At 34.4% G+C, this 143469-nt stretch overlaps 13 protein-coding genes across 22 annotated transcripts; 8 read left to right on the top strand and 5 right to left on the bottom strand.

The window, feature by feature from the left end:
* Positions 1-29604: 29604 nt before the first annotated feature.
* HB-7 (homeobox-7) lies at positions 29605-35748 on the bottom strand. 7 transcript variants are annotated; one of them, XM_022037926.2, is made up of 12 exons: positions 35612-35748; positions 34780-35014; positions 34486-34664; positions 34069-34186; positions 33481-33657; positions 32385-32864; positions 32157-32255; positions 31620-31832; positions 31352-31520; positions 31000-31268; positions 30823-30918; positions 29605-30728 (listed from the first exon to the last, which is right to left on the bottom strand). In XM_022037926.2, exons 2-12 carry the CDS (start codon positions 34915-34917, stop codon positions 30273-30275), a joined length of 2394 nt encoding a protein of 797 aa, XP_021893618.1. In that variant the 5' UTR covers positions 34918-35014; positions 35612-35748; the 3' UTR covers positions 29605-30272. The 7 variants fall into 7 exon arrangements, with proteins under 7 accessions (XP_021893618.1, XP_088072503.1, XP_021893619.1 ...); XM_088216377.1 differs by having other exon boundaries at positions 34780-35019; positions 35612-35738; XM_022037927.2 differs by lacking the exon at positions 35612-35748 and adding an exon at positions 35471-35583 and having other exon boundaries at positions 34780-35019.
* A 15800-nt stretch (positions 35749-51548) lies between these two features.
* On the top strand, positions 51549-57127 carry LOC110811407 (Plastid-lipid associated protein PAP / fibrillin family protein). Its single transcript, XM_022037904.2, has 4 exons — positions 51549-52168; positions 55785-55980; positions 56335-56651; positions 56906-57127. Exons 1-3 carry the CDS (start codon positions 51606-51608, stop codon positions 56644-56646), a joined length of 1071 nt encoding a protein of 356 aa, XP_021893596.2. The 5' UTR covers positions 51549-51605; the 3' UTR covers positions 56647-56651; positions 56906-57127.
* Positions 57128-57667: 540 nt separating this feature from the next.
* LOC110811408 (Calcium-binding EF-hand family protein) lies at positions 57668-59113 on the top strand. Of its 2 annotated transcripts, XM_022037907.2 has the most exons (3): positions 57668-57981; positions 58104-58736; positions 58838-59113. In XM_022037907.2, the coding sequence occupies exon 2, from the start codon at positions 58196-58198 to the stop codon at positions 58688-58690; it is 495 nt and encodes a 164-aa protein (XP_021893599.2). In that variant the 5' UTR covers positions 57668-57981; positions 58104-58195; the 3' UTR covers positions 58691-58736; positions 58838-59113. The 2 variants fall into 2 exon arrangements, with proteins under 2 accessions (XP_021893599.2, XP_021893597.2); XM_022037905.2 differs by having other exon boundaries at positions 57668-58736.
* Positions 59114-59633: 520 nt separating this feature from the next.
* Positions 59634-62827, bottom strand: LOC110811376 (uncharacterized). Its single transcript, XM_022037866.2, has 2 exons — positions 62437-62827; positions 59634-60254 (listed from the first exon to the last, which is right to left on the bottom strand). Exons 1-2 carry the CDS (start codon positions 62565-62567, stop codon positions 59786-59788), a joined length of 600 nt encoding a protein of 199 aa, XP_021893558.1. The 5' UTR covers positions 62568-62827; the 3' UTR covers positions 59634-59785.
* An 896-nt stretch (positions 62828-63723) lies between these two features.
* LOC110811412 (ribosome maturation factor) lies at positions 63724-64873 on the top strand. The gene is made up of 3 exons (XM_022037910.2): positions 63724-64126; positions 64221-64265; positions 64510-64873. Exons 1-3 carry the CDS (start codon positions 63838-63840, stop codon positions 64662-64664), a joined length of 489 nt encoding a protein of 162 aa, XP_021893602.2. The 5' UTR covers positions 63724-63837; the 3' UTR covers positions 64665-64873.
* Positions 64874-67613: 2740 nt separating this feature from the next.
* LOC110811382 (binding partner of ACD11 1-like) lies at positions 67614-71267 on the bottom strand. The gene is made up of 5 exons (XM_022037874.2): positions 71066-71267; positions 69589-69692; positions 69424-69499; positions 68441-68521; positions 67614-68365 (listed from the first exon to the last, which is right to left on the bottom strand). The coding sequence occupies exons 1-5, from the start codon at positions 71069-71071 to the stop codon at positions 67790-67792; spliced, it is 843 nt and encodes a 280-aa protein (XP_021893566.2). The 5' UTR covers positions 71072-71267; the 3' UTR covers positions 67614-67789.
* A 23417-nt stretch (positions 71268-94684) lies between these two features.
* On the top strand, positions 94685-98015 carry LOC110824495 (syntaxin-22-like). The gene is made up of 7 exons (XM_088216376.1): positions 94685-95019; positions 95802-95895; positions 96075-96214; positions 96418-96492; positions 97034-97191; positions 97283-97383; positions 97677-98015. The coding sequence occupies exons 1-7, from the start codon at positions 94832-94834 to the stop codon at positions 97740-97742; spliced, it is 822 nt and encodes a 273-aa protein (XP_088072502.1). The 5' UTR covers positions 94685-94831; the 3' UTR covers positions 97743-98015.
* Positions 98016-98504: 489 nt separating this feature from the next.
* On the top strand, positions 98505-107921 carry SAMBA (valine-tRNA ligase). 2 transcript variants are annotated; one of them, XM_088216375.1, is made up of 4 exons: positions 98505-98850; positions 102169-102237; positions 103994-104104; positions 107597-107921. In XM_088216375.1, the coding sequence occupies exons 1-4, from the start codon at positions 98706-98708 to the stop codon at positions 107656-107658; spliced, it is 387 nt and encodes a 128-aa protein (XP_088072501.1). In that variant the 5' UTR covers positions 98505-98705; the 3' UTR covers positions 107659-107921. The 2 variants fall into 2 exon arrangements, with proteins under 2 accessions (XP_088072501.1, XP_021893567.1); XM_022037875.2 differs by lacking the exon at positions 102169-102237 and having other exon boundaries at positions 98520-98850.
* Positions 107922-108418: 497 nt separating this feature from the next.
* Positions 108419-111487, bottom strand: LOC110811427 (phosphatidylinositol-glycan biosynthesis class X-like protein). 2 transcript variants are annotated; one of them, XM_022037933.2, is made up of 5 exons: positions 111168-111487; positions 110970-111075; positions 109826-110216; positions 109553-109719; positions 108419-108933 (listed from the first exon to the last, which is right to left on the bottom strand). In XM_022037933.2, exons 2-5 carry the CDS (start codon positions 111066-111068, stop codon positions 108640-108642), a joined length of 951 nt encoding a protein of 316 aa, XP_021893625.2. In that variant the 5' UTR covers positions 111069-111075; positions 111168-111487; the 3' UTR covers positions 108419-108639. The 2 variants fall into 2 exon arrangements, with proteins under 2 accessions (XP_021893625.2, XP_021893624.2); XM_022037932.2 differs by having other exon boundaries at positions 111248-111486.
* Positions 111488-111824: 337 nt separating this feature from the next.
* HSFA1D (heat shock transcription factor A1D) lies at positions 111825-115392 on the top strand. The gene is made up of 2 exons (XM_022037915.2): positions 111825-112291; positions 113724-115392. The coding sequence occupies exons 1-2, from the start codon at positions 111995-111997 to the stop codon at positions 114996-114998; spliced, it is 1572 nt and encodes a 523-aa protein (XP_021893607.2). The 5' UTR covers positions 111825-111994; the 3' UTR covers positions 114999-115392.
* Positions 115393-115590: 198 nt separating this feature from the next.
* On the bottom strand, positions 115591-117036 carry MKK10 (MAP kinase kinase 10). The gene has a single exon (XM_022037921.2). It carries the CDS (start codon positions 116869-116871, stop codon positions 115849-115851), a length of 1023 nt encoding a protein of 340 aa, XP_021893613.2. The 5' UTR covers positions 116872-117036; the 3' UTR covers positions 115591-115848.
* An 8186-nt stretch (positions 117037-125222) lies between these two features.
* Positions 125223-133709, top strand: LOC110811420 (uncharacterized). Its single transcript, XM_088216374.1, has 7 exons — positions 125223-125940; positions 126766-126840; positions 126926-127442; positions 128542-128927; positions 132635-132861; positions 132980-133130; positions 133212-133709. The coding sequence occupies exons 1-7, from the start codon at positions 125308-125310 to the stop codon at positions 133338-133340; spliced, it is 2118 nt and encodes a 705-aa protein (XP_088072500.1). The 5' UTR covers positions 125223-125307; the 3' UTR covers positions 133341-133709.
* An 861-nt stretch (positions 133710-134570) lies between these two features.
* LOC110811419 (uncharacterized) lies at positions 134571-139099 on the top strand. Its single transcript, XM_022037919.2, has 7 exons — positions 134571-135231; positions 136020-136094; positions 136180-136696; positions 137230-137615; positions 138216-138442; positions 138570-138720; positions 138790-139099. Exons 1-7 carry the CDS (start codon positions 134638-134640, stop codon positions 138916-138918), a joined length of 2079 nt encoding a protein of 692 aa, XP_021893611.2. The 5' UTR covers positions 134571-134637; the 3' UTR covers positions 138919-139099.
* The last annotated feature ends 4370 nt before the right edge of the window (positions 139100-143469 follow it).

Genomic DNA, 143469 nt, shown 5'->3' with positions numbered 1-143469 from the left:
CAAATTGTGCTTGAATGAGGGAATGTATAATACTCCTTTCAAAACCAGATCAGTCTTTAGTTCTACATCTTCTGTGTATTCAACCTATACAACCTCTCCATTAGGCAGATGAACAGCACCTGCCATGCTCATTTTATCTAATGATCTAAACATATCCTTATTTCCACAAATGTGATTGCTAGCATTAGTGTCCACAACCCAACAATTATTTTTACAGAGGAAGTGAGATGTTATACCTGGAAAGTCACGGCTGGACGTTCCAGCATGTTCATCAAAGTATTTCTCCATCAGCAACTTCAAAAGTTCTTCTATAATTTCCTTTACATATGTGTTTGAGCTTCCTTCTGCTGCAGCATACTCACTAAAATGTGTACTTGCCATATTTGCCCCGGATCGAATCCCATCATTAGCCTTCCTCCTAGCTTTGAGCTCCTTGAACCACTCGGGATTGCCATTCAACTTGAAGCACATTTCTCTCAAATGCCCTGACTCCTTACAGTACTAACACTTATTGTCTTCCTTCTTCAGCGAGTTCCCCTTTCGAAAATTGTTTTTGTTTGTTCCTTCACGTTGATTATTGGACACTTGAGCTACTATATCCAACCCTTCCCCAAATAGAGTGGAAACTTCCCTCTAGTTTTTTATGTTCAGAACCATGGAGAATACCTTGTCAATGTTTGAAAGTGGCTCAATGAGGAGAATTTGATTTTTTACTTATTCGAATAAGTCATTCAACCCCATTAGAAACTGGAGTACCTTTGTGCTTTCTTCTATCTCCTCAACCTACTCCGCTATTCCACAGGTGCACTTGCTGCAAACGCAGTGTAGAATCAACGTTATGCTTGTCAATTCATCCCACAATCAGTAAATCTTCATAAAATACACAGTAATAGAATCATTTCCCAGCATGATTATTCCTAGGGTTCATCGAATTTGATATTTCTGCGGCCTGTTAAACTGTCTGAAATGCGTCTCAAGCTTCAACTAAAGTTCACTCGCCGATTTAGTGTAAATGAAAGTCTCGTGGAATTCTTTCGACAGAGAATTCAAAAGCCATGACAGAACCATGGCATTATCTCCACACCATTCGTCATATTCCGCTGAGCTTTCAGTCGATTGCTTGATTCTCCCACCCACTAATCCAAGTTTTTGTTTTGCGGCCAATACGATTATGATAACCTCTCTCCAGTTTTTGTAGTTCGTTCCACTCAGCGGAACTGACACCAAAGAGATCCCCAGGTTTTTGTTTGACATTTTTCCTGTTGATATTCTCCTTCCCGTGTTTTGATCGGTGTTGCCTGGTTTATTCTCCATGTACTATGTTCCCTAGCTTTGATACCATGATAAAAGGAAAAAAGAGAAGCCTTTTGTTTATTCGATGATTATCCTAAGTTACAAGCTAATAGGGTTATTGGTACCCAACCAAGCTGCCTTAACAAGTTAAATATGACAACTGTACTTACTAAAATAATTTAGTGTCAAAATAAGTTAAGCTTAAAATAAGCTAAATAAGTTATAACATACTCCAATAGTCATCATCGGGTAAATAATCCTAAGATGTTTTGTGTCTGAAGGGGGAGGAAAGAAAAATCTCCACTTTTAAGACTTACTAACATATTTAAGGGTCTTATGTACTTATTATATACCACAATATAGTCATAGAAACACTCAATTTAAGAATTCTTTTTATCCTATTATGAGAAAATGAGAAAGTAATCTTATCACAAAAGAGGAAATGTTGTACATGATACCTCAAGATGTGAGGTAATCAAGTATAAAAGTCATTAGAAGGCAAAGGATAAGTGAGCCTCATAAATCACCATAAAAAATAGGTTTTCATGCTTGTAGTTTGTCTTTTCAAGCAACATGATGAGATATTATAAGATTTCTTTTACAACTCTTTTCCTCAAAACTTAGAGCATTGCTTACAATATCTTAAACTTTCAATATCTTAACCTCATATATAATTCATTATGTTATAGACATTCATAAACAATATCTTAAACTTTTAGTGTACTAATCTCATGAATAATTCATTATACTATTAATATTCATAAATAATTGAAAATATATGTGAAGTAAAAAGATTACTAACCACTCTTAGAAATTTATGTTGCACTATCAGTATAAAATTAACCTACGAATAATTAAAAAAATATGTCAAAAAATAAAGATTTATAATTTTTTATGTTTCTTTATAGATTAGCTTAAAAAAAATGCAATATTAAACCGTATTTAAGTCATTTAGAAATAATATTTTAGGTTTATTTCATTAAAATTTGATAAATTAAAATTTTAAGATAAGAAATATTTTTTTAAAAAATAATGATTTTATAGGAAACAATAAATGACTCAATCTCATGTATTAAATTATTATAAAATATAGATATAATTAAAATAAAGTTACATAATAGGGAATAAGTTTATATATATATATTAAGAGTATTTATGGCGGCAGCATGTGGGGTAGTGAAAGACATTTTCGGAACGTGGAAAAGAGTTGACCAGTTTTATTTTATTTATTTAAATAAATAATTATTTTATGTTGTTCATACAGGTTGGCAAATAAGACAAAAATATTTTTGGCAATAATTTAATCGCCTAATAATTAGTTGAAATTAATGTTTATTTAAAAAAATAAAAAAAATACGCGTGTGAAGGTAAGAAATATTGGGCTTTTTTAATTACTAAAATATATTAATTGTTAACTAAATGTGCTATATATACATATATATATATATTTTTTGGCAATTCATGCTTGTATATTTAAGATTAAGAACTCTAAAAAATTAAAAAATAGTTGTTGCAAATTTTTCTTTCTTTCTTAATGCATGTTGTTATAATCTATATTAGTCAAATTAATTTTTTATTATTGTAAATCTTTAGATGATATAACTTTTGAACTTTGTTAAAAAAAAAAAAAAGAATATGGACAAAACAAAAATATTGTTATTTTCTATTAAAATTTTCACACTATGTTAAAAAATTATGAACTGAAGTAATTTATAATGTATCCAGATGAGCTATTTATTGACGAGCGAAAGCTAGTTGTGAAATCAAAGAATCTTTGTAAAATACAACAAACAACGTAAAGCTCAAGTGTTCAATGAAATTCTTTGAAAGTTGGATATTTTTAAGAGTTTTTTTCTTATGAACATTTAAGTATAAGATGTATTAATGTTTTAGATGTTGCATGTTGGACCCACATTACAAAATGAAAAATTTGTCATTTAATGAAAAAGTTCTTGTAAAGTCGATGAGTCAAGAGATTAGTTACCCGAAAATTGGTCCAAGATAATTTTACAGATTGTGAAATATATATATATATAAATAATTAAAAAAATTATTTTATTTTAATTTGATTGAATTTTTGAAAAAAAAAAGAATTAGGAACGAAATTAAAAATAATTTTGAGAAGAAGGGGTAGAAAATTGAGTTCATATTGTATTTTTGAAAGAAAAATTAAAAATAAGGAGTCAAAGTACAAATAGAAAAAGTTTAGTCACGTAGGACTAACCAGTTTACAGCCTCGACAAACTGAAGCGCACTGCGTGGCCAAGTGCGCTGACATCGTCGTGCTGTGAGAGGCCACGTTGGCAATCCGCATGCCCCGTGATCGAACGACCCATGACCGATCCCGCGCGCGTGGACGGTCTGGATCCGTTTTCATCTTATGCGCAATCAAATGGTCGAGCTTAATTACGATAAATGGTCCAGATTTGTTTTCTCCTCAAGCGCAATCGGACGGATGAGATCAATCACGATAAACGACCTAGATCAATGCAGAATGATTATAAATACTTCACATCACACAGAAACTTAAACTCTATCCGCCAGCCCCCGCCGAAGAAGAAGAACCAGACGCTGGAGAAGGAAGCCGACCGTCGACCACTGCCACGTTAGAGCCATCGCTGACCGCCAAAAAAGGTAAATTTTTCCTTTACCTTCTCAGAATTCGATTACGAGTACTCCTGTGGTCAAATCGAAGTAAGAAAACAGTGGGTGAGCCGAAAATCACGGGTAAAGTTCGGCGAAGCCGCCACGGCTAAAATTCCAAAACTCCTCCGATGAGCCTCTTTCTGATTCCCGTTTCAAGTGATTTTTTTATTATTGTCCTCACTATCCTTTTCTGTGCAGGGTAGCTGAAGAAAGAACCTACCCCATGAATGAGGACTAGCGGAGCCGATGCACCCAGAGATCCCCCCACCGGTAGATTCGATTTTTTTTTTAGATTTTTCGATAAATCGAGGCCCCTTAACATATTTTCCTGCAGGAATACGGCCAAAAATAGTCAAAACCAACCAAAACTGGCTAGGCCGAAGCGAACTGCAGCCATGGGCGGCGGAGCCGATGCCGAAACACGGCGTCGCCGTTATGCTGGAATCTAAAAAATTGGTCGGAATGAGTTTTGGACACTGATTTTAGATTTTTGAGATATTTTTAAGTATATGACAAATGTTTTAAATTTCACAAAAAAAATTCAAGAAACCCGGTACCCGTTAAGAAACAAAATAAATAGCTTGATATCTCGAAATACTAATCCAAGTAAGGATCTCTCACCCTATTCCTTGTTACAGTAATTTGAGGCTTAACGATGTATAATTTCATATTTTGTAAAAATTTAAAAATTTTTAAAAATAATTATATGTCACTAGTGGAGTTGGAACATGTTAGTTCGCAATTGTTTTGATTTTCTGTTTATTTTTCTATACTGTTCTACTTGCTTGATTTTTATGTACTACATGTTCTTAATTTATAATTTCAATAGTTTTATTGACTTATCTAGTTATTTTGGTTATATACTGTCAGCATAAATATAGTTCAATTGATTTATGAATGTGATATGAGATATTGGTATGCGTTGTTAGTTGTTTATTGATAAAAATTTATATGTGAAAGACTTACTAGGTACCTAAGAAAAATGCGGACAGACCTGGTACATAGGGAACCCTACCATGAATGTTACCTCAGTTGGACGGAGTTGGGAAGTTCCTTACCAGGAAGGTTTAGGAGATATGATTCACCCTCATACTTGACAGGATATCAAAGCGATGAAATGTTTGGCACTCATTACCGGACGAAATATGGGGATAGCCAGTTAATTGTTAAAATTGGTTGTTGAGTTCACGAGTAGGGAGAACACCCCTATGGATCCCTAAGAGTACCAGTAAGCAGGTAAGAAATGAAAGTTATTATTTCTTGTTCTCTTATGTGTGAAAGTGAAGAGTTATATAGATATGGGTCTTCATAGGTTGTTTTGAAAAATTCGTTACGGTAAGTTCGAAATAAACGGTCTTCTTTATATTAAATGAATTTATTTAAATTAAGTACTCCATTAGTTATTTTATTATTTTTACCAATCTTCAGTTTTTTGTATCTATGATTAGCGTGATATTCTTATTGGGTTAGTGTAGCTCATCCTTTCATTAACTATTTCAGATCAAGAGGACCAAGATCCAGATCTCGATCAGTAAAAGGGTTGTGAGTAGTTCACTATCCAAACTCTCTTCAAGTGCTAGTAAATATTGTCTTAGGATGTTTAATTATTCAATTTTCGTTTCATTTCTTTAATTTCTATTTATATTTTAGAATGAACATTCTTGTAATCGTATTGGGCATTCTAAATTATTGTGTAAGGAACGCAAACTCTAACTCTGTTAATCGCTTCCTCATTAAATTTATGAATTTATTTCTCCTCTAGTTTCGAGTCCCTACATTATTTGTATAAATGTTCTAAAAACTTACAATAATTAAGCATAGACGATCAAAGTACAAGATGTATTATATTACTAACCAAATTGACTTTTGTAGACCATCCAAACTAATTTCTATTTCGCTTAAAGAATTACCTTTTTAACATCATGGCATATGAAAAAATTTCAAAATCAAACTCTAACATAAAACACATTCATGACAATTAATGTTTTATATGTTAAAATTCCTTTATCGTTCATACTTAACTCTCTAGTTGACAAATACTACCTTTATTCTATTCCTTATAAGAAAGTGACTCCAATATAAATATATGTAAGTTTACAACTAAATTTTTATGTCTATTTAAACATTCAAAATATTTTATTGATTTAGATGTTAAAATGATCTCACACAAAAGTTATCATGTATCATTATTACAATTAATTTATAAACACTTATACAATCTACTCATAACCTATCATTTATGTTCTCTTGTTATCATATTAATATTTTTTTATATTCTTAAACGGAGAATATTACTTATTAATTTACTGTTAGATCACTAGTCACATTAACACCGTTTTTTTTGTTTGAATTTATTTATTTTATCATCATTTAATTCTTTGGTTTTAATTATTTAATATATAAAAAATTTTATAAATTAGATATTCGATATATAATTAAACTAAATCTGTCAATTTTTGATTTTACAAATTAAATTTATATTTATCAATTTAATTTAAAATTGAACAATAAATTAACTTGGAACTAATAACATTAGCCTAACAAATATTTAAAATAAATGTGTGGACTTTTTGTCATTCTATAAAATGTAATGACCTAACGAATGCCTTACTTGAAATTAAATTTAATTGCTTAATATTCATTTATTTGATTTTGAAAATTCACACCGACCGTATCCCATTCTCTTATAGATCCAAATTAAATTAATAATATTATTATTTGCAAAAATAAAAATAAAAATAAAGAAATTATTAAATAATTTAATTTGTTTGTGTCACGTTATTAGTGGCTGACTGATTCACGAAGGAATCTTTGGTTATAAAAAATTGGATTCAATATATATTCTTATCAAGCAACAACATAAAACTGATTAATTAACTATTCAATCATGCAACCATATATTATATTACTATATATCTTACCTACTATTTTATATCCGCATACAATTATTTCTTTTTAATTTTCAATTTGAAGATAATGTTAATATTGTATTATCCATTAAGCAACAACTCCAATCCTTTTAAACTAATTAATTTTTTAAAATGTATCTTAAAAAATAGATTATCCACCCTTTATATGGTTTAACTAATTCCATAATTTAGTAACAAAAGTTCCACCAATAATTAATCATGTGTCACAAATTTGACCGGTTGATAAAAAAGTTGTTAATTAAAACATGTTACATCATTTTAATTGATTAGTGAAGACTTAATCAATTATTAACTTGATGAGTCGTGTCTCTCTTGAGCATGGACAAGGTCTTATTGGACTCATTGAATGCCACATGGTTATTAATGTACAAGATTAGGTCATAGAATCTATGCTTGTAATTTAAGGTATTTGGTGAAGTGAAGTCCAATTTAATATTTAAAAGTTTGAGTAAGCTTTAATTCATTTAGCCCATTATGCATGTTAGCATATAACTCTTATCTCCTCTATTGTCTCTTGTTGATGTGTTAGCAGATAACTCCTCTATCCTCGCCTCTCTTTTACTGATTGTATCACATCTTCTTATCTTTATCTTTTTATTTTGTGTTGTGTGTATATATATATATCTAGACAAACTATATATAATAATATAATAATTTTTCCAATCTTCACCAAAACTTTGACATGGTATCAGAGTCACAAATGGCATATGCATCGACCCATAATACAGTTTCCACCTCATACCATTCTTTCTCCATTAAACTCACAAGCAAGAATTATCTTGCTTGGAAAACACAATTCCTCCCTCTCCTAAACTACCAAAAATTTATGGGATACATTGACGACACCTTACCTGCTTTACCCAAAAATACAAACAATCCAGATAAACCTAATTAAATCATCCCCAACCCAAGTTTTGAAACTTGGTTTCAAAAAGACTAGATGTTGCTCTGTTGACTTCTCTTCTCTATATCCGATGAGGTATTTCCCTATGCATCGGAATGACCTCCTCCCATGAGGTCTGGAATGCATTAGGTAGTACCTTTGGCTCCATCTCTCATAATAGACAATTACAACTTAATATTGAGCTACAAGAGCTCAAAAAACATGATCTCACGGTCTCCCAATATCTTCAAAAGGCCAAGCCACTTGTTGATGAACTTGCCTCTGCAGGTCGAACGATCACTCCATCTAAGTTTAATACAATCATCTACAGAAACATAGGAAGGGAATATCATAACATAATCACTGCACTCAACCTACGACCCAATCCCGTCTCTTTCAATGAACTACATAGTCACTTGTTGGCCCACAAAATTCTTCTAAACAGCCAGCACACCCTTCCAGTGGCCAACATCACTCAAAAGCTCCCATCTCAATATGCCCCTTCCAGCTCTCAGTCGTCATCCCATTTATGAAAATAATGTCGATACAAAGGCCCTTGTTAAATCTGTCATTTGCGTAACCATATTGCAGGCAAGAGTAGAAGATGTATGAACAACGAACACCCATTGTTAGATAAACTACTTACACTCAACGACAACAAACCGCAACCAAACCCAACAAGCTCCTTGGCTTGTTGACTCGGCACCAACTTTCACATCACTCCAGACTTAGCTTCCCTCAATCTTACAGAGCCCTAATAAGCAACGATCAACTCAAAATTGGTGAGGGATAAGGTTTAGATAACACTCATATTGGCTATACTCATCTCACTCATTCACACAAAAGTTTCTCCTTAAACTCTGTTTTTCACGTTCCCTCTCTCACTCAAAATTTATTATCAGTCCACCAATTCTACCTTGATAACAAATGTTTCTTTGAATTTTGGCATTCTACTTTTTTTATTAAAGATCAAACAACCAAAGAGGTGCTTCTGCAAGGAATTAATAAAGAAGGTCTTTATATCATGCCACCACTAGCTTCAAAGATAGCAAACCTAACGCAGCTAACCTTTGACGACTAATATCAAAAATAGGGGCATCCAAACTCAAAGCTTGTGCCTAAAATCCTTAGGCAACACAACTTAGTCTCTGATCCTTATTCCTTGTCTTCCAAATACACTGCATGCATTATGGGAACAATGTCCAAACAGAGTCTTCCTAGTGTCGATCACCATAGTCAGGCTCCTTTGGAGCTCGTCTTCTCTGATGTTTGGGGTCCTTCCCCCACTTTGTCCAATCTAGGCTTCTGCTATTTCCTTATTTCTTTTGATGACTTTACCAGATATACCTAAATTTATTTTCTTAAATTTAAGAGAAATATTCAGGATTATTTCATAAAGTTTCAATATTTAGTGGAAAACCAATTCAATTTAAAAACTAAAGCTCCTCAATCATATTGGGGTGGTGAATATCAAACACTTCATCACCATCTCAATAAACACGGCATTCTACATCGCCTTACATGTTCGTACATGCATGAGCAGAATGGAATTGTTGAACAAAAAATCTGACATATTATTGACACAAGTCTCACCCTTTTAGCTCAAAATAATGTCTCTTTTTCGATATTGATTGTACCCATTTCAAACGACTGTATACATTATCAATCTTCTACCCATAAAAATTTTAAATGACAGAAGTCCCTACACCAAGCTATTTCAGAAGCACTTTTATTTTACAAACCTTCACATCTTTGGCTCCACAGTATTCCCCTTACTTAGACCCTACAATCGTCATAAATTCTCTTCTCGTAGCCAACCATGTATTTATTTGGGACCTTCTGTAACACCCTAATTTTAATTTTTATTATTATTATTGGAATTATTATAATTTTGATTGATTTTAATTTTTTTATTGATTTATTTAAGTAATAATATAATTGTTTTAATTTAGTTTAATGGGGTGAAAATTCAGATTCTGGAGGTATTTTTTAAAAAAAAAATCAGAAACCGAGGGTAAAAATGCAATTTAAAAAAATTACGCCACGTCAGCAGCCTAGTCAGAGGCTCCGGCCAACCAGGACACGCCGCGTGGCAGAGACGCTAACGCAGGAAGGCCACGCGGAACGGGCCACGTGGGCAATCCGCGTGCGCGCAATCGGACGGCTGAGATCCGTTCCCGCGCGTACGGGCAGCCTAGATCAAACGCACGCGTGGACGGCCCAGATCGCATCGCGATGGATGGTGCAGATTCATTTTCAATTTAATCGCGATCGGACGGTCCAGATTAAATCGTGATGGACGGCTCAGATTAAAAGGGGAATGTTATAAATAATCTCACCTACACCCAACCCCAAACCCTAGCTACCAGAGTCCTCGCCAGAGAAGACAGCCCAGCCACCAGAAGAACCGACCGCCGCCGCACCAGAGCACTTTCCAGCCGCCAAACGAGGTAAAATTTCTCTCATTGGCTCGAATTTTGATGTTGAACCCTCTTGTGGCCAAATCGAAGCCAAACCGCCGACCAATTGGCCGAAAAATGTCGCCGAAGCCCAACGGCGCCACCGCAGGTATTCTCGATTTTTACCTCCATTGATGCCCCTTTCAATTCCTGTTCGATATAATTTTTATACCACTGTGACCACCGTCCTTTCCTCTACATGTTGACTGGAGTAAAACACCAAATCGCGACTCGCACCGGAGGAGCCGCCACACCCGAGAGCTCCACCACCGGTAAGTCTCGGTTTTTTGAGTTTTTTCAGCCCACTAAGATCCTTACGTGTGTTTTATCACAGGAACCAATGCAAGTTTGGCCGAATTCGGCTGAAAACAGCCAGAAACGGCCAACTCGAGGCGGATCACCGCCGCTTACGGCGGCGCCGTCGCCGGAGCACTACAGAGCCGCCGTGCCGGAATTCTGAAATTGGCCGAAGAGGCCCTAGGTCTGATTTGGAGTTTTTTGGTGACATGTGCAGGTACCGAAAGTGTGTTTCAGTTCTTGGAAAAAAATTCAGAGAATCTAGGAACTGCCCGTAAGCACAGTGAAAAAATCGATTTTAAACTTCGAATCAAGTAAGGATCTATCACCCTATTTTCTATCACGGTATTAATGTCTAATAAATGATAAAACGATATTTTATGAATTCATGAATATGTATAATTAATTAAGGTTGCTAATGGAGCCCGAATCTGATATGTTTTTCGGTCAGTTTCTGTTTGATTTATTTTACAGTCTAAATACAGTGTAGTATCTGAATTGTTTATTATGTGGCTTCGTATGCATGATTCACTATTTAATTTATTATGGTTTGATTATTGTGAACCCGATGTTATGTTTGCCTGGTTTGATGTTTGTTACTGGTTTATGTATTCATGTTTAATTAGGTAATTGAGGCTACTAACAAATAGGAATGGGATTGAGTTGATAAATGGATAGTTTAACAGCCTCACTAGACATCCTTGGAGATGGTGGACGAACTGAATCCATAGGGGACCCTACCGGGAACGTTTTCTCTCATACCGAACGGGGTATGGAGACTTTAAATATTTTGGTGCTCATACCGGACGGGGTATGGAGACGACCCACTTCACCCTCATACCGGACGAGGTATTGAGGTTTATTGTGTTGGTGCCCATACCAGACGGGGTATGGGACGGCCCTGAAATTAAGTTGTTAAAATGAATGGTTCACGTGTGCCGGGAACCCCTATGGATCCCCATGGATACTGGTAGGCTGGTAAAAGAGAAAATTTGTTGCTTGATTATTGAAATATTAAAAGTATGACATATGTTATGTTACAGAGTACGTATGATTTCATAATATTATAATGTTATTGTTTTAATAAGTTATTTTCATGAATCTCACCGAGGTAAGTGGAAAGTAAAAGGTTTTATTATTGATAAATGAATTTATTATAAATTATGCTTTATTGGTCGGTTTTGTTTTCTACCAATCTTTACTTCTGTGACAATGAGATAGTGTGATATTCTTTACTGGGCTACCGTAGCTCATTCCTTACTTAACCATATCAGATCAGGAAGACTTAGTTCCCGAGCCCGTTCTGCAGAAAGACGGCGAGTAGATGCCTAAAGATTTTATAGTTTTCCTTATAGTATTCATTTCTAGTATTCACTTTAGTTAGCTTATTCTTTCATACGTTTAATACATTTTGGTTATTGTGTAAAGGATGTTAATCATAATATTTTATTTCGTTTCCGCACTTATAATTTTATATATGCGTTTCTTTTTAATTTCTGGGGCCGTGACACCTTCACCAAATAATCTTGGATACTTCTGCTTAGAGAAAGTGTCTGAACGTATTTATGTTGTCTGCCATGTCATATTCGATGATAACAATTTTTCTTTCTAGTCTCAAAAGGACTATGTGTCGGTTCCAACTCTTACTCCTACTTCTATGTGACTTGATATTTAAAAAACATCATCTCAATCCCCACCATCCCTGGTCAGTTATCCTCATCCTATAAACCCAACACAATATAACCCTCTACACTCTACCTCCTCTCTACCCATTTAAAATTCTAATCCATCCCCAGTCTCTCCTCCTCCTATTAATACCTTATCTCTTCCTCTTGCTAGTTTAAATTCTTCAAACTTATGCCCTTCCCAGCTATGACCTGACCCCCCTCCTCCTACTAATACCTTATCTATTCATCCTGCTAATTTAAATTCTTCAACCTTATTATATTCTCAGCCACCACTTGATCCCCTTCCTTCCTATCCATCTCCACCTACCCGCACCTATCCCATGATCCTATGTCCCACCTCCCTTGCAAAACACTCCTCTTTTCTTGTATCCAAATCCTCCCACAAAATTGATTACCTTCAAATTGAGCCTACCACCTACTCCCAAGTAAAACCTTTTTCTTAAATGGCAACAAGCCATGCATGATGAACTTACAGCACTACAATATACAAATACCTAGACCTTAGTCCCCAAACCACCTATTACCAATAGCGTCGAAAATAAATGGGTTTACAAAATCAAAAGAAACCTAGATGGTTCCATTACCATATATAAAGCCCAATTGGTAGCCCGAGGCTTTCACCAATAATTTGGTATCGACTTCCACGAGACTTTCAGTCGAGTGATCAAAATAAGTATCGTCCAGACCATTTTTGTCTATGCAATTATTCACGGTTGGCTAATTCGACAACTAGATGTCTCTAATGCATTTCTACATGGCTTCCTAAATGAGGATATATATATGGACTAGCCACGAGGACTTGTTGATCCCTCCAAATCAAATCATGTTTGCAAGCTCGCTCGGTCCCTATATGGCCTTAAACAAGCTCTGTGGGCATGGCTCTGTAGTCATAGTTTGAACGACTTCATTTCTTTCTTCTCTCCATAAGATTCCACAATTTTAAAATAAACACTTCTCTATTCATCTACAAACATGGTACTGCTACTGTTTTTCTCATAGTCTACATGGATGATATCATAATCACTGGCTCTTCTCCACAAATAGTCCAACACATTATCTCTTCTCTCTAACATGAATTTTCAGTAAAAGGCCTTGGCCGGGTTTCCTACTTCGTTAGTCTCTAGGTCACTCAAACACCATCAGGTCTCTTCTTTACTCAACAATAATATATACTTAATCTTCTTGATCAACTTGGCATGCATAATGTCAAGGGTTGTTCAACGTCCATTTCAACAACCCAGTTATTCAAAATTGATGGCACTCAATACCGAAGAATGATTGGTGCCCTACAATATACCACCCTGACGCGCCCAGACATTGCCTTTACAATCAATAAACTCTGTCAATTTATGCATGCTTCGACTGATTCCCATTGGAAAATAGCTAAGCGGGTGCTCAGATATCTAGCTCATACGATCTCATATGGCTTATACTTCACATATGCTTCCTCTTGCTAGCTTCAATGTTTTACCGACAGCAACTAGGGTGGGTACCAAGATGATCGTTGCTCAACCAATGGCTATGCCATCTATATGGGCCATAATCTCATCTTTCAGGTCTCTAAAAAGAAACCAACAGTTGCCCGTTCATTAACTGAAAGTGAATACAAGGTATTGGCAAATGGCACCTCATAACTAATTTGGCTTAAAGGCTTATTCTCTAAACTTGGTATCACTTTGTTAGGTCCTCCGATCCTCTAGTGTGACAACATTGACGCCATTTATCTCTCCTCCAATCCCGTATTCCACGCCCACACCAAGCACATCGAGCTTGACTATCACTTTGTACGTGAGTAGGTGACTGTTAGCCAACTTTATATTCCTTTTATCTTTACTGATGATCAGATCAGTGACATCTTCGCTAAGTCATTGCCCACCGCTCGGTTCCTCTATCTTCGACAAAAATTTCGTCTCCTTCCTCGGACGGCATTGACTTGAGGGGGGTATTAACAGATAACTCTTCTCTCTTGCTGATGTGTTAACATATAACTACTCTCTCATTTCCTCTCTCTTACTAATTGTATCACATCTTCTTATCTTTATCTTTTCATTTTGTGTATATATATATATATGTGGAAAAACTATACATATAATAATATAATAATTTTTCCAGTCTTCACCAAAACCTTGACAATGCAAAGAAAATATGAAGAATTGAAAATATTGGTAATAAATTCTCAATTTCATTTGCAAGTTAGATTTATTTTATTATAATAATATTATCATAATTTTTAGAAAATATTTATGTATTGTGTTAATTACATAACTCTTGATAATACAAAATAGTTATTAGATTGAAAATAAGAAATAAAAATAAAAACTTACTCTGTTATATAGGTCGTGAATTATCTACTATAAGTAATTGTATAATTTTTCTATTACTTTGATAATGACTAAATATTACTAATTGTAAAGTCTGTTATACAAGGTTAATAAATCATATGTTATAATAAATATGTGATGCCAATTTAAAAAAAAAAATACTCTCATAATTAGGATTGCTAATGAATACAATCGAATGAAATACTTAAGTGTTTGACTTTGATTTTCTTTGAACTGCATCAAGCTCAAATTTGGATTGAATTTTAATTTAAATATTTTTTTTAATTTGGACTTAATTCATTCAGAAGAAGTTTTGACTTGAACATAATTGAATTTGACGAACGAAAGAGCTCATGTAAGATCCTATTTACATAATTTTATTTGATCTTTTATAAATATATTTAATAGATAATTAAGACCTAAAACATATTATGTATTATATATTTTGATTAAAATGTCTAACTTATATTTAATTTATTAATAGATAAACAAACACATCTACAAGTTTTTGAATTAAACATATTTAAATTCGAGTTTAATCATTTAGCTAGACGAATCTTTTTCTTTTTCGATTTGGACGTGGATTTAAGTATGAGCTTGATTGAATTTGGCTAGATCCCGATTGAACCAAATATAACTATTAATGAACATGTTTGGTCGTTGTCACCTACTCATGATCACATCACCTATTCATCGTCATTGTTGCATGCTTGTACCTTTTCTTTTATTTCTTATGTTGTCCTAGTACTTCTATAGCTTTTGACATTAGAGGAACCCGTAAAGGTTGAAACCTAATATCATCTATTTGTTTACCTTAGCATGTTACCAAGTGGCATGAAACAATTATAATACTCCCTAGACGAAATTCATCATCGTCAATAGACATTGATTATGGAGAATAATAAGCAAATTGTGGTGACAACAAGCAAAGATTCATCTCGTTATGGAGAAAACTCTTGAAGTGTAAGGGTAAGGGATCAACTTTGTTATAATGTAGTACTCTAATAAGAATACGATAATCTTGTTATAGTAGGTAAAGAAATAAATTGCTCCAACATATCTATGAAATGTTCAGTAAAAATTAAAAAGTTTTGAATTCGAGTCGAACTGTATTTTTATGTAGATGTATAGTTGATGAATATATAATTTAATCGATAAATGTTTGAACTTTTACTCAAAAACTAAATAAACGAATAAAAAATTTTATCGAGTAACATTAGACAAATATAGAAAAAATTACAAGAAACTTATGTGTTGTGTTTGCGAGAGAGGTGTTTCGAAACGTGATCTACATTTACGAGAAGATAATTTACTTACCCGTGAAGCCGAGGGGAAGATGTGATGTTTTAATATCTTTTTTTTTTTTTATATTAGACCATGAATAAAAGGACTAAGTCCTCTTGGTGATAATTTTTTTGACCGGTACTTAATAGACGTGACTTTTAATGAGTCAAGAAACTCCACACGTAGACATAACCCTCCAAAAGGTTGAAGTACAAATCACAGACAAAATTAGGTTTTGAACAAGAAAATTTCAATTGACCTAATTTTATGAACGCCTAAGAGTTTGAAATTGATTGATTGTATCTAAAGGTTGTGGGCTTGGAAGAGACTGAAAATTCCCAAACAAATCATAATTATATTATTATTCTACCCACTAACTTATTGCCGCATTTCTACCAAAATTTCATATATGATTTCTAAAATGGAAGACAGATGTGTTTTCACATTCTGGTTGAAAAATATATATATATATATATTATATTTTTTTGTTGTTGTTGTCTTTTATATTTTGTCATTAAAAATATCCTCCTCCTATTAGAAATTATAAAAAAAAATTTAATTTTTGTGCCACTTTTAAGTCTTTTCATCATTTTGTAATTTTCTTTTATTTTTCTTACATCTATGTCTAGTTTCTTACCAATTTAATTAAAATATTCATTAAATAAATTTCATAAACTTATAAATAATATAATACTGAGTTGTAGTTAAACACAAAACTCCCAACAAATCTACTCAATAGATTTTAGCAATAAATGGAGACTAAATACTTTACAAGGTATATGTATTATATAAGTAATAAAAACAAAGGTATTGAAATAAACATGAGTCAAGAAAGGTATTTTTTTTAATTAAAAAAAAAAAAAAAGGAGGTCTTAATACCAGCCGACATTTGAAGAATAATTAATAAGAAAAAATAAATAGTCGGCATTGTTGCACCAAGAGAGACATTGAATGAGTCAATAAATTATGGAGTTTTTAGGCCAATTACTTTTTCAATTCAATGACCAAAAATTTTCATTTTGAATTCTACACCCATAATTATAATTTTAATCAGTATTACTACTTACAAATGTTGTTACATCATACAATTCACCATCTAGACTGGACCAATTTCTTTAATTAACACACATGAAAAATTATCTTCTCATATATATATATATATATATACATATACATATACATAAGAAGCCACCACGTAACAACCTGACCCACAAACAAAATAAAAATTTAAAAAAAAAAAAAAAAAAAAAAAAGTAAAAGCAAACCCCAACTTTTCTGCTTTTTATATGTTGGGTTTCATTTTTTTTTTAAAAAAAAAATATTTTATTTACAATAATAAATATAAATATATATGTTAAAGTTTAAAAGGTGGAGTTCACATTAGGATTAGGTCTAGGTGTCTTGGCCAGCATGTTGTTTTCACGCCGTATAATCGCCAATAGCTGAGTGCCACGTTGTGGTCTGACATTATGTAATTCTTTTGTTGTGATAAGGCACGAAATGAGAGGGGCCAATTGTATGAAGATTCTCATTTTGTCGGTTCATATTATTATTATTATTATTAAATAAAATTACAGATTCACTTACAAATAAAATTATTTTTAATATAAAATAATAGATAAATTCATATGGTAGAAGCTACAAAATAATTTCTAATTTAAAAAGTTAAACTAAATATTTATTTTAAATAGTATAATATTTTTATTAAAAATCTAACAATTTAGAATTGAATTTAAATGTTAAATCTCGCAATCAATGTTTATATTATTTTGTATTTGTAGTTCAAAAATATTGATATTTTATTTTAATTATTTGAATTTAATTTTTATTTAATATTTTAAGTTGTGTGTTTTATATGTTATCTTTTAAAAAAAAAATTATTATATTTAATAAGTAATTGATATTTAATTAATAAAAAAATATAAATTTTTACTATAACCCATTTTAAAATAAATTTCTGAATATAAAAAATTGATGTGCCAAACTAAATCTTCAAAATTGAATTGGGAAAACATTTAAATTTAAAGCAAAAAAAGTTAGTTCATGACACATCAGCATTGCCAGCTCCTTTTATGTCTCATATATATATATATATGTATATATATAATTTTTGAATATATTTTTTTTGGGAGGGGGGGGGGGGGGGGGGGGAAGGGTTAAAGTTTATAACTGGGAAATGAAAATGTGTGGATAACAATAATAATGTCCCCTTCTTATTTTATTGATGGTTGATGTGATTCCCAATGATGCATGGCATAATTTTTAAAAGACAATTTTAAGCCTCATTCAAAAAAAAAAAAAAAAAAGGGACAGTTGCAATTCCATCTTAAATTATTATATTTGGATTAAAGAATTATGTTAGATGTATAATTTTTACATTAATTTGTTGATTAAGTAACTAAATGTTTTAAACTTTTAGTAAAAATAATATTTTTTGAATAAATTTATGTATTTATTGTAATATTCGAATCCGAAATATGGCCCAAGCTCAATTTTAACATTCTAAAATCTATAAAAAAATCTATTTTTAAAATAAATAAATTTTAATTTAATGTGAAATTATGAAAAAAAAATAGGTTAAGGATGAAATTAAAAATAATTTTGAAAAAAATGGATGAAAGTTTTGGTTCGAATTGTGTTTTCGAAAGAAAAATAAAAAATTAGAGGTCAGAATGCAAATAAAAAAAATTGATCACGTAAGACCGCCCAATCAGCAGTCTCGACGAATCGGAGTGTGTCGCGTGGCAAGGCACGCTGACTCGATGCCATGCGGGAGGCCACGTCGGCGATCCGCATGCCCCGCAATCGGACGACCCAGAAGCGATCTCGCGCACGTGGACGGTCCGGATCTATTTCTCCCTTAGGCGCGATCGAATGATCGAGATCAAACGTGGTGAACGACCTATATTCGTTTTTTTCTTAGACGCAATTGAATGGTCGAAATCAAACGCGATGAACGGCCCAAATTAACGCAATCCTCCTACGGATCGGGCTCTGAAATCTGGTCTTCTTGATCTGAAATAGTTAAATAAGGGATGAACTATACTAGTTTAATAAGGATATCACACTATATCACTGACAGCAGTAAAGGTTGTTATAAAATCAAAACACTAATGGAGTACTTGATTTAAATAAATTTATTTATCATAAATAAAATAATTTACCGTTCACTTACCGTAGTGAAATTTATAAAAATAACCTATGCAAACAATTAATATCATACAAATAATAGTTTCATGTAAAATCAGCAATATAGCACATATCACTAGTCTATATACGTCATCAATAAACTAAACAATAACTATCACTTTTTCCACCAGCTTACTAGTATCCATAGGGGTTCATACGGATGTCCCCGTTACATGCGAATACTTTCCTTTAACAATCTCAATTACGGGCTATCCTCATACCTCATCCGGTATGAGCACCAAATTATTAAACATTAATACCCCGTCCGGTATGAGGGTAAAGCGGACTGTCCCCATATCCCGTCCAGTATGAGCGTCAAATTATCATGTCTCCATACCTTGTCCGGTATGAGATAATATTCACGGTAGAGTTCTCTATGTACCCGGTCCGTTCACCATCTCTCAGGATATCCAGTAAAGCTACCGTCTTCATCTATTCATTTTTCCACACAATTTTTCCGTTTTTTGTTAGTCTCCATTTTCCAAATTAACCATAATCACATAAACAAACAAATATATATCAGAGAATACAATCATATCTCAAATTTCCAACTAAACGGTGATCACGTAAGGCAGCAATACATGCATTCAAATCATAAAATTGATAAATCAGATACTATCATGCTTTTAAACTATAAAATAAATCAACAGAGAACAATTTCTGATTTTGGCTCCATTAGCCATCCATAATTAATTATGTACATTCATTAAATTCACACAAAATACTATATTATTATTTATTTAAACTTTAATTCAATGATAGAGAATGAGGTGAGGGATCCTTACTTGATTTGATATCCGAAAAACTAAGCTGTTCGAGTGTGCCTACGGGCAATACCCGAGTTTTCTGAATTTTTTTCGAGAATTAAAACGCGCTAATAGTACCTACAAAAATTCCAAACAAACCCAAAATCAGTTCCGAGGCCCACTTGGCCAATTTCAAAATTTCGGCACCGCGGCTCCGCCGCGTTCTAGTGACAGCGCCATCCCCCACGGCAGCAGTCTGCCTCGGGTCGACTATTTTCAACCGTTTTCAGCAGAATTCAGCCGATTTTGCATCGATCCATGCAAAAAAATACGTTAAAAGGTCTCGATTGACCGAAAAATCATAAAAAACTAAAACTCATCGGCGGCGAAGCTCTCCGGTGCGGCGACTCCTCCAGATCATGTTGCAGTTGGGTATTTTACTCCGGTCAACCTGTAGAGAAGGACATGGTGATCACAACGGTAAACAAATTACACATAACAGGATTCAGGAATGGCCTTATCGGAGGCGTTTTGTAAAATTTCCCGTGGCGCTGCCGCTGGGCTTCGCCCGCATCTTCTCGCCAATTGGCCAGTCTTTCTACTTTGATTTGGCCATGAGTGTATTTAAAATTGAATTTCGAGCAAAAGAAAAAGTTTTTATCTTTTTTGGCGGTCAGAAAGGGTTCCCGTATGGCAGCGAGTGGCGGTGGTCTCCTTCCTGGTGGCCAAGTCTTCTTCTCTAGTGATGGGTTTTGGAGGCTAGGGTTAGGGTTTGGTTCAAATGGGAGTTATTTATATCCATTCACTTTTGATCTGGACCGTCCATCGTATTTGATCTGGACCGTCCAATCGTGATTAAATAGGAAATGAATCTGGGTCGTTCATCGTGATCCAATCTAGGCTGTCCATTGCGATCTAATCTGAATCGTCCGATTACGTTTAAATCTGGTCGTTCGATCATGTTTGGGAGGGAGTGCATCAAGGCTGTCTGTGCGCGCGGGAACGAACCTAGGGCGTTCGATCACAGGCACGCGGATCTCCTGCGTGGCACCGCTTTAGTGTCCTTTGCCACGTGGCTCGTCCTGATTGGTCAGGGTTGCTGACCAGTATCCTACATGGTAATTTTTTTTTAAATTATGTTTTGACATCTAGTTTCTGATTTTTCTTTAAAAAATACTCATAGAACCCAAATTTTTACCAATTTTTTCCAAAATTGCTTTCAATTTCATCATTCATTAATTTTATTTCATTTTTTTACTCTAAATTAAAATTAAAATTAAAAAATTATTTTATGACATTTAGAATAAAATCCTAAATTATAAAAAAAAATTTCGAGTGTTACAGAAGAAGAACCAGTCACCGGAGAATGGAGCCGACCATTAACTGCCATCGTATCAGAGCCACCTCCGACCGCCAAAAAAGGTAAAAATTTTCTTACTCGCTCGAAATTTAATTCCGAGCACCCCTGTGGCCAATTCAGAACAAAACAAATGATGGGTGAGCCAGAAACCGTGGGCAAAACCTAACAGAGCCGCCGCGGGCAAAAACCTTCGATGAGCCCCTTTCCATTTCCGATTTCGTGAAATTTTTCTACCGTTATGTTCACCGTTCTGCTTTCTACAGGTTGACCAAAGAAAAAATTTCAGTCGCGAATTTGAGCCAATAGAGCTGCCGCACCCAGAAAACTCCACCACTGGTAGATTTTCGTTTTTTGATTTTCTTGACCAGGCCCCCTAACATATTTTTTTGCAGGGATATGTATAAAGGCACCCAAATTAACCAAAACCGGCCGAAGATGGCCAGGCTGAGGCAAACCGCTGCCACGGACGGTGGTGCCGCCGGCGGAGCACAGCGGCACAACTCCGAAATTGGTCTGAAAGGATTTTTAACATTGATTTTGAGTTTTTGAGATATTTTTAGATACGTGAAGCGTGTTTTAATCTCCGTAAGAAAATTCAGGAAATCTAGGGACCGCTAGTAGGCGCAGTAAAAAATTCAATATTTCGAACATTTATTCGTGTAAGAATCTTTCACCCTATTCCCTCTTATGAAATTGAAGCTTAATAATCAATAATATGATATTTTATAAAATTTAAAAACTTAGAGAATAATTATAGGTTACTAATGGAGTCGGAACTGGTTAGTTATATATTTGTCATGTTTAAGTAACTATTTGAATTTACAACTTTAAAATACATGATAATATATTGGAATAGTTAAATAATTCAGTTGTACTTTCTTGATGCATATATCACTTATCTTACATGATGTACGGTTGATTTGTGAAATTTAAAATTAACATACAAATGAAAAATTGTTTGATTATGTGAATTAATGAACAATTGTCTTATTGGACATCATAGGAGATGGTAGACGGACCGGGTACATAAGAAACTCTATCGTAAATATTACCTCATACCGGATGGGATATCGAATGATAGTATTTTTTGCGCTCATACCGGACGGGGAATGGGGATGGCCCGATTCACCCTCATACCAAATGGGGTATCGAGGGATGATATTTTTGGTGCTCATAATAAATAGGATATAGGGACGGCCGGTTAGTTGAAAAGTTTAGATATTATCTTCACGTGTAGTGGGACACCCCTATGAACCTCCAAGTATACCAGTAAAAAAAATAAAAAAAGAAAAGTTGTTATTTTTGCTCACTTGAATATGAGATCATAATGTTATTTGAGTTATTGTCTCTGTAGGTTGATTTTAAAAATCTCGCAATAGTAAGTATGCAATCAATAGTTTCCCTTATGATAAATGAATTTATTTAAATTAAGAGCACTATTGGTTGTTTTTATGATTTTTACTAACCTTTAGTTCCTGTATTGATGAGTAGTGTGATATTTTTATTGGGATAGTGTAGCACACCCCCTCCCCTATTAACCATTTCAGATCAAGAAAATCAAGATACAGATCCTGATCAGCAGTACAACTGTGAGTAGGTGTCCTCCTGGATCCTATCAAGAGTTAGTGGAGGTTAACCTCCCTACAACATTTATTTACTATTTTTATATGTTATTACATTTTTTGTTTTACGAACCGCTGTGAAAGAGACATTTTTACGATCTTATTAGACATACTAATTTATGTGTAAGGAATATAAAATCTAACATTATTATACGCTTCCACATTTAAATTATGATTTTATTTTATCCAAAGTTCTGGGTCTTTACATTTATTAATTAGACGATATATATATATATATATTAGTTATAATATAAAAGAAATAAATTTTCAATAAATATTCTATTTCTGTAACTCAAATTTATAATTTTTTATAAAAAAAATAACGTATCAATTATTTAGTTAAAATAAAAATAATAATATTTAATACACTCATAATTTATAGCCCCTTTTTTTTTAGTAATAAAATATTTTTGTATCATTAAGTTTCTTTTAGTATATTTAATATTTTACTTTTAAATGAATGTCAACAGTAATTGAATCAATATAATTTTTATTTTATGTAAAAGTAGAAGTGATTCACTATCAAAATAATAAATTATAATTCTGATTATTAAATATATATATAATATTTGACCCCTTAATTTTTAAGAATGTCGCTATTTTATTGTAAAATAATTTTATTATCAAATAATATGATTTATTAAATAAATATTTCATTTAATATCTTACTATTTGATTAATCTATATTTAATTATGTTTAGATTTTAAGTGAGCAAAGATATCTACTCCACCAAGTAAGTTACTTATCTAAGAAAGAGTCAAATAATGTATTTTGAAATTGAAAATAAGTTGAATGAATTGAGTATCTTTTTTGTTCTTAAATTCAACTTCATATTTGGACCACAAACAACTCAACTAAACTTGATATTTGGTTGCCTAAAGGATTCATTCATTACCATTTTCCCACCTAACTTTTTTAGGCAGTTGTTGGGATGTTTACAAAGTTTGGCAACTTGGATTTTATTTATTTGCCATTCTAGGTATAGGAGTGTTACCTTACATACAACTCGTAAAATTTATATTATATTTTTTATTTAATTAAAAATAATTTGACTGTATCAAAATAAATCTCTGAATAAATTTAATATTTGGGTTTCTATTTCTATAAAAGTGGAGATTAGAAGTTCAACTCTTATTTAATATAAGAATGAATGTATATATATATCATGTTGTATTAAAAAAAATAAAAATTATTAATTCAATTTTATAACTACATTTTAGGTATTCCTTTTTAATTAAACTATTACATATATGTATACATTTCAATTTAGTGGTTATGAAAAATATTATCATTATTCAATGACAAAAACCATTACATAAGTGTCACACTAGTAATATTTTTAAAAATTAATATCTATATGAACAAATCGTCTATCACGTGAATATCTATATAATAATATAAGATATACCATTAATACTATGTGTTTATTCAAAAAAAAATTTGAAATTTTAAATTATAATTGAATTAAAAAGTAGTTTAAAAATCAATCTGAACTTTTTTTAATAATATATGAACTTTTTAATATATTATCTTTTTTTAGAAAAATTTAATAGAATTAAGTTGTTTTGCAATACCCGGTCCCAGAATTTTGTCCGGAATTAATTTTAAAATTAAAAAATATATAAAAATTTAATTTAATGTGAAATTATGGAAAAAAAAATAGGTTGATAACGAAATTAAAATTAATTTTGGAAAAAAGTGGTGAAAATTTGGGTAATTTTCGAAAATTATGGGTCAGAACTCCATTAAGGAAAATTACGCCACATAGGACCACCCAGTCAGTAATTTTGACGAACCGGAGTGTTCTCGAGCGCGTAGACGGTCTGGATCTGTTCCTTCATCAGGCGCGACCGAACGGTCGCGATTAAATGCGATGAACGATCCAGATTCGTTATCTCTTTAAATGCGATTGGACGGTCGAGATTAAATCGCGATGAATGGTTCAGATTCATTTCTTCTTTAAACGAGATCGGACGGCCGAGATCAAACGCGATGAACAGCCTATATTTATGCAAGACGGGTATAAATATTTTGCATCACACCGAACTCAAACTCTATCTGCCAGCCTCCTGCTAGAGAAAAAGAACCAATCGCTGGAGAATGGAGCTAACCGCCACTCGCCACCGCACCGGAGCCACCTCCGACCGCCAAAAAAGATTAAAATTCTCCTATTTACTCGAAATTTGATTTCGAGTACCCTCATGGCCAAATTAGACCAAAAGAACGGCGGATGAGCCAGAAACTGCAAGCAAAACCCGTAACCGCCTCTGATGAGCCCATTTTCGTTTTTCGTTTCATGCGATTTTTTCACCATTTTATTTTTTAGAGGTTAACGAAAGAAAAATGCCCAGCTGCGAAAGTGAGCCAGCGAAACTGCAGCACTGAAAAATTCCACCGCCGGTAGATTTTTGTTTTTTTACTTTTTTCGGTTAACCGTGACTCCCTAACGTATTTTCTCGCATGGATGGGTATAAAACCAATAAAAATCGGCCAAAACTGACCGAAAACGGCCAGGCCGAGACAAATCGCCGCCGTGTCAAAATTCTAAAATTGGCCGAAAAATATTTTTAACACCGATTTTGGACTTTTCATGATATTTTTATATATGTAAAGCGTGTTTTAATCTCTGCAAGAAAAATTCAGGAAACTTGGAGACCGCCAGTAGGCACACTAGAAAGTTCGGTGTTTCGAACATCGATTGGAGTAAAAATCTCTCATCTTATTCTCTATTATTGAATTGAAGTTTAATAATCAATAATATGGTATTTTATGTAATTTAGAAAATTTTGAGAATAATTATAAGTTACTAATAGAGCCGGAACCGGCTAGTTTTTTATTTGTCATGTTTAACTGATTGTTGAATTTATACATTTAAATACATGATGATATACCAGAATGGTTGAATGATTCAGTTGTACTTCCTTGATATATATATATATATATTGTTTGTCTTGCGTGATTTACAGTTGATTTGTGAAATTAGTAATTAATATGCAAATGAAAAATTATTTGATCATATGAATTAATAAATAGTAGTCTTACTAGATCTACTGGGAGATGGTGAATGAACCGAGTATATAGGAAATCCTACTGTGAATATTGCTTCATACCATATGGGGTATCGAAGAATGATAATTTTGGTACTCATACCGGACGGAGTATGAGGACGGTCCGATTTACCTTCATACCGGACGGGATATTGAGGAATGATATTTTTTGCGCTCATACCGGATGAGGTATAGGGACGGCCGATTAGTTAACAATGTTGGATATTGGTTCACGCGTAGTGGAACATCCTTATGGGCCCCCAGAGATACCAATAGGTAAATAAAAATGAAAAGTGGTTGCTATTGCTCATTTAAAAATGATATTGGAATGTTATTCGAGTTATTGTATCTCTATAAGTCGATTTTGAAAATCTCACAACAGTAAATATATGCAATAAATGGTTTTCCTTATGATAAATAAATTTGTTTAAATCAAGAGCTGTATTGGTTGTTTTTATGATTTTTACCAACATTCAGTTTCTGTATCGGTGAATAATGTGATATTCTTAGTGGGTTAGTGTAATTCGTCATTTCATTAACTATTTCAGATCAAGAGGATCAAGATTCAGATTCCGATCAACAAGAGGGTTGTAAATAAGTTCACCACCCGAACTCTCTTCAAAAGCTACCGAAGGTCGTTCTAGAATAGTCAGTTATTTGATTTTCGTTTGTCTTTTTAGAATGGACATTTTCGTAATTCTATTGGGCATTATAAATTATTGTGTAAGGAATGTAAACAGTATACTCTATTATTTCGCTTCCGCATTTAATTTATGGTTTTATTCCCTTTTAAGTTCCGGATCTTTATATGTTTAGATCAAATTTAAAAAATTAACAAGAAGAAGTTTCATGATCTCGTCTTAAAAAAGTAAAGTTTGATTAAAATAATCCCAAAACATAAATTTGATTAAAAATTTATAATTAATGAAAAAATAAACTTCATACTTAGTTGCTAATATAGATTTATAATTACAATTAGTGGAAGTTGAAGTCAACATTAAGTCCAATGGTCTAAACCTTGACCATAAATCTCATCCCCATGTTGGTACTCACAGAATTCAAAATAATTAAATGTAATTTACTTCATCAACTAATTTACCCGCCATCAAAAGTCTGACCAAATCTATTATTCTTCAACCAATGACGAGTCATATGACCCCATACATATATAGTTTGTGTACATAGGGTCCTATCAAACAGTTGACAAAAGTACTTCAGACACTGATATTGTTCTTAAAAAAAAAGACCATGACTTTCAAGTCTTATTCTTCTTTTGTTTATTTATTTATTTTTTAATTTTAACAAATCCAACACATAAATATACATGTCCTATATTTCTCTACCTATATATAATATAATAGCCTTAGATAACAATGCTAAAATGCAAATCATTTTTAATGGGTAATTATTAAAATTTAACTATAATAAAAACTATTATTTCAAATAAGATAATATTTTTATTTACAAGTTTATAATTTAACTTATATTTTTTCATTTATTTATATAAAAAAAAATATGACAATTGTTAATAAAATTAATTGATAGTAAATAAAGTGTGATATATTTTATATTGAGAATTTCATATTTGTAAAAAAAAAAATCCCATAAATTTATCAAATAATTGATAATGTTGTAAACTTGAAATTACATAATTTATATTTGTAAATATTATTTTTATTTTGATTTTTTTTTTCGATACAAAAACAAAAATAAAAAATCTAGAAAAAAAAAATACATTTTAGATCAAAAAACACTGAATGAGATATTCGTTCGTAATAGTAAAAAGTATTACAAACGAAGATTGCTGGATCTAAAGACCAAAATGAGCCAAAAAAATTTGATTAGTCAAAGGATCAGTGCAACGGTTGCATTTTCGGTAAACATACTTGATCTTAACTTTGAACATATTTTAAACTTTAATCATGCATAATATAAATAAGTTTAACAGCATGTATGAGCTGAGAGATTATGTAAATGTAGCTAATTATTTTTAAATTTATTTCAAAAAATTATTAGAAATAAATTTAAAAGTGTAATAATTATATTATGATGTCATATGCTTATAAACTACCTTAAAACTTCTTGAATTATTTAGTTCCATTCTTTGATTAAATATATAAAGACATTGAAATCATAATTTTAAAAGGGTACTACATAATTCTTTTTTTTTTTTTTGTTAAATTAAATTATGTCCACTAGGTTTAAATTTTGTTCTTTATAGATGGAAAATTACGAATATCATATTAATTATATTTAATTTTATGAGACTTGTGAGTAATTTGCCTTCAAAGAGAAGAAAATGAAGCTGCCATTTTCATGTATTTTGGGCTGTTCGAGTAATACGCTGTCGTTTTACCATAAGATTGGAAATTAAGATGAGGCCAGTTGGCCCAAAGTTTTTATTCGAGGCTTCAGCTTGGGTCTGGAGTCAAGACACATTTCTAATAGTCGGTCCACGGCTTGGCATTTGTTTATTTATTTTTTGAAATGGTGAATGATACGTTGTCTATTTTAATTTAAATTTGATTAATAATTTTTAGTTGATTATAAGTCCAACGTTAATGGTTTAAAATCTTATTATATGGTTTAAAGAAATAATATTTATATTATTCTTATATAGTTCTAAAACTTTATTTCAAAAATTATATCCTAAGCATAGTAAAGGCTGAAAACCTGTTCACATATGACTCATAATACAAAAAAAAAAAAAAAAAAACACGAATAAATAGATTGAAACATAAATTATGGTATTAAGAAATTTGATTTTCAGTAATGAGCTCATAAAGAAAGAAAAAGAATATTTAAAAAATAAAATATAGATAAATTACTTTAAATTACAGAAAAATATATACACACACACATATGTATATATAAAACACAGAATTAACACGTTAATTTAATTATAAATATTCTCGTTTTTTTTCCTCACCATTTAAATGAAGCACGATAATACACAATTCTAAACTAATCATTAACACGACGAAAGAAACGGAAGTCAGCTTGCCGGGGAGCCATGAAGCAGAGCCATACAAATACCAGAGACAGCCATATCCACAAGCAAAAAACAAAACCAGCCAAAACCAACACCGCGAGAAACAAAGCATATACATATAAACACAAACCCACGCATACATATATACATGTATATATAAGTACATATATTCAATTGGGTACTCAGAGATGAGAGCGTTAAGCATTCTACTGGTATTTATGTGTTCGTGGCCATGGTCGTCGTCTTCGCACGGATTTGTAGATAATCTGTTCCCGCATGTGACGGTGACGATGCAGAACGCAGCGAGCAAGAAGGTGTATTACATGTGCGGATTTGCAGGCGAAAAGAGGGAGTTGCAGGCGCTGGAAGTTGGAGAAGAAAAAAGCTGGACGTTTCGCGAGGTGATGTTTCCTCTTCGGTGGTGTTATGTTCATATTACAGAAGATATACGAGGAGCTTTCTGGGCATCAACTGTCTTGCTCAAATGCACGCTTTGCCGTTGGCAAATTCTGGACGATGGTGTCTATTTTAATCAAACCAAACATTATCTCTACCTCCATTAATTTCTTTTTTCTTTCAAATTCTTTTGTTTCATATGTATATGTATATACATGTTTCTTCTTCTCTTTCTAGATTTCTAGTTCTTTTTGATTCTTTTCTAGGTGGTGTTAATGGAATTTGAAATATGTATATCAAGTGAGATTGCAGGAATGAGTTCTGTAATTCCTACTGTTCCAATTCTGATATACATGTTGAATTTTGGTAAATGAAACACTATTTTTCACTTATATATTATATTGAGAATTAAAAAATATATATATAAAGAAAACTGTTGAAGATGAGAGAGAAGGAAGAAAGAGGAGGCAAGTGAATATATAAATGTATAATTAATGATAGGAAAATAACAATTCAAGAGTAGTAGCATCAAATTCCAAAAATAAATGAAAGAGAAAAAGGCCGACAAGCGGAAGTCAATACCCGAACCAACCACCCTTTAATTGCTCCACGATGATCATCACCAAGACGCCATACATATTATACATATGCACCATCATCATATATATATATATATATCATCATCATCATCATCACCACCATCATATAGGTCTTGATCACCATCGAAAACAACTCTGGGTCACATCTGGTGCGCTCTTGACTCCCTCTACATCCCCACCACCATTAATTAATCATACTCCCCTAAATCGCCTAATTAACATCTTACCCCACTACCATTACTTTTACACAACACAAAACCAAACCTCTCTTATTTACCCTTCCCTACTTTCCCACAACTCACTACTCACATATACATATACACATATTCATATATATGTATATATGTATATATATATAGATGTGTAGGACCATGCCCATTTGACTTTACCTTTAAATGCTCATGACCCTCACGTTCAAAACCCTAAACTTTCCCATTGTTAATTAAAACAAAGTAGCAAAAAAGCAAATGTTAGGAGAAACCTGCAGAGGGGTAATTTAATTGAAGGGGAGAATTAATACTAATTATCTGGCGCAGAAGCAGGAGCAGACTCACTGACAGAGCCTGCAGCAGCAGCGGTATTGTTAGGGCAACAGCTAATAAGAGCAGAAGTTATTTGGTGCAATGTGTTGCAGAGATGGTTATTTATGGCTGTAACGCTTGAGAGGTTGAGCTTGCTTGTTGGGACTGTACTAGCGAGAGCTTGCAGACCGACAGTGAGTAAACAGCCAGCCGAGTTTTGTTGCTGATCCGGTGACGAGCTGGAGTCACCTACGGTGGCCGGAGAATTGATTGTCTCGACGGGGATTATTGAAAAACCTAGAGGTAGGAGGGGAATGCAAGATGGGTCTTCCCCGCTCATTGCCAGTTGAATCGAATCCACATCTACGTTGGAGAAGACAACCAGGCTGCCGGACTGGTCGGTGCAGCTTTCTTGCAGCATCAGCTCTACGTGCTGTGATGAATTGCTTGCTACCTGCGCCATTAGTAGTTGTATATTCATAAATAATACACATGTATATGCCAAATATATACAGAGATTACAAGGATTAAGATGTATGTGTTCTTACATTAATGCGAAGAAGAGAAATGCAGTTTCCCTGATGAGAACCATTGGCAATGTGAGCCACCTCGTGTAAAGCACTTCCATTAGAAAGAACCTCCAACTGCAGAACACAAGAATCAATATTTGCATATGTAGTATAATTAAACTATATATATATATATATATTTATATAAAGTAGAACCTGAGATCTGCGTTGTTCGTCCCTGAGGAGATCGAAGACATGGTAGTGAGGGTAAGGGAGCCAAGTAGTAGAGACAGCACATAGAATTACTCCATTGGGTTGGCCGGGTTCTGTGATTTTTCTTGTTGTGATTCTAACAGTATCATCCACTGATTCTGATAGAGCTGTCCATGACTGCCCGCTGCAGCAGCTCATATTCACACTGAATGTTCTAATCATTCTCTGTGCTAGTCTCATCAAGTTCTTTCTTGCTTCTGGTGAAGGAATCACTGCAACTCCAAATATATATTACCAATTTCGTATTCCATATAATTGAAATTTGAATTAAACGACTTTAAGATCGATTAATTACCTCCAAGATCAGTGATATTTCGGGCCATGAGACTCGCAACCCTCTCGCATTGCCTCTGCAAGATGGCTAACCATCGATGAGCTCCGAACGCCATTCCGCTGTAAACCAACTGGCTAAAAATTTGATGAACAGGCTTCTCTTCTATCTCTGCATGTTCTACCCATGTAACCTGTCCATGACATGAAAATATATTACATAAATATATATGGTTCAATTCAATTTCATTTCATATAAAGCTTTCTAGTAATTGAATAAATATGCTACTGACCCTTGAGTAGCCATTGGGCATATCCTGAATTAGGCAGCCAGAGGGCCTTCTTCTATATAGAGGAAATGAATGTTGCATGTTTTCATGCAGGCTATCTATGGGGAAATCTACAATTGCCCAGCTTCCCTCCTCTACATTTTGTCGGCAATATCGAAGAAAATATGCCTCCCGGGTCGGCACCAATGGAGATACTACTTGCAATTCTGCATACATCTGTTCCAATAAAAAACACAATCATATCTTCAGTAACATAAATAAAATCTAATTGCCAGGGTGCGATTGAACCCAGTTTGATACATTCTTGTTAACTCTCATTAAAAATCGAATTCCAGTCTCAGAAATTCGAGGAAGAGTGGCAATAATTCAAGTCGAAGATATTGAATTCTAATTATACATCTAGAGCATACTATTTAAGAAGTAGGCCTATGAATTGATCATTAGTGATTGAATGAAAATTAAGACATAAACAATCTTGGATTAAGAAATTTGGCTACTCTTTTTATCTAAATATAATTAGTTTACTACATGCTTAATTACCAGGTGAAGAGAGCCACTTGCACCCGAAACTCCAGATGATAGAACTTGAACAGTTTTTGCTCTAGCAACAATGGAAGGAAACAGCTCCATCCATCTATTCTGAAATATTGACATTATGAGGACTAGAATTAATACGTATTTAGATCAAATGTGCATGTAGAACCCTTTTTCAAGAATGAAACCATAAGATATTATCTAAATTGACAATTAAGAGGAAAATAAGCTTACAGTATCCAAGAAAGCATCAACCAGAGTGATGCTATTCATTATAACAACAGCACTATCACGGGAAGCCTCGGTCCTGAACTCGCTAGAATGCTGCTTAAGATTCAACGGCCATGGAAACATCCTAGCATGCTCTTCTAGGTTAAGCAATTCTTTTCCATTCTCACCATTTCCAATCCAGAGTGGTTCGTTTGTCTGACACATCCTGAGAAGTTCATCAACGGACGACACAGCGAGCTCTATTGCAAGGGCTTTTTCCTCTTCCATTAAGACAAATCCGCCCTCAGGGAATGGAGATGTCTCCGGCAACATAGGTACTGACATCATTCCGGGACATGGTTCCATGTTAGGAGCCTCGGAGAAATGCCTAGGATATATATTCATATCCAATTCCAAAGATGGAGGCATCATCGGCGGAGCTGGTTCCATTGGCTGGATTGGCCGGCCGCTGTATCGGGAAGCAATACAGCATACTCTTTCTAACTGTAAACCACATGATCACGAGTATTAGTATGAACTGATCTAAATTCTCTCTATGATGCTTTTAATAAAATATAATTAATTCTCTCTTGAGGTTGCATAATTTGATTATTATAGCACAGCATATATAAATGATAAAGGAAACAAGCATTCTTCAATAAGCCATAGAATATTCTAACTGCAAAGAATTGTATCTATATCTATTCGTAGATAAGAACAAATAATTTTTTATATTACACCTATATATTTACAGTCTACTGAATCACCAATAACTGGAGCAATATATGTAGAAAATTAAAATTAAACTCATTAATCTAAAAGTACAATAATTACTTTACTGTAAATTAATTAGGCCAGGGCCTAGCAAGTAATAATCATAATAGAAATTTTGTACTCTCTTTATGTATATAATGTATAGATAATTAGCTGAATAATTAAATGAACTAGTTAACAAATTTAAATTGATGTAATTTTTGGTTAAAAAGTATTATTTATTTAACAAAAAAACTTGCATGTGTAATTATAATTTAACATATAGTTATTACTTAATATACATATGTAATTAGATTATAATATTTTGAAGTTAATTAGTAATTATAATAAGAAATAATATACATACCTCTTCCCTAAGTCTTGCATTTTCAAGCCGAAGTTCTTCAAACCCTCCAAGCATGGCTGGACCTCCACAGTTAGGACACACTAGATTGCGTAACTCCGCTTGTAGCCGATAATTCTCATTCTTGAGCGAATCATTCTCTGCCCTAAGTATCAAATTATCTGCTCGGTCTTGTTGTGCCTAATATATACATACATATTGTTTTGTATTATTCACCATAAACCCTAAATTATGACGAACATAAAATAAGGAAAAAAAAAAAAAACCAGATGAGAAAAAGTTGAGAGGTGGGTGAAAGGTATTAATGAATATTAATAACATTCCTTCAAGTCTGATATTATGATAAGCTTGGAAGCTCATGATGATGGCGAACAGGGTTTTGCTTTTTGTTTTTTCAAGTTGCTGAGATAGCTTGAAAGCGTTTTAATGCAAAATACAAAGAAAACAACGCGGTTTCTTGGGAATGGTGTTTGGCTGGAGTTTACGTGGAGGAAAACCAGACAGGGACATTAAGAGCATAGTAGGTTTAGGGTTTAATATGAAAGAGAGAGAGAAAAAAAAAGAGAGAAAGAGAGAGAGAAAGAGAGAAACCTTCATCTGGGTTCGTCTGTTCTGGAACCAAAACTTGACTTGGCGTGGCTTAAGGCCGAGATCTTGGCTTAGTTTCAATCTTTGCTTATCATCTGGGTGCGGGCATTCTTTAAATAAACTGCAAAACAAACGCGAGTTAATTATCACATGGACTGGATTAATTAGAAAAAGATATGGAGATCATGGTGAAGAAAATTATTTTCTTCTGTATTTTTTTATGGGATTCTAAAACAATAAGAAAATGATTGTGTTATGAATATTAAGGCGGAGAGTCCAAACTCATAAATTCTACACCAATGTCGCACACCTTCGATATGGGGATTCAAATTTTTTTTTAACCATATAACAGATTAAGGAAGAAGACGAAGAAGAGAAGAAAATGATTAATAAAGGAAAAATGAAATGGGGGAGACGTACGCTTCCATCTCTTGGATCTGGCGAGCAGTGTGCCGATGATAACGTTTCTTCTTAGGAGGCTGTTGATCAGTGCTTTCTTGCTCATTGCCTGATTTCTCTTCAACTTGTTCGCTACCCGATCCACTCTCCATTATCTCTTCTTTCCCTCTCATGTTCATCAGCATTCCATTCTCTTCTTTCTGTTGCATATACAGACATATGTACATATTGTTACAAAGTATATGTAAATCAACTTATATGTAAGAAAAAGATAACAATATAAGAAAAATGGTTTGGGTTTCCTCTGGTACTTACAGGGACAATGGAAGGGAAAGGATTAAACGGCATGAAGTTGAAATTAGTGTTTTGGATCGGTGAGGAAGAGAATAAATTCTCTGCTGACACCACATTGCCTGCTCCCATTGATGACATAACTTGACAATCTCCATACATCTTCGTCTTGCTACTCTTCCACCCAAAAAAAAGATGTTGAAATAATTAGGGTATAGATCACTCGCTTCTTCTCTTCTTCACTTCACTTGGACTTAATCTGTACTTTTTTATATATAAAAAAAAACACAGAAAAAGCCAATTAAAAACACTGGAAAAAACTATAAAAATCAAAACCAAAAGCCAAAAAGTAATAAAAAATGTTTAAAATAATAAGGACAACCTACGATCAGATTACCAGATTAGGAAGGAAATTAATCTCTCCAGAAACTTTTATGTGATTTTTTAAGAAGAAAAAAAAAACATAAAAGAACCAGGTTAAAACGCTTCTCGCATAGGAGAAGTTAGAAGATCGACAAGAAAACAAAACATCACCAGCTAAGAACATTTAATGCAGAAAGTAAACAAACAGAAAGGTGGAATTGAAGAAGGAGAAGAAGAAAGGAAACAGTGATATACTGTTACAATTTTCTTCATACTCAAACGGAAAAATTCTCCTTCTTTTCCCCAGGTCAAGAAAACCCACCAGATGAAAACTCAAGATTTGAATACATACTACTGAAATCCACCATGAATGAAGAGCTTGAGAGAGAAGCAATTAATACTACCCTCATATATATGTATACTACTCATAAAAACCACATATGGTTAAATAAGAAAGAATTATTCAATGAAAAGAAATCGAAAGAGTAAATACCGCGCCAATATAAGATTTTTTTTCTTTAGAAAATAGAGCAGAGAGAAAATCTCTTTCTTTCTCTTTATATTTTTTTTTCCTTTTGGTTTCTTCTCAACGTCACACCTCCAAACTCTCACTTTCTCTCTTTTGTTTGATTTTCTCTCTCTTTCGGGTCTGTAATAAATGGCGTTGTAATTTATTAATATTTACCGTACGGTGGGGAGGAGGTAAACGGAGACTTTAACTGCGGGTGACAGAAACCGATCACCGCCACTTACGCCGTTACTGTTTCCATACACGTGGCATTTCCTTAATGGACCATCAACCGTTTCCCAAACCGGATCTAGAAAGTCAAACTTTCTTCTCTAGGAAATCCCACGCTCCACTCAGCGCGTGATTATAGTTTCCTTCTCTTCATTGGATACGTCGGAGGAGCGCGTGGATTTCTGTTGAGGACGATAAAAGTTGACGGGTTTACTGCGAAGAGAGTCAAAATGGAGGGAAGTCAGGGAGGTAAAAATTGAGAACCGTTGATATGGTAAGGTTGGTCCCACGGGAGTGATTGTAGGAATCGGATGGGTCAATGGATCGTGATCGTCCATTTATGGAATTGTGGGTCCCGGAGTAGTTCTTGTTTTGAGGGTTGGGATGGTTTCACATTTCAATGGGCTTTGACTCTCAGACATCCAATCCAAAATGGCCTTCATTGCCCGGCGGGACCACCTTTCTTCATGCCTTAATTTATCGATTCCCAATTTTACCCCTAAAATTATATTAAAACGCTTTTTATATTAATCAACCATGTTTTAGACATCATTATCTCTAGATTAAAAACATACATTAAGAATATTTAGGTTAATTTAGATAAACTGAAAACTAAATGCTTATATATATATGTATATATTTATAGTTTCAAAGGGCTTCCCGACATTAGAAACCCTAAGAAAAAGGGGAAGGAACATAATTATCTTAACTAAGAAGAGATGGTGCTTATATATATATATATATATATTATATTAACCATCAAACTATAGATTACAAATATAATAAATTAAATTTATACCCTTTAAAATCAGAATATATTTTAAGCAAACCAACAATTTTGTGAAATTAGTTTCTAAAAATTATATATTTACTTCAACTAGATTGGTAAAAACCTTTATTAAATGTTATGCATAGAGTTTCGTATAAAATTGGAATTATAAATTTTAAATTTTATCAATTTAATATAATTTTAAATATATCATTTCAATTTTATATAAAATTTTATGTGGAGTTAGTTCTTAATACAATTGTTATCATCTATTAATTAAAGGGAAATTTTATAAATGAATTACATATAATTTTTCAATTTATTTCAAATGCAAAACTAATATGTACTTTCAATCACATACAATTATAAATTTACTTTTAAATGTAGTCATTTAAATTAAAATTTTCATTAAGGGAAACAAATATTAAACTTTAGAGAATGACTCTAAATTTTAGTCTTATAAATAAGCCATAGTGATGATGAAATTATGCATTTACACACAATTAACAAAAATTATAAATTTATTTAGAAAATATAAAAATACAAGTTATCAAATTGTTTTATGAACTTCAAAATTTAATTTAATTTAATTTCCTACTAATTTTTCTTTTAAATATAGATAGGTAGTTCATATGGATATGAATTAAAGAAAAAAGAAAAAATCAAAACGATTTGATCCAAATAATTATGACGACAGCCTTTTTTTTTTTTTTTTGAAGAAATAAATACTTGGGATATGGATCGAAAAATTTACAATTAAAGAGTGTTAATTAATGCAAACGTTATGGATATACACTTAATAATTTCATGCGTTTGTAGATTATACACACATGCATGCATGCAATTTATAACCAAAAGAATTCCCTATCAAACTTCCTGCATGCATGCATGCCTAAAATATTTACTAACAATTAACACAACCCATATATACATATACGTGCATCAACTGTGAACATAATGATTTATTTAATTACCACGATGAGTTATGAGAACTGTCTAGAACGATATACATATATATATATATATATATATATATATAAACAAGGGTCACAATATACCTAATCAACAATTTAAAGAATCTGTTCTAAAACTTATAACGATTGAAAAATCAATGTATATGCTTTACTTTTTTTCTACTAGAAAATAATATATATATATTTAAAATAAAAAAATAAAAAAAAAAAATTCTATTAAACCAAATTTTAGGGACACTCATTGTCAAAATTAATTTATTGGGGGATCAATTAATATCCTCTCTTTAGATAATTAATTTGTTACATTTCAAGATTTATAAATATATTCTCAAAACAAAAATGTTGGACATATATATACACAATAGGGATTTTGTCTTCCCAAAATCCAGAACTAAATTAAAGGCATTAGAGCTAATATCACGAGGGGAGAATATACTTTTCCTATTTTGGGTAATTAGATTCCCTTTGTCCATAGAGATTTAAAGAATCCACCCAATAATAATAATAATAATGCAATAGAGAAATCATTTTTGTATAATTATTATACCTACTTATATGATATAGTTTAAGATGGAATACATGTGTTGTTATACTTATTAATTAGAATGTGATAATTACTGTTGGTAATTATATAAGTTAAGTTAATTTTAAATTAATTAGCATAAACTAATAATAATAATAATTCTAAACTAAATTGATACACAATCAAATAAAAATAATAACCGTAAAATAAAATAAACACATGATTTAACATGAAAAATTCATCAATTTTTTTTTGTTAATTTTCTTAATGCATTAGACTCGTAAACTTCAATATATCATAAGTAAATGTTGATTTGTATGCCAAATTAATTCATTTTTTTTATTAGAAAATTGTTTGAACTTTTATTTTGTATCCCTTAATCTCAGCATCACACCAAGAGTATATTTAATTTTGGCATATAAAAATTCAGGAAATGATAATGATATAAATTTTTTAAATGGGTGAGTTTAGATATATGTAACGCCCGGGAATTGGAAGAGGAAAAAAAAAAAAAAAAAAAAAAAAAAAAAAAAAGGGACCAGGACCTGCCACGTGGCAAAATCACGTCGACCGGGGACGGGCCACGTTGGCGATCCGCGTATGCGCGATTGGACGGCCCAGATCAAGCGTGCGTACGGACGACCCAGATTAAAACAAAATGGACGGCTGAGATCAAAATGCAAAAGGGTATAAATAGAACTCCCACACCAGACCACAAAAACCCTAGCCGCCTGCCCTCGCCGGAGAAGACGAACCAGACGCCGGAGACGCCGGCCGCCGCCACCCACCGCCGCACCGGGGAGATTTTCGACCGCCGATCGAGGTAAATTTCATACCCCCGACTCGTTTTTCCACGCTGATTTCTCCTGTGGCCAAATCGGAGCCAAAATCCCGGCCAAACGGCCGAAAAACACGGCCGAAACCCATCGGCGCCGCCGCGCCCCCTCTCGGTTTTTGCCTCCGATGAGGCCCTTCCCGACCTCCGTTTGATGCAATTTTTATATCACCGTGATCACCATTCTTTTCTCTACAGGTTGATCGGAGCCGAATCACCAAAACATGAACTTCACCAGAGAGCCGCCGCACCCGAGAGCACTGCCGCCGGTAAGCTTCGGTTTTCCGTAATTTTTTTGCCCCCCGAGGGCCCTAGGGTTGTTTTATCGCAAGGATCGATGTAAGTGTGGCCGAATTCGGCCGGAAACGATCGAAAATGGCCAAACCGATGCGAATCGCCGCCGCCGGAGCACGGCAGAGCCGCTGTGCCGGAATTGCGATATTGGCCAAAAAGGGGCCCTGGGCCTAATTTGGAATTTTTTGGAACACGTGCAGGTACCAGTAGTGCGTTTCAGTTCCCCAGAAAAAATTCAGGAAAAATTAGGGACAGCCTGTAGGCGCACTGTGAAGCCGTATTCGGACCCCGAAACGAGTAAAGACCCCTCACCCTATTTCCTATCACGGTTTTAAAGTTCAATAAATGATAAAACGGTATTTCATGAATCAACGAATGTGTGAAATTGCTTAAGGTCGCTAATGGAGCCCGAGTCTAGTGTGTTTGTCGGTTAACTGTCAGTTGGCCTGTTTTACAGTTTTAAATGCAGTATGAGGTTTGATGTTTCCATTTTATAGTTTCGTGTGCATATTGTACTGTTTTATTGATTATGGATTGAATGACTGGGATATTGATGCTGTATGTTGCCTGTTTGGCATAAATTACTGTTTTGTTTGTTTGTATGTGGATTAATGATGCTGACTGAGGAAAAAGAGAATGAAAAATTATGTAAATGGGTAATTGTATAATGTGGTCAGCCTGACTAGATATCCTGGGAGATGGTGGACGGACCGGGTCCGTAGGGAACCCTACCGGGATTGTGGTCTCCCATACCGGACGGGGTATGAAGATCTTATGTGTTTTGGCGTCCATACCGGATGGGGTATGGGGACGGCCCGTTTCACCCTCATACCGGACGGGGTAATGAGGTTTATAGTTTTGGCGCCCATACCGGACGGGGTATGGGGACGGCCTTGGAATCTGATTTCAAGTGTTAAGGGTTAACGGGTAGCGGGACCCCTATGGATCCCCATGGATACTAGTGGGCTGGTAAATGAGGAAAATATGTTGTGTAACGATTGAATTACAAAAGGCTTGATAAGTATTATGTTATACAGTTCGCATATGATTTCATGATGATGATAATGTTATTGCTTTCGTACACTGTTTTATGAATTTCACCGAGGTAAGTGGATGGTGAAGGATTTATTATTGATAAAAGAATTTGTTGTAAATTATGCTCCATTGGTCTTTTTGTGTTTTCTACCCATCTTTACCTCCGTGATTGTGAGATATCGTGATGTCTTTACTGGGTTAGTGTAGCTCATTCCTTATTTAATCATTTCAGATCAAGAAGACATTGTTCCCGAGCCGGTTCCTCAGGAGGACGACGAAGGAGACGCCTAAAGACTCCATAGTCATATTCTTAGCTTTTACTTTCAAGTTTCTCCTTTAGGTAGTTTGATCTTTTATATTTTGTAAACATGTTTTTGGTTTTAGTGTAAGGGATGTTAATCGAATTTTTGACTTCGCTTCCACATTTGATATTTTTAATATACATTTCATTTTAAAATTTCTGGGGTCGTTACATATATATATATATATATTTTCTTTATGAAATTAATGTGAATTCACCAACTTTTATAACTGTTGATTTATGTTGCCCTCCAGCTAAATTTTTGAAACTTAAAAATTAAAAATATCAATACGTTTAATTTAAAAGTATATTTGTATGCACATAATATATGAATATATATATATATATAATTTAATATTGAATACAAGAAATAAATGGACATAAATTTTGGCCTTGTTGCGTTAGCAGAAACTGTGTATTACTAGCAGCAACTTAATAACGTGTTGGTTGTGACAAGTTAATTTATGGCCAAAAATAAAAATGCTTGGCATTAGTAAATACAACAGGGAGGCACTAAGATCTTCACTAATTGCTACAATAAATTTCTAACGCTACAATTCTTCCTTCTTTGCTTCTTATATGAATAAATGCTTCTTTCATTTCTGTTCATATATATATATATATATGTATATGCATCAAATCATCTAAATTGAAAGTACATATTTATTTGATATAGATAGCCATTATAATTGTGCATTCATGCCAATAGTTAAAAGGCTCTCACACGAATCGATTTGCTTATTATTATTTGTGTATTTTAGTCTGTATTAGTTGTGGGTTTTTTATATTTATTCTTAAGCAATTATAATTGCAAATATACAAACATATATATATATATATATAGCATTTGATATATACCCAAGCTTCTTTTATTTCGACCGTGTGTTTTTTTTCCAATGGATTAATCGTTTTGTCCTTTGTAAAATGATATTTTCAAAATTTACACATTTATTGCACAATTTGTATATTACATAATACTCTTGTTGTTATTATGGGTTGAAAAATACTTTTTTTTTTTTTTTTTTTTAAGGCCCCATCAAAATTTTGAAATAATTTATTTTTATTTAACTTTTGAATTTTGTTCTTAGATTTGGTTAAATATGAAAAATTAAAATGTATGGGGCTTGAGATTGAACTATATAAATTCACGCCATTATTATTATTACTATTACTACTATAACAGTAATATTAATAAGAACAAAAACTAATTCTTTCAAAAATTAAAAAATAAAAATTGATTTAGACAAAATTATAATATTACAAATACATTATATAATAAGACATGTTTCACACATAAATCATTGTAGCATATATGAGAAGTTATATGTCACATGCAGTGCATCAACACGATGTATAGTAAGCAATATGGTGCATACAACATATTAACATGATACACAAAAAGTATATGTATCACAAGCAACATATCAACAGGACATATAGAGTCTCTATATATTACACATATATGTCACGTATATCACAACGTATAATGCAAGAGCTAATTTTTCTTGATTCAATTTACATTTAATTCGTTAGAAGTTAATTTTTGATTGGCTATAACTATTAATTAATGGTTCTGAACTATAAATAATGTAATCTTTTATGTTTCTAACAATGATTTGTAATAAAACTGGAAAAAAAGTCCAATATTTCTTAAATTATAACTTGAATATTAGAGATGTACTTATACTTGTATTTGAGAGATATTTTAATATTGTATTATTAAGAATAATTAATATATTTAATTGTAACCGTTTTTATTTCTGTTTTTTCTTTTGCCCATTGCCCACGTACAAATGCCAGTACGTTTCTTCCTGCTGCTTTTGTTTTCTTCTATTACGGTATTATGCATTCTGTTTCATTTGCTGTTTTTTGTTTTCTTCTGTTATGGTACCACTGCAATGGCTATATATTGTTTCCCTGTAAGCAGCAAACATTCAATGGAATAAGGAAAATATTTTCTTATCATTTTACTTTCTCTTAGGTTCATTTTGCTCTTCTTTCTTTCTGTCAAATTTCCTATCATGGTATCAGAGCATTAAACCTTCAACCAACATCATTTTTGCTCAGTAGTTGAGCTACAAAACACTTGATCTCCAATGGCTAGAGATCATTCTGATGACCTCCAAAATCCTTTCTTCTTTCATAGTGCTGACCACCCCGGTTTAGTTTTGGTGTCCAATCTTCTCAATTGGAACAACTACAACACATGGGAGAGAGCAATCAGTATAGCACTAACAGCTAAAAATAAGTTGGGATTCATAGACGGAACCCATGATCAACCGAGCAGCACCGACCCCCATGCCGTAACTTGGTCACGTTGTAACAGTATGGTGGTTTCTTGGTTGCTGAATGTTATCACCAAGGAGATAGTTGACATCTTATTATATCATGAAAGTGCACAATCCATCTGGACCGATTTACAGCTCCGTTATCAGCAGAGCAATGCACCACGTATTTATCAATTGAAACAGAGCATGAACAATCTTACTCAAGGATCACTCAGCATCAACACATACTACACACGAATGAAAACAATCTGGGATGAACTCAAAACCTTTCAACCAGCTCCAAGCTGTCACTGCGGAAACATGAAGGCGTGGAACGATTATCAGGAACAAGAGTTTATAATGACTTTCTTAATGGGATTAAATCCCTCCTATGCTGCTGTTAGAGCCCAAATTTTGATGATGGAATGCTCCCCATCCATTTTGAAAGTCTTCTCGCTGGTGGTGCAAGAGGAACGACACTGTGCAATCGGGTTCGACTCACACGCAGAAACAGGTCACGGTTCCGGACCCTCTGTTGCCCTAACTCAAGGAAGAAGGAGACCCACCTGTTCACACTGTGGGCTTGTGGGCCACACTATGGACAGATGTTACCGCCTACATGGATACCCACCGGGCCTCAAGCCCAAGCCCAAAACACGTTTTAATGATGGAACTGTGCAAGCCCAAAAACAAACCCACAATGCTCCAGCTATTTTTGATGAGGGGTCTGTCCAAACGCAGGCCCAAGCCCGTAATCCACCAGCTATCTCTCGGCCCACTCATGGAACCAATTTTTTCAACCCGTCTGGCCCTCAATCCAAGCCCAGGTTCTTCTCCACCAACCATACCTTGGCCCATGAAGTATCATCCTCCTCGGGCATGCACCCGACCACAAGACAAGTGCAAAATTTTCCCAACTCTGTTGACAACTGCTTACCGGCATCTCATTTCGCTGCTTCTGTCGATAACTTAAACACATCACAAATTCAGAACATTATTGCTCACCTAAGTGCACGCCTCCACTAACCCAACACCGCCATCATGCCTGACAATCTATTTCTCTCCACAAATCATGCCACCCTTGACCCTCACGCGGCAGGTATATCCTACACACCCTTTTGTCTTTCCAACTTCACACACACACTTACCTCTGAATACTGGATCATTGACTCTGGAGCCACACATCATATTTGTTGTACACCCACATTTTTCACACACCTTAAAACTGTGCATCCCATTATAGTCACTTTACCAAATGGTAGTTCAGTGATAGTCAATCAAGTTGGAAGTACACCACTCACCGACACCCTAACTCTACATGATGTTCTCTTTATCCCTCACTTTTTTTTTAACCTTGTCAGTGTCAGCATGTTGACCACTACCCACAACTGCACAATTGATTTTTCTCTTCATTCTTGTTTCATCCAGGACCGCACTCGGGGCTTGTTGATTGGGAAGGGTAGATGCATTGGCAACCTCTACTACTTAACTACCAGATGTTTTCCTTTTTCTGCTGTTCATTATGTTTCCACTCACTTTAAAAGTAGCCTATGGCACTTTAGATTGGGTTATCCTTCCAAAGCAAAACTTTAGTATATTAATGAATCCTTACAAACTTCGAATATTTCTCATTGAAAGGTTTGTCATTTAGCTAAACAACATAAATTATCTTTCGTTTCTAACAATAGATTATCTGATAATCCATTTGATCTAATCCACATTGACATTTGGGGACCCTTCTCTCCACCCACTATCGAATGGTACAAATATTTTCTCACAATAGTTGATGATTGCACTAGGACTACTTGGGTGTATCTCCTTCATCAAAAGTCCGACGTTCTTACTATTCTCCCTGAATTTTATACTCTTATACTTATACAATATAATATTTCCATTAAATCTGTGCGATCTGACAATGCCCACGAGTTGAATTTTCATTCTTTTTTCAAATCAAAGGGTATTGTTTCTTACCATTCTTATGTTGAGACTCTCTAACGAAACTCTGTCGTTGAACGTAAACATCAACACATTTTAAATGTAGCATGTGCTTTGCTGTTTCAATCCCATATTCCCCTTGTGTATTGGGGCGATTGCATCTTGACAGCTGTTTACCTAATTAACCGTACACCGTCCCCCTTATTATCAAATAAAACTCCATTCGAACTATTAACTAAAAAAAAACCTTCCTATGATCACTTGCGTACCTTTGGTTGTCTATGTTACTGCTCAACTCTTGATAGTCATCGCCACAAATTTTTACCTCGTTTTAGGGCTTGTGTCTTCCTTGGTTATCCTTCGGGTTACAAAGGATATAAACTTCTTGATATCGAGAACAACCAAATTTTTATCTCACGTAACGTTATTTTTCATGAATATATCTTCTCGTTTCTTTCCTCTCAATTACTTGATCCCATTCACAATGATTTCTTTCACGATCGTGTTTTACCGGTTCCTCTCCATACATCTACACAGTCCTCAGATTGTCTTGATACACCTTCTTGCTCACAATGTGAGTCCTCCCAAACACGCTCATCTCGCCCATTACGTATAACACGACCACCCTCTTATTTGTATGAGTATCACTGCTACCATACAGATACCCGTGCACTCTATCCTATTTCTTCGTTCCTTACTCATACCAAACTTACCTCCCAATATCACAACTTTATTTGCGCCATTTCCTCCCACACTGAGCCTACCAACTTTCATGAAGCTAACCAGTCCGATGTTTGGATGAATGCTATTAATGTGGAGCTACATGCCTTAGAAGACAATAACACTTGGTCCATTGTTTCCCTCCCTCCTTGGAAGAAACCCATTGATTGCAAATGGGTTTACAAAATTAAATATCAAGCTGATGGGTCCATAGAAAGATACAAAGCCCGTCTGGTTGCTAAGAGCTACACACAACAATTTGACATCGATTTTCTTAACACCTTTTCTCCTGTTACCAAATTGGTTACTGTCAAGATTTTGCTTTCACTTGCTGCTATCCATGGTTGGCGCCTGACTCAATTGGACGTCACCAACGCCTTTCTACATGGTGACTTCACAAAGAAGTTTATATGACTATTCCTCCAGGCTATTCTCCTCTAGAGGGGGAGAATTTTCCACATCAACCTGTTTGCCGCCTCCACAAGTCAATCTATGGGTTGAAACAGGCTTCCCGACAGTGGTTTCATAAGTTTTCACGAATATTGCTTCAAAAAAGCTTCTATCAGTCACAATGTGACCATTCCCTATTTGTCAGAAAACAAGGTAAAACCTTCCTAGCATTGTTGGTGTATGTCGATGACATTGTTATTGCTAGTAATGACGATCAGACTGTCGAAGAACTCAAATGTACACTCAGACAAAAATTCAAAATGAAAGATTTGGGAACTCTTTGATATTTTCTTGGACTTGAAATTGCAAGAAATGACATAGGAATCACCTTGTGCTAAAGAAAATATGCATTGGATCTCTTAACTGAGACTGGATATCTTGGTTGTAAACCCTCATCTATTCCTATGGATCCTAATATCAAGATGTATAAAGATGATGGCAAGCTCCTGAGTGATATCACCAGCTATCGGCGACTAATTGGAATAACTGTTGTACTTAACCATCTCTCATCCTGACATATGCTACTCTGTCAATAGATTGAGTCAGTTTCTGGCTGCTCGTAGAACCAATCACCTTCAAGCCGCCTTACGGATTCTCCAGTACATCAAGAGGACCCCTGGACAAGGTCTTTTCTTTCCTTCATCATCTGCCATTCATATTAAGGCATTTTCTGATGCTGATTGGGGCACATGTCCGGATACTAGAAGATCCCTCACTGGTTTTTGTGTTTTCTTTAGGTCTTCATTAGTATCATGGAAATCAAAGAAACAACAAGTCGTTTCTCGGTCATCTGCTGAAGCCGAATATTGCTCCATGGCCAACACTACTTGCGAAATCGTTTGGATTCTGAAACTGCTACATGACTTAAAGGTTCAATACCAAGGCCCTGCATTACTTTATTGTGATAATTAAGCCGCTCTACATATTGCTTCAAATCCAATGTATCATGAAAGAACAAAACACATTGAACTTGATTGTCGTTTTGTTCGTGAGAAGATTCAAGATGGTACCGTGAAGACGATGCACATATCCACTCGAAATCAACTGGCATATTTAATGACAAAGGCCCTTCATCCTGTGCAATTCGCCAATTTGCTGAGCAAGATTGGTACAATAAATCTGTATTTTCCATCTTGATTGGGAGTATTAAGAATAATTAATATATTTAATTGTAACTGTTTTTATTTATATTTTTTCTTTTGCCCATTGCCCACGTATAAATGACAGTACGTTTCTTCCTGCTGCTTTTGTTTTCTTTTGTTACGGTATTCTGCATTCTGTTTCATTTGTTGTTTTTTGTTTTCTTCTGTTATGGTACCACTGCAATGGCTATATATTGTTTTCCTGTAAGCAACCAAACATTCAATGGAATAAGGAAAATATTTTCTTATCATTTTACTTTCTCTTAGGTTCATTTTGCTCTTCTTTCTTTCTGTCAAATTTCCTATCATGTATCTAGCTAGCTTGTGTAAGAACTTGTTAGAAAAAGTATAAACACTTTAAGTTGATTACTTGGGTGGATATAAACACGTGCTAGTAGCTAAATCTTTATAAAATCATATTTGTACTCTCATTTTATTTGTTTATTGCTTTATGTGAATTAAATTTCAATATCTTTGTTTACGTATTAATTAATCAATACATAATCTAAATATTTTTAAGTGAATGAAAATGTTTAAAAATTATGTTTACCCCTGCTATTAGGTTGTTAAAGACTTTTTAAACTCATAAAATAAACAAATGCCTCGATAAAAATTCTATTATTACCTACATTTGACTGCAAATTAGAATTTGTGAAGCCTCTTATTTTTCTCCATAGATCAGGATAACATTCTTAATCTTTCTCCAATACTTTAGGTTATTCTTTATTGTTATTAACTTTTTAATTGACACTCACTAGTGTCAGTCTAATATTAACTTGTCATACTAAAATGTACATAACATCTAACCTCGTTTATAATATACATAATACATATTATTAGAGTATAAAGAACTCTCTTCATATGTTTTCTCTTCTCATGAGTCCTAAAAACGTGTTTGGAAATTTATTTCGAGAGTTAAAAATGGTAAGGCAAGGTAAAATATTTATGAAATGTTGTTTAAGAATATTTTTTATGAGATTAAATTGAAGTAAATTAGAATAAACGAGAGCTTCTTAGAACCCCTCTAGACCTTTCAGGTTCTTATTTATTCTATCCTCCAAACTAAGAGGTTGTGAAAGTTTTATTAATATTTAATAAATAGTTAAATATTTCTTTAAGTATCTCAATTTATATACAACATAAAAACTACATTACAAATAATTAAGGATATTTTGTCTGATTAAGAAATCTTTACTCTATGTTTCACTATCTAGCTAAATTAGAACGAGTTTTATACATGCTCTTACCTTTTTTATAAAAGTAATTCTCATGCAATATTTTATTTAACCCTCACTTTTCCTAATATTCCTCTGTACCACCCAACATTTAATTATTTTTATTTTTATTTAATTATTATTATTTTTATATAAATATAATTATTATTTATATGATTTTAATTTATTTTATTTTATTTTAATTTGATTTAATGAAAATAATAATAATAATAATAATAATCAAAAGGGTAAAAAAATTGGTTAGGGATTTAATTGAAAATAATTTTGAAAAAAATAGATGAAATTTTGGGTTCTGGGGGTATTTTTGAAAATAAAATAAAAAATCGGGGGTCAAAAAGTAATTTAAAAAAGTTACGCCACATAAGCTGCCCGGTCAGCAGCCCCGACCAAGCGCCAGGTGGCGGAGGTGCTGACGCGGGAGGCCACGCGGGGGGAGCCACGTGGGCGATCCGCGTGCGCGCAATCGAACGGCTGAGATCCGTTCCCGCGCACACAGACGGTCCATGTCAAAAACGCGCACGGACGACCCAGATTGCATCGCGTACGGAAGGCGCAGATTGAATCGTGTACGGACGGTCCAGATTGAATCGCGATGAATGGTCCAGATTCACTCCCTATTTAATCGCGATCGGACGGTCCAGATTAAAAGTAATGGACGGTCCAAATCAAAAGCGGATGGGTATAAATAACCTCATTCACACCCAAACCCTAACCCTAGCTGCCAGAACCCCTCGTTGGAGAAGACAGCCCAACCGTCGGGGAGCCGATCATCGCCATCCACCGCCGTACTAGAGCAATTTTCGACTACCAAACGAGGTAAAAAAATTTCTTCTTGCACGAAATTCAATTTTAAACCCACCCATGGCCAAATCGTGAAAGAACATGTTGATTGGCCGAAAAATACCGTCGCGGGGTGTTTCATAAAACGCCTCCGATGAGGCCCTTCCTGATTACCGTTCAATGTGATTTTTTCACCGTTGTGACCACCGTTTCCTTCTCTACAGGTTGACCGAAGCAAAACACCCAACCGCAACGTGAGTCGGAGGAGCTGCCGCATCGGAGAGCCCCACCGCTGGTGAGTTTCGGTTTTCTGCATTTTTTCGGTCCACCGAGGGCCCTAAGTATGTTTTCTCACAGGAACCAGTACAAGTTCGGCTGAATTCAGCCGAAAATGGCCGAAAATAGCCAACCCGTGGCGGATCGCCGCCGCAGGCGGTGGTGCCGTCGCTGTAGCACGGCAGAGCCGCCGTGTCAGAATTTTGAAATTGGCTAAATAAACCCTAAGTCTAATTTTTGGGTTTATTTGGGACACTTGTAGGTACCGTAAGCGCGTTTCAATTCCCGAATGAAAATTTAGGGAACCTGAGACCGCACATAGGTGCAGTAACCATCTAGTTTTCAGTATTGAATCAAGTAAGGACCCATCACCCTATTTTCTATCATAGATGTGAAGTTTGAATAAATAATAATACATTCTTTTGTACAACTTAAATAAATATGCATAATTAATTATGGATTGCTAATGGAGCCCGAAATTGGACATTATGCTATGTTGATTCCTATTGATTTATTTTAGAGTTTAAAGGCATGATGGTATCTGGTTTTAGAATTTTAAATGCATGTATTACTATATTACTTGACCACTGTATGATTTTGAGATTTAAGATATGATTGTATTACCGGATGCATGTTCATTATTTATGTGATTATGTTTAATTTGGTAACGGAGATTAAGGATATATAGGAAAGGGATGTGATTTAATAAACAGATAAGGTGACAGCCTCACTAGATATCTTGGGAGATGGTGGACGGACTGGGTTCATAGGGAACCCTACCGTGAACATTGTTTCATACCGGATGGGGTATGGAGACTTGGTCATTTGGCGCTCATACCAGACGGGGTATGGGGACGGCCCTAGAATTAAAATTGTTAAGAGAAAGGATTTACGTGTAGCAGGGATACCCCTATGGATCTCCATAGATATTAGTAGGTTGGTGAAACGAGAAACGGTGATGATTAGTTATTGTTAATGAATATGAATTTATGATATGTTCTATGTTACTAATTGTGCATGAAGTTATGATCTGTATGATGTTATTGTCTTTGTAAGTTGTTTTCACAGGTTCTCCAATGGTAAGAAAAAGAAAAAATGGTTTTATTTTTAATGAATGTATTAGTTTAAAATTTGTGTTCCATTGGTTGTTTTTTGTTTTTTACCAACTTTTGCTTCTGTAACGGCGATATAGTGTGATGTTCTTACTGGACTAGTATACCTCACCCCTTATTTAACCATTTCAGATAAGGAGAACCCGGTTTCCGTACCTGATTCGCAAGAAGGCTACGAGTAGATGTTAGATACTTTATAGTTTCCTTTATTTTTTTTTTTATTTTTTCGTATTTTTTTCAAAGAATTTGTTACGTGATGTTTGTTAGTACTTTTGAGTTATCGTGTAAGAGATATTAACCTTAACTTTTATTTCGTTTTCGCACTCAAATTATTATATGTATTTTTAAAAAAAATTTCCAGGGTCGTTACATCCTCAATTTAGAAAATATATACACTACTTGTCTTTAAAACTTCGAAACATATGTGTTCTTTGACAAATGTATTTAATCAGATATGGGGTAACACACATGGTTTATGTATTTTATTTTTATTTATACACTTTTTACACTAGTTTTAGCTTTGAAGGTCTTTATAATCTGTCTGTCTATTTATCATATACAATTTTATCCTTAATATGATGAATTACTCTAAGCGAATTTAATAAAATACATTAAATATATTTTAAATTTTGTTATTTTTCATAGTCAGAAATGATGTGTTTAAGGATCCTCTATGTGATTATCATGAATTTTTATAATACTTTTCTATTGCAATTAAGTCAAAATTGTGGCTATTTATGACATGTGAGTGAGTAGATACATAAGAAAAACGTATCCAAGAATCTCCAATTTGGGTAAAAAAGCAAATCACTAGAAAGCAAACAAATCAAATATGAATTACGCCTTAATGCATTTTCAAGAAATGTATAATGGAATACGATAAAGAATGAAATGGGTATATATATATATATATATATATATATATATATAGCAAACAAATAGATATACCTATTATTACATGACAGATTTTTAAGTTTAAAAAAAAAAAATTATTTATTTTCTAAAAAGAAAATTTGTCATTTTAAATACGCTCATAACAGAGCGCGAATAGTCGAATATCTCCATAGCCGACCAATTTCAGACACAAACCAAAACCTCAAATGGCTCTCCTCTTCCCCTCTCTCCCTGCTTTCTTCCTCTCTAGCAAAAACCCTTCAACCAGTCCCCAATCTCTCTCTTTCTCTCTATCCTCACACCATACGCCTCTCACTTTCAGATTCCCATCTCTTGTCGCTCGCTCCTCCTCATCATCGACCTCAATACCCGACTCAGATTCTGATCCCGTCCCATTAAGCGCGTCCGTCGATACCCCCGCCACCGGTCCAAGCTTAACGGACGAGTGGGGTGAGAAAACCGAACCGGAAACAGAGCCTGCTACGAGGCTGACGGATTCGGATCCCCCAAAGGACGATGACGAGTGGGAAGAAAGAGGAGATGTTGCTGAGGATTATGTTATATCGGATAACGGTAGTGCCGTTTACGATAGGCTAGGAGAACTGAAGAGGTGCCTCGTGGATACGGTTTATGGGACGGAGCTCGGGTTTCGAGCCGGGGCGGAGGTTCGGGCGGAGGTGTCGGAGCTCGTGAGTCAGTTGGAGGCGGAGAACCCAACTCCGGCACCCATGGAGGCGTCTGACCTTCTTGATGGAAACTGGGTTTTGTTGTGAGTTCTTGTTCTTTGCCTCTGTTTTCCTTTCTCCTTCTGGTTTTGATACTTTATATTGAATACTTGATCGTGTGTTGAATTTAGTTTATTTCCGCTTCCATTATGAAGAAATGGATTTAGTTCTCACAATTGAATTAGAATTGGTTAACAAATTATGTTGTGGGGAGTTACGTGGCTCATTGGCACTGCCTAGATTCTACTCTGTGGTCGAATTATCATTTTGTAATAGATTGTATTTTATGAAAGGATGCTATCCTTTAAAATGAAACCTGCAATCTGTCTATTGCATATTAATTTCTACATGGTAGAAATATATGTGTGTATATACTTTTTTCTTTGCTTTGCATGTTCTGACAGGCACGAGGCGCAAGACCATCTCTGTTGACTGCTTTTATCATAACTAATATGGATGTACATGTTTTAGCCACAAGGATAGTGAATTCATGATGCTTTTAAATTATGTGTAGTATTTGATATAGATGAGAATATCATCCGTTGAATGCATAGACGAAGAAGGATGATATTCGAACGCTTCATTTGGTAGCTTGGGTAAGTATTCAATGGCAGATGGCTTCCAAGATCCGAAAAATCCCATTTGGCCAAGTGACTTCAGGAGTTCATTTGTAGGGAGGGGCTCTGCTGGATAACCATCTGTTCTAAATATCTTCAATGTGGTAGATGTTGAAATTCTGAATTTAGGAGCGATTCATATGGTCAGTGTATCTGGAAGTGGATTAGTAAGGAGTCAGAAATGACCTAGGTATTAGTTTCCAGGAGGACATTTGATGCGGAAATAACCCCTTGAAAACCCAGTTTGTTGGTATTTTTGGAGTAGTCAGGGAAGAAGGGATGTCAGTAGAGGATTGCTTTACCATTAGTGAGGCAGGATAGATTGAAATGACCTATTGAATTGAAACTTATATGACTGAGCGATTGAAGTTTTAGTGTCCGTAAATGCACATAGGATTTACCCTAAGAAAGAGTTTGATAAATCTGTATGGAAGTTTACCAAGGATGGGACCTTTTCTATGAAGTCCTTATATCTTTTTCTTCTACACATAATCAGTTTGTCAATATATTTTCAGAGGAGGCAAATTTGGAAAAAAAAGAAATCAACTCCTCCCTTAGCTTTTGTTTCTAGGAAAGTTCATGGGAAGAATCCTCACTATTGATAGCCTGATGAAAAGAGGAAAAGCAATTTGTAAACTTACGTCTTCTTTGTTTGATAGATACGAATCCTTTGGTTGTCTTCTTCATTGGTGACCACAAGATAGAAGGCTACATGATTGAACCTTAATCTTCTTGAGATTAGCTAGTGAGCTTTGGGCATGGGATGGTTTGAGAGTGGGGAAGCACATAAGGAAGTTGATTTGTCTCTCTGCATTGGTGACTTTTGGGTCTTAAAGGAGCTCCCGGTCTTACAGAAGAGAGTAAAAGAGCTTTAGGGGCATTTGTTCTCTTTTCTATAGAATTAGATCTTTGGTTGTAGAGCTTATGATGTAGGACAGAGGAATATGGTTTTAAAAAGTAGAAAAAAATTAAAGAAACTAATATATGTTTAAATCATGAATCTCATGGATTGACACCCGCCACAATCACAGGATTGTTACGCAATCAATTCAAGAGTCTCAATAAATTTTTATTCATAAGTTGTCATTGAATAATGATGAATCACCCAGGTGTTTGTACAGTCTAATATGACCAGAATTCCTAAAAAGGAAAATAGTAACAATAAGATTCCTTGATAAGATTTATGATGAGCCTATTTTAATAGTTCTTAGATAAGCTAAATATCTCTTATGATTCATGAGGATTATAATTACATGAATATCCCTTAAGGGTGCATTGTTGTAGAAGAGAGGATTGGGTGTTGCTATTGCTGTCACTTGATTGATTTGCTTGTTGAGGTGATTTTTCTAAATCACTGAAATCCATCATTTCGTTGTAACTTTGTACATGAGAGCAAACATCTTCACAAGTTAGATGTTTCTTTAGTATTGTTCCCTCATTGAAGATTACCTCGTACAGTCACCTTCTCTGTCTTTGGATCTCACAATCTGTGACCATTGACTCTTTTTTGGTGATAGGTAAAAGTGCATTTTCTTGACTTGGAATCAAACTTTGACTACTCATTTTTGGGGAGATGTGTCTTGATGTAGGATAAGTTTAAATTAATTTGTCTACTTAGGATTTTAAGGATTAAAAACTAAATAAGACATATTGTTTCTTAGACATCATATCTAAGAAGTCTTAAGGATCAGAATTAAGAGTTTGATTGTATCATAAAACCAAAAAAATTGAGAAAATTCTTAATCAATATTTTACTGAATAACTGAGCTGTTTAAAAAATTAGATTATATAGGTATTTATAATGATTCCTTTATAACATTTCCCTGAATAGGAGTAAACTAAAAAAATTCTAACGATGATAAAAACAGGAAAACTAAATATTGAAAAGAAGATAAATCCTAGATTTACCAAAGTCTAACAACTATAGTGAATTTACAATGAGGCTCCGGATTTTGGCTGGTCAAAAGGTTCTCTTATCAGCGTGTTGGTAGTGTTGTCACAACCACAGCTACAGAATTGTTACACACTCAATTCAGGAGAGTATCAATATATTTTTATTCATAAGCAGTCTGTTAAGGATAAGCACCCATCTTAATTACGATAATCACCATCAACTTATGGTAGGGAAACTATGTATATATTGTTTTACCATTAGCATTATGTTCATTGCATGCTTTTTATCTTAATTAGCTAAAGTAAAAAAAAAAACTGAGAAGTAGTTAAGAAGTCAATAGAGATAAAGAAATATGATCCAGTTTAAGAGTAGTTACTATAGGATCACTGCCTAATTCACGTCTATGCAGAGACTTTGATATTCTTCCATCCACACTTGTAAAGAAGTTTCAAGTACTGGTACATTAGTGCTTGCTTCAAACAGCAATTTCTTTTTCTTCTTCTGTAGAAAGTATTATGTGCCATTTTCTGCTTCTGTTGGTTGCTTTGGCTTCCCCTAAGAAGTTGAAGTTGGTGCACAGCATTAAATCAGGTTGAATATCAAGATATCACAGCTTCTGTTCTTTTCTTTTCCTCAATGATTGGTTGCCAACTTTTTTCAACATATAAGGTGATTTTTAGGATTTTGAACAGGAGAAATTCTCAGATTTGCTTCTCAAAACAGGAAAAAGAAGTCTTTTGGTAATAGTCTCCTTTTTTCTTTGGAGGATCCATACTCGAAGTTGAGCCTATTTTTTTGAAATCCAAAAATTTGAGTGTATTTTGTTTGAATATATGAGTGAAGGCATTGTGAAATTGGCAATTGCGATATCTAGGTCATGTTGACAGTGTGGACTTTGCATGGGTATCCCTGCATTACAAGACATGAAGCAAATAACACATAAAATAAGGATATTCTTTGATTCAATGTCAATTTTGTTAGCAAATTACAATTTGGTTGACTCTTCGTCACAATGTTGAGAATAGTTTCATGCAAGACTCTTGGTGAATATTGTTAAAAATGGACTGCACTGCTGCTTATAAATGTTATGTGTTTATATACTTGGACTGACTCTTATTTTGTTTCTGGCTATGGTTTCGAGATGAGCAGGTATACTGCATTTTCTGAGCTGTTGCCTCTTTTGGCGGTTGGCACAACACCTTTACTTAAAATGAAAAAGATATGCCAGTCAATCGACTCAAGAAGCCTCTCCATTGTGAACTCCACTACATTATCTGGCCCTTTCACAACCTTCTCATTCAGTGCATCTGCAACATTTGAAGTCCGAAGTCCTTCAAGAATACTGGTAATCACAAGAAAAGGTTTTAATAGTTTGACAGAATGGTATCAATTTGCGTAATAAAATCAAAGAAAGTCTGAATCATTACCAGATGAAAAATTTTAAATTTCAGTTACATTGTGTTGCATAATTGAATCAACTTTAACTCATATATTCAACTCCACAAGAATGGATTTGTATTTCTGCTTATCAAAAAATGAATCACAAGAACACTTGATGGGATTAAATATGACTTCACTTGAAATAAATGCAGTTGTAATTCATATTTCTATTTCATTTATGTTGAAAATTAGACCAAATTAAATCTAAATGCTTTTTGGACTTATTTGTCATGATGGTAGCTACCAATCTACATGTCAGGTTGAATTTAAGGAAGGCACATTTCAACCTCCCGAGATAAGTTCGAGTATAGATCTTCCGGAGAATATTGATATCTTTGGGCAGAACATCAATTTGTCCCCAGCTCAGCAGTTGCTGAATCCACTGAAGGAGGTGGGGGCAAATATTTCAAGGCTGATTTCTGGACAACCTCCTCTGAAGCTTCCAATCCCTGGGAACCGGAGCAGTTCCTGGCTTCTAACTACGTATCTTGACAAGGATTTTAGAATATCAAGAGGAGATGGTGGTCTCTTTGTACTTGCCAAAGAAGGGAGTCCTCTTCTAGATCAGTAAACCAGGTACATGCTATGTATGAATCAATGGATTCATAATTGCCATTGTCCTCCAATATTTTCTCATTCCATATATATCTTAAGGAAAGAAATGAAAGTTCTGTTGCTTTCTCTTTATACACCCAAAGTACTATCATTAATTATCAAGTAAAATACCATTGTTTAGCCTTTTTGTTGGGCCCTTTTTTTTTTTTTAATAGAATTAATATATATATATATATATTAACAAAATTGCAATTATTTGATCATAAAATGTGCAGGTGGCGAATTTCCAGAGTGTTCAAAGTTGAGGACGCCCACAAAAAAATTGGTTAGCTACGACATTTTATAATATATGTACAGAATTAGGTCAATGCGTTGTATATGAATGAATGATCATCTCCATTTGTGGGATCCAATTATCTCCAGTAGTAACTATACAGAACCTTGTGTTTACAATTAATTAATAGATTTTGATCATAAAAATCATATTTTTAAAGTTAGATTTTTGATTTAGCAATGAATTTGTTTGTTTAAATCTTTTACGTTGAACACTATATATAATATTCTTTTACTCGCTTTCCTCATTTTTTAGTACTAATTTAGAGACGAGGTAAATTATAGTGACAGTGAGTTACAGACCAGCTTTTCCAAAGAATGAGGGGGATGAGAATAGGAGGGAAGAAGATGGGTTTGCAGGCCCGTTCAGGGTAAATAAATTATGAGCATTACGTGGCATCTTGTTATTGGGCAATGCTCGTATAAAGTCAAGATCACGAAACTCTCACTAGCAAGCCAACAGTAATGGATTGTTGACGGTGTCTTAGCGGTAACAGTTGACAGCAATCAAAATGACTAAAAGCTAAACAGCTGCACCAATCACGGAATTCGCGCCACTTGTCTCTAATTTTGTTTTCATTTCGAAATTTTCGTTTGTTTAATTAAAAAAATAAAAAGGAAAATTCGCATCCCATAAATATATTATGTCCTGTTCATTCTACAACTTCTTTCTTCAAAAGTCTTACTTTCCCGGTATTTCTTTTTCCCTTTTCCAGTTTTTTTTTTTTTTTTTTCTCTAATTTCTTTTATGACCGGATCCGATAATTGGGTCGTTAATGGCTGGTAATTAGGATCGGATCCATCGAAATTAGAGGAATTTAGAAGCGTCATCAACGCAAATATTCAATCCTTCAATCTAAATCTCTTCACAATCCAAGAAGAAGAAGAAGAAGAACATTCAATCTCCATTGAAGAGACAAATAATTAGATGGAAGTGATTCTACATAGAGAAATTCAACGAAACGACAGCGAATGATCGAACCCAGATTCTAAAATCCTCCCTTCTTTGGCAATTTCTGTTTCGTCTTCATTCTTTGTTTTTATTTGGATTTGCATGTTTGTGTTTTAGATTGTGTATACATATTTATGTATACCTGCCGGGTTTTGTCCGTATGTATCATATAGGTGTATGTGTAACAGGTACTGATCACAAGAGAGAATTCAAACTGGTCAGATCAAAAGAATTAAGTAGGAGGGAAATCAAATTTTGTAATATAAGTATATACTGAAAGATGGATGACAAGGAACCTGCAGTGAAGCTAGACGACGAGCAAATTGCGGAGCTCAGGGAGATATTCCGGTCGTTTGACAGAAACAACGACGGGAGTCTGACGCAGCTGGAGCTGGGATCACTGCTGCGAGCTCTGGGGCTGAAACCTAGCGCCGACCAACTAGAGACGCTGATCCAGAAGGCGGACACCAACAGCAACGGGCTGGTGGAATTCTCAGAATTCGTGGCTCTGGTATCGCCGGAACTACTGTCGGCCAAGTCGCCGTACAGCGAGGAGCAGCTCCGGCAGCTGTTCCGGATGTTCGATAGGGACGGTAATGGATTCATCACGGCGGCGGAGTTGGCGCACTCGATGGCGAAGTTGGGGCACGCCCTGACCGCGGAGGAGTTGACGGGGATGATCAGGGAAGCGGACACGGACGGCGATGGCAGGATCAGCTTCCAGGAGTTCTCTCAGGCCATCACTTCTGCTGCTTTTGATAATTCTTGGGCTTGAAATTTTTAAATCAACCCACACCCATCTACTCTCCCATCATCTTCTGGTACGTCAAGCCAATTTTGGTTGTGTATATATATATATATATATATATGTATGTATTGTATATAATAATATGATAAATACTTAATTATAAGTGATTTTCAGGAGTGGTGATGATGCTTTCCTGAGCAGCAAACTGAAGCCGCCGGATGCGCCTGAGAGTTTTCGATAGTTTGATCGCAGATGATTCAGAAATCATTCATTTCCATTTTCCACCCCCTACAAAAACAAGAGAAGAGCATCGTCGTCTTCATCATAATTTTGGACATTCTTGTTTGTTTTGTTAGGTGATTTACTAGGGCTTCTTTCTAATTTTCATATATAAACCCTTATATATATTCACACATATATACATGTGGTTTCCATGTCCTCCTCACTCAATTTGGCGTTTTTGCTTGCTTCTGATCTCGGTGATTGATTAGATTATTTGGGAAATGTTTTCTGGGTTTTATTGAAGGATTCTTGAAAGGGGTATGTATGATTTTTCTGATTTATTTTTACAGCATCAACAAAATTAAGATGCTTGCAGCTTTAGTACCAGTCTGGCTTCTGCCTCCCTTTTTATTAAAGAAATTAGCTAATTGGTAAAATTTCTTCCAAACTAGTCCAAAATACCAGCGCTTAATGTATAAATTCAGGTTTAGAATTGTTAAATATTTAATCTAATATTTCTATTTGAAAATAACAAGTTTAAATTTCCTTCCAACTTAATTGTTTCAGTTGAAATAATTATAAGAAGTTTATACTCAAATCTAATTTTTTTGTCAAAAAAAAAAAAAAAAATCACTTTCCCATTTCTATGTAACTAATTTTTTACGTTAAGCCCAATGTAACTGTCGTTTAAAATTCTCATTCACATACTGCAACGAATATCAAAAGAGTATACAACAGACAACCATCAAAATCAGAAGGAAAATTTATTAATGGAGGGAAATTAATCTTCGTGGGGACCTTGAAAAGACCAGTCTCCAACCCACCTCTTCCGCTGATCATATCTCAGGTATTCTCAATCAGTCTATAAACAGAACCGCTAAAAAAAAAAAAAGTTCATATTCAGTTCCGCAGCATCCACTGCACTATGTCCTCGCGAACAACTCCCTGAAACCCGCCTCTTATGTAGTTTGACATCCGCATATCAGACCCACTACTATACAAATGCCTATACTGGGTCATAGACCCTGCAGGCCTTGGTGGCCGCACCGCCATACTAATGGTAGGAAAGGATTTGTGCCATATATTTGTCGATGAGGTGAACATATGTCTATCAGATTCGTGGGTTTTGGATGTCTGTGTGCAACCAGAATTTTTCAGATGTGAAGACTTTGTAAGCTCCTTTCTCTTCTTAATGCTTGCACTGGTTCCAGGTGGTTTCTCTGGCAAGGAACCACGGATCTGAGCTGATGGTTTCATCCTATCAAGCCACCGTAGAATCCAGTTCCCAAGATTCCGACCAACTTCTATATCTCTCTGTTGTATATTCTGGTGAACCTTGAGTGCTACATCAAAGACAGCTCGTGTACGCCTGTAAAGTAAAGAAGAACAAAAATTTCCGACCCTCATTTAAGCTGGTTGGGATCTCATAAAGGCACTTCATTCTCTTCACTAATCTAAAACTAAGAGCAGATGCAACATCTGATTTGACAGTAACTTGTGAGAAAGCAACTAGACAACTATACCTAACAATTTGAAGTAACATGTTCTGCAGTTTCTGGAAGCACCAAATGTTTTTCATGATAAATAAAAAAAGAATACAAACCCAGATGCCATATTTCTCTAAAATAAACAGTTCCGGTACTTTCTGCAGTGAAAAGAACAGCCTTGAAATTTGTACCCCGGAGCTCAATGAATCTTACTGATAAAGGACAAATCTTGAATACAATGTATGTTTTAGTTATAACTATGCATCAAGGCAAATGAATAAATTCTTCGGTAAAGGTAGTTTAGGAAGGCAGGGATGGAGGGAGAGAGAACTGCGAAAGCTAAAATATGATGATATCAGCAGGTTAGACATTTTTCTAGCTTAAAGAAAACCACTGAAACTAATGATAAAGCACAAAGGAAGAACTTCAAGTCTTCAGGTACCAACAGAGAAAAGAAAAAGAGATCTGAAAATGTTGTTAACATCATTACAGACTTGTATTCTGAAGAAAATGACATAGATCAATCATACTTCACAGACGTCTCTAACAAATCACTTTAACTTCAAGAAATTGTATAGCTTGTATGAGGATGATTAAATTGTTTTGTCACTTGTTTACCCTGAGTACTACTGTGTCAAGACCTTCAAAAATCTGTTTGAGATGAGTTTGCCTGAGTTCCTTCAGTTTCCTTTCACTTATAAATGTCTTCCCACTATAAATTGCTTCAGTTCAGATAAAATGTTCAAAACCCAATCAGAACTCAGTTTGACCAATTAGGGGACATGTCAAGGCAATAAAAGAATTCACACTTTATCAAATGTATACTTTCGTTACAACTATCCATCTGAACCTATTCCTTTTTTATGGCGCTGTACGCGTCCTCCTATAATAGCAAAATAGTCTTATCATGAATATATAGTCGAGTAGTCGAGCACGAGCACACTTTTATTGTTTGCAGCATACACCACAAAGATTATCAGCCTAGATCGTAATGTTTTTGTTTTGTTTCACCACAACGCTTTCATAGAGACAAAGTAATCAAATATGGCTACTCAACTTTTCATAACTTTTGATACAGCAAATTGATATTGCCAAACTTTTAAGACTTGGCAAACTCAAGTTCGTTACCGTCTTAAGTTTAAGGGAAATCTTAACATAACATAGGTCCTCCTATTATAACACAATAATCCTATTTAACAATAACTTATTATTTGCATATGTCTTCTCATACATTTTTTTTTTTTTTTATTTTAGCTTTTTTTTTTCCTTTTTGGTAACTTTCCTCTATGGTTTAATCTTTTTCCTTTGGTTATTTTTATTTTTTCAGTCACTGATTAACTTAGATATTTACATACAAGTTCCTATAACATCAATCATATTTATACGATCAATCTATCCATATTAATACGATCAATCTATCTGTGATGCAGTAATAGTATCTCAATTTATTTCTTCATCGCATCTAAACACTAATCTTCTCATGAGAATGTGATTATTCGGATTGACATACTCCCTTCCTAGTGCTATAGCTTCTCTCTTCTCTTCTTATCTGAAGCTCTGCTTTGCTCAGTGTTCTGGACATCTATCCAGTCAACTCATTCAACTGACAACCCCACAAGCACGAATTTCAATTCACATAGTCACTCTAGCTACTCAAACCCAGGGAAGCAGACACCAAACTGCCATTATATCATGAAGGTCCCTGAGAAATCCACATTTCTGACCTGTTTAAATCGCATTTCAGATTCAACCTAGCTTTGTATCTAGAATCATTTTATACCAAAGCTGGCTTTACAAGTCCATTTTCATCTGGAGAGTCAATGCACATAATCGTAGAGAATATGCATTGATCAACTTCAAAAATATGGATTGAAATTTATAAAGACGGTTTGGCGATCATCATCTGCTATTAACAGTCAACCGACTTGTCACGCAAGATAAGTCTAATCTGAAACCTATCTTTTTCTCGTCAACTAAAACGATCAAAAACCGATCATCAACTATAATTAGAAACAAGCATTGTACTGAGAAACAGTTATTGGATTGGAAGAGAGAGAAACGTACCGACGAACAAATTGACGGATCTTAGGGTGCCTAGGGCCAAAAATGCGACGCTGAATCTTCAAAGCGAGCCTGTAAGTCCGTTTCAGCCCCAAGAAATACGCTGTTCCCAAAGTGATCTCCCACAGAACCATGTCCTCTCTCTCTCAGACGAACTTTCCTCTCCGTCTTCTTCTCCTTTCTCCTTGAACTGTGTGTTTGAATGTTAATGGCAGTTTTTTAACAGTGAGTTTCTGCAATCTGTGTGCAGTTTGCTTCCTCTCACCTCTGACGTCTGTATCTGGGGGTTGCTGCTTTTCCTGATGAAGGGGTTAATTGTTTTATTCTGCTTCCCTTTTGGTTAATTTCTCGATTGGAGCGGCCGGAAATTTCGATCGCGATAGTCGGACATTTAATAGGCCTTCCCTCTCCCCGACTCCCCAATCAATAGCAGCCGTTGATTTTGCTAATCTCATGATCTGGACCTTCCTTTCTAAATTTCTTAGGCCCAATGATTTTTATTTTTTTTTAATGAAATTATCGTAACTCGTTGAAGGATACTGTTTAGTAATTATTTTATTAATTAAAAAATAACATAGAAAGTAAAGTATTTATATGAAAATTATTAATAGAGATTCTATCAATATGTGACCGTTATACAATTGATTACTATTAGACCCTTTAATATGTTTGTTAAACTATATAAATTAATTTTAATTAATGACAAAAATTAATATTGTATTCACCATAGTCAAATGAGGACAAATGTAGAAAAAATTAAGAATAATGGTTCAAAAATTAAAGAGTAAAGTCATTAGTGATCACGAATTATTCGTTTTCATTTGGAATAAATTTTTCAATGAAAAATTTGAGAATTGTAAACAAATTACCTTGCACAAAAGTCAAAAAGTAAGAATTTTCTTCTATTTTGAATAACATTCTTAAAATTGTAATTTTTATACATATATTTTTTTTTAAAATATTTGGAGCATCAAATGCCTTGGATTACTGAGTAATAATTTAAACATAATTTGAATATAGTGAGGCATTTACCACATGCTTTTAGGGAAGAGATGCTTGTGTTAAAAATCATGGTATAAAAGTCAGTTTACAATCTTATACAAGTAACAAATTTCAACGAATTATGAATTGGATCAAAAATCATTTACCAACGCATTCGCTCACTTTCTATTTATGAATCAACCCACAACAAGAATCTAATTTTTCCTCAGTCCCCAACAAGTCCCATTTTTATTATTACCCTTCTTCCAATAAAGCGGAAAACGCACCGTTTTTACCACCCTCAGTCGTCACTATTCTCAATTCCAAAATAATTAAAGTGTAAGTAAAACACAAGAGCAAAACTCTCTCTCGCTTTTTCATTTTTCATTTTTCGCTTTCTTCCCGTCTTTCTCTCTGCAAATCATGCAAAGACAATCTCTCGGCTCACCGGTCTCCAAGAACCACAGCCATGGAGCACCCAAGGACTCAGAACCTCACTCCTTGGACGACCCTAAAAGAAAGGACTCCGCATCCTCGTCTTCTCTGCTGACGGATTTTGATGACCACCGCCTCAAATCTACCAGGCCTCGTCGGTTATCTTCCTCATTGCCGCAGCTTTCGACGCCGCAGAAGCTCATCCACCTCATCCCCGTTCTTACTCTCCTTTGCTTTCTCATCCTCTACCTTTCCTCTCACAATCCGTCTCAGTCAGGTACGTCTCTCTTCGTACAATCACTACTCCTTACCTGTAAATTCCTTTCGATAGATTCTCAACATCGCTTTCTCGTTTTCTTTTTTTCCTTCAGATTTGTCTCATTTTACTGGATTCCAAAGGTCGTCGAAGCATTTAGGTACAATGCGGCTTAAATCGAGGCTTCCTTAATCTTACATCTCCGATTTGAGTTTCTGTTTTTGAAATCCAATACTGTCGGTGCTTCTCCATTTGCTCTCCGTTTAAGTCACCATGAAATCATTGGTTTAGTTTTCTGAAAATGCTTTTGGCTTTTTCTGCTTCCTTCCAGGAACTGTTTATGGTTAGTTGACTTTTTTTTTTTCCCTTAGTCTGTTTACATGCGTTTCTTCTTGTTTATGCAGATGCAGATGCAGCTGCAAAAATCGGCGATGTTGGGCGCGGTGTTGAGCTTAGTAGGGACGATGTTTTAGCGATCCGTAGCCTCAGAAGCTTGCGAGAGATTGATAAACACGCGCCGAAATTATCTCGCTCTCACAGAAAAATCGCCGATTTCTAGGTCGCTTTCTGGGGTCTTGTATTTCTCTACTCTACCTCATCTTCCTTCCTTCTTCCAAATTCTGGCTTCGCACGTACGATGCCCATTAGCACGTGCGAAGTACTGTGCTCTCCTAGTCCCGCACGTGTAAAGTATTTGCATGTTAAATTGTTGTCTTGTGAAAGGTAAATTGGAGCGCTACGGGCGTGGCGCCTGTTCAGGTTTTTTCATGTTTTTCCCAGATTCAGAAGATATATAATAATTTTGTGATTTACAGATTTAAAAAATTAATTTTTTTTAAAAGGAGAAACTTAACGTGCGCCCAAAAGAGAGGCGTACGTTAGATACGGTCGCTAAGAGTGCGCAGGTTATCTAGTATGGAATCCAGCTGGAAGTTGGGACCGTTACTGGACCTCGTTTTGCGGTTGGAGAGCCAGCTGGAAAAGCCGTACTGTGGGCACCTGATGCATTATTAAGATTGTTCTTAGCTGCCACGACTTTGATAATCTAACCGCTATTGCATGTTATCACCGTGACCCACAAATCATTTATTGTCTATTTAAAAAAAAAAAAATTAGTGTGATATTATATTATTTATAAATAATTTAAAAATAAAACTAAAAAATTATTGGAATTTGATAAAGAGTTTCTTATGTTTTGTTTTTTGGTTTGTTACGTGAGGTTAGGTTGTATTGAAAGTGATTGAAATATTAATTTTCCGAACTACTAAAATCTAATAATGTGTATGGTACAACACAATGTCGTTGACGTGTCAAAATTTGAAGAGGGTATCACGGAAGTTGCATACAACAGGAGTGTCGTCGGCTGCTCGTGGTCTTATCTAGATGCTTTGTTGTTAATTAGACAAGAAGAGTAGTTTTTCTTTTAATAATTTTATAATAAATTGATAAGCTTTTTTGGTAAAATAAAAATTAATAAGTAGACAAAGTAGTTTGGCGAGAAATGATGAAAGAAAAGGATAAAGGGGAAGCTGGCGTTGGATAGGGATGGAGATTGTGATGAGCCACGTGGCAAAATATGATGACAGGTGTTCCCACTACTCATTATAAAACCATCATCTTTGGCCGTCATGATGGTCCCACTCTCCTCCTACACGGAAGCATGATTGTGTATTTTTATGCATAGCAGTTGGCATCTCTGTTCTAAATTTTATAATTTTTTATTATATTTTGAATTTTTTTTTTATGAAATTAAAATATAATATTTCTATTTAAAATCGAGGACTAAAATTTTCAAAAAAAAAGTATTTATAAGTACTTCTTTTTCATTAAATGTGTGTCATTATGTATTGTTTAAATAAAAGAAACTCAACATTGGTATTTAGTACTTTTAAAGTTAAATGTTTTGTTATAATGAGTTTCAAAGTTTATTAAATTCAAAAGTACGTTCCCAAAAAAAAAAAAAAGTAAAGAAAAGAAAAAGAATTCATCTTTTTGCTGTCAAAAGTTTCACAATTATCTTAAAAGTATCACGAATTGAAACAATTTCATAAGTTTTAAGTATCAATTCTAAAAAAAAAATTATTAAAAATTTAATTTATAATATGATAAATAAATCATGAATTAAAGTAGTAATTTATGTATGTATAAACTCGTTATCATGCATAGTTGGTATTCATAAGATGAGGCAACTTAGAGATAGGAATCCTATCATGATGCAGGAATACTATTATTGTTGTAAGATTTTTTAAATAGAAAATATAACATAATCATTAATTCACAAACACGAAAAGAGTGCTACTCCTGTACAAAAATATTTACAAGTCAGTAATAAGATCCTACAAATCTTGTATAAAATGTATAAAACCCAAATACTCTAGTCATTTGTTTGTAACTCTGATAAAATTCTCTTCCACTACCTCAAAAACTTTCTTGTTATTCTTTTCCCACACTACCCATATAATAAAAAGAAAAATAAGACCCTCATAGGCCCAAATCTTATCTCTTACCAAACCAAGCTATTACCAACCTAAATCCTAATGGGTAACCCACAGGCTATATAGTTCATAACCTGTACTGAAGTAGTAAAGTATGATTAGGAGATTCAGCCTCTCTCCTACATAAATAGCAGTCATTCACCATAATCTTTATGATTATAAGATTCAGCCTCCCTCTTGCATAAATTAACACTCATTCATCATAATCTTTCATCTCCTCATCAATTTGTCAAAAGTTAAAAGACACAGCCCTTACCTCACCGCACAAAAAGAGTAATTCTGTGAAGAGCATTCAACCTTTCTTCTGTGACTTCATTTTTTTAACCAAGTGGTTGTAGTATAACTTGACAATGAATGATCTATTATCCTTGAGGTTCCTCACCACATTCACAGTACAAGTGTACTATTCCCTCCATTATCCATGCATAATTATACCGAGATATATTCTTGACCGTGCCATAACATAAATACAAGAGAATTAATTGGTCTTCGAGTATTAATTAGTTCTTAAAGAACGAAAATGAGTTAGAAACATCATAAATATAATCAATTCACTTCTAATTTTTGTAGCAAACATTTGAAATAAACCAATCACGATTTCAGACTTTCTTCAAAAGTTAAAACAGCAACAGTCATTCTGCCCAAATTTGTATCTCCCAAACACTTCAGTTTTCTTTGTTCAACCTGTCTAATAATATTCGTTTCTCTCTTGTTTATTCTCTAAGTACACCAGTAGCTATACCCGACCTCAAACCTATACAAGCTCCAGCAGGTTTTTGATATCAACTTAACAGCTCCAACAGAGCTTTGGACAAACCACGAACTAAGCTGCTGCATAAGATTCGACCATCCAAACCCCAATGCTTAATAAGAAAATCAGTGAGAAAGATTTCTTCTGTGCTAAATATGCCTAATAAACCACAGGATTCTCTAAGCTATGGTCACGTGATCAGGATACACAGATGAAATTGTTTAAGAGATTATAATGCATCATCATTTTTATAAAGAAAAAATTTGAAGGAACAAGCTTTCCATTCAAAATTTTCAAAGTAAACAACATTGCTTGCAATTGTATTTGATGTTATATGACTAAATGTCCTATATTCACTTCCCTACCAGGGAAAACAAAGCAAGAAACCATGTGATAATAGAAGCCAAAAGTTTAAAAGGTATTTACAGAAGCAATAAATCAAAGGATTAAACCTTGGGCAGAAGCAGGCTTAGAAGGCTCCTGCACATTAGCAGAAGATGCTTTAGGAGACTCGGATAGATGAATCTGCGCAAAATCATCCACTACTTTCCTTTTTTGTTCGTCCTCAGCCATTCCAACTTTTTCCTTTGCCTTCTGCCCAACTTCACCCGCCGCTTTTGCGACCTTATTGAATGCACCAGTTACCCATGAGGCTCCAGTAAATACATACCGGTTCTTCATTATTGCTGACCCTGCATTGCTGACTGTTTGCTCCGCAGCTGCCAGTGCCGATTTGGTTTTCTCCGAAACCTGAAATTTTTGATCCACTTCCCGGACTTTGTCACTTACCACAGCAGTACCAACACTTATCTTTTCAGTAAAACCTATTTTTTTGTCAAAAGAAGCAACTTTGGCTGAGGCTGTCGAGGTCAACTGGTGCTTCTCATCAAAGGTCTTTGCTTTGCTGACTGCATCTTTGCCCAGGATATACCCCTTGGCAAGCATGCCGCTAACCACATCCTCAGCCTTCCGGAAAGCAGACTCAGCACCACCAGGAGTCTTATCTTTGCTCGGCTACAGAATTGGATAGTAATATGTTACAGACATTCCACTATATACCTTATGATGGAAGTTTCATGAAAGACTTACAGCCTGCACCAACGCGTCTGGAGGCAATTGATAATCTGGAGCCAGTGTGACCACAACAGATAGATCAACAATCGTTGCACCCTGAAAAAAGGGGGAAAAAAAAAGCAAAACCTCCTTCAAATATCCCATAAAGAAAAATATGATGGCATTGGTAAAAAAGTGAAGGACTTTCAACTTTCAGAGTAAGGGCAATGAAATTTGAATTCAAACTTAGGGCTTAACAGCGCCTTCAGCAAAGAAATTGCGAACCACCCTGACCAGGTCGTCTTCAATAATCTTCCAACAGTTAGAGTCAAAAAGACCCTAGAATCCATAAATCTGAAGGATAGGGAGGCACACCAGGCTCTATGTTCAGAGTATCGTGGATCTCCAATCATTATGACATTGCATCAGATACAAGAGGAGTATTGACTCGTGAAACCAATTATGAAGACTGGTGGATTATAGGTATAAGGTTTGAATCTCCTTCATCGAGACAAAAAGCAAAAAACATAGAACATTTCTACATTACTTGAGTAACTCAGAAGACTTAACACACCATACCAGATATTTTTCATACAGTTATGAAGGTAATTCCTTCATTCTCTCTCCCATAATTCTCCTACTATTTTGCTTCCAAACTTAGAGGTTTTCTTGGAAAGACTAAGCAAAGCATCTAGTACATTTACGCAAACTAGTCAAGAAGATGTTATAGTGTGCTTCAGCATGCTGTAAAACACCATACTGTGATTCCTAAAACTGAATTATCACAATTGCTAGCCTATTCGGAAAACACAATGCAGTATTTAGAATCTCCCTCCTAAGACAACGTATCAGATCGTACATTGGTGGCGCCCCCTTGGTGCCGACTCATCAATACAATTCACACTTTTATCTCAAAAAAAAAAAAAAAGACGAATCAGATAACCAATGAAATTGTGGCAAAAAATGACAGAGAAGATGACAAGTTGACTAGGTGGTTATTTTGTGAGAAAGTGATATACCGAAAGAAGAACAGCAGTTTCTGCGCCCTGTGAATCCTTAAAGGTAACATATCCAACCTGAGATTGTCCATCATTTCTGTAAAAGCAAACAATAAGCTCAGCATCTAAAGAACAATAAAAACAAAAGTGGAAGTTACAGACAAAATAAAAAATAAAATAACAAACCTCTGCAATTCAACATATAAAATGTCACCAGAAAAAGAAAAGAACTCCTTTATGTCTTGCTCTGTTGCTCCGAGAGAAACATTGCTAACTTTAACAGTTTTAATCTGCAATTAGAAAGTAATTGATTTCTAAAATCTCCACAATATATATGATCTTGTACATAAAGCACCTTCTAGAGAAATCATGTTGAAATAATGTACATGATAAAATTATATGAAAATGTCTTAAAAATCAACTGATATCCGAGAGAGGCACAGAAAGGGGAGCATCCTACGTCAAAACTAAAAACAAACAAGCTTGACTCCATGATAAGTTGGAAAGGGATAGTGTATTCATAATGGAAAATGCACCAGATCATTTTCACATCATTCAAGATTAAAACCAACACTCCAAACTTCACGTATCAATTTTCGCCGGCTTTTGCACTGGTGGAGGAGTATAAGATTGTACGAGTCCATCAACTCCCTCTAAAGGGTCTTTCTCTTGAAAGTGGGAAGATAAGGGGAGATACCATACATACGTAAACCTTTTTTGTTCAGATCATAAATAGATCACACTCCTCTTATAGATAGCTCCTTTAGTTTTTCTCTTTTTTGTGTGTTTGTTAGGAGGGAAAGAGAGAGTATAACAGATGTTACAAGCTTTCTTAATATACACAAATGTCTCTATTTTCCTATATTTGTACTTATCTCTATACATGCTGCTTACCTTATAGATTTAATAACACGCTACATTTATCGATTTTCAAAAAAAAAAAAAAAAAAGCATGCTACACCCGTCAGGTTTACTTGAATGCAAGCATATTACGCACATCCATTACATTTATACATAGTTGCAATAGCAAATCAGAAATACAGATACGTAATCTGTGGATTCTGTCATTGGCTAGCAATCAATCATACAAGTGCAATAAACAAAATCTTAGTTATAATTCCTGAGAAATATGGCAATTTACCGAATGAATAACCAATATGGCCCCCACATATATATCTGAATGCGTTTCAAAATCTCGTGTATAGTTTTGCAATAGCAATAGCAAAGAGGATGTTCCACACCAATATACGATTATCTAACCGTTTAAATGCAGCATATATATATATCATAAAGACAACAGGTTTCTTTTGGAATTTGCATGACATCCTAAAGGAACAGAATATTCAAGCATCAAATACTGCAGTATACAGTATCCTCGCGGCTCCATAAACAAATCTCATGAATGTTACACAGAGAGACACGGTTTTTGCTGAGAATTGAAACAAATGATAGATTCGGCAAATAAACTAACCCCCCAAAAGGCACTCCATAAATTTTAGATCGCAGAAAATCTCATAGCAGATCTAATCTCACTAACACAATAAAGCTAACTTCGATATAGAACATCCATACCAAAAAACATATATGTATAAAAGGTTTACAGAAAGAATTAAATGTTTTTGAAAACCGCAAAGTAAATCATAAAAGACAATTTGATGCTCACCGACATGATGAAGATTGAATACAGGCTTTTGCGAATCGAACCCGAGTAGCACTCTTGGCTGTTACAAATGAGAAAATATTCCAACAAAACAGAAATCAGAGAAGCAGAAATGAAGAAGAAAGGGTAATCGTTTATATATATATATATATATATGTGTGTGTGTGTGTGTGTGTGTGGAAATGGAAGAACGGGCTAGGGCAAGCACGTGCTAGGTGAGGGAACTGGGATGTCTTAATTCAGCCGGCAGTCACGTTACGCGTGAGTTGATAGAAGATAATTTATTTTTTAAATTAGAATAGTAGTAAATAATTAAAAAAAAATTATTTTAAACAAGAATAAAAATTTGGCATAACTATATAATTTAAAAGACAAAATTTATTATTTATTATTTATATTTATACTTATGAATTAGAAGTAGAATAATAAAATAATTTATTATTTTGTTGTCTCTTACTCAATAAGTAATATAATTTGAAAGACAAATTTATTCGTATTTTTTTTGTTATTACTTGTTAAGTTTTAATTTTGATAATTATTGAGAGATAATATTACATTAATTAGATTTTATTAAAATTAAAATTACATTATTAATCCAATTTATGAGAATATTATTATTACATTCTTATACTATTCCTAATTTAATTTCCGCTATTATAATTAATATTATTATCTCTCAACTAATTTAAATATTTAAGAATAAAAATGTGATTATGACGATAATAAAATTATTATCACTCACTGATATTTTTTTCTATTTTCATCTTTTCAAATAATTATATCATAATATTTTATTCTATTTTATTTAAAAAAATTTTAATAATAATTTTATTCTATTATTAGTTTTTGACTTAAGATATTATTGTAAGTTTGTATACCTCCGTATGATCCATTTTGATTGATTTATTCGGTTTTAAATGCTTCTAATTAATATTACATTTAATACATAATTTAAATTTATATTAAACACTGTTAAGTACTTATTAGTGACATGCACCCCATTATGCAAAATAAAATAATATAGTTATTTTAGTGTAGTTATAATAATAAAATAATATAAGTTATATTTTTATTGTTGATTTGTTTAAAGTTAAATGAAAGTAGCTAAAAGGTAGTTTTATTTATTATCATTTACTACTGTGATTATTGTTGAACAAATTAATTAATTTATTAAGTTTGATGAACGACATAAACTAAAAACCTCATGCATGAAGATTTCAAAAATGGGTTTCTTTTTGAAAAATCTCTTTAACAATAACCGATCTTAAACTAGTTTTTTTTTTTTTTTTTTTTTTTAAGGGGGTGGTTTAAAAAATAGTCTTTATATAAAATGAATCTTAAATATATAATACAATAGATTTCGTGACAGGATTGGGTAAGCCACGCTCATAACATGATGCTATCTGAGTAATTGTTGACTGGCTTATCAAGTATTCTCACTTCTTAGCTATCAAAATGACCGACCCGTTGGACAATCTAACAAGAATCTATATCTGTAAAATAGTCAGGTTACATGTAGTCTTGCTAACAGTCGTATCCGACATAGACCCCATGTTTACTTCTCAATTTTGATCTAGTTTTCAGCAAATCATGGGAACGAAACTATCCCTTAGCAACGCATTCTATCCTCATACTGATGGACAATCAGAGAAAACGATTCGTACCCTGAAGGATATGCTCTGAGCTTGTGTTATAGATTTCAGAGGCTATTGGGATGATCATCTACCTTTGATAGAGTTTACCTATAATAATAGCTATCAAGCAAGCATCGGCATTGCCCCATAAGAGGCATTATATGACCGTCTCTGTAGGTCGCTGATCTGCTGGAAAGAGATAGGTGGTAGAAAATTGTTTGGTCCGGATCTTGTAGATGAGACTACTACCAAGATAGTTAAGATCAGAAAAAACACTCAGATAGTTTAGAGCAGACTGAAGAGTTATACAGACACTCGGATGAGGGATTTAAAATTTGAGAAAGGTGATCGGGTGTTTCTTAAGGTCATTCATTTCCATAGAATCAGTAAGTTTGGCAAGAAGAGGAAATTAAATCTCTCGATCATTGGGTCATTCAAAATCTTAGATAGGATTGGTACATCCGTCTACAGACTAACACTACATCTAGAGCTATCTAGGGTCTATAATGTGTTTAATGTGTCCATACTATGCAAGTACAACTCGGACCTCTCACACATCCTGTCCCACGAGCCTCTTTCACTTCACGAGGATCTATCCTATGAGAAGGTATCGATAGGCATTGTAGACTGAAATAGTTACTTCGCAACAGAAAAATACTCAAGAAGAGGCCACTTGGGAACTAAAATCAAACTTCAGAACCCAGTACCTCCATATGTTCGACTGAGTGAGAGGGTTACAAATTTAAAGGATGAAATTTTTCTTAAGGGGGAGAGAGTTGTAATACCAGGCCCCGAAAATTGGCCGGAGATAATCTTTTTTATTTGTAAAAGTATATATATATATATAACAGTCGTAATATATATATATAACAGTCGTATCCGACATAGACCCCATGTTTACTTCTCAATTTTGATCTAGTTTTCAGCAAATCATGGGAACGAAACTATCCCTTAGCACCGCATTCTATCCTCATACTGATGGACAATCAGAGAAAACGATTCGTACCCTGAAGGATATGCTCTGAGCTTGTGTTATAGATTTCAGAGGCTATTGGGATGATCATCTACCTTTGATAGAGTTTACCTATAATAATAGCTATCAAGCAAGCATCGGTATTGCCCCATAAGAGGCATTATATGACCGTCTCTGTAGGTCGCTGATCTGCTGGAAAGAGATAGGTGGTAGAAAATTGTTTGGTCCGGATCTTGTAGATGAGACTACTACCAAGATAGTTAAGATCAGAAAAAACACTCAGATAGTTTAGAGCAGACTGAAGAGTTATACAGACACTCGGATGAGGGATTTAAAATTTGAGAAAGGTGATCAGGTGTTTCTTAAGGTCATTCATTTCAATAGAATCAGTAAGTTTGGCAAGAAGAGGAAATTAAATCTCTCGATCATTGGGTCATTCAAAATCTTAGATAGGATTGGTACGTCCGTCTACAGACTAACACTACATCTAGAGCTATCTAGGGTCTATAATGTGTTTAATGTGTCCATACTATGCAAGTACAACTCGGACCTCTCACACATCCTGTCCCACGAGCCTCTTTCACTTCACGAGGATCTATCCTATGAGAAGGTATCGATAGGCATTGTAGACTGAAATAGTTACTTCGCAACAGAAAAATACTCAAGAAGAGGCCACTTGGGAACTAAAATCAAACTTCAGAACCTAGTACCTCCATATGTTCGACTGAGTGAGAGGGTTACAAATTTAAAGGATGAAATTTTTCTTAAAGGGGAGAGAGTTGTAATACCAGGCCCCGAAAATTGGCCGGAGATAATCTTTTTTATTTGTAAAAGTATATATATATATATAATTAGTTTAATTTTTATTTTTATTTTATTTTATTTAGATTATTAAGAAAAATATATTAGGAACGAAATTGAAAACAATTTTGGAAAAAATGGGTGAAATTTTGACTCAGGTGGTGCTTTTAAAAGAAAACTTTAAAAAAAGAAGTAAAATCGCAAAAATGAGAAATTTGGCCACGTGGAATGGCTTAGTCTGCAGACATAGTGAACTAAAGCACGTCGTGTAGCAAGACACGCTGATATCGTGGGCCACGCGGGTGATCCGCGTGCTTTGCGATCAAACAGTCCTGATCACATCCCACGCGCACAGATGGCTATGATGCATTTCTTCTTCAGGCGCGATTGAATGAACGAGATCAATCACGATGAAACAGTTCATATTCGACCATGCAATTGGCCTAAACAAGCAGTGATCAGATGGTTCTCATCGCTCTACGTCGACACGAACTGACAGCCTAAATCGATGCGGGAGGAGTATTCAAACATCGTATCTCAGGGAACTATAACCCTAGTTGCACATATCCTTGTCGGAGAATAAGAACTAGACACTGGAGAAGGAGACCGACCCTAGCCGCCGCTGCACCAGAGCTACCACTAATCGCCAAAAAAAGTAAAATTTTCTCTTACTTGCTCGGAAGTTAATTTCGAGTCTCTTCATGGCCATATCAGAGCAAAAGGGATGGCAGGTGAGTTGAAAACTGCGGACAAAGTTCGGCAGAGTCGCTGCAGCCAAAACCCTAAAACCCCTCCTATGTCCTTCTCGTTTTTCGTTTCACACAATTTTTCGACCATTGTGTTCATCACTCTTTCCTGGGCAAGTTAGTCGAAGAAGAAACCCCAGCCGCAAAAGAGAACTGGCCAAGCCACCGCACTAGGAGACTCCCCCGTTAGTAGGTTTAGTTTCTTTCGATTTTCTAGCCAACCAAGGCCCCCTAATGTATTTTTTTGCAGGGTTATGTGCCAAACTGGCAAAAATTGGCCAAAACCGGCCAAGCCGAGGTGAATCACTGCTATGGGCGCCACCGTCGCCGTCGCTGTGGGCGCCGTTGCCGCCATGCTGAAATCCAAAAATTTGTTGGAAAGAGTTTTCAATATCAATTTTGGATTTTTAGAATATTTTTAGGAAAGTGACGAGTATTTTGATTCTTGCAAAAAAAAAAATTCAAAAAATCTGGGACCCATTAGGAGGCGTAGTAGATAGTATTGCGTTTCGAAACACCAATTCAGGTAAGAACCCATCACCTATTCTCTGTTCCGTGAATTGAGGGTTAATGATGTATAATTTTTTATTTTGTGAAAATTAAAAAAATTCTAAAAATAATTACAGGTTACTAGTGGAGTCGGAACTATTTAGTTCATATTTATCCTGATTTCTTGTTTATTTTTCTGTGCTGCCTCAATTACTTACTATTATATTGTGCGTGTTTAAATTGATAGTTTTTATAGTCTTCTCGATTATTTGGTTATTTAGTTCCTCCTACATCATTTATTCGATATTCTATTTATTTGGTTATTCGGCTATGCTAAATTATATCGTTTGCTTAAGTGTCGTTTAAATTAATCTATGAATATAAAATGAGATATTGTTATGCATTAGTGGTTATTTGGATGATGAGAATCTATGTAAATGAAAGCTTACCGGGTATCCTAGGAAAGGGTGAATGGACTCGGTATATAGAGAACCTTACCGTAGACATTACCTTAGTCAGATGGGGCTGAAAAGTCCCATACTGTAAGGATTTCGGGAAATATGGTTCACCCTCATACCGGATAGGATATCGAGGCGATGGTGTTTTTGGCACTCATTATCGGACCGGTATGGGGATGGCTGGGTCCAACCTTTTACTCGATTACCCAAATTTTCAAACTCCTTCTGATAGTCTCTGAGTGAACCTAATTGTTGAATTTTGGATAGGGCTTTGTCAAAATCCTCGCAGTTAGTAGGCTCAAACTGAGCCCACAACTCTTCGATAAATCCAACCCACGTCACCACTCAGCCCTCCTCCCCATAAGCCCGCTTTAGGCATTGCCACCATTGTTCCTAGAGTTGGGCTGGTATTTTCCTGAGAGCATGATGGATGAAGGCAGGAAGACAAAAAGGTTCGAATGGGGTCTCTGTCTTGAGATCAGACAGCAGTTGTACATGTTCAAGCTCAGTACTTACTCGACTTTTCTGGCCAAGGCACAGTTAGTAGAGAGGAACCTTCGCATTTTTCCTTTAACAGTGAGGAACCTCAGGCTCTCGGCTCCACAGTGCAGACCAGCACCTACTTCACCTGTTCAACAGAACAAGAGACGTAGACTGATGACTCAGGCTCCCTCACAGATTCCAACAACATGACGCGGTAGGACATGTCAGCACTGTGATAAGGATCTTGGAGATTGACCCTGCTATCGGCTCAACAACACCTGCCGCATATGTGGTAGTGCCCAGCATTATGTAAGGGAGTGTCCAAGGAACCAGAACCAGGTCAAACCTCCTATTTAGGGTAGGACTTACAACCTCACTCAGTAAGATATAGAAGCTGACCCAAACGTGGTACATGGTACGTACACTATCTGTAATCAAATTATACATCTTTTGATTGATACTGGTACCTCACATTCATTTGTTTCACATATTTTTACATCACAATTAAATGTATTACCAGAAAGACTTGATTCAATGTTGTTTGTGTTTACTCCTGGGCGTAGGACACTACTGAAATAGGTTATATACAGAGTATGTGTCATAGATATAGCAGATAGAAAATTGAGTATGGACCTAATAGAAATTGAAACGAGGGATTTTGATCTAATTTTAGGAATGAACTGGCTAGCGACGTATCACGCAATCGTAGATTGTTTTCATAAAAATGTTGTATTCAACCCTCATAATGAGGAGTCATTTACAAATTAATAAATTTTTTTAACATTTGTTCCCTTATGGCAAATTTTCCTATTATCAAGTGTTTTAACCCGACAGTTTCTCTTACTAGGTAAATCCAAGAAAAAAATTTGTATTCAAGAGATCCCGGTAGTTCGAGACTTTCTAGATGTGTTTCCGGATGAACTACATGAACTACTAGTGGACAGAGAAGTCGAATTCACCATAGACCTTCAGCCAGACACCCAGCCTATTTCGGTTGCTTCATACTGCATGAGTCGTGTTGAGATTTATTCGACATAGTGTGTCCCCTTGGGGTGCTGGAGTCACATTTGCAAGAAAGATAGATGGGATGTTGATGTTATATATTGACTACAAAGGTCTAAACAGGATCATGATCAAGAATAAATACCTCCTCCTCAGGATCGATGACCTTTTTTATCAGTTATAGGGTACCTAAGTCTTCTCCAAGATAGAACTGCGTTCAGATTACCATCAGGTAAAGATCAGGACATAAGACATTCCCAACACAGCTTTTCGAACCAGGTACGGACACTATGAGTTTCTGGTCATGTCATTTAGACTAATCAACGCACCAGCCATCTTCATGAATTTGATGAACAGGATTTTTAGATAATTCCTGGATCAGTTCGTCATTGTATTCATCGATGATATCTTGGTTTATTCAAAAAACAGAGAGGAACACGCTCGCCATCTGACTTAAGTATTACAACTTCTCAGAGAAAAGAAGTTGCATGCAAAGCTGAGTAAGTGTGGATTCTGGCTTGAGCAGACTACCTTCCTAGGGTATAATATCATATCAAAGGATGGAGTGTCAATGAACCCAAAAAAATTTAAAGTAGTGTTCGGCTAGGAGAAATTGACATCAGTCAAGGAAAGTCGTAACTTTATGGGGATGACAGGTTATTACCGTTGATTTGTGAAAGAATTTTCTAGCCTAGTTGCTCCTCTGACTCGGTTCACAAAAAAGAACGTCAAGTTTGAGTGAAACAAGAACTGTGAAAGAAATTTTTTAGAACTAAAGAAACGGTTAACTACCGCACCTGTGATGCCTCCTACCTAGGGTTGGGTTGTGTTCTGGTGCAGCATGGGAATGTCATAACCTATGGGTTCAGGCAGTTCAAGAGTCATGAGAAAAACTACCCCATCCATGACTTAAAACTTGTCGCAATTATCTATGCCTTGAAGACTTGGCGGCACTACTTGTATAAGGAGACCTTTCAAATCTATATTAACCATAAGAGCTTAAAACACATATTCACTCAAAAGGATCTCAACATGTGTCAGAGAAGATTGATAAAACTTCTCAAGGACTATGATTGCAACATCTTATATCACCCAGATAATGGCAATGTGGTAACCGACGCACTCAGCAGAAAAAGTGCAAGTATATTAGCTCACTCAATGGTTTCAGAATGCAGGGTAATAGGGTTCACACAACAGGTACGACTTCAGAACCTGAAGAGAGTCACATGTTTGGCCCACCTGACTATTCAACATGAGTTGACCCAAAGAATAAGGGAAGTTCAATCTGCAAATTCCACCTTAGCAGCCCTTAAAAAAGATGAAAAATAGGGAGTAAATTCAGAATTTTGAGTCTCTACCGAGAGGTTGCTTAGATTTCATGACAGGGTGTGTGTGTCAGGCGACAATGAATTGAAAAAGGACATCATGATAGAGTCTCATAGCTCAAAGTTTACTATGCATTCCGGAAGCACTAAGATGTATCAAAGTATGCGATCCCGATTTTGATGAAAAGAGATGTGGTCGACTTTGTTTTCAAGTGTTTGGTATGTTAGCAGGTTAATGCAGAGTATCAACGCCCAGGTGGGCTATTTTAGCCATTACCAATTCCGGAGTGAAAGTGGGAACATATCACAATAGATTTCGTAACAGGATTGCCTAGGGCACACTCAGGACATGATGTCATCTGGGTAATTATTGACAAGTTCATCGAGTCTTCCCAATTCCTAACTATCAGAATGATCGATCTCTTGGATAAGGTAGTAAGAATGTATATCCGAGAGATTGTCAAGTTACATGGAGTGCCAATTATAGTGGTGTCTAACAGGGACCCCAAGTTTACTTCTCAGTTCTTGTCTAGTTTTTAGTAAGCCATGGGGAAAAAATTGTCCCTTAGTATTGCATTCCACCATCAGACCAATGAACAATAAGAAAGGACGATCCGCACACTAGAGGATATGCTCCGAGCTTATGTTCTTAATTTCGAGGGCCATTGGGATGATCATTTATCCCTAATAGAGTTCGCCTACAATAACAGCTACCAAGAAAATATTGACATGGTTCTATAGGAGGCGTTGTATGACCGTTCATGCAGATCGTCAATCTGTTGGGAAGAAGTGGGTGATAGAAAATTGTTCGACCCAAATCTTGTAGAAGAGACTACAACCAAAATAGTTAAGATCGGAAAGAACATTCAGACGGCTCAGAGCAGACAGAAGAGTTATGCAGATACCCAGAGGAGGGATTTGGAATTTGAGAAATGTGATCAGGTGTTCCTTAAGATCACTCATTTCAAAAGAATAAGTAAGTTTGGCAAGATGGGGAAACTAAATCCTCGATTCATTGGGTCATTTGAAATCTTAAACAAAATTAACAATGCTGCCTATAGACTAGCACTGCCTCCAGAATTATTTAGGGTCCATAATGTGTTCCATGTGTCCATGCTACGCAAGTACAACCTGAACCCCTCTCACGTCCAAGCCCACAAGCCCTTTTTGCTCCAGGAGGATCTGTCCTACGAAGAAGTACTGATCAATATTGTGGACCGAAATAATAGAGTACTCCGCAACTAGAAAATTCCCTTTATTAAGGTTCTATGGCAGAATCACACACCGGGAGAGGCCACATGGGGGCTAGAATCAGACTTCAGAACCCAGTATCCCTAACTGTTTGATTGAGTGGGAGAGAAACATATTTGAGGGACCAAATTTTTTTTAAGGGATAGAGAGTTGTAATACTCTTAATTAATTTTAAAATGTTTAAAATTAGTGTATAAATCTAATTTTTGAACTTTTAAATTTTATATTTAATGTATAAAATTTAATTTTTAATTTTATAAGTTATTAATTAATATAAAAATGAAGAAAATTAAATGGAGGATGAAATTAAAAATAATTTTAAGAAAAAAGGGTGAAAAATTAGGTTTTTGAGGTGTTTTTAAAAGAAAAATCAGAAACTGATGGTAAAAATATAATTTTAGGAAATTGTGCTACATAGGATGCCCAGTCAGCAGCTTTGACAAACCGGAATGCGCCATGTGGCAAGCCACACTGACGCGGTGCCACGTGGGAGGCCACGCTGGCGATCCACGTGCTCGCGATCGAACGATCCAGATTCATTCCCGCGTGCACGAATGGTCCGGATCCGTTCCCTCTCCAGACGCGATCGGACAATCAAATTTAAACACAATGAACGGTCCATATTCATTTCCTATTTAAACGCGATCGGACAGTTCAGATCAAATCGCAATGTACCATCCAGATTCACTTCCTATTTAATCGCGATCGGACGGCTCAGATCAAATGCGATAGATAGTCCAAATTAAAAGGAGACGGATATAAATAATACTATTCACACCAAACCCTACCCCTAGCCGCCAAACTCCCTCGTTGGAGAAGAATACCTAGTCACTGGGAAGGAAGCCGTCGCCGTCGCTCCGCCAGAGTCACCTCTGACTGCCAAAAGAGGTAAAAAAAAATTTATTTGCTCGAAATTCGATTTTAAACACCCCCCATGACCAAATTGGAGTAAAAGAACCGGTGGATTGACCGAAAACTGCAGGTAAAGTCCGGCACCGCTGCCATAGGAAATTGCAATAATTGCATCCGATGATACCCTTTCTGATTCTCGTTCTGCGTAATTCTTCCACCATTGCAATCACCGTTTCCTTATCTACAGGTTGACTAAAGTAAAACACCCAACTGCGAAGGTGAGCCAGCGGAGCCACCGCACTGGAGAAATCTGCCTCCTGTTAGTTTCAGTTTTTTAATTTTTTTCAGCAAACCGAGGCCCCTTAACGTATTTTCTCATAGGGATTGGTACAAAACCGGCCAAATTCGACCAAAAATGGTCGAAAACGGTGTACCCGAGGCAAACCGCTACCGCCGCCGGCAGTGTCATCACCGAAGCACGGCGAAACCGCCGTGCCAGAATTCTAAAATTGGCTAAAAATGGTTTTAACACTGATTTTGGATTTTTTTGGGGTATTTTTAAGTCTTCGAAGCGTGTTTTAATCCCCAAAGAAAAATTCAAGGAATCCGGAGACCGCTAGTAGGCACAGTAAAAAAACTTAGCATTCAGACACCAATTCGAGTAAGAATCCTTCATTTTATTCCCTATTACGGAATTGAAGTTTAATTTAAAATAATATAGTATTTTATGTAGTTTAGAAAAAATCTATAATTAATTACATGTCATTAATGGAGGCGGAATTGGTTATTTATTACTGTTTGCCGTGTTCAGTTGATTGGTTGATTTTACAGTTTTCGAATGCATGATAATACACTGAAATTGGTATGATGATGTGATTGTGTTTCCTTGATGCATGTATTGCTTGTTTTATGTAATTACGGTTAAATTAGAAAACTGAAAATTAAAGGTAAACAGAAAATTGTTTAATTAAGTAAATAGATGAACGGTAGCCTTACTAGATATCCTGGAAGATGGTGGACAGACCAGGTACATAAAGAATCCTATCGTGAATGTTGCCTCATACCGGACGGGTATTGAGGGATGGTATCTTTTGGTGCTTATACCGAACGGGGTATGAGAATGACCCATTAATTGTAAAATGTAAAAAGAGGGTTCACGCGTAGTGGAGACATCTCTATGGACCCCCATGGATATTAGTAGGCTGATAAAAGGGAATGTTATTGTTCTGACTGATCGTATATGAAATGATGATATGTCTTATGTTATTGACTCTATAGGTTATTTTTAGAAATCCAGTTACAGTAAGTATATGGTAAATGATTTTATTTATGATAAACGGATTTGTTTAAATTAAGACGTTCATTAGTTATTTTTATGATTTCTACCAACTTTAATTTCTGTATCCGTGAGTAGTATGATATTCTTACTGGACTAGTGTATCTCACTCTTTCATTAACCATTTTAGATTAAGAGAACCAGGATCCGGAGCCCGATCCACAAGAGGGTTACGAGTAGGACATTTCGTTCGTTTACTTTTAATTTATTTCTTTAGTTATTAGTTGTTCTTTTAGAAGGATTATTCCTATAAGCCCTATTTGGTACTTTCAGTTATTGTGTAAGAAACATAAACTCTAATTTATTATTTCGCTTCCGCATTCAATTCATATTTATTTTCTTTCAAGTTCATGGGTCGTTACAATCTATACTTTCTATGGCATTATAAAAAAGATTTGAGAAAGTATTTGAAGTTTTTTTTATCTTCTGAAAACACAAGTGAAATGTGAGTTTAACTCATCGATAAACAAATAAGTTTTGTTCGGGGAACATATATGAAAGGTGAGTTTGATATTTTAGAAATAAACAAGTTGTGTCCAAATGAACATGTATAAAAAGTGAATTTGGCATTTTTATAGACAAATTGTGTTCAAATGAACATGTGCGAGAGGTGAATTTAGTACATTAATAAACACACAAGTTGTATTTGGTGGAAGATGTGTGATTGGTTAGTTAGGCACTGTGAACAATAGTGTGTGCAAAATTTTTGAAGAAATTTGTGAATAAAATCTCAAGTGGTTGGTTTGAAAAAAATGATAGATGCACAAGTGTTGTAATAGAACCTCTATAGAGAGTTCACAGTCTTTTTTCTTCTTACTATACAGTCTTAAAGATTCATTAACTAAGCCTCACTAGGTCATATATTAACTATTATTCTTGAAGTCGTACTTAAAAAGATTAGACTTCTATCAGGACTTGCCTTGAATAATTGAGTCACTAAAATCAAATTTTCAAAAAATATGGAGTTTAAATATTTGTGAGTATTTTTTAGAAATTCAAAAAGTGGGGTAGATTCTAAAATTAAATAAATAGAGAGGACAAAATGGGAATTTTAGGAAAAAAAGTTTTTTGAAATATAGAAGAGAAGGTGTTGGGGACAGAGAAAAGAAGAGTTTGAGAGAGAGATGAAGTCGGGAAAGAGAGAAAAAAGAGTTTGAGAGAGATGGAGAAGAGTGTTTAGAGAGAAAAAGAGATAGAATACAGAGATGAGAAAGAGAGAGTATTTTAAAGAGAAAGAGAGACTGGTTTTAGAGAGAGAAACATATTATAGAGAGAGAAAAAAGCGATTAGAGTGAGACATCAAGGGAAAAGAGAAAGATAGTAGAGAAAAAAAGAGAAAGAAAGTAATACATCAAGAGAGATATATATTATTTGAGATTCATATAGAAAAATTACATGCTGTCTTTAGCTTTACAATCATTTCTTTATATACGCCAAATGATACATAAAACTACTTCCAATCGTTGTTATTGTTGTGGAAGTGATGTTTCAACTGTAAATGGTGTCGGATGTAGGAAGAAGATGAACAGTTGGGTTGGTTCAGAGATGAAGGGTTCGGCTGATTCATTGTGAGGAGTCGCTCTGTGAAACTCTGCCTTTTTTCTTTTTATCTTCTTTTTTCCACTGCAGCCATTTCCTAACAATTCTTTCCCCTTGAAAATTAACCTTACCTCAAGGTTAAGATACAATTTTAAAACATTTGGTGTCAAATGATATCATTACTACTTATTGTATTATATTATATATATATTTATTATACTATAAAAGAACTTTATGTTGATCTTTTGCATTATTCTTCAGCTTGTTATCTAGAGATTGATCCCTTTCATTTTTTTTTCTTCTTCATCACATGTCTCCATTACCATGATTACTTTTTCATTACACCGAAGTCATGGTGAATATTTTCCCCCATATATATAGCAAAGATTATTTCTCCTTAATCTTGTATGATTTAAATTCCTCAAAGGTCTTGTTTTTTGAAAATTCTGAATTTTAACATAATTTTGTGATAGAAACACTTGTTTTAGAAGAAGTTATAAAGTACTTTGGCTTATTATATCGATTGATGACATCTACTGCTTGTTCTTGCCATAAAGCCAACTCAAATGCTTAAATCATAGTGTGTGGCCTGTGTATCCTTCCGTTGGTCGAACTTTATCATTTAGATCACTTGTAAAACTTGAGATGAAATATTTTTCAGAAAGTTCAAGGTTCTCTGTTAATATTTCTTTAAATATTTCTTGATACTGGAGGACGATATCTTCCTGAATTAATTTGTTGAATTCTTCCATAATATCAACTCTAACTAATCCTCCAAACCATCTACACAATTCCATCTCGAATACTTCTCATTCAAACATATTTAGGTTATTTGCTAACCCATAAAACCATATTTATGTCTTGTCTCTAAGATACAATGATGTTATTTTCACTTTATTTTCTTCTGAGATGTTGAAAATATGGAAATATTTGTTGCATCGTCTTGGCTATGTTCTAGGATTTTGTCCATAAAAAATAGGAATGTCAATCTTTGGGATAGATTATCAGTTTGGTTGCCTCTCTGATCCAAACTATCAACCCTAATTTTCGTAGTTTTTGGGTTTGGTAATATTTCTTTATCAATATTTAAATTAGAGGCGGAGGGATTTACAGGAGTGGTTGTTTCACCAATTCGCATACTGTTTTACACCATTTCGGTGAGCCTTCCCAGTTGTTGGCTAAATATAAGCAGTGGTCCGCTATGGCTTGGGTTTGCTATTGTGATTCATATATTTTGGATATGAAATTTGAGGATTTTTATTTATCTCACGTATATTTTTCTCTAGAGTTTGTATTTTCTATGGTTTGGACACTGTAGTTTTACCTTTATTTTTCACCATGATTATGAAATTTGCAAGAGTTTCATCAGAATAGAGGTGTTCTAATACCAAGTTATCAGGATTTGCCTTGGACATGAGATTCACCAAAACTAGAATTTAAAAAAAATATAGAGTTTAAATATTTGTGGGTATTTTTGAGAAATTTAAAAGTTGGTGTAGATCCTGAAATTAAAGAAATGGAGAGGACAGAATGGAAATTTCAAAAAAGAAGATTTTTTAAAGAGAAAAGAGAAGGTGTCGGGGAGAGGGAAAAGAAGAGTTTGAGAGATAGAAAGAGAGAGAGAATGCAGAGATGAGAAAGAGATGATATTTTAGAGAGAGAGAGAGAGAGATTAATTTTAGAGAGAGAAACAGACTATGGAGAGAGAATGAAGCTATTAGAGAGAGAACTAAAGGGAAAAAGAGAAAGAAAGTAATAAATCAAGAGATATAGATATTATTCGAGATTCATGTCGAAAAATTACATATTTTCTTTAGCTTTACATTCATTTATTATATACACCAAATGGTACATAAAACTCCTTCCTATCGTTGTTATTTTACCGAAGTGATGTTCCAACTGTAAATGGCGTCGGATGGAGAAATAAGATGAACAATTGGTTGGTTTAGAGATGAAGGGTTAGGCTAGTTGTAGTAACTGAAAAAAAAAAGAGTGGGGAAAACGACGTCATTTTGAAGAGGGAAAATCAGCGTCGTTTTGAAAGGGGAAAAACGATGTCGTTTTGAGGAAGCTGGTGGGATATAAATAGGGGACAGGAAAGGAAAGAAAGAAGGAAAGAGAAGAAAAAGAAAGAAAGAAAAGAGAAAAACAGAGAAAGAAGAGAGCAGAAAGGAGAAAAGAAGAGAGAAAAGAAGGTTCCAGTAATAGAAAGAGGAGAGTCGAAGCGGAGAGGAGTGAGAAGGAAGAGAGAAAAAGACAGAAGACGGTGACAATGCGATCGACATGAGGAAAGAAGATGGAAATTGGAGCTACAGTAAAGTTTAAGTTTCATGTATGGATTTGAGATTTGAATGCTGATGAGAAATCTGGTTTGGTTAGAGACATAGTGTTAATTTGTGAGTGTAAATGGAGGTGGCGGTATACGGAGGAGGCCGTGGAGGAAGTGAGTGTGCAGTGTGAGTGAAGTATGTGAGAGAAAGCAGGTCCGTGTGAGCACCGCGGGAGGAGAAAGATGGAGGAAAGCGGTGTGAGTGAGGTCAGAGAGAAAGGGAAGGATGCGGAGTGAGTGTGCGGTGGGAGTGAGGCGTGTGAGAGAGAGCAGGTCCGTGTGAGCACCACGGGAGGAGAGAGAATGAGGAAGGCAGTGTGAGTGAGGTCCGAGAGAGAGGTAGGGATGCGAAGTGAGTGAAGTCCATGAGAGAGAAGGATTGCAGTATGAGTGAGGTCCGTTAGGGAGAGAAGTGTGATTGTTGGGGCTTTGCGAGGGAGAGTAGGTTCAGGTAAGCATCGAGGGAGGAGGGAGAAGGAGTAGGTGGGGTGAGTGAAGTTAGTAATAGAGTGAGGGTGCAGTGTGAGTGAGGTTCGTGAGGGAGAGGAGTGGGATTGCTGGGGCTTTGTGAGAGAGAGTAGATTCGGGTGAGCACCGAGGGGGGGAGAGAGAAGGAGTAGGCAGTGTGAGTGAAGTCTATGATGGAGAGGGAATGCAGTGTGAGTGAGGTTCGTGAGGGAGAGGAGTGTGATTGTTGAGATTTGAGAGAGAGAGCAGATTTGTTTGAGTATGCCTAGAGGAGACCGCAGGATGAGAGAGAAGGAGGAACGTGATGTGAGTAGGAACACTTAGAGTATGCCACAGGAAGAGGGAGAACAAGGAGCGGTGGGAGGATTGAATTAGTGTAAGAAGAAGAAAGGAAAACGTGGTTGGGAGACCTGTGGAGTGTGCATGGTGGGAATTACATATAGGTTGTCGTAAATTAGTGGTTGACAAGGGAAATTTACGGTTGTGTGCTTGTAAAATGTTACTGAGTACCCTATAGGGGGACGCCGACATTGGTGGTCACGAATAGAGAGAGTAGGTTGGCCACCAATAGGGTGTTAGTCGGGAGATCCCGACGGACAGGAGGCTCGGTCGCCGATATTGGTGACAGGAGAGAATGATAATTGTGTGTGTGTGTGGCCCGTTAGGGGTCGAGAGGTGGATAATGGTCGCCGATGTTGGTGACGAAAAATAATGATAACTGTGTGTGTGTGTGGCCTGTTAGGGGTCGAGAGCTGGATAATGGTCGCCGATGTTGGTGGCGAGAGAGAATGATAACTGTGTGTGTGTGTGTGGCCCGTTAGGGGTCGAGAGGTGGATAATGGTCGCCGATGTTGGTGACGGGAGATAATGATAACTGTGTGTGTGTGTGGCCCGTTAGGGGTCGAGAAGTGGATAATGGTCGCCGATGTTGATGACAGGAGAGAATGATACCTGTGGGTGTGTGTGGCCCATTAGGGGTCGGGAGGTAGATGATGGTCGCCGATGTTGGTGACAAGAGTGAATGATAATGGTGTGCGTGCGTGGCCTGGTAGGGGTCGATAGCGGATGATGGTCGCCGATTTTGGTGATGGGTGACAATGTTGATACGCTTGGGGTGGCGTGGGGGACGGTCACCCTTGATAGGTATGATCGTTGAGATACCGGGGTAAGCTTTAGTCCTAAGTAGTCTCATGGTGATAGTAAGGTAGGGCTTGGGCTAAATAATGAATTATCGGTAGAAATATGGGGTTTTATATTGTTGCATCTCATACTTGTAACTTAATTTTTTACTGTACTGAGTTATATGAACTCACTCTTTATTATTCACAAATGATGTAGGAACGGAGTCTGAATCGAAGTTGATGGTGTCCGACCCTAGTGTATAGAGTGACAGGATAAAGATTTTCTTTTTCTTTTGGCAGAATTGAGTGTGAAAAAGTTGATAGTAGTGTAGATAGTGTGTATGGTTGTACTTTATGCGATGTCTCGTGCATGATTGTAGGTTTATCTTGACTTTGAATAAGAGATCGTGATAGTGTTGCTATGTGCATGACTGATTTGATTATGGAATTGGTTTGTCTTAACTACGTCATTAGAAGTGAAAAGAGAAAAAAGAAAAAAAAAAAGCGGAGCATTAGACTAGTTCACTGTGAAGAGCTGTTCTGTGAAACTCTTGTCTTTTTTCCACTGTAGCCATTTCCTAACAACTTCATTGGCATTTTAAACAATTTGCACATAGTAAGTAGTTAAATACTCTCACAAGAGAACTTGTCTACTTTGGTCTAAACATCATATAAAAAAATTTAAAATTTACTTAAAGATTTGAATTTTTAATAATCCTATTCACTATCTCCTCGGTTTTCCTACACCTTGGGACAATTTTTATTGTATATAAGTTTATTTATTTTATTTTTTCATAATTGCAATATTTACCTAAATTTTACTTTATTTTTTAGAGTTAATTAATAAGTTTAATTCAAATACTATAAATAATTATAAATCAGGGTATCGTAGTTAGTACTGTTTTATTTCTTATTTAGTTGAAAGATATTTATTACATATTTAGTTGGTTACTTTAGAAGAATTTTTAATGATAAGAAAAAGTCAAACTTTCTTAATTTTTTATAATATGGTAAATAAAATAATGTTTTTATTTTCTCTAAATTTGTAGTTACAATATGACTTTTATTAAAATAATTTTTTATCAAATATTAAATATTTTATCAAAAAATAATATATATATATATATTTTTAAATTTCATCTTTTTATTTTTTTTGGAATTTTTAATTCTTAATATTAAAAATCAAAACACTGATACATCGAATCCACCACCGACGTGCACACACATTTATACAACAAATTATATATTGATTTTGATTCTTTGAATCGACATATATCACAATGATCTAAGCTCTTAGAGTCATCACTTGCTATTATAGTAAAATTAAATTAAATTTAAAAAATAAAAAATATATATATTAATTGTACTGAATATATTAACTAATTAAAAATCAAAGAAAAAAGTGTATGATAATAGCAACAATATTGAACTTGAGTAAGTGAAGCTTCAAAATTACAAATACGTAAATAGCGTGAAGTTTAATTTGCTGAATAACAATGTCAGGTTATATAAATTTTATTATCATTACAAAAAACATTGTATGTAATTAGTTAACCTTCATGAGTGCAAAGATTATGAATAAGAATTACAACATGTATTATAATAATTACAACAAGTCACACCCTTTTCGTTAAAATAAATAATTATTTGAAGCTTATGTTGTCTTTCGTGTTGTTGCAGCTAAATTTTCTAGCAAATTAATAGGCTTTTGTTTTTTGTTTGTTTTTTTTTTTTTAAAAAAAATAATAATAAGTCTATATTCATTTTCAAAATATTACGTGATACTTGATATGAAATTTAATTAAATTATAAAGTGTTACAGATAAATAAATTTGACACATAAAACTTAAAAGTTGATATTTTTTTTATTTTCATTAACAAAATGAATGTTTTAAAAAAATATGGGAATTAATTTGGTCAAAAATTAAAATAATAATTATTTTAAACAAAATAAATAGCACAATAACCATACCATTATTTTAGCCTCATTTTTTAAGTAATATCCTAAGATATATACATGTATATTTTCATAAAGAAGTTAAATACCATTATTTAGGTACATGAAATATTCATGGAGATATATAAAAATTATATTTTGAAGAAAAATTAAACCACAAACAAATTGTACTATCACAATTTGATTCAAAAAAGGAGATAATGTATTAATAAAAAAAAGTTCAAATTGTTCGCTTCACTGTCTCAGTTCAAATACTATCCAAACTTTTAAAATTTTCTAAACAATTATTAGAGTATATGATATCATTATTAGATACCCATGTAGTAAATGATGAATCCACATTAGCATCTGAGTTTTTTTTTTTTTTTTAAATGATATAACAAAAAGTCCTTACATTATTCCAAAAAATTTAAAAATTTAATTAAAATGTAATATTTATTTTTAAAATTTATTCGAATAAACTCTTACCATATCAATTGGATGTTTAATATTATTAAAAAAAAAATACTTATACAGCATAAGACGACGAGTACATGTATGTATCAAGTTTTTAAAATATTGTCATTATGAAGATCACGTGATTGATTTTAACATTATTAATCTATTCTTATACATTATTGTATTTTTAATTGTTATTGAGTCAGGTGACGACGCCTAATGAAGGATAAAAAGCACTATGACGACATTGGTGCTAAAGATTTTCTTCTCATTTATGTATTCTTGTTAACTTTTTATAAATTTATATTTAATTTATTATTATTTGGAGATAGAAAAAATCAGAAGAAAATGAAAGAAAGGGGAAGAAATAGTGGCCACGTGACTACCATACTTGTAACATGTTTAAAATATGATGCTAACATGGGATACGTGGGTCAATAATACAATCATTTATTTGCAATGCTAAGAATGAGTTAGTGATAAAGGACTTTTGCAAACAAAATTTAAAAGTTCAAGTTATAGATTAAAAAAATAGTATACGGACTAATTATAACTTTTTTAAATATTACATGAGCTTTTTGATGCATTACCATATTATGAATATAACACCCAACAAAAATAATAATAATAAAAATTTGTGTATAATTAAATAATTAATAAATATAATTTTTTATTAATTTATTTTATTTAGTTGTATTTTATTTTATTTAGAGTAAAAATGAAGTAAAAATTGAATGAGGATGAAATTGGAAACAATTTTGAGGAAAATGGGTAACAATTTAAATTTTGGGGATATTTTTAAAAGAAAAATCGGAAACCAATGGTCAAAGTGCAATTTAGAGAAATTCTATCATGTGGGACGCCCGGTCAGCAGCCCCGACGAACCAGGACGCGCCATGTGGCAACGGGCACTGACACAATGCCATGCGGGAAGCCATGCGGACGATCCGCGTGCCCGTGATCGAATGATCCAGGTCCGTTCCCGCGCGCGCACAGACGATCTGGATGCACTCTCTCCCAAACACAATCGAACGGTCAAATTCAACTTCAATCGGAAAGTCCATATTAGATCGTGATGGACGATCCAGATTGGATCGTTGTCCAGATTCATTTCCTATTTAATCGCGATCGAACGTTCAGATCAAACACAATAAACGGTCCAGATTAAAAGCGGATAGATATAAATAACTCTCATTCGCACCAAACTCTAATCCTAGCCGCCAGACCCCATCGCTGGAGAAGACAACCCACCCGCCGGGGAGCAGACTGCCGCCACTCGACGCCTCACGGAACCTTTTTTCGACCGTCAAAAAAGATAAAAACTTTTCATTTTGCATGAAATTCAATTTTATGCTAATCCATGGCCAAAACGGAGCAAAAAGACCGGCCAATTGGACAAAAAATGCCGGGAAGCCCAGCGGCACTACCGCGGAGAATTTCATAAAATGCCTTCGATGGAGCCCTTCCTGATTTCCGTTCTGCGTAAAGTTTCTACCGTTGTAATTACCGTGTCCTTTTCTACAGGTTGATCGGAGCAAAACACCCAACCACAACGTGAGCCTGAGGAGCTGCCGCACCGGAGAGCCCCGCCGCTGATGAGTTTTGATTTTTTGTATTTTTTCGGCCAACCGAGACCCTTTAACGTATTTTCTCGCAGGGATCGATGCAAAATCGGTCGAATTCAGCAGAAAATGGTCGAAAATAGCCGACTCAAGGCGAACCGTCGCTGCAGGCGGCAACGCCGTCGCTGGAGCACGGCGGAGCCGCCGTGCCGGAATTCTGAAATGGTCAAGTGGGCCCTGGGACTGATTTTGGGTTTATTTGGAATATTTATAAGTACTATTAGCGCATTTCGATTCCCGAAGAAAAATTCAGGAAACTGCCTATAGGTGCAGTAAATAGCTTAGCTTTTCGGGCATCAAATCGAGTAAGAATCTCTCACTCTATTTCCTATCATAGAATTGAAGTCTAAATCAATAATAATATGATATTTGTGCAAATTAAATAAATGTGCATAATTAATTACGGATTGCTAATGGAGCCCGAACTGAAAATTATTCTTTGTTGATTTCTGTTGATTTATTTTACAATTTAAAAGTATAATAGTATCTGGTTTATCAACTTTATAGTTTGAATGTATGAATTACTACCTTACGTGGCTACTGTTTGATTGAAAAATTGAGATATGATTGCATCCCTTGATGCATGTTTTTTTGCTTACTGATCATAGTTGATTTTGAAAATGGAGACTAAAAAAAAACAAAAAAGTTGTGTGATTAAATAAACAGATGAAATGACAGTCTTAGTAGATATTCTGAAAGATGGTGGACGAACCGGGTACATAAGGAACTCTACCGTGAATATTGTCTCATACTAGACGGGGTATGAAGACTTGGTAATTTAGTACTCATACCGGACGGGGTATGGGAAGGACCCGCTTCACCCTCATACCGAATGTAGTATTGAGGTTTAATAATTTGACGCTCATACCGGACGTGGTATGGAGACGGCCAGTAATCGAGATTGTTAAAAGAAATGGGTCATGTGTAGCGGAGACATCCCTATGAACCCCCATAAATAGTAATATGCTGGTAAAAATGTGACAATTATTGTTTGATTATTTGACGATGTGTATAGATTTATGATATGTGCTATATTGCTGATCTTGCATGAAATTATAATTCGTATGATATTATTGTTTGCATGGGTTGTTTTCATAAATTTCACTATGGTAAGTGAACGATAAATGATTTTATGATTGATAAATGGATTTACTAAATTTAGTCCTCCATTAGTTATTTTTGTTTTTATACCCACATTTATTTATATGTCGGTGATATAGTGTGATATCCTTACTGGGTTAGTATATGTCATTCCTTATTTAACCATTTCAGATCAAGATGACCAGGCTTCAGAGCCCGATACGCAAGAAGATTGCGAGTAGATGCTAGATATTTTTTCTTTTCTATTTATTTCCTTATTTATTGTATTTCTTTCAAAAAGGTGAATTCTGTAATGTTGTTTAGTACTTTTAAGTTATTATATAAGGAATATAAATTTTAATTATTTTATTTCGCTTCATCACTTAAGTTATTATCTATTTACTTTGAATTTTCAGGATCGTTACAATGAAAGTGTTGTTAATGTGACAGCCAAATAGCTCCCATGTGACTGCAATGCTCACAGTGACTTGGCCTCTTTCATTTTTTATTTTTTTTAATCTTCAAATAACTATAAATGAAATATAAAATTATAAAAAAAATTAACAAAAAAATATAAAACTAAAAAAATGTCGTTCTAAAGCTTTTTAGCCATCACTCAAGTATCATGTCACATATGCAAAAAGGCATATTAGCGATGCCAACACCAATTACATGGTCACGCTAACAATACTTTTTTTAACTTTGATGCCCATGTGGATACATCTTGTGCTAATATAAATCAACTAAAATTAGTGATACTAATCAATTTGGACAAAATTTAAAAGTACAGTTTATATTTTAATTTAAAAATAAAACTAAAAGTTGATTTATATATATATATATATTTTTAAATAATAGAACTTTTTGATGTATTATCTAATTCATGAAATTAACTCTAAGAATAGATTAAACTTTACTTTTATGAGTTTATTTTGGTTAAATTTTTTTTTTTTTTTTTTATATATATTTAAAAAAGCTTGATATAAAAAAAGATAATATTTAGCACTTTGGCTAACAATCTCGCTTTATGACAAAAAGCAAGAATTTTAGAAGTTTACTTCACCCATGATGAAAAGATATTGAATGTAGTTATAGATGGAAGCTACACATGATTGCCTGGCATTCCTTTCATGTAAATAGATTATAAAAAATAAAAAATAAAAAAAAATTTATAATTAATGTGTGCAATAATTTAAATATAATTAATTTTTTTTAATTCACTTTATTTACAAAGTTTAATTAATTCTAATGGAATCTTAAATATGTTATTTATAAAATTCTTTTAGAACTTATCTAAAAATTGTAATTTTTACGTTTAAAAAAAAAAAAAACTTACAAAAATCATTTATATTATAAAGTTTTATAATTTTTTTCCAAAATTATTTTATTATGATCTCGAAGAAGAAGGGGAAGAAAAAGTGGTTCTTCCTTTTCAGCTCCCACCAAAAATATTTTGATTTAACAACTTTTGTGACCATCACAATCTCAGCTCTCTTGACCCATCGTCACCGTCCACGTGTCCACCAGGGGACCCACGAGTCCACAACACTTTGCCGGTCTTCTGTTTCAAAACTAAAAATAATCGAAAATTAAAGGGGGAAAAAAAAAACAAAAACAAAAACAAAAAATAAAAACCAAACCGCCGATTGCTCGTTTCTTTTTCCTCTCTCTCTCTCTCTCAATTTCTCCTCAAATTCTTGCTTTGTTCTTAGATTCCTGTTTGGGCTCTAATCAAACCCCAATCCGATCCGCACTCCCGGTTTCCGTCCCTGTCTCAAGAAAACACTTCGATTTTTCTCGAGAAATTTTGGGGATTAGGAGCGGGGGCGGAGAATTTAACAAGAAATTTCAGAAAAAAATAAAGTATGAGCTTTCAAGATCTTGAGGCAGGGAGGCCGTTGGCTTCAAGGCGGGATTTGATCAACGGCAAGCAGGACCCAACGCAGGCGGTCGCCTCCGGAATTTTCCAGATCAACACTGCTGTCTCTACGTTCCAGCGACTCGTCAATACCCTCGGCACGCCCAAAGACACGCCGGAGCTTCGTGAGAAGCTGTGAGTCTCTTCGCTTTCGATTTCCTTCTTTAAAGATTTATTTTTTATAGTTCTGATTGATGATCGAGAGTCGTTGCTTTATTTGCTATAATTCTTTCGTGTCAGTGTCGTTTCTTAGGTTTGAAGCAAGGATTATATCTTAATTTTCGAATCCCTGTAGTTTAAGTATGATAATTTTGAGGTCGATTTCACAGCAAATTGGCAATGTTTATTTCCCTTATTGTCTTGCTCGATAGAGTTTATTTTATTTTATTTTTTTTTGAGAAAATTGCTCGATAGAGTTTATGGAACTGGTTGTTTGCGTGAAAACGAGAGAGTTTGCTTTGAAATTGGGTACTGAAAAGAAGCCTGTGGGCTTAAGTTATTATTAGGTGATATAGGAGTATTCCATTAGGTAAGGTCGAATGGTAGAATTCATTGGTAATTGGGACACAAAATAGAATTTCTGCTTTTGGGATGGCAATTTGTTGGTCGTGTTCTCCTTCAAGTTGATCGTGTGCTTCTTTTTCTTTTTCTTTTTCCCCATTTTCTTTCGATATTAGTATTCTCGTGAAGTAACCGTGGATATCAGTTAGCATGTTTTCTCTCTTTCTTTCTCTCTCTCTCTCTCTCTCTCTCCTTTTCTTTTAGTTCAGCACATTTTTAGTCTGTGTTTTGGGTCAAGGCCTTTTTCTTTTCTTTTGTGCGCAACTTGTTAGCCCCAAAGAGCGTCATATAATTTTTATCATTGTTTATTATTCACTATTTTGAGGGCTTGCATGCTGAATGTTTTTAATATACAGGCACAAAACAAGGCTTCATATTGGGCAATTAGTGAAGGATACTTCAGCAAAACTTAAACAAGCTAGTGAAATAGATCATCATGCTCAAGTTAGTGTAAGTATGCTCATGGAAACTCACTGGTTGATTGAGTATTAAAACCCTTCTCTCTTTCTCTCTCCCTCTCTCGTGCGTGCGCCTCTGCAGGAATCATGCCTGCCTTGCGAATGTCTGAAGCATTGATATGATTTGAAGTGTTTCTATTCTGGCCTTAAATGATACTTTGTTAATTGCAGCCAAGCAAGAAGATCACAGATGCTAAACTTGCAAAAGACTTCCAAGCAGTTTTGAAAGAGTTTCAGAAGGCTCAGCGGCTTGCTGCTGAAAGGGAAACCGCATATACCCCCTTTGTTCCGCAGGCTGTTCTTCCTTCCAGGTTAGGCCATTTTCAAAATTTACTAGTTCAGGAGTTGCCGTAGCATGTTTATAAGGAACAATATGATAATTGTGATAAACCATTCACAAAATATTTCTTACAACTCCTAATGTATATTATCTGGCAGCTGTTAAGTGTTTTTTGCATTTAACTCTATGGGTTTCCCATGTCCTAATGATGTGGATTTGTTCTTCTAAATACAGCTATACTGCCAGCGAGCTAGATATAACTTCGGATAAGACTGCAGAACAACGGGCTCTTCTTGTGGAATCTAGAAGGTTGGTTCTGATTACAAATTTGTCCTTGTAATAGCACCATTGAGTCGGTGGTGTTCTTTTCTGATGTATATAGTTATCTTGAGGCATCTTTTTATGTGTACGATAATATGCATTTTAAATAGTTTGCAGCTTTTTGTTTAGGTCCTGAACCACTGATAATATGCATTTGAACATGTATTATGTGTATATAATTGATGTATATTTTTTAGAAGCAAAAGGAAAAGAAAAAGATGTAATTATCTTCTTTTCTTTGAGAACCCGTTAACGAATTGTTATATTCACGTGTTATCACGGAATCAACTAGTCAATAGACTTGTGATGAAGGCCTCAATTGATAAAATCTATCATGAGGTTTAATGTGACCTATTCTTCATTATGTGTATGATAGTTTTAGGTTCAAGTGACAAAGTTGTGGTAAAATCTTTAAATCTGGAACTAGAAAATCTAAGAAATTCTAAACTTTCGTTTCCTCTATCTCTCTTATTTTATTATTATTATTATTATTTTGCTTGAAATGCTTCAAAAACTTTTAATCCTGCAGACAGGAAGTCTTGCTATTGGATAATGAGATTGTGTTCAATGAAGCTATCATTGAGGAAAGAGAGCAGGGAATACAGGAAATCCAGCAGCAAATTGGTGAAGTGAACGAGATATTTAAAGATCTTGCTGTGCTCGTCCATGAGCAAGGAGCTATGATTGGTATGCCATCTCTCATCTTTATGTCAAGATCTCTTCCTTTTGTCTGACTTTAGGTCGACTTTTCTCATGTGCAATTGTTTCCATCTTGCAGATGATATCGGCACCCATGTTGAAAATGCCAATGCTGCTACAGCACAGGGGAAGTCACATCTTGTGAAAGCTTCAAAGACGCAAAGATCGAATTCATCTCTGGTAAATTATGAAGTTCTGATCATTTTTGTTCTTAGGATGATAGTAGGTATAGAGCATCGTGACTGCTGGCCACTCCCCCGGGTTTAGTTTTTCCTTAACGTTATGGTTGGATGAAATACATTCCCAGAAAACAAGAGTTTTCCAATAAAAATGTGGATTACTTGCTCTAGACGTATGAAGTCCTTTTTATATTGTATCTGAAAAGTGAATGGGGAGAGGTTTTTTTAACTCGTGTAAATTTTTGTTCTTACTTTTTTTTTTTTTTTTTTTTTTTTTTTTTTTTCTTGTTTCAGGCATGTTTGCTGTTGGTGATATTTGGAATCGTGCTTCTCATCGTGATCATAGTACTTGCAGCTTGATTAGAACGGTCATCTCATAATATCAGTTTTTGTAAGAATGCGCGGCAACACAAGGGCGATCTTTTTATGGGAATTAGTTAAAAGCTTGTTTTGCTGTGATGTCATGCAAAACTGGGTGTCACTTCCGATCTGGATGAGTATATATAATGTATTATTGATTCTAAAGTAATGTTTATTGAGTTGTTTTATTTGTGTAAGTTGGCTGCCATGCCAGGTTTCTTCAGAAAGTTTTAAAAGTGACAATAATGGAATACTAATTCTTTGGTTTTATTACGTCAACATGAATTTATTAGAGGATAAACAGATATATATTTCTATATACGTGTATATACGGAAATGTATAGATATATTAATTTAATCTTTAGATAATTTTTTTAAAACCAATTTTACGTCATTTTAATCAAATACATATATTCTCTATATATATATTTTAATATTACTTCTAGTAATTTTAACATTAACAGTTAGAATTGTAACTCGCGAGAGTCTGCGTCAGATAATGTTAGAATTCCGGAGAGGATTGGGAGTATGAAAATAATTTCCCAGAAAAATACAAGTAACACGTGTGATTATACACTGTAACGATAATAGCTTTAGCCTAATCAGGATTAAGAAATTCAAATACTGTTTTATTGTGTTTATTTAAGAATTAATCGAGTTGGTTTTGAAATTCAAAAATTATAATCAATTAATAAAATTTATTTATTTTATAATTAATTTTCAGTTTGTAATAAAAATTTTAATCAATTCCATCGGTTACGTATATTATCTAATTTGAAGGAAAATCGGAGAAAACATTCGTAAAGTATATGATATAGAGTAGGCAGTTAAAAGCACCCACTTGCTCGCCGCCAGCGCTTCGGTCGTTTCGTTTCCCTGGTTTATCAGCTCTCTTCGCCACCGCCAGCGGCTCTCTTCCCCTCAGGAAGGTGTATTTTCGTGTGGAGGAGCGATTTTCCGACAATGAATAGTACGTCTCCAGCGCACTCATCAATATCAACAACAGCCATTGTGGGAGGAGGAAGCAGCGGGAATGCTGCTCCCGATGATTTCCATTTCCCCTCTGATCTCATCTCCATCCAAGACCGCAAGGACGAGGCCATGCGTGGTTATTTTTCTCTCCTCGCACTTTTTCTTCTCTTACTTTTATTTTTTATTTTTTATTTTCCCCACTTCTATAACTATATATATGATATTTCATGATTATTTTGTTCATTTTGGCTAAATCTAATTGAGTTCCCTACTTTTAGGTATCTGCATCGTTGCATATCTTTATGAATTGCTTGGTTCTCTGGGTATTCGTGTGTTTGCATTTAACGGATTGTATATTGTTCTATTATATAGTTATTTACAGGTATGAGGAGCAAGTAGGTCATACTAGGTGGTGCAGCACAAGTTCTGTTTGAAAAGATTAGATTACTTGGATTATTTACAACAGAGGCTAAGACTTTAAAGAATAAAGCTGAATTGTATTAAGTTATTTCTAAAACTATTATAAATAAATCATTTATAAGGTTTATAACAAGAAACTGACTGGAAATAGAAAATCCTAAAAAACTAAGAATCTAGCTAGAAATAGGAAACACAAGGAGACTAGAGAATTAAAATAAATCTTAAACTTTAACTAGAAAAACACCAGAAACAATAACAGAATAACATCTAGAATTGAACTAGGAAAAGGGTGCTGCATAAATCCCCTCCTCTTAAAGATCGAGTTTTATGGTTTGCGAAGAAAACTCATCAGGATGATAGTACTCGAAGATACCAGCAACATTGAAAGTATTAGAGATATTCGTATCAGCTACGAAGATCAATCTTATTGATCCGTGTTTTATGAGATATTCATATAAACTGATTCACGAACCGCGTAAATATACTTGGCCCATTAGATAACCTAAGTGGCATTACTAGCCATTTATAGAGGCCATCTTTGGTTGTTGAGGGCTGTCTTCTACTCATCACCAGGATGGATTCGGATTTGGTGATATCCATTTCTTAAAATAAGTCTAGTGAATACTATAGTACCTTATAACATTGTCAAGTATATCATGAAGGCGTGAAATAGGGGAGCGAAACTGGATCGTTATTTTGTTGATGACACGACTGTCTACACACATTCACAAACTACTGTCTTTCTTTGGAGTTAGTAATGCAGGAATTGCACATGGGCTCATACTTCCACAAATCAATCCTTTATCTAACAACTCATTAATTTGTTTTGCAATTCTTTATGCTCAGAAGAGCACCAAATCGATGTGGTGCTGAATATTTCTCATAAAAGGCAATTCATTAGGTAAGTATCTAGGTGACAAATCAGCAAAACAAGAAATTAATTCCTGGACTTTAATTGAAATTTCTTCAGTTGTGTCCAATTAATTCTTAACAACTAAGGTTATCAAAAAATTTTGGCTCCTTGACCTGCTCAAGGAATTCTGGACTCTTAATAGTACTGAAAAGCCGGGTATCCTTTTATGTGACATAATTACCATTCTTTGACCGAGATTTCAGTACTAAAACGATCTTCTTATCATACCACCAAAAGATAAAATCATTATCTTGCCCTTTACAGGTAACATAAACATCATAGTGCCATGGTCTTCCCAAGAGCATATGACAGGCGTCCATCCACGTCACAGACAATTTCATCCTTCTAGTTCTTCCTGATCGACAAAAGAACTTTGCAAATTTCCACCACTTGAACTTCTGGTCCTTTCTTAATCCATGCTATCTTGTATGAAGATGGATGTTTCTCGGTTGCCAAGTTCAAAGCCTTCTTGAAAGCTTTAGAAATCACATTCTCACTACTGTCACTAATCACTTTACACACTCTATTCCAAATGTTACACCTGGTTCGAAATATTTTGTGTCATTGAGAATCATTTGGTTTCTTCTAAGCAAGTAATATCCTTTGAACAATGTTTGCCACTTCTTCTTTGACATCTCCATCTTCAATTTCAGCACCCTCATAAATATCTTCTTTATATGTTTGTTCTTCTGTAGCACCACCTTCATCAAGGTTAACAGCTTGCCTATTTGGGCAATTGTTCGAAAGATGACCTGGTTGGTTGCAATCGAAAGCATATCCTGAGATTAGGCTGTACATTAGGATCATTATTGATTCATTGTTGCTGTTGATTTCTGCCTTGGGTATTGGGACCCATGGTGGCCGAATTTTCCTCCTCATAGTGTAACCACTGCTGCTGCTAGAAGCCACTGAACCCCTTGGAGTGGAAGATCCTTCTTGACTTAGTCATCTAAAACTGTTTTGATGATGTATCGAAGACCTATTGATGTGATTTTCCACTTTCATTGCCAGTTAACTGCATCTGGTAAGGTCCAAACACCTTGAAGCCGCACGACCTTGAATTGTAAGCTTTAAGGCATCCAGTATAACGAGCAATTAATTAATTGATCTTCTGTCTCTGATAAATTAACACATGAATCGCTGGCTAGCTTCTCTCTCGCCATCACCAGAGTTGGAGTCACCAGAGTAGTGTCGTTCATTGTGTAGATCTGGTCATTGTTGTTCAGGCTAGCATCTTCTTTGGGTAGATAATGCAGCTAGCATCTAGGTTATCTGCCAAGTAGCTTTGTCAACTCCATCGAATCTTTGCTCAATATTTTCAAACCTTCATTTGTTGTTGGTGGCTTATTATCCACTAGAACTATCCTGAATCATCAGATCAAGGTGAAAATCCTTGTTCTGATACCGATTTCGATGCAACAAAAGTTTTGTTTGAAAAGATCAAACATAGAGCATAACTTACTCACAGCAAATGCTAAACTTTAAAGAATATTGTTATATTGTATTAAGTTCTATCTAAAACTGTTATAAATGAGTTCCTTTATAAGGTTTGAAAATCCTTACTCTGATACCAATTTTGATGTAGCAGAAGTTTTGTTTGAAAAGATTAAATGTAGAGCACTTAGCTTACTCACAACAAAGGCTAAAACTTTAAACAATAACATTGAATTATATTAAATTATATCTAAAACTGTTACAAATAAGTTCTTTTATAGGGTTTGTAGTAAGAAACCAACTTGGAATAGGAAATCCTAAGAAACTAAGAATCTAATCAGAAATAGGAAATATTAAGAAAACTAGAAAGGTAAAATAAATCTTAAACTTGAAGTAGGAAAAGACCAAAAATAATAAAATAATAACTCTTAAAATTGAACTAGGAAAAATATACTGGATCACTAGGTTCAGGGAATACTATACCCTTATGTCAAAAAAGGGAATACTATTACCTTTTCGCATCCACAGCACACCTGAGGACTCTCACCACACTTTAGGCTGAAATTCAGGATACTCTGCAACTAGAGTTACTTCATAACATATAGAAATAACAAAATTTATTAATCCCTTAGTACACCATTAGATTTTTACCACATTATTAATACTGATATTGTGCTAAAATCTCAGGCAGTATTGAGATTGATCAGTGGCGTGTTCAACACATTATGGTGAAATTTGTCTATTCAACACATTATGGTGAAGTTTGTCTATCTTAGTAATCTAGTTTATTCTTCATAATTATATTGATCTTTCTTTACGCTTGTGTAATTTTTTGTAACTTTCGAGCTTGCATTACTTTGCTTTTATTCTTATTATTTTTTTTTAAAACTATTCTTTTATTTGTTATCTTTTGTTGGCTTAAACCTTGGTGGTGTTCTTTAGTTGTCTGTCAAAAGAGTTTGAATTAGAGAACAATCATGTATAGAAGGAGCTTTTGAGCGAATGCTACTGTACACAATGCGGGTTTCGTAGAGAATTGTTTTGCTCCTCCCACATGACTTTCGAAAATTTTAAATTCTGTTCAGAGATATGGAGGTTCTTCCAAAATCCCATGGACAAGTGCTTTCTTATTTTCCAGTTATTTATGCTTCATGTTAAGCTAAGACGATCAACAATATTAGACATGACCGTTTGGAGGATTGAAGTTATTCTGCATTATCTCACTTATTTGGACCTTCTTTAATAGTTGATTCCTTTGGACTATGTGGGATTTTGGCCATGTAAACATCATGTATTCCTTACATGGAAAATATCTAATCAGACATTGGATTATTATCACTGGAGAAGAGTTGAACACTTAAGTTGTGGGATCTGGCTTTCTTGCCCTTTACTTTTCATCATACTTTTGCTTTCAGCTAAAATTTTTGTTCTCAAGTTTTTTCTCAATCAGTAAAATTCGAGTATTACTAATCTTCACATCCATACAAGACCTATAGCTGCCACATGAAAGTGAGGGCAAAGAAGTGCCACTTCATAGGACTGAATAATTTCATTGAGACCGAACTAGTAAGTGAAAGAAAACTAATAATTTTGTTGTATTTTCTGTTATGGTTCCCCACAAGCTGGAGCTACCTCTGGAAAGGGGCCTCTAGGGATAAGAGGCCTTCAAGTCTTATTCTATTGGCTACATTTTAGGTTTTCTGGATTTAAATAAATAGGAAAACTTTTGTGTGGATTGATTCTAAATTTGATAAATTCAAGACATTTGGTTTCAGACCTGAGATTTTTTTATTAAGGATCATTCTCTTTATTCTTGTGAGGATCTTGAGGACCTTATAGATATTTTGTTTGACATATAAGTTTTGTATATGTGTTGCAAGTCTTTGGTAGTAGTGAATAAATGGTATTTTTTCTCTCTCAAAAAAAAAAGCTGGAACTGCCTCAGACAAGCCCTACAACTTCCTTGTGGTTCTGGGAAGTGAAGAAATCGGAAGGTAATGGTCTTCTTTCATGGGAATTTGCAAACCAGGTCATCTGAGTCTTCTTTCTTGGCTATGTATGGTTAACAAAATTTTAGCTCTTCTTTTGCTTCAGTTTCTTCTGGGAGCCAAATGCACTAATTTTATTTGTTTGCTGTACTACCTTGAGTTCTAAGTGGCGATAAGTTTTGTGTTTGAAGTTTCCAGTGCTGTTCCAGACTAGTAGTAGTCTCCATACTGTGTGTTTGCTCCTATCATCTTGATTTGTACCTGAACACATTCTTCTTATGTTTGTTTTTTGTTAAGTTTGTCCCCATTTCTATTTTTGTTGAAGATGCAAGAGATTATTTTGCTGTGTTTGGTTTGACTATTCAGTCAATGTTACTACTGCCTAGGATACTGTTTACTAGAAAATGGAAGTTTGACTTCAATTTTTTTTCCTTTTCTTATTCTTCTTCAATTCAACTTTGTTTCAATTTACTCCTATAATGTAGTGGAGTTTCGAGATATGTATGATTGCTTTCTCAGTGCAGCTTTAAAATCTGACCTAATGGCTGAACTTGACAAGGAGGTTAAATCGTTGGAAGAAGATAACTGGATGTTTGAAGGACCTCGTTCTCGTATCCACCTTATAACAAAATCAAGTAAGTTCCTCACCCTTTAGTATGATGATATCGATTCAGTTGGTTTTGTTGCATTTAATTAACTTACAACTGTATGCACATATTTTTTTTTTCCTCGTTCATGCTCTTGCTCCTGTTCCTGGACAAACTTTCTGTTGGGGAATGTTAAAATTTGTTATTATTTCCATTTATCATGTGCTTAAAAAAATTTCAACCAAGAAGAGTTGGCCAAAGGGGTAAAAAGCTTAATATATGTAGTAGTTTGTGAATAATTTCATTTTTCAAAATCATTTTGTGTGCATGGTTGCATGTTTGTCTGTTCTGTTTTGTCCATCAACAATGATTGGAATAATCAGCCAGTATTTTAGTAAATCAGTCATGTCAAGATAAAAGTTCATCACTTCAATGAAGTTTTAAGTTACTTTTTATTTTGCTGGCCCTCAACGTGCTTTGTAAGTTTTGAACCCCAACCCTATTGGTAAAGAGGGGAGGATGTAACTGACTCAGCTAAGTTGAGTTGCTTGAAATTTTAACTTACTATTTATTCTTTGAAAAATTCTTCCCATTGGATGGTAAAGATTTGAGATGGAGGATGGAGCTCCCTGTTCTTTAGAACCCATTGGGCATACACATAATGGATTGGGAACTTGCCTTCTCCTTGACTGAGTGCTAAAAGATTCAACTCCTGGTCCTTGTGCATCACAACTTTAGTGATTAATCTAGTTAGCATTTTCATTGGTTTCCTATTTAAAAGCACGCGTGGAACAACTTACCTTCTTCCCGATGAGAACATAGTTATTGCAGATTGGAAAAAAATCTTGAGATGCTTGATTGATGGTTTAACGCCACTCCAACCTTCAAATTATGTTCGAACTTAGCAGGATTTGTTGTCAATAAAAAAACAAATATCTAAAAGATTTCTGCCTTCAAACACTTTTATTCTCAAGGATTTTGCATCTAGCCATCTCTATCACAATTCTGTTTCTCTCTTTCTCAGACCCGTTTCTGCTTTGGAGAGCCTAACTATAAATTGGTATTCAATCTCGCATTTTCACAGAATTTGTTAAATTCATTTGAAGTTTATTTTTTCATATTATCAGATGTTAAAGATTTGATCTAAGCCCACTTTGAGCTTCAAGTAAGACCTTAAACTTGTTGAGAGATTGTGATTTATTGCTGACAAAATTTAACCCAAATCATTTTAGTCAAATAATCTAGAAGTAGCAGAAAGTACCTGTGGCAACTGAAAGATGTAAGTCACTAGTTCATGTATATTTATGTGAACAAACTGAATCTTCTGCATTGCTCTCTGGACTTTATTGGATGAAAAGCTTGTTTCTGTAACTTATGAGCATTACAGAAAGTTCAGAATTTTCAGTTTAAAGTGCCCAAATCTTCTATATCAAGCCCATGATTTGTCAAGTTTAGTATTGTGGACATAATAACCATTTGATTCTAATAAGGACAAAAAATTTTCGTCAACCTTTCTGACTTTAGCAATATCATTTCCATTGGGATGATAGATAGTGCAGAAATTTCCCTTGGGGTAGGGAGTTCTTTTTTTCAGCATTGGAACAGTCTTAAGAGGTTTTGATCCAAACGACGAACAAACAAGACATCAATGATAACCTTATATCTTCTTTCGCTTGACCAGCAATAGATTCCTTGTCTTCACCTTCACGATTTGTCTATTGCCTTTCTGTACTTTTGTTCTGATTAATCTATGCAAATTGTTGAAAAGATTTGAATCTTTGTCCATACAGCTGTTACAGCTAAATTACTGAATCAAGATTTTTCTTCAATTAATTGGACAACATGAAATGCCGTAAATGTATATCTCCATATACATCGATTAAATTTGCTTGACTATAGAAAATATTTCTTTATGTTCAAACTTCCAGCAAAATCTGTACTTAATCTTCCATTCGTATGGACGATTCTTGCTTAGATGGTTGGCTATTTTGCAAGTTACTCATGATGGAAAGTTTCCCTTATTTGCAGTCTTTAACTTAACCCTTTTGGTATTTTGCCTTCCACAGTAACAATTTTCTTTCCATCTTTAAACATTAGTTGCTTCTCCTTTTGTTTGGTTTAGAAAGCACCTTTTGTTTGTTTGTTAGATGTCATAGATGCCCTATGCTCTTGAGCTTGTAACTTGCTAATCATATCGGTTATTATTTTCTTAAGGTCATAAAATTCTCTACTTGTAGAAATTCTGTGACTCAAATCTAGTAGGAAAGTTGATAGTCTTTTATGGTCTTGAAATGCCTGCCCACAAAGCATCATTTGATTACAACTCCATGAGCTTGGCATAGTTGTCTTTGATTGTCTCGTCATCTTTTGTTCTCAACCTTTTAAATCTCTTCTGCGAGTTATTAATTTTACAGTTTTGTTTCCTTAAACTCTTCCTAGAGTTTTTCCATGCTTGCTTTGCAACTGTATTGCAATGATCATAAGCCATGAGAAAATTTTTTATTCCCACGGCCCGAAAATCACAGGTCTTCTCCTTAAAAAAGTAGGAGGTGCAAGCAAGAAACACCACTTGCTGTTATTCTCTCACTTTTACAAAAATTCACTAGAAAAAGTTTGATGAAACACAAAGTTTTCACAACCCGTTCAGAAGAAGTTCCGATACCATTTGTTGAATCTTATACATAAAAGATAACTCTCGTTATCAGAACTGTGTAAGCTCTAAGTTCAGAATTATCACTCATAAATAAGAACTCATAGTTCAAGGTTCTCTCTCTTACTTCATGTCTCATTTCCTCAAATAAATAAGGTGATTCAAATTGCAAGCAAATCACAAGAGGAACTACATCTTACTTTTCTTTTATACATATCTTACTTATTTTACAAAGTATTTTATTTATGGATCAAGTTACAGGATGCCATATATCTTTATAAGGCTTGACATTGCTATAAAAAGAGAAAAAATTTATTATTTTTAATGAAAAATCTCTTACATCTTTAGACATTAGTGTATTCTTGTTACATGTCCATGCAGCTCTTCTTTCCAATTTGGTAATTTTTGACGTGCAAAAATCAAGGGTATGCTTAGTACAATATTCTTATAGTTTTTATTTCCTAAATTCACACATTAGCATAATTTACTTCCTCATCCCATAAAAGCGTATAAGTTAGTTTACCATTAAAACACTATTTAAGAAATAGTAATGAAATGGGCGATGAAGTCAGAAAAGAATAAGAAGTTGTTTTTTAGTTTTTTATGGAAAATTGTTTTTGTTTGTACTTATTACTTGAAGAACACATATTATCATATAATTTGTATAAATAGAAACATGCATAAGCATATGAATTTAAGAAATAAAAACAAGCAAGTGCCTTCAGATGAAGTCACGTTCTTTTCACATTTGCCTTTGTCCTGGAAGGTGTGATTTGCGCTGAAAGCATGACTTTTTTAGTGCTTCTCTTGCTCTTCATTTTTTTACCCTGCTTTAGTGAGAAAATCAAACAGTGTGTTTCATTAGCCATTTGCTGTTATTTCTTATTCAGGCGGGTTTCTCCACAAGCAGCCGGAACTAGCAACAGACCGGAACGTTGCTCCTCCAAAATGATTCTGATTCCTTCGGAAGAGCAGAGTATTGTGCCAATGGTTTGAGAAGAGATTAAGCTCAATGATCAAGTTCATACGACTGGATGAATTTCATTGACTATCATATGTATGTGTCATCGCAATATTGTTAGAACATTACAATTTATGATTCAAATTTTATAGTTTGATATATTTATAATCGAAACAATTAAATGTCATGAGATTTTATTAGTGAATCAAAATCTATTTACGTAAATAATAAAAATATAACTAAATTTAGTCAAATACTTGTATGATTTATTTTGATTTGATTGTAAGATGCAATATTTATACAAGTTACTTTGAAAACATAGTATTTTTAGTTGTTTACAATATTAGTATAAATTTTTTAAAATATTTTAATATTTCATTTCTTTCTTTACATATTTTATATGAATGATAATAAATTTTGATAAATGATCTATATTCTGAATTTTATGATTTGATTTAATTTATAATTTAAATATCAATTCATTAACTAAAAGTAGTGGTATGAGTCTATAAGTTAGATACTAAAAATTGCTTGTATTTCGAGTCTGAAATGATCCGGGTGAGAAGCCACTAGCAAATGTATGTATCATGCAGTTTAATCTGAGTGCAAGAGTATACCATGTCTGAACATGATCAATCGTCGATATTACTTGATACTAACGCAGTTCATTCACTTTTTATACGAACTGAATGAATGTTCCTAACAAAAACAAATTAGAGAAGAGTAAAAATTCCCACATGTACATGACAAATTGTTTCAAATTGTTCTTTCAAATTCAACAGGGTATTTAATACAAACGTCTTCAACAATGTAAACCATATATGGCCAAGTAAAGTGTTTGAGGTTAAGATCTATGCCCGTAATCTTGAAAGGGCAAAGAAGAACCATCAGATCTCAGCAGTGGTCTTCGAGTCTCTGACTGAAAGAAACTACAAAAGAATACACTCCATTTGTTTTCACAGCAGTTACATTTTAAGATTGTTTCAAGTTTTTGCAAGGTCTGAAGTTGGAATTCCAGATTGATGAGATAACAATCAAAAGAGTCGATAAGAAAGAAGAAAAGAAAGTAATAAAAGAGACAGCATTTGCATGTGCCCTAATCCCAGAAGGTATTTTCCAGACAGCAGCACCAATTGGGATTTCAGCATTGCTGTTTCTTGACATGATCAAACAGCTTTCATTATGTGGGCTTCCCTCTAATTTGCAGTGCAGGAATAAGTCAGGATCTCTAAACTCTACTCTTGCATACCCACTATCTTGCAACGGCTGTGGAGGAAGGAAAATCGGTTAGTGCTTTAGTCTCTCTTACCCAGTTATCGACCACTATATTCCAAAGGCCATACCAGCAGATGCAAAAGCTATGAGATAATTAGGACATACATACTGACCCGAATTGAACAATTTGATTACCAATGAGCACAAGAGATTTACAAAAATCGGGACAGTGCTCATATGACGTCAGTAGAAATTAACTTGTTTCTTTATTTCAAAAAAGGAAAAGAAATTAACTTGTTTGTCTGTAAGCAAAGCAACTCATTATATGATCTTGCAAGGGAAAAACACACCCAAGAGCTCAGTAAGAGATCAGGTGGTTGGTCCCCAGAGTATAATACATACAGCTGATGGTATTTTCATCCGACTGCCACACTGCAAAGGTGTAGACTGATGATATTTTATTTTGGAAGAAGATGAGACAGAGAACTCCCAACAAATAAGTATAGAAGAAAATGACAATCCATTTAACATTCTCTCAATTCTTCAATGTGCTACTTGACTGGGAAATGTGTGTTTTTTTTTAATATCATGCTAGAAACTATAAAAGCTATTTTGATAACCACTTGACTAATGTTAAGTATCTCTTGGAAATATATTCTGTTTCACGTACCGTGTACCGTGCATGTACTGGAAGCCCTATGTTGATTTCCCATTCATTCTCCTGCTTGGAAAAGATATTAAGACCAACATCCATGTGAATCTCAACAGCAGACCGGTTTGAAAGGAACGAAGGTAATTCCAAATTTGCATCCCCAAAAACAGCTACTTCAGTAAACACTGCAATATTTATATTCAACTTTAACCACCAGGGAAACAATATGGCAATCCTTTCAATGATTATCAAAACAGAATTTTTACTGAAACGAGACAAATTGTAGTTTACCACCACGTTGATGAAGATGTTGAAGCTCAAATGGGTCAGCAAAGACTCCAGATGGCAGCCTTTCAATGATTATAACTTCACAGAAATGAGTTGGTAGCTGAGATAGGGACTCTGGATGAGTATGTAGACTAATAGCTGAGGATATATGACGATGAGAACCTTCACCGGCTAGATTGCGGTGCAAAATGGATAATTTTGCAGCATTATTAAGATTATTTTGTAGTGATTCACAAGTGCAAGAGGGAAGATTTTTTGCGATGAAATCTTGGAAATCTGAATCAAGCAAGTGCTGATGTTTTGCAAAATAAGATTGCAGAATATATTCATTCGGAGTACACAAGGGACTGATATTTGAATTGAAGGAATCAGAACCTGTCTCGCACATTCCAACCTGAAAATTAAACCTAGTGAGTGACAAAATGAACCTAAGAATATTGTATCTCATCCATAAAAAATTAAAACAAAGCAAAAGGTCATGATTAGTGAGGAGGAAAAACAACAGCCATAGCTCTCAATATAAATCGATGGCGTGAGAAAATCGCCTCCTTCCTGACCATCCTCCCTCACAAGGTAAAACAAAAGCAAGAGGAGAGAACTTAAAGAAGTGGTTTTTAACGACTCAAATACAGTGCCATGGGATGTTGGCCGCTCCATGTTACAATCCTTCTCTGTATACAACAAATGAAAGCACAAACAATTCTCAATTCTCAAACGAGGATTGGATAACCTAGTAAGGAAACTCGAAACAGAAGATTAACATTCCTGACATATTTGAGACCTGGGATGAATAAAGTAACACAAACTACGAGGTAGAAAACTGGAGCTTGTTGACTGAGTCATTTCAAATTTAAATGGAATCTTTTCAAATCATAAGGATCTTTCCAAACTTAAGAATGTAGAGTTAACAAGCGAGAAGAGTTGATTTATCTCAAACAAAAAAAACAAGTGAGAAGAGTTGATATTAAGGAACAAAAACTGCTAGATAAGGAAGCATAAGTCCAAACAAAATCCAAGCTTCATTATCCCAACAAAATTAATGGCTGGAAGGGCCAAATTTCGAAGAACTCTCAGTGGGTCATCTTTGTATTAAGCTGAGGATTAAAGAAGTACTTGAAATGTTCAAGAAACGAGATCGCTAACTTACCTGGCTTAAAGAAGAGAAACCAAGCATAAAGCAGTCAGCGCCAACCAAGAATATGAACACAATTACCAGTTTCTGCTTTATAGAAAACTCAGTTCCCATAGACCCACTGAAAGAACGAAAGCATAGATCAAAAGTTACAATTACAACTCATCTAATAATCTATCAACAGAATTTAAATACACAAACAGACACCACAACCTTAAGAGTATTTCCTTATTAAGCTTAAGCAAAATGACGAAACCCAAATGAACAATGATTCAGAAGCATAACAGACATACGGATCACAGGTGCTGCGTGCTAGGAGAAGGGGTTGAGTAGGTGAATTTGTACGGAGATAACCCTTGCGTACCAATCTGTGAAATGGGTGAAGGTGATCCTTTAGATTGAGAGAGATAGGTTTGAGATGAGTAATGGAGATGGTCGAGTGAAACAGAAGCAGGAGAGAGAGGTGGCTGTTGGGAGACCGCCGGGGACGAGGTCGGCAAGGGATGCCGGCGGAGAAGCTGAGATATATATATATATATATATATTTGTTTTAAAATGAAAAAGAATTTAAAATAATTAGATTATATTGAAATATTTTAAAAAATAATTTGTTTTAAATTCTTATTAAAAAATATCATTAATTAATTAATTTAACTATTTTACAGTTTACAATAAAATAAAATATCACAAATTAAACTGTAAAAATGCTAAATTTTTTGTAGTAAATAAATTTTTAATATTAAAAAAGATGAGATCTATAAAAAGTGACAAGTGTCCAATCTGAATGGCAAATCCTGTAATTAAAGGAAAAGGGAGTGGTAGATATGGTAATTTAGAGGAACAAAATCTGTCGTGACGCCCCAGAAGAGAGGCAACTTATTTTCTTCCTCCATCTATAAACCCCTTCTTCCTCCCATCGCCGTACGGTCTCTGCAAAATCCTTTTTTATCTTTCCCTTCTTTCTCGCCCAAAATATTGGGCCTGTTCTGCTCTCTTTCAGTTTGGGCTTTTTCAATATTATGGTTGACTGATTGATTGAAATGGATGGAGTTACCAGTGGCAACGCGGGCAACAGTGGTGGCGATTCCTCCACCAGTGGAGGCGGCGGAGGTGTGGCGGCGCAGCCCATGGCGATGCAGGGAGCGAACGCTCCGCCACCATTTCTGAGTAAGACCTATGATATGGTCGACGATCCCGCGACGGATGGGATCGTATCGTGGAGTTCCACCAACAACAGCTTCGTCGTCTGGAAACCACCGGAGTTCGCGCGGGATCTCCTCCCTAAGCACTTCAAGCACAATAACTTCTCTAGCTTCGTCCGCCAGCTCAATACCTATGTATTTGCCCTTTCTTTTCTCTTTCTTTATCTGGAATAGGGTTTTTTTGTGGACAATGATATGTAGTTTCTGTTTTATTTAAAAGGTTCATTTATTAAATCAGGTTTGCTAGTAAAGATAATTCACGTAGTTTCCTGGGGAAGACTAAGAGATTTATTATGACCATTATCTTACTCGAATTTCCTAACTGATGTTGTCTTTTTTTTATTTGATCTGCTTGATGATAGAACTTGAATGTCTGAAATCCTGAGAAAACAGTAGATGAGAGTACTAGCTTAGTTTTTATTGATTCTATGAATACTTATTGTGGTCAGTATCAATGAGCAATAAGGTAGTACTGTCATCCACTGTTTTATCTCGGACTTTCAAATTATCATGTTCAGAAAGCAGGATCTTTCTGGTATTGTCTAGTCATTGTGTATGTAAATGCTTTTGGTCTCTCTCTACTCCAAAAGAGTTGACTATCTGCTTAGTGTGATAACTAATCCTTAATATCCTTAAAAATTGGGCTTAAAAAATGGAAGGAAGAAATTCTCTGGTTGTTAGAGCTGTGGCTTGCAAGTAGTACATGGCAATTGTGGTTTTGATTGCTCAGGAAGTTGAAGGAAGTTTGATAATTTTATGATTCAAATCCCGTGTGGCAAATCTTCTTAGGGTTCTGAATTTATGAGTTTTAGAAAATCCCTTTTGGGTCAATGTATTCTCTGTCCTCATTTTCCTTCCCAGTTTCTGTTCATATATGAGATTTGATTGTTGCATAGAGTTACTTTGAAAAGAAAAAAAGAAAAGATTGTTGAGTGGGGTTTATAATAATGCCAAAGCTGCAGATTGCAAGTAGCTTAGGAAAAAAGTGTTCTTTCATATTGAGAGAAAAGCAATGCAGATTCATTGAAGTATAATGGTTAAATTCTTGGGTGCCTGAGATCTTTTCTGGATTCTGCATGTTTGGCATGCTGCTAACTAGGCAAAAGATTGTAGGATGATGTTGGATCAATTGAAAACAGGGAACCCTTAATCTGTTTAACAATTGATTTTCTATTTAGGTCCATAAAAAAGATAATTTAGTTATGAATTCGAATGGTGAATTTCACTTTGGCTCCGATATTTTCTATTTTAAGCTGTCATTTAAAAGTAAAGTGTGGTCTCAGAAAACCTACTTTTTCTCATGTTGAAATTTCATGTTTTCTTGAAAAGAGTTCTGCTTTCATATATTCTTGTAGCCTGGCAGTCTAATTATTCAAGTTTTTCTTCTGGTCAAGAATAGAAGTCACCCTCCAAGTCGAGAGAAGCACTGAGGATGAAATCTACTATCTCCTGTTATTTTTGGATTTTTCAGAAAGAATACTTTACTTTTGTGTTCTTCTGGTTCTATTGGATAGAGTTCTGCCCTTTTGGTCCATAATTTTACCTTTATCTGTTCATTTTCATACAGGGTTTCAGGAAGGTCGATCCTGATCGCTGGGAATTTGCCAATGAGGGGTTTTTAAGGGGTCAGAAACACCTTCTTAGGAGTATTACTAGGCGCAAACCAGCCCATGGACATGTTCACCAGCAGCCGCAGCAAACACATGGACAGAATTCATCTGTGGGTGCCTGTGTTGAGGTTGGAAAGTTTGGTCTAGAGGAAGAAGTTGAGAGGTTGAAGAGGGACAAGAATGTCCTTATGCAGGAACTGGTTAGGTTGAGACAGCAGCAGCAGGCAACTGACAACCAACTGCAAACCATGGCACAGCGTCTTCAGGGTATGGAGCAGCGACAGCAACAGATGATGTCATTCCTTGCAAAGGCTGTCCAAAGCCCTGGTTTCTTGGCTCAATTTGTACAGCAGCAAAATGAGAGCAATAGGCGTATTACCGAGGCCAACAAGAAACGGAGGCTGAAGCAGGAAGGTATTATTGAGAATGAGCATGCCTCTGCTCCTGATGGACAAATTGTGAAATATCAACCCCTGATGAATGAGGCAGCGAAAGCAATGATTAGGCAGATTATGAAAATGGATTCTTCTTCTCGGTTGGAACCCTTTAACGGCAATCATGATAATTTTTTGATTGGCAATGGTTCTTCACCATCTTCTCCACTAGAAAGTGGTAGTTCTTCAAGCCATATGTCTGGGGTGGCCCTTCAAGAGGTCCCACCAACTTCAGGTCAGTCATGTTATGTGCCTACAACTTCGGGGATATCGACGCCGGTTCCTTCAGCTGGTATATCTGAAATACAATCCTCCCCACGTGCTGCAACTTCTGACAAGGTTCCAACTCAGTTTCCAGATGTGAGCATGCTGGTTCGATCACAAGAAGTACCATCCAACTCTGTTTCTCCCTCAGATGTAGTCATGTCAGAGCTTTCTCCAATACCTGAAATTGTACCCGGAAATATGGCTGATATCCCTACAGAGACTTACATGGAATCTCATACAGAATCTGGTGCGTTTATAGACCCCACTTCATTAGTAAATGGTTCCCTGTCCATTGAACTTGATGACATTGCTCCCGATCCGGACATTGATGCGTTGCTAGAAAATTCTTCCTTCTGGGAGGAGCTTCTTGTGCAAAGCCCCGTGCCAGAGGATATAGAATCAACATCAATGGGCAACGAAAACAAGGGAAATGAGACACAGCCAATTGGAAATGGGTGGAACAAAGTTCAGCATATGGATAAGCTTACAGAACAAATGGGTCTTCTTAAATCGGACACCAACAGGGTGTAGAATTTGTCTATATACCTTGCACAACGATCTTTTATGTTAGTAAGATAAACCCCAACAAAAATAAATTAGTACAGTTGTTAATTACATAGTCCTCTAGTTTTGGCGATTGGAAACCAGCTGACATTCTGCACACATTCACTTTGGCTCTGTTTTCGCACATATGGAGACATTGCCCAGTAACTTTTTTTTTTTTTTTTTTTAGTTTTATAAATTCCTGTACTTGGCTGCAACTTCATGGGAGGGACGGGCTAAAGAACTCGGCAGGCTGAGCGGTGTCCAATAGTTGTGGCTCTTAATTTTCTGTCATTTGTAAAAGTTGATATGTTAGAGAGCCATTGTTGGTTTAAGAGACGACTGGTAATGGATTACTGTGCAAAAAATTTCATTTCTCTGATCCTCTTCCTGAACCTCTTTGTTTGGCAATTTTGCTTAATTATCTGCTTAGCAATTTAAGCCATGTGAAGTTGAAGATTTAGGACTGATCAATGTAGACCTGAGTTGGTATGAAGGTGTTTTCAATTTCAGCATGTATACTTTGTGATGAGATGAGTTTGGCTATTGTGATTATTAGGATGCAGTTTACACAAGAAAAAAATTTAAGGCAATTTCAGAAGGTTGATTGAGAAGAAATACAGAACAGCAACAGCCCCAAATTACAATACTCAACTCTTCCTTCCTTCCACTCTGCTACATCCCTACAATTCCTCAATCAACATCCTGGAAAAGACAAGAAGAAAACAATTGCAGTAAAATTCAAATCAAACCGCAACATGATGATCCCAAAATGTTTCTTAGAAAATTAGAATAGCAAGAACTATAGAGTATATATATATATATATCTGTATGAACTCTATCTTCTATTATCCAGAGTGATGGTTTTATTAAGAGCTAATACTGATCTGCTGCGCTTCTCACAACTGTTTTTGAGAAAAGGATGAAGAAGAAGGTCATCTACAGTGGCTCTCTTCCTCCAATCCTTCTCCAAACATACCCTGACAAAATTTCCAAACTCAACAGAAGCTTTCTCCGGCATCTCCACCCTGTCCTCGAAGCATATAGAGTAAGCCAAAGCAGCCCAGTCGGGCTTCTCCCCAACCCTAATCAATGGATAATGACCCACCATACATTCCAACACCACCACCCCCAGCGACCAAACATCCCCTGCAAACCCTGCATTACTGTTGCTCGATCCATCACTCCATCTTTCAGGATCCACCCTCTCAGGACTCATATACGCACATGTCCCCATACATGTCTCCCACGTACACCCACTCCCCGCCATGATCTTACTCACCCCAAAATCTGCAATTTTTACCTCCCCTTTCCCGTTTATCAGCAGATTCGACGGCTTTATATCACCATGAACTATCTGCATTCCATGCAGGTACTTCAATCCTTTCACCACTCTCTCCGCCATCCCACGTACTACATCCTCCCCTAACACCTTCCTCTCCTGCAAAACCTCGTCTAAGGATCCTCTCTCCATGTACTCCATCACGAAACAAACGTCTCCCTCCAATGTGTCGAATACTCCATGGCACTTGACGATGAATTGTGAGTCGACCCGCTTCAGGATCTCCGCTTCGTAAGTAACCTGGAGTCGGATTACCGCTGCGTTTTGATCGAACCGGACTACTTTCAGAGCGTAAACCGGTTGTGTAGTACTAGAAGTGTTACGAGGTCTGACCTTATAGACGGTTCCGCCGTTGCCACCTCCCAAGACTGAAACTTTCTCCAGGTCACCGAAGGTTGTTGCAGGTGAAAATGGCGGTGAGATTTGTGAAAGGCCAAACCCAGATAATGGCGATGGAGGCGGTGATGGCAGCGACAAACGCAGCGCTCGATGTTGTCTTCTCCTGCTCACCCATGTCATTTACGCTGAGAATTACTCTGTATTTTTCTTGAATTGTGGCGAACTGGAATTGCATCAGTTAAAAATGTATATAAGGATTGATGTGGGAGAAGAGTTGAGAGGTGACAAGTGGTTCTTGCGATCCCAGAATCAAGGAACTGGTGAGGTTTATGTGGTGACGTCAGTTCCCACAAAATCTTGTTCATTGCCACGTATTTTCTTATTTATTTATTAATTAGTTTTTTATGACGATATAAATATCAATCATCTTTATTTAGATCGTACATTTTTTGCTAAGTAGTAGATTATCGTTTTAATCATTCTTGTTAATCTAATCATTTAACAAGACTCCCAATTACTATTATTTTGTACGAATTTTGGTTCAACTTAAACAAAATTTTAACTTAATTTGGGTACTTTTAAATTGATCATATGGAATTTGTATATTTTAAAATTTTATCTTTATAATTTATTTTTGTTATAAAGTTTTCAAATGAATTAATCACATATATAAAAATTATTTAGTGTATTGTTATACCAAATTAATGATTACTCCATATAATTATACTTCTTTTCCTAATATATATGTACATATTGCTTAAATGATACTAGTCAGACCCATTGTAGACTAGTGTGTGTGTCAAACCCAAAAGATAAAGCTGGGTGAACCCGACAGAAAACAGTTGGATTGAACCCGACCCGAATCAAACAATTTAAAATTAATCTTAATTTTTCATATAATTAATGTTAAAAAAAATTAATATTGTTATAATTTAAAATTAATCTAGAAGCACGAAGCAAAATAATGAAATGGTGATTTTTACGGTCAAACTATGACAAGTCTTGGGCTGGTAGCGAGCAATTCAGAGAGAGAAAATTAGACTTCTTTTTTTTTCCTTTAAAATATGTTTATTTTTTAATATAAATTAAATTTTAATGATTAGATATTAAATATAATTAACTATGCCATTTAAAAATAAATTTGAAATAATATATTGACCATATACTTGTGGATCAATTAGTTTATATCCATAATAATTAGCAAAATTTATATTACCATATTATATCCGTAATAATAAAAAAAAAAGAAATAAGAAACTATCGTGCATATATATATATGTATATGCGTACATAAAAATAATGTAATCATTTCATCTTATATAGTAGCCACAAATACCATTTAATTTTTTTTTTTAAAAATAAAATTTTCTATTAAATTTTTTTTTTTTTTAATGTAGACTTAACGTGAATTATGATATACGTATCACATTATTAATTTAATAAGTACGAATTTATAACTTACAAATACTATTTTTGTAATATTCTCGTTTTATGATAGACGAAATGAAAATTACAAAAATTTATCGATATAAAAGACGGTTATGATCCCTGAATAACAACATTGTCATTTTATTTTTTTAAAATTTCATCACTAAAAAACATAGCTTTGGAGGCATCGTGTTGATTCGGAAGTACTTATCACATGATGCAATCGAATATTTCACAATAGATCTAAATATGTTTCTATTTATCTTTTTTCGTACGAAGTTGCATGTTTAGATTTATATATTTACTTATTTAAAAAATATTTTTATTCTAACAATTGGTATAAAAACATTTTTCGTATTAGATCTTTGATATTCAATTTTTTTTTATTTTGGATTTTGGATTCTGAATTTTGAATTTTTGATTTTGGATGTTTTTTTTTTTGTTTTTTATTTGTGATTTCGGATTTTGAGATATATATGTATATATATATATATAAAGATCATAAATATATATATATATATGAATATTATAAATATATATATGCAGCCCATTAAGAAATATACATGTACATATATGCAGCATATTAGAATTATATATGTATTAAGAATTATGTATGTATATATATGAAGCAGAAAATAAAAAAAAAATGAAAAGAAAAGCAGTGGCCGACCGCCGCTGCATGAAGAGGAAAGCCCGGTGGTCATGTGACCGTTCGGCAGTCGAATCTCGTGTGTAACGGCTGGTTTTTCCAACTGTTACAAAAGCAGCTCAATAATGCTCCTTCGGGCATGAGGAAAAAGAAGGAGAAGGAAAAAAAAAAAAAAGGAGTTTGGTTGGGCTTTTTGGGTTTTCTTTTGAAGTTTAAATTCCACAAGAAAGAAAGACCCATTCTGGTGGCCCAAAGCCTAGACAGATTTGGTCTGGGTCAACCCAGCCCGGACCCAACCTGGTCCAGGACCTGACCGGATGTTGATCCAACCCGATCACTCAGTTGATCGGTCAACGTTTACAGTTGATCGATCAATGTCATCGTTGACCGGTTAACAGTAAACCCTTTGACAAAAATATATATATATATATATATATATAAATTTTTAAAAGTATTTTTGATTATTTTGTGATTGATTTTCTTCATGATTTAGTTTAAATTGGGTTTTAATTTTGAATTTTAATATTAGTATGTGCATATAAATATTGAAATAAATTGATTTACACAATATGTCACCAAAGTGACATCTCTTGTAAATAATTTATTTATTTCATAATGCAAACAGTTATTTGAGTAATTTATGTGAACGTTAATTAGCTCAAAGAGAAGTTAATATTTAATATTATTACATTATATTTTTGTGGTAATGAATATGTGACAGTTATTCAGTATAACATGTGAACTTTAAATCGGCCAAAATGAAAGTTTATTATTTGATGTATTTCTACTGTATGTATTTAGTTACTATTACATGGTACCATTTATAAGTTAATATTCTATCAGATAGAATTTTAATGAAGTACTCGGTATATTGAGATGATAATATATCTTTATTTAAAATTCATTATTAAAGTTTATGATTTAATATTTTTATGTGAGCATTAAATAATTAATTTATTTTTTGTATGTTCTCTGTTCAGCTTCATTTTCTACTGGAAGTATCACCACGAATGTTAATTCAGTTTCAATGTTGAACAACACGAATTTTAAGCAATGGAAGAATAATGCTCTATTTGTACTTAGAGTTATGGATCTAAATTGGGCTTTACCGGTTAATCAACCCGATCCGATTACTCCTAACAGTACTCATGAGGAAAAAAAAAGAGTTTGAAAGATAGAATTAGTCAAACCGTATGAGTATATTGGTTAGGAACATACTATTCCAGAGATTTTTTCAAGGCACTATATTCGATGAGATCACAACAATTAGACATTTCCTTCATTCTCTATAACAACGTTTCGCCAGAAATGATAAAGCCGAGACATGTACACTTCTATTGAATCTTGTTTCAATGAGGTATAAAGGAAATGAAAATATTAGAGAGTACATAATGAAAATGTCACATGTGCATGCAAAGTTCAAAACACTTGAAGTGAAATTATTAGAAGAATTACTTGTGTACTTTGCTTTTATTTCTCTTTTACCACAGTTCAAGCATTTTAATATAACATACAACTGTCAGAAAGAATCGTGGAATCTGAATAAGTTCATTTCATATTGTGTTTAAGATGAGAAAAAACTCAAGTTTGAGAGGACAGAGAGTACTCATTTCACAGTGATTTTAAAGGATAAAAAGAACAAAAAAAAGGTAAATCTGTTGTAGTTTCAGTACAACATACAAAGTAACAAAAGGTTCAGATTGAAAATATTTGTTTTTCTATAAAGCTTCGGGATATCAGAAGAAGTAATGCGCTAACTATCATGTGTGATGCACAAAGAAAGATATGCTTCTTAATTTTATTTGTTCTGAGGTTGATTTAACTTTTGTACCTACACACATCTGGTAGATAGATTCTGGTGCCACAATTCACATCAATGTGTCTATGCAAGGTTGCCTCCATTACCACAAACCAAGTGATGGTGCCATATTCATTTATATGGGCAATGACAAACCAGTCGAGGTGGAAGTAATTGACAAATTTAGATTGTTGTTAAAGATTAGAATTTATTTAGATTTAGAAGATACTTTTATTGTACTACCATTTAGATAAAATGTGATTTATGTTTTTGTATCAGATAAATTTAGTTATTCACGTTTATTTGGAAATAAAAAATTTGATCTTTTTCTTAATTCAAATATGATTGGTTCTGGTTCTTTATCAGTACATGATGATATTTATTTATTTGATACAATTGTTTTTTGTAATGAATCCTTATATGTTGGTACAAGAGGTGTAAAGAGAAAATTAATCAATGAGAATTCTATTTCATTATAGTATAAGAGATTATGTCACATCTCCCAAAGAAGAATTGAGAGACATGTGTCAGATGGAATTCTAGATACTCTTAATTTTACAGATTTTGACATATGTGTCCATTGTATCAAGGAGAAACAAACAAGCATTAAGAGATTATGTGTTAACGGGGCTATGAATGTATTAGAACTCATTTATACATATATTTGTGGATCGTTCCATATGGCTTTTTGAGATGATCAATAATATTTCATAACGTTCATAGATGATCATTGCAAATATGACTACCTATATCTCATTCATAAGAAATCTCAATCATTGGATGTGTTCAAGAGTTTTAAAGCAGAAGTTGTAAACCAACTCGATAAAATGATTAAGACTGTTAGATCTGACTATGATGGTGAATATTATGGTAGGTCTGACAGATCAGGTGAACCAGGACCATTTGCTCGATTCCTAGAAGACTGCGGTATTGTCTCATAATACATCATGTCAGGTTTTCCTAGCATGAATGGTGTTACTGAAAAGTGAAACAAAACACTTAAAAATATGGTGAGAAGTATGATTAATCATTCTACCTTACCTGAATCACTTTGGAGAGAAATATTAAAGACCATAATATATTTATTCAACAAAGTTCAAACTAAAGTAACTACGAAGACCTCTTATGAGCTTTGAACGAGAAAAAAACATGCTTCAAAACATTTATACATTTGGGAATGTCCAACTGAGGTTAGGCCTTATAGGCCATAGAAAAAAAAAAACTAGACTTCAGAATTGTTAGTTGTTATTTTGTTAGTTATTCTGAATGATACAGATGTTACAAGTTTTATGATCCCACTGCTAAGATAATTTTTAAGACGAATAATGCCCAATTCTTTGAGGATATTGAGTTTGCGGGGAGGAGAAATAGTTCGAGACCTTATTTTTGAAGATGAGTAAGTCGATATTCTTATTCCCTCAGTTGCTCTTGAAAATGATCAGGATTACATTCTTATACCTAGCATTATTCAAGAAGTAAATTTAGATCAAGACAATGTCATTGTATCTCCCATTCCTGTTCATAAAATTATTCCTGAAGTACAAACTTCACATCCTCAAGAACTTTACCATTAAATAGATTCATTAGAGAGGGAAGAAGTGCAATTTCATATGATTATATTGTATATCTTCAAGAACGTGAGTTTGATATTGGTACAGTGGAAGATAATCCTATCAACTTTCGTCAAGTCATAGAAAGTTATAACTCTCAAAAGTAGATTAATGCTATGAATGAAGAGATAAAGTCTATGAAGGACAATGACATTTGAAATCTTATTCCATTGTCTAAGGACGTGAAACCCATTAGTTGCAAATAAATATTTAAGAATAAGAGGGACTCGAAAGGTAATATGGAGAGATACAAGGCCTGTCTTGTCGGTAAGGATTTTACACAGAAAGAAGACATCGATTATAAGGACTTTCTCTTCGGTTTTATCATAAGACTCTTTTAGGACTATAATGGCTTCAATGATATATTTTGATCTTGAGTTATATTATATGAATGTTAAGACAACATTTTTCAATGGTGACATTGATAAGACAATTTATACGGTGCAATCAAAAAATTTTGTATCCAAAGATGCACAACAAATGTTTGTAAATTAAAAAAATTCATCTATAAACTTAAGCAGACTTCCCATCAATTATATCACAAATTTCATCAAATCTTCATCTCGTTTGGTTTTGAGATGAATTTAGTAGAAAATTATGTATACCACAAGTTCAGTGAGAGTAAATATATTTTTCTGATTTCATATATCGATAACATACCACTTGCTAGTAGTTATATAGACTTATTATATGAAATTAAGAGATTTTTAACAAAAAAATTTAAGATGAAGGATCTTGGGGACGTCTATTTTGTATTAGAGATCCGATACATCATGATCGCTCTCGAGGTGTTCTTGAATTATCATAAAAGTGTTATATTAAAAAAGTTCTTAAAAGGTTTAATATGTAGGATTGTAAACCAAATGACTCCCCTGTGTCTAAAGGAGATAAGTTTACTCTAAGTCAATACTCAAGAATAACCTAGAGACTATGAAGATGCAAAAAATTCTTTATGCTTTAACTGTAGGGTGTCTTATGTATACACATGTTTGTATGCATTCAGATATTGCGTACATTATTGGGATGTTAGGTAGATATTTAAACAATCAAGGTATGGATAATTAGAAAACAGTCAAACGTATCATGGGGTATCTACAGAGAACAAAAGGTTATATACTCACATACAAAAAAGTTAGATAAGTTATAGATAATTGGTTATTCTGATTCTGATTTTACCAGATGTTAAGACAGTAGAAAATCTACATCAGATTACATCTACTTGTTTGTTGAGGGAGTTATTTCCTAGAAGAGTAAGCAAACACTTGTAGCCCCTTCTATTATGATAGTAGAGTTTGTATCTTGTTATGAGGCATCCAATCATGAAATATGACTGCAAACTTTTGTCACTAAGCTACGTATTATTAATGGAATAGAAAGATCACTGAAGTTATTTTGTGTTAATAAGTTTGCAGTTATGTATTTCAATAATAACAGGATCTCGACGAAGTCAAAATATATAGATATCAAGTTCCTCATTGTTAAAGAAAGAGTTCAGAGTAAACAGATATCACTAGAACGCATTGGAACAAACTTCATGATTGTAGATTTGCTCACTAAGAGATTACTACTTAAGGTATTTCATGAGCACACTGCTCATATAGGTGTTATATATCCTTAGATGATTTGTACTTTCAGTGGGAGTTTTGTCTCTTAGTTGCATTTATTTTGTAAGACATGTCAAAACTTTCTACTTTAATTTTGGTTCATGTATATATGGTTTCATTCTAGTTTTTGTGTTTTTGTTTATAAATATTATCTTTGAATTTTCTTACAGTTGATCTCATTAAGTTTAAGGTAAAACCAGTTGAAAATAGGCATATTTAGATTACATAACATATAATTTTTATGCTGCATATCCATGCTGGATCCATATCATTAGGTTATACTGATATGCGTGATCATTAATGGGTTTAACTACGTTACATGTAGCGAAGACTACTTTGATCTTATATTATTATGATCAATGGACGAGATTGTTGGTAATGTATTCAGGTATTGATAGCACAGTTCTGAGTACTTTTACGATTACTTAACGTATAGATAAGGTGTTATATAAAACCCAAATGAAAGATTGTTAGATTTTTTTCGACATGTGGACTTAATGTGGGCCTTGGTATGCATATCAGACTATCAATTTAATGAGTTCATTTAAAGTGATCAAATACGGTTAAATAATATTAGACCTTAATACATCACGCTCAAGTATGGACTTGTAATATGTAGATATTATTTTTGTAATATTTTTGTTTTATGATGAGAGAAATGAAAATTGTAAAAATTTGTCGATATAAAATACGATTATGATCCCCGAATCGTAAGGTCGTTATTTTATTTTTTTGAAATTATGTTACTAGAAAAAACTAACTTTTGAGGTATTGTATTGATTCGGAAGTACCTAATGCAGAATATAATCAAATCTTTCGCAATGAATTTAGATACACTTCCATTTATCTTTTCTTGTTGATTTAATATGAAGCTGTTTAAATTTACAGATCTACTGATTTAAAAAATATTTTTATTCTAACATTTTTAATAAAACTTAAAATTTTTAGTTATTATTATAAAATATTTATATATGAATAAGTTTTAATATATTAAAAATATAAAATTAAATAACTGTTAATTAAATTAAAAAAATGTGACAATATAAGGTTGAATAATAATTTTATATAGTAAAACTATAAAAAGTAAAATTATTTTTAAAAATAATTTTACCGTGAGATAAAGAGAGTTTTATCTATTTGATTTAATCATAAATATATCATTTATGTCATAATTAATTTACTAATTGTTATAAAAATATATTAATTAATACGAAATGAATTTTTTTTAAGATTAATCGATAAAATTATATAAATATATAATAAAATAATAAATAATAATAATAATAAAATTAAACGCAAAATATTAGGTGAATTAAACTATTTTTATGGTAAGTTGAATTATTAAAATAGAATTTTTTAATTAAAAAAAGAATAATTTGAGCATAGAAATTAAGATTACCAAAAATAAATTATGTAGCTAATAAAAATAGTCATTCATGTTCATACTGCTCCGTCTCAAAACCTCGACCAACCTCTATTTCCTCGTTCTTACTAACTCTCTCACCTGTCTCCACTGCAACGTTCGGCATGAGAAGAATTAGAGACGGGAGAAACCCTCACCACCGCTCCCGCCATCTCCCCCTCGAAGACCATTGGACGGTTAAGCCGCTTCTCAGTCAACCTCAAGATCCCCCTCGACATGAACAAGGAGAAGGAGAAGGAGAAGGAGAAAAACAACAACAACAACAAGAAACCCGTAGAAATGATTCCTCTCCTGTGCCAACCACTTCTCAGCTGCAACAGAGCGTCGATCACGCCCAAAAGTTCCCTAGCAATAGCGGAAACCCCGGGACGAAATCTCGAAATCGGCGCGCATATGTGGTCAAAACTCAGTTTGTGAAATCTGCACTCAATTCTCCCGACTCTGAACTGAGTGTTTCGGATAAAACAGTAAATTCTTTCAATAGCGCAGAAGATTTTCTGATAAATGAAGTGAGTGGTTTGAGTTTCGTCGGAAATGTGGATTGGGACCTAGAAAATGAAGGAAAGAAGGCTACACATGCAAAGATTGACTGCAGCGAGGAAAGGAATGAGAGGGACGAGTCAGGAAGCGGTAAGGATAATATTCTTGATAGATTGGAAGAGTTGAGGTTAGGCGTGCAGGAGCCTATGTCAACGGAGGAGCAACTGAAGTTGGATGATCAGTTGCAGGAAGATGAGGTATTTTGTTTGTTTTGATAATTCTTGATTGAATGGTAGCATTATATGGTGTATTATCAGTTATATGATTAACATCCAATGATCTTGTGATGGTTTGTTAAGGTTCTCGATATAGGACTTGCTCTGTTTCACTACGGAGTTCCAGCAATTTCTTGATCATGCTTGTGAGATTGCTAGGTTACTCTCTTTCAAGTCTCCTTGGTGAGATTTGTTAACACAAAAACTTTTGTCTACTTTTGATCAATGTCCCAATTTAAGGAACACAACATAAACAACACAACTTTGATATAGAGTTTTATTTTATTTTTATTATTTTTATTTTGTTCTATTTGAGGAAGCTGCTAATACATGTTTCTTAGCCAACTAGGAATCAGAAACTTTTGTCTAAGAAATTCAAGGTAGTGATGGAAGTAGTTCAAATATGTAAGTGTCGATTTACTTATTTTATATCAAGAGTATTTTAGTAATTAATTAAAGGACTAAGATAGGATGAGAATCATGTAGGAATTGAATTAAATGGCCATTCTATAATGTGCTGAAAACATTAATCAATATATTATGTGGTTTGGGAAACTTTCTTATTAGTAGTAATGGTGGAGTAAGGATATATTTGTACTCGTCAATTGACAGGTCTTTCAAATTTCTTTTTTTATCGTTTAGTTTCCGGAGCCAACAATTGAGTTTCAGAAAAATATCATTGTGGAACTCATTGTTTCGAATTAGTATTTGAGAACTATTCTTTAATCCACATGCCATTGCTAGTGAGGCATGAATGATATTACTGTTTTCGGATTTTAGATTTTCTCATCTACTGAATTGTTGCAGTTGCTTGCAATGGAGTCCATTTATGGAGAAAGTGTCTTCATCTTTGACAGAGAGAAAGACCAGCGATATTTTCAGGTTATGTTATAAGCTGATAACCTATGATGTTCTTCCCTCTCATGTATATAAAGAAAATAACCTAATATGGTTTGTTATTTTGCAGATTCATATAAATGTTGAAGGTTCTAGTGAACTTGCCGTAACAGCAAACCTAAATTCTTCCACTGATCCTAGGATCAAAAAGGAGAGCTCAGATGATTTCTTGTACTCATTCAAAGTCCGATATCTTCCACCAATTGTGTTGACCTGTTTATTACCCAAGTCATACCCTAGTCACCTACCTCCTTATTTTACCATCTCTGTTCAGTGGTTGGATCCTGTTAAGATTTCCAGTCTCTGCTCCATGCTAGACTCAATATGGAATGAGCAGCCGGGGCAAGAAGTTATATATCAATGGGCAGAATGGCTACAGCATTCATCTCTTTCTTATCTTGGGTTTGATCAAGAAATTATTCTTGGTCCTTATGGCATCAAATACAATGAAGATAAGCGTGCAGTTTCAGGAAGCGTCTCTCCTGACGTTGATTTGCCTTCAATTAGGAGTTATAATGAAGAGAAATGCCATGAGAACTTCCTCAAAAGCTTGCATGAGTGCTGTATCTGTTTTAATGAATATGCAGGTATTTTAGTCTTCATAAAAATGAAGTTTCTTTGATTTGTCAGGAGCTGAAAATTATTTCTAAGCTCTTGACTTGGATAGCGAGCAAGAGATTGGGATTTAGGCTGAGACCAATCTCTAAAATATTGTTGAAACTCTTCCGTCATTTTTCTGTTTAAGAGGAAAATCTGGATGTTATTTAGTTCTTGAACTGGTTATCTTGAGGCTTATAAAGTATCATTTTGCACATAAAAAAAGAGTAGTTAATATCACATCTACTTACCATGTTATAGATTGCACTTAAGCAAAGTTTTCCATTTTTGGTACTGGTACCTAATGTTTATTTCTTGTTCTTAGAGTTGGAAGAAAAATATTCATATTTCTATTTGAAATTTGGCATATACGTTCAGAAAAAATCAATTTTGCATACATTGGTATATTGCTGCCCTGAAGTTTATGCGGTTGAAGCTGACCTTATTTCTTTGGTACTTCATTTGCATCTTCCTTGAGCAAGACTCATAAGGAGTTTGCTTTATTAGGGATGAGCTTGCAAAGACTTGAGAACTTGTGGAGTCGCTCACTAGAGAAAGCAAACTGAGGATAAAAAAGAGTTTCTTTTCTTTTGGCTTGTTATCTTTAGCCAGCAGGTAGATGTCCATGTGTCTGAAGATGGCCTCTGTTTTCGGTAATAGGGTATTTGAGAGAAAAGTTTGAAGATGTCTATATTCAAATATTTATTGAGTCTGGTTTGGAGTTCTCTTACACATTTTAATTGAAGACAAATTTTATATTGATTTGTGGCCAAATGACTCCCACATCTTTCAAATTGTCACCTCCAAGTTTTTTTTTATCTTTAAAAACAATAATTTGGGGTCTTTGAGGGCTATGATGCCTAATCTCTTCTCTCTAACTCATACATTACGCCATAAGCTAATACAGCCGCTAAATGGCTAATAATCCCCTAGAAACATAATTTTTATTCCCTAACACCATGGTTGCCCATCAAATTGTTTCCTACCTTGCATTCCTGTTCACCCTTTGTAAGTTTTACTATCAAGAGACTTCAGTTTGATCTATGGTATTTTTGGATTATTTATTTATTTTTTAAAAATCTTGAACAGGTACTGAATTCATCAAGTTACCTTGTCAGCATTTCTTCTGCTGGAAATGCATGAAAACATATTCGGATGTACATGTCTCAGAAGGGACTGTAAGCAAACTTCAATGTCTGAGTGCAAAATGTGGAGGTATGATACCACCTGGTTTGCTGAAACAGTTGTTGGGTGATGAAGAATTTGAACATTGGGAGTCATTGATGTTACAAAAGACATTAGAGTCCATGTCCGATGTTGCTTATTGCCCGAGATGTGAAATAGCCTGCATAGAGGATGATGAGCAACATGCCCAATGCTCCAAGTGCTTCTTTAGTTTCTGTACTCTTTGCAGGGAACGGCGTCATTTAGGAATAGCTTGTATGACTCCTGAAATGAAGCTTATTATCTTGCAGGTAATTTTATAGACAAATTATGTATTAGTTTTACATGAAGTAATAAATTTTTACATAAAAGTTCCAGTGAACCCATTGTTATCCGAAGATTCATGAAATTTTATCTTTTTAATTGTGATTGAAATTCTAATCCTTTTTGTTCATTCATCAATGTCTTTGTTTGATAGTTAGTGGAATTGATTTGGTTAGGAATGTAGTATAGCTAAATAAACAACTGAACTTGATTGTATTTTCTATTTAGAGCCTGTGCTAGTTTTTTGGTTGTATTCTCAATTTGCATCACCAGGTAACTAAGATACCTTATTTAGATGAGGAAAAGAAAAGTGCCTCGTAAAGATACAATCCGAGTTGTTTTTATAGACTAGTAAAGATGTGAGATGATTGGTCCACATTATAAGTCCGTAGCTCCTCAGAGTGAAAAAGGAATATTATATATATTAATTAATGCAAAAAAATAAGATATTAAATGGAAGATTTATAGCATTAAGAACACTTATCAGAATAAGTACGTAATTTTGGTGTTCTATGTATGATTAGGAATCTTTAGGTTATGTAGAAAATATTTTGCAATTTAAGAGGTTAAGCATTATGAAATTAGTATAAATTTGTTATAGCTCAGCAGTTCCCATTCCAGCCTAGTTTCTAATAATAAAAATCTTTTTGTTCGGCATTTTATTTCTTATTATGGTTGTATGCTTGATATCTATTAAGGGGTACCTCTAGCATAATATATATATTCACGCATCCTTTTCCCATAAAATTGAGAATTTTGGTTAATTAGTCAAGATATGAGATCTCTGATCTTTTTGGGGGAGGTTCTTTAATTTTTCCTTGTGTTACATTAGGATTTTTTTATGATACTAGAGTTCATAGTCTCTTATTCATTTTGTTATGCCTATTTCTGTTGAGTTGTACACAATTTTTGAGCTTAGGGTGTTTTCTTTATTGGGATTTATTTTCTCGTAAATTTGGATCTCGTTCTATATAACGAGAAACCCTACTTATAAGATAGAGTTCTTCAATAATGAAAACTTTTTGTAAGTGACTGTGGCATAGTGGCGGTTTTGTCAAACAATGTTTAAGAAACAACCATGTTCTTTCCCTCTTTTACTTCTACTTTAATCTGTATGTGCTGTGTGTATATTTTCATCATAACTTGTTTTCATGCTTTTTTGGAATCCGCATGTTTGGTTTTATTTCTTTCCTTGAGAAGATCAAGTTTCAAGTTTCAATGTGAACCACGTCTCACAGTTCAATTTCTTAATGCTTCATTATTTTAAACTCAGGTCCAAGTTTTCACCAAGTTGGGGAGAATAATGCAGGACAAAAAGACACTAAAACAGAAGGATTATAGTATGGAGAAAAAAAAATTATACTAGTATGTAATTATGAAGTTCTGTATTTTGTTATGAATGTTTAGCTTATTAGGAGAAATCATGTGATTGAGAAGTTATGAATTATTTAGGGGGTTTTTTCTTGAGAAAACAAAATCTTATAAGTCACAAGGCAACATGGGGTACTCATGTGAAAGGAAGTATACATCAAGGAGCATATAAACGTTCTTGGAGGTACCCTAACTCACAAAGGCCAAAAATAGGATGACCATTAAACCAAAGATAAAAAGTAGTAAGTCAAATATTCATGCAATGGGGATTTTGACACCCTCAGAAGCTCTCTAGTTTTTTCTCTCTAAATTACCTAGAACATAGACAGAGAAGTAAGAGGAATAACCCTCTTAAGATTCTTGTTAACTTTGATGTCATTCCGATTGATCTGCCAATTGCCTGGCCCAGCTTCAGCAGGGTTAATAAAGACTCTGATAGCTGGTGGGACCAGGGGGCATTACAAAAGGAGGTGGCTAGGAGACTGGCTCCTCATCCTTCTTGTAAAAAAAGCATCTGGTAACCATAACCTTACCCTCTTCTTATGATTATCCAGAATCAAACTTGAGTAGCAAAGAAAATAATGTCCAGGAGATTAAAACTGACCTACTTATGGAAGATACCTCCCAACTGCTGATTGTGTTTATTATTTTGATCATGATGGTCCATAACAATTAGCAGTCAAAACAATGTAGAGTGATTTCACCTTGAAATTGCTATCTTTCATGCACTTCCACCGGATTGATCAAATTTGCTCAAGCCTTGAAGGGAATGCAGGAAGGTGTTCCAGGCACTAATCATGTTTTAGGAAATTAATTTAGTTTATTATAGGTTAGTCATTTTCGTTCTGGCCCGGTTTCTGTTAAGAATTCCTATTTTGTTAGTTTATTTTCCTATTTTGGTTGAAGGCTTGATGGCTAGGAGACTGGCTCCTCATCCTTTTTGTAAAAAAAGCATCTGGTAACCATAACCTTACCCTCTTCTTATGATTATCCAGAATCAAACTTGAGTAGCAAAGAAAATAATGTCCAGGAGATTAAAACTGACCTACTTATGGAAGATACCCCCCAACTGCTGATTGTTTTTATTATTTTGACCATGATGGTCCATAACAATTAGCAGTCAAAACAATGTAGAGTGATTTCACCTTGAAATTGCTATCTTTCATGATTGATCAAATTTGCTCAAGCCTTGAAAGGAATGCAGGAAGGTGTTCCAGGCACTAACCATGTTTTAGGAAATTAATTTAGTTTATTATAGGTTAGTCGTTTTTGTTCTGGCCCGGTTTCTGTTAAGAATTCCTATTTTGTTAGTTTATTTTCCTATTTTGGTTGAAGGCTTGATGGCTATGAGACTGGCTCCTCATCCTTCTTGTAAAAAAAGCATCTGGTAACCATAACCTTACCCTCTTCTTATGATTATCCAGAATCAAACTTGAGTAGCAGAGAAAATAATGTCCAGGAGATTAAAACTGACCTACTTATGGAAGATACCCCCCAACTGCTGATTGTGTTTATTATTTTGACCATGATGGTCCATAACAATTAGCAGTCAAAACAATGTAGAGTGATTTCACCTTGAAATTGCTATCTTTCATGCACTTCTACCGGATTGATCAAATTTGCTCAAGCCTTGAAGGGAATGCAGGAAGGTGTTCCAGGCACTAACCATGTTTTAGGAAATTAATTTAGTTTATTATAGGTTAGTCGTTTTCGTTCTGGTCCGGTTTCTGTTAAGAATTCCTATTTTGTTAGTTTATTTTCCTATTTTGGTTGAAGGCTTGATGGCTATGTAAAGAGCTACTCTAGCATATGATCCAATGATCTTAAAAGCACCGGTCAATACATTTGGGTGACTGGCGACAGTTAGGACACAAGTGAGCATGTTCCGCATAGAGTTCAGCTCGAGCCTAACCCACAACCTGGCGAGCGTTAACCCTCGCCTCCCAATTCTGTATCATTTCCTGCGAGAACAGTTCGCAGGACCCCTCCCCCCTTCAATAACAAGTTGATTAGTTATATATATATATATATATACACACTTGTGAATGACATCAGCTCAAAAGAGGCAGATTATGTGATGATTTATTTTCTATGCTCTTAGTTTGAGATTTTGTTTTTGACCAATTGTTTCAGTTTGAGGGCAACATTTTTGTTAGCTTTTAACTTTTTAGGTTGTCTTTGCCATTGGCAAAAGATATATATATATATATATATATATAGTTACCTATGTATATATTCTTTCTGGAACCCCCATCCCCATCCTGTTCTATTAAAAAATATCCTGGTTTATTGCTAAAATTATTGTCAAATATATTATCTGCAGGAGCGACAGAATTCATCTCAACTGAAAGAAGATCAAAAGCGCAAGGAGCGGGAAATGATAAACGAGATTCTGAGTGTCAAGGAAATACTTAAAGATGCAAAACAATGCCCTACTTGTAAAATGGCAATCTCGAGGACTGAAGGTTGTAACAAGATGGTATGTAACAATTGCGGGAAGTACTTCTGCTACCGATGTAACCGGCCGATTGATGGATATGATCATTTCAGGTTCGTAATTTACTAAAAAGATTCCTAGATCATCTCTTTATATCTGCCTCTTTTGAGCTGATCTCTTTCACAAGTGTATATTTATATATATGTAAAACTGATCAACTTGTTATTGTAGGGGTGAAGGGTCCTGCGAACTGTTCTCGCAGGAAATTATACAGAATTGGGAGGTGAGGTTTAATGCTCGCCAGGTTGTGGGTCAGGCTCGAGCTGAACTCTATGCAGAAAATGCACACTTGTGTCCTAATTGCCGCCAATTCAATGCGAAGGTGAGTAAAGATTGATATGTAGATAGGATGATAACCTCCGATGTGATCTCAAGTTAATCCTCTTGTTTGATACCTTGACAGGTAGGGAATAACAATCATATTCTTTGCTGGGCATGCCAAGTTCATTACTGTTATTTATGCAGAAAAATTGTTAGGCGTAGTTCTCAACATTATGGACCCAAGGGTTGCAAGCAGCATACAGTAGGCTAAGGCTGCGTAAATAGTAAATAGATGTTGTATAAACATTGTATTTACTCAATCATTTATAGCAATAAGTTCCCCCCAATAACGAAGTATGAAATTCCAAAGTCATGTTTTGAATAAATTTAAATTTTTTTTTTTTATAGAATGTATGTAAAGAAAACATCATTTATTTACAATTTGGGGGAAGCCTAACTAGTAGCTGCATTGGCCAAGAAAGGGAAAGAGAGCTCCCAACTCCCTCAACTACAAACCGACAGAAGAAGATGCGCCATTTTGATCATTCATTTTGGGCTCATTTTTATATTGAACATATATTTATACTTACATTCCTACTATTTAGTATGATTTCTATAAATAAAATTGAGTTAAGTATAATTAGAGTTTTACATGTATTAATTATATGATTAGAGTTGAATTGGGATCCATCCCAAGCACATTGTAGGATGATGGTGGTGGCTCGGCTTATTAAAGAAATCTTTTTTTTTTTTTTTTTTTTAATAATTAAGATTACTCTTAATATTATTCAAAAATATATAAATATGTATTATTTAAAATAAAAAAGTTTAAAGGGTTTCTAATCATCATTCTCGTTTAAAAAATAAAAATATAAATAAAAATATTAGATATCAGATAAATATACCTATTGTAAAAAAAAATATTCTTTTAAAAATTAGAACACTTTACTTAATGCTAATAAGTAATAAATAAAATACGGGCCCATTTTAGAGTAGAGGGTGTGTCAAACCGAAACAAATAAAAGATTGGAGAGTTGGATTGGCCCAAGAATTCAACCCGACCCGAATCAAAGGCCCAACACTGATTGAGACACAATGCAAGACGAGCTACAGTTCAAAATTTGTCTTAATTTTTCGTATAATTAGCGTTAGAAAAACTTTTTAACATTTTTATAATTTAAAAGCATGAAGCAAAAAAAAAAAAAAAGAAATATGTTTTATTTTTTTAATAGAAAATAAATTTTAGTGATTAAATATTAAATATATTTAACTGTGCTATTTAAAAATAAATTTGAAATATTATATTTACTATAGCAATTAGTAGTTTATATCGTGTATATAGAAATAATATTATCATTTTATCTAATTTACTAGTAATAATTTTTAATATTAATTAGTAAAATATTTATGCCGAATAAATTTTAATATATTAATTTATAAAAAAGTAAAAAATGATGAATAATTTTTTAAAAATATAAATTCATGTAGCTAATAAATTAGTCATTCATGTTCGTACTGCTCCGTCCCAAGGTCGGTCTCCACCAACTCCCTCAACTGTCTACACTGTAATGTACGGCATGGCAGACCACCGCTCCCGCCATTTCCCGCTCGAATACCATTGGATGGTTAAGCCCCTCACCAGTCGACCTCAAGATCCTCCTCGACAGAAACAAGGAGAGGGAGAAGAACGACAACAACGAGAAACCCGTTGGAACGATTCCTCTCCTGTGCTAACCACTCCTCAGTGGCAACAGAGCCTCGATCAACCCCAAAAAATCCCAAGAAACAGCGGACACCCCGAGATGAAATCCCGAAATCGGAGTGTATATGTGTTCAAAACTCAGTTTGTCAAAAAATCTGAACTCAATTCTACCGACTCTGTACTGAGCGTTTCGGATGAAGCACTAAATTCTTCCAATAGCGCGGAGGATTTTCTGATAAATGAAGTGAGTAGTTTGAGTTTTGTTGGAAATGTGGATGGGGACGAAGAAAATGAAGGAAATGCAAAAACTGACTGCAACAAGGAAAGGAATGAGAGGGACGACTCAGGAAGTGGTAAGGATAATATTCTTCAAATATTGGAGGAGTTGAGGTTAAGCGTGCAGGAGCCTCTGCTACCGGAGGAGCAACTGAAGTTGGATGATCAGTTGCAGGAAGATGAGGTATATTTTTTGTTTCGATAATTCTTGATTGACTGCTGGCGTTATGTGGTGTATTGTCAATTATATGATCTAAGGTCCAGTGGTCTTGTGATGGTTTGTTAAGGTTCTCAGTATAGTACTTGCTCTGTCTCGCTACCTGAGTTCCAGCATTTTCTTGATCATGTTTGTGAGATTGTTAGGATACTCTTCTTTTCAAGTATCTTTCATGAGATTTATCAAGGTCCCAATTTCAAGAACACAACATAAATAACACAACTTTGATATGGAGTGCTACTTTATTTTTATTATTTTTATTTTGTTCTATTTGAGGAAGCTAATACCTGTTTCTTAGGCAACTAGGAATTATAAATTTTTGTCTAAGAAATTCAAGGCAGTGATGGAAATAGTTCAAATATGAAGTGATGATTCACTTCTATACATTGAGACTAGTTTAGTACTTAATTAAAAGTCCAAGATAGGATGAGAATTGGATACGAATTGGATTAAATGGCTATTCTATAATTTGCCAAGGACATTAATCAATATATATGTGGTTTGGGAAACTTTCTTATTAGTAGTAATGGTGGACTAAGTACACATTCCTACTTGTATATTGACAGGTCTTTCAAAATTCTCTTTTATCTTTTGGTTTTCAGTGCCAAAAAGTTTCAGGAAAAGATCAATGTGGAACACATTGTTTCGAATTAGTATTTGAGAACTAGTCTTTTGTCTGCATGCCATTGCTAGTGAGGCAGGAATTATATACTGTTCTTGGATTTTAGATTTTCTCATCTACTAAATTGTTGCAGTTGCTTGCAATGGAGTCCATTTATGGAGATAGTGTCTTCATCTCTGCCAGAGAGAAAGACCTGCGATATTTTCAGGTTATGTTATAAGCTTATAACCTATGATGTTCCTGCCTCTCATGTATATAAAGAAAATAACCTAACGTGGTTTGATATTTTACAGATTCATCTAAACATTGAAGCTTCTAGTGAACTTGCTGTAACTGCAAACCTAAATTCTTCCGCTGATCCCAGGATCAAAACGGAAAAATCAGATGACTTCTTGTACTCATTCAAAATCCGATATCTTCCACCAATTGTGTTGACCTGTTTATTACCCAAGTCGTACCCAAGTCACCTACCTCCTTATTTTATCATATCTGTTCAGTGGTTGGATCCTGCTAAGATTTCCAGTCTCTGCTCCATGCTAGACTCAATATGGAATGAGCAGCCGGGGCAAGAAGTTCTATATCAATGGGCAGAATGGCTACGGCATTCATCTCTTTCTTATCTTGGGTTTGACAAAGAAATTATTTTTGGTCCTTATGACATCAAATACAACGAAGATAAGCGTGCAGTTTCAGGAAGTCTCTCTCTTGATGTTGATGTGCCTTCAATTAGGAGTTATAATGAAGAGAAATGCCATGAGAATTTCCTAAAAGGCTTGCATGAGTGTTGTATCTGTTTTAATGAATATGCAGGTATTAAGTCCTTATAAGAATGAAGTTTATTTGATTTATCAGGAACTGAAAAATATTTCTAAACTCTTGACTTGTGTAGCAAGTGATTGGGATTTAGGCCGAGCCCAATCTCAAAAATACTGTTGAAACTCTGTTTTTGGTAATAGGTTACTTGAAAGAAAAGTTTGAAGATGTCTATATTTAAATATTTATTGAAGCCAGTTTGGAGTTCTCATTACACATTTCAATTGAAGACAAATTAGTGTGGCCAAAGGACTCCAACATTTTTCAAACTGTCACCTTCTATCCTAGTTTTTTTCTTTCAGGCCTATGATTCCTTATCTCTTCTCTCTAACTCATACATCATGCCATAAGCTAATAGAGTGGCTAAATGGCTACTATAAATATCATTTTATTCCTTAACACCATGGGTATCCACCAAATTGTTTCCTACCTTACACTCCTATTCACCCTCTGTAGGTTTTATCATAAACAGACTTAGTTTGAGTTATGGTATTTTGAGTTATATATTTACTTTTAAAAATCTTTAACAGGTATTAAATTCATCATGTTGCCTTGCCAGCATTTCTTCTGCTGGAAATGCATGAGGCAATATTCCAATGTACATGTCTCAGAAGGCACTGTAAGCAAACTTCAATGTCCAAGTGCAAAATGTGGATGTATGATACCACCTGGTTTGCTGAAACAGTTGCTGGCCGATAAAGAATTTGGACGTTGGGAGTCATTGATGCTACAAAAGGCATTAGAGTCAATGTCTGATGTAGTTTATTGTCCGAGATGTGAAACAACCTGCATAAAATATGATGAGCAACACGCCCAATGCTCCAAGTGCTTCTTCAGTTTCTGTGCTCTTTGCAAGGAAAAACGTCATTTAGGCATCGAATGTATGACTCCTGAAATGAAGCTTATTATCTTGCAGGTAATTTTATAGACAAATATTTTTACTAGTTTTACATGAAGTAATAAATTTTTACGTAGAAGTTCCAATGAGTCAATTGTTATCCAATGAACAAAGGTATGACATTCATGAAATCTTGTCTTTTTAATTGTGATTGAGATTCTAATCTTTTTTGTTTATTCATGAGTGTCTTTGTCCGATAGTTTATGGAATTGATTTGGTTAAGCACCTAGCGTAGCTAAGTAAATAGCTGAACTTGGTTGTATTTTCTATTTATAACCTATGATTGTTTTTTTGTTGTATTCTCAGTTTGCATCACCAAGTAACTAAGATACCTTATGTTGAGGACCAAAAAAAACAATGCATAGTAAAGATACAATCCAAGTTGTTTTTATAGATTAGTGTGGATGCGATGTGATTGGTCAATGTTATAAGTCCATAGCTTCTTAGAACGAAAAAGGAATATTATATATATTAATTAATGCAGAAATGAAGATATTAAATGGAAGAATTATAGTATTACGTATAATGATCAGAATAAGTACGTAATTATAATGTTCTACGTATAGTTAAGAATCTCTAGATTATTAATAAAATTATTGTCAAATCTATTATCTGCAGGAACGACAGAATTCATCTCAACTGACAGAAGATCAAAAGCAGAAGGAGCGTGAAATGATAAATGAGATTCTGAGTGTCAAGGAAATACTTAAAGATGCAAAACAATGCCCTACTTGTAAAATGGCAATCTCCAGGACTGAAGGTTGTAATAAGATGGTATGTAACAATTGTGGAAAGTACTTCTGCTACCGCTGTAACCGGGCCATTGATGGATATGATCATTTCAGGTTCGTGTTTACTAGAAAAATTCCTAGATCATCCCTTTATATCTGACTCTTTTGAGCTGATGTTTTTCACAAGCGTGTGCATATATATATATATATATATATATAGCTAATAAACGTGTTATTGAAGGGGGAGGGGTTCCTGCCAACTGTTCTCGCAGCAAATGGTACAGAATTGTGAGGTGAGGGTTAACGCTCGCCAGGTTGTGGGTCAGGCTCGAGCTGAACTCTATGTGGAACGTGCTCACTTGTGTCCTAATTGCCGCCAATTCAATGCGAAGGTGAGTAAAGATTGATATGTAGATAGGATGATAAACTCAATTTAATCCTCTTGTTTGATACCTTGACAGGTAGGGAATAACAACCATATTCTTTGCCGGACATGCCATGTTCATTACTGTTATTTGTGCAAAAAAATTGTGAGGCGTAGCTCTCAGCATTATGGACCCAAGGGTTGCAAGCAGCATACAGTCGGCTAAGTTGTGCTTCTCCCTATTGCGCAAATAGTAAATTGATGTTGTATAAACTTTGTATTTACTCAATTATTTATGGTAATAAGTTCTTCGGATAATGAATTATGAAATTCGTGAATCATGTTTGGAATATATGTAAAATTTTTATAGAAGGACATCAAGGTGAGTCATTTTCAACTCTTTTTTATATTGAACATAAACTTATATTTATATTTATATTTATACTATTTAATATAATTTCTATAAACAAAACTGAGTTAAATATAATTAGAGTTTAAGACTAACCCAACAACAGTTTTACATGTATTAATTATATAATTATAATTAAATTGGGACCCATCCCAAGTACATTGTAGGATGGTGGTGGCTTGGCTGTAGTATTAAGTATTAACTAAGACTATTCTGTCAGGATTTTTTTTTTTTTTTAAAAAAAGAATATCCAAGTCAAATCTAACAGTATGACTCAATATTATCCAAATATATAGATATATTATGTTACTTAAAAATTAAAGGGTTTCTAATAATTATTTTTCCTAATAAAATAAATATTTTTTTAAAAAATATAAATAAAAATATTAAACAAATATATACCCATTGTAAAAGACATTTTTTTTAAAAAAAAATTAAAATACTTCATAATCAAAATTTTAATACGGAGATGTTAAATTTTACTTGATGGTAATAAGTAATAAAATGAATAAATTTACAAAATTCATTTTAGAGTAGAGGGTGTGTCAAATTGAAAAATAAAAAATAAAAATAAAGATAGGACATTAAGGCCCAAGAAAGAACAGTTGGATTGGCCCAAGGATTGAACCCGACCCGAATCAAAGGCCCAGCACTGATTTAGAGCAAGAACAGACAAGCTACAATTTAAAATTAGTCTTAATTTTACATATAATTAACCTTAGAAAAACTTAACATTATTATAATTTAAAAGCATGAAGCAAAAAAATGAGATGTGTTTTATTTTTTTAATATAAAATAAATTTTAGTGATTAAATATTAAATATAATTAACTATGCTATTTAAAAATAAATTTGAAATGTTATATTCACTGTATCAATTAGTTTATATCGTACATATATATGTATGTGTACATACAAATAATATTATCATTTTATATATGTACTAGTAATAAATATGATTTAATTTTTTTATATATATTAATTACAACTGAATTTTGGATAAAGCATAGATCTTCTAGTTATTATTATAAAATATTTCTAAAGAACAAATTTTAATATATTAAATTATAAAAAAAATGATGAATTAAAATTTTAAAAATGTTATAATATTATATAAAGTCATTCATGTTCATACTACTTGGTCCCAAAGCCTCCACCAACCTCTATTCCCTCATTGTTACTAACTCTTTCCACTGTCTACACTGCAACAATCGACATGGCACTCCACCGCGCTTCCCATTTCCCACTCGAATACCATTGAACGGTTAAGCCCCTCCCCAGTCAACCTCAAGATCCTCCTGGACAGGGAGAAGGAGAAGGAGAAGAACAACAACAATAATAAGAAACTCGTATGGATGATTCCTCTCCTGTGCTAACCACTCTTTAATGGCAACAAAGTCTCGATTACACCAAAAAGTTCCCCAGAAATAGCAGAAACCCCAAGATGAACATCAAAAATTGGAGTGTATATATGTTCAAAACTCAGTTTGTTAAGAAATCTAAACTCAATTATCCTGATTCTATATTGAGTATTTCAGATAAAATAGTAAATTATTCCAATAGCATAGAAGATTTTCAGATAAATGAAGTGAGTGGATTGAATTTTATTCGAAAATAAAGAAAGCGAGGTTGCCAAGACAAAGATTGACTGCAGTGAGGAAAAGAATGAAAGAGACGAGTAAGAGAGTTATAAGGATAATATTCTTGAAAGATCTGAGGAGTTGAGGTGTGCTAATAAAAGAGCAACTGAAGTTTGATGATCAATTGTAAGAAGATGAGATACTTTTTTTTTTTGGTTTCGATAATTCTTAATTGACTAGTAGAGTTATGTGATGTATTATCAATTATATGATTAACATCCAGTGATCTTACGATGCTTTGTTAATGTTCTCAATATAGCACTTGGGTTGTCTCGCCGCCGAGTTCCAACACTTTCTTGAATTGTATTAATATGTAAATTATAGAAACAAAAAAATTCTATGAAAAGTCTGAATTTTTATTGAATTTCAACTTTAAATATATAGACATATAAGAAAACAGAAATATAAAGGAATTGACTAAAATCTACTAATATCACTAGAAAATAGCAACAACTAACAACTTCTTTTGCAACAGAAAAATAAAACCAAATAAAGTAAATACGAGGATAATCAAATTTCCTAATCATCAGTTAAAGACTAGGAATAAACTTCAACAGAAACTGCAAATAGTAACTAAGACAATCAACAAATAACGAGGAAGATTTTCTGATAAATGAAGAGGATGGTTTGAGTTTTATCTGAAATATGAACGGGGATGAAGAAATGAAGGAAATGAGGCTACTGACATAAATACTAACTACAATAAGGAAACAAATGAGAGAAACGAGTCAAGGAGTGATAATAATAATATTCTTAAAAGATTTGAGGAGTTGAGATTAGGCATGCAGAAGCCTGTGCTAACAGAAAAGCAACTGATGTTTTATGATCAGTTTAAGAAGGTGAGATTCTTGATTGAATGGTGAAGTTATGTGGTATATCATCAGTTATAAGGTCAACATCTAGTGGTCTTGTGATGCTTTGCTAAGGTTCTCCATATCGAACTATTGTTGCCTCACCATTGAGTTTTAACACTTTCTTGAATTTTGTTAATATAGCAAAACATAAATATAAAGAAAAAATGACTAAAAATTTGATAATGTCGCTGGTAAGTAGCAATAACAGCTCCTTTTGCAACATATAAATAAAATCAAATCAGGTTAAAGATAAGACAATCAAGGTTTCCAATCATCAGCTAAAGAAGATGACTAAACTTCAATAAAAACAGTAAATAGTTACTGAGACAATCAACAAATAGTGCAGAAAATTTTTTTGATAAATAAATTGAGTGGTTTGAGTTTTATCTAAAGTGAAAGAAGAAAATGAAAGAAAAGAGGCTACCGACGCAAAAAATTACTGTAAGGAGGAAAAGAATGAAAGAGACGAGTCAGGGAGTGGTAAGGACAATGTCCTTGAAAGATTTGAAAAGTTGAGATTAGGCATGCAAGAGCATGTGCTAATAGAGGAACACCTAAAGTTTTAGGACCAATTGCAAGAAAATGAGGTACCTTTTTGTTTCGATAATATGATGTATCATCAGTTATATGATCAACATCTAGTGGTCTTATGATGCTTTGCTGATGTTCTCAATATAAGACTTCTGTTGTCTTGCGATCGAGTTCTAGAACTTTCTTGAATTGCATTAATTTATAAATTATAGAAGCAAGAAATTTGTGTTGGAAGTTTGAATTTTTATTCAATTTTAGCTTTAAATATATAAACATATAACGAAACAAAAATACAAAGAAAATGTCTAAAAATCTGCTAATGTCGCTTGAAAATAGTAACAACTAACAACTCCTTTTGCAACAAAAAAATAAAATAAAATCACCATATAAACTAGGAAAATCAAATTTTAAAAACATTGGCTAAAGACTATGACTAAACTTTAATAGAAATTAGAAATAGCTACTGAGATAATCAACAAATAATGTGTAAGATTTTATGATAAATGAAGTGAATGATTTAAGTTTTATCCAAAATGTGTATGGGGAAAAAGAAAACAAAGGAAAGGAGAATATTGATGCAAAAACTTATTGCAACAAAGAAAGGAATGAGAGAGACGAGTCATGGAGTGGTAAGGATAATATTCTTGAAAGATTGAGGAGTTGATGTTAGGCATGCAAGAGCCTATGCTAAGAGAGGAGCAATTGAAATTTGATGATCAGCTGCAGGAAGATGAGGTATTTTTTTGTTTCGATAGTTCTTGATTGACTGGTGGAGTTATATGGTGTATTATTAGTTATATGATCAATATCTAGTGGTTTTGATGCTTTGCTAATGTTTTCAACATAGGATTTGCACTGCCTCGCCATCGAGTTCCAGCACTTTCCTAAATTGTGTTAATTTGTAAATCATAGAAGCAAGAAGATTGTGCAAAAAGTCTAAATTTGATTGAATTCCATCTTCAAGTATATAGACATACAACAAAATAGAAATATAAAGAAAATGTCTTAAAATCTGATAATATCGTAGGACAATAACAACTAACAACTTCTTTTGAAATAGAAAAATAAAACAAATTAGCTAAAGTCCAGGACAATCAAATTTTCTAATCATTAGTAAAAGAGTATGACTAAACTTCAACACAAATTGTAAATAGCTATTGAGACAATCAACAAATAGCATAGAAGATTTTCTGATAAATGAAGTAAGTGGTTTGATTTTTATTCGAAAAATGGATGGGGACAAAGAAACGAAGGAAATGAGACTTCAAACACAAAGACTGACTGCAGCAAAGGAAGGAATTAGAGAGACGAACTAATGAATGACAAAGATAATATTCTTGAAAG

The sequence above is a fragment of the Carica papaya genome, chromosome 3 (assembly GCF_054855325.1).
Source record: "Carica papaya isolate Zhongbai chromosome 3, ASM5485532v1, whole genome shotgun sequence".
In the NCBI taxonomy this organism is placed as follows: Eukaryota; Viridiplantae; Streptophyta; class Magnoliopsida; order Brassicales; family Caricaceae; genus Carica; species Carica papaya.
Note: the sequence above shows the minus strand (reverse complement) of the source record. Positions and strands in the feature narration are given on the sequence as shown.

What these genes read in the sequence shown, in the direction of transcription:
- LOC110811376 (XM_022037866.2), bottom strand. Translation starts at nt 62,567, where the DNA reads ATGGTTCTGTGGGAGATCACTTTGGGAACAGCGTATTTCTTGGGGCTG. An exon ending in ATCCGTCAATTTGTTCGTCG is followed by an intron (nt 60,255 to 62,436) that starts GTACGTTTCTCT and finishes TTTACTTTACAG; the next exon opens with GCGTACACGAGCTGTCTTTG.
- SAMBA (XM_088216375.1), top strand. Translation starts at nt 98,706, where the DNA reads ATGAATAGTACGTCTCCAGCGCACTCATCAATATCAACAACAGCCATT. An exon ending in CAAGGACGAGGCCATGCGTG is followed by an intron (nt 98,851 to 102,168) that starts GTTATTTTTCTC and finishes CTAAAATCTCAG; the next exon opens with GCAGTATTGAGATTGATCAG. An exon ending in TGTCTATTCAACACATTATG is followed by an intron (nt 102,238 to 103,993) that starts GTGAAGTTTGTC and finishes TTCTCAGTGCAG; the next exon opens with CTTTAAAATCTGACCTAATG.
- MKK10 (XM_022037921.2), bottom strand. Translation starts at nt 116,871, where the DNA reads ATGACATGGGTGAGCAGGAGAAGACAACATCGAGCGCTGCGTTTGTCG.
- HSFA1D (XM_022037915.2), top strand. Translation starts at nt 111,995, where the DNA reads ATGGATGGAGTTACCAGTGGCAACGCGGGCAACAGTGGTGGCGATTCC. An exon ending in TCCGCCAGCTCAATACCTAT is followed by an intron (nt 112,292 to 113,723) that starts GTATTTGCCCTT and finishes ATTTTCATACAG; the next exon opens with GGTTTCAGGAAGGTCGATCC.
- LOC110811420 (XM_088216374.1), top strand. Translation starts at nt 125,308, where the DNA reads ATGAGAAGAATTAGAGACGGGAGAAACCCTCACCACCGCTCCCGCCAT. An exon ending in ATCAGTTGCAGGAAGATGAG is followed by an intron (nt 125,941 to 126,765) that starts GTATTTTGTTTG and finishes GAATTGTTGCAG; the next exon opens with TTGCTTGCAATGGAGTCCAT. An exon ending in CTGTTTTAATGAATATGCAG is followed by an intron (nt 127,443 to 128,541) that starts GTATTTTAGTCT and finishes AATCTTGAACAG; the next exon opens with GTACTGAATTCATCAAGTTA.
- LOC110811408 (XM_022037907.2), top strand. Translation starts at nt 58,196, where the DNA reads ATGGATGACAAGGAACCTGCAGTGAAGCTAGACGACGAGCAAATTGCG.
- LOC110811412 (XM_022037910.2), top strand. Translation starts at nt 63,838, where the DNA reads ATGCAAAGACAATCTCTCGGCTCACCGGTCTCCAAGAACCACAGCCAT. An exon ending in TCACAATCCGTCTCAGTCAG is followed by an intron (nt 64,127 to 64,220) that starts GTACGTCTCTCT and finishes TTTTTCCTTCAG; the next exon opens with ATTTGTCTCATTTTACTGGA. An exon ending in AAGGTCGTCGAAGCATTTAG is followed by an intron (nt 64,266 to 64,509) that starts GTACAATGCGGC and finishes TTGTTTATGCAG; the next exon opens with ATGCAGATGCAGCTGCAAAA.
- LOC110811382 (XM_022037874.2), bottom strand. An exon ending in TTATATGTTGAATTGCAGAG is followed by an intron (nt 69,500 to 69,588) that starts GTTTGTTATTTT and finishes TTGCTTTTACAG; the next exon opens with AAATGATGGACAATCTCAGG. An exon ending in AAACTGCTGTTCTTCTTTCG is followed by an intron (nt 68,522 to 69,423) that starts GTATATCACTTT and finishes CCCTTTTTTCAG; the next exon opens with GGTGCAACGATTGTTGATCT.
- LOC110811427 (XM_022037933.2), bottom strand. Translation starts at nt 111,068, where the DNA reads ATGGGAACTGAGTTTTCTATAAAGCAGAAACTGGTAATTGTGTTCATA. An exon ending in GTTTCTCTTCTTTAAGCCAG is followed by an intron (nt 110,217 to 110,969) that starts GTAAGTTAGCGA and finishes TTTAATTTTCAG; the next exon opens with GTTGGAATGTGCGAGACAGG. An exon ending in ACATCTTCATCAACGTGGTG is followed by an intron (nt 109,720 to 109,825) that starts GTAAACTACAAT and finishes TAAATATTGCAG; the next exon opens with TGTTTACTGAAGTAGCTGTT.
- HB-7 (XM_022037926.2), bottom strand. Translation starts at nt 34,917, where the DNA reads ATGTATGGAGATTGTCAAGTTATGTCATCAATGGGAGCAGGCAATGTG. An exon ending in CAGATCCAAGAGATGGAAGC is followed by an intron (nt 34,187 to 34,485) that starts GTACGTCTCCCC and finishes TTTGTTTTGCAG; the next exon opens with TTTATTTAAAGAATGCCCGC. An exon ending in TTGATGCTTTCTTGGATACT is followed by an intron (nt 32,256 to 32,384) that starts GTAAGCTTATTT and finishes TCAATATTTCAG; the next exon opens with AATAGATGGATGGAGCTGTT.
- LOC110811419 (XM_022037919.2), top strand. Translation starts at nt 134,638, where the DNA reads ATGTACGGCATGGCAGACCACCGCTCCCGCCATTTCCCGCTCGAATAC. An exon ending in ATCAGTTGCAGGAAGATGAG is followed by an intron (nt 135,232 to 136,019) that starts GTATATTTTTTG and finishes AAATTGTTGCAG; the next exon opens with TTGCTTGCAATGGAGTCCAT. An exon ending in GATGGATATGATCATTTCAG is followed by an intron (nt 138,443 to 138,569) that starts GTTCGTGTTTAC and finishes GTGTTATTGAAG; the next exon opens with GGGGAGGGGTTCCTGCCAAC.
- LOC110824495 (XM_088216376.1), top strand. Translation starts at nt 94,832, where the DNA reads ATGAGCTTTCAAGATCTTGAGGCAGGGAGGCCGTTGGCTTCAAGGCGG. An exon ending in TGAGCAAGGAGCTATGATTG is followed by an intron (nt 97,192 to 97,282) that starts GTATGCCATCTC and finishes TCCATCTTGCAG; the next exon opens with ATGATATCGGCACCCATGTT. An exon ending in AAAGATCGAATTCATCTCTG is followed by an intron (nt 97,384 to 97,676) that starts GTAAATTATGAA and finishes TTCTTGTTTCAG; the next exon opens with GCATGTTTGCTGTTGGTGAT.
- LOC110811407 (XM_022037904.2), top strand. Translation starts at nt 51,606, where the DNA reads ATGGCTCTCCTCTTCCCCTCTCTCCCTGCTTTCTTCCTCTCTAGCAAA. An exon ending in GATGGAAACTGGGTTTTGTT is followed by an intron (nt 52,169 to 55,784) that starts GTGAGTTCTTGT and finishes CGAGATGAGCAG; the next exon opens with GTATACTGCATTTTCTGAGC. An exon ending in GAAGTCCTTCAAGAATACTG is followed by an intron (nt 55,981 to 56,334) that starts GTAATCACAAGA and finishes TCTACATGTCAG; the next exon opens with GTTGAATTTAAGGAAGGCAC.